Source organism: Phalangium opilio, unplaced genomic scaffold, assembly GCF_054372755.1.
Source record: "Phalangium opilio isolate 3A_F unplaced genomic scaffold, DU_Popi_V2 ptg000013l_1, whole genome shotgun sequence".
Taxonomy (NCBI): Eukaryota; Metazoa; Arthropoda; class Arachnida; order Opiliones; family Phalangiidae; genus Phalangium; species Phalangium opilio.
This window is the reverse complement of record NW_028324148.1, coordinates 13,433,337-13,576,030: the sequence shown is the minus strand read 5'-3', so window position 1 is coordinate 13,576,030 and position 142,694 is coordinate 13,433,337. Positions and strand designations below refer to the sequence as shown.

At 36.2% G+C, this 142,694-nt stretch overlaps 12 protein-coding genes and 3 long non-coding RNA genes across 20 annotated transcripts; 6 read left to right on the top strand and 9 right to left on the bottom strand.

Moving 5' to 3' along the window:
• Positions 1–14,505: 14,505 nt before the first annotated feature.
• Positions 14,506–20,061, top strand: LOC149709326 (cytochrome P450 3A21-like). Its single transcript, XM_089864016.1, has 13 exons — positions 14,506–14,529; positions 14,859–15,014; positions 15,247–15,299; positions 15,359–15,455; positions 15,570–15,689; positions 16,300–16,388; positions 16,456–16,666; positions 18,068–18,203; positions 18,266–18,426; positions 18,563–18,651; positions 19,022–19,165; positions 19,294–19,456; positions 19,533–20,061. Exons 1-13 carry the CDS (start codon positions 14,506–14,508, stop codon positions 19,608–19,610), a joined length of 1,521 nt encoding a protein of 506 aa, XP_089720142.1. The 3' UTR covers positions 19,611–20,061.
• A 784-nt stretch (positions 20,062–20,845) lies between these two features.
• On the top strand, positions 20,846–25,939 carry LOC149709325 (cytochrome P450 3A29-like). Its single transcript, XM_089864015.1, has 13 exons — positions 20,846–21,171; positions 21,235–21,334; positions 21,590–21,642; positions 21,715–21,811; positions 21,868–21,987; positions 22,605–22,693; positions 22,753–22,789; positions 23,616–23,745; positions 24,316–24,476; positions 24,548–24,636; positions 24,695–24,838; positions 25,117–25,279; positions 25,834–25,939. Exons 1-13 carry the CDS (start codon positions 21,098–21,100, stop codon positions 25,909–25,911), a joined length of 1,335 nt encoding a protein of 444 aa, XP_089720141.1. The 5' UTR covers positions 20,846–21,097; the 3' UTR covers positions 25,912–25,939.
• A 73-nt stretch (positions 25,940–26,012) lies between these two features.
• LOC149709324 (uncharacterized) lies at positions 26,013–27,833 on the top strand. Its single transcript, XR_016381345.1, has 2 exons — positions 26,013–27,038; positions 27,151–27,833. It is a non-coding gene; the product is annotated as an uncharacterized LOC149709324 (long non-coding RNA).
• On the bottom strand, positions 27,785–30,181 carry LOC149709323 (uncharacterized). The gene is made up of 2 exons (XR_016381344.1): positions 29,097–30,181; positions 27,785–29,036 (listed from the first exon to the last, which is right to left on the bottom strand). It is a non-coding gene; the product is annotated as an uncharacterized LOC149709323 (long non-coding RNA).
• A 384-nt stretch (positions 30,182–30,565) lies between these two features.
• LOC149709322 (uncharacterized) lies at positions 30,566–42,053 on the top strand. Its single transcript, XM_089864013.1, has 27 exons — positions 30,566–30,931; positions 30,997–31,096; positions 31,167–31,219; positions 31,658–31,754; positions 31,825–31,944; positions 32,092–32,180; positions 32,240–32,385; positions 32,872–32,987; positions 33,057–33,177; positions 33,239–33,399; positions 33,478–33,566; positions 34,089–34,232; positions 34,559–34,721; positions 36,382–36,488; positions 36,552–36,651; positions 37,152–37,204; positions 38,126–38,222; positions 38,288–38,407; positions 38,775–38,863; positions 38,920–39,065; positions 39,671–39,786; positions 39,861–39,987; positions 40,622–40,782; positions 40,896–40,984; positions 41,042–41,185; positions 41,255–41,417; positions 41,915–42,053. Exons 1-27 carry the CDS (start codon positions 30,858–30,860, stop codon positions 41,990–41,992), a joined length of 3,063 nt encoding a protein of 1,020 aa, XP_089720139.1. The 5' UTR covers positions 30,566–30,857; the 3' UTR covers positions 41,993–42,053.
• Positions 42,054–70,128: 28,075 nt separating this feature from the next.
• On the bottom strand, positions 70,129–108,203 carry LOC149709321 (uncharacterized). The gene is made up of 15 exons (XM_089864672.1): positions 107,871–108,203; positions 79,963–80,089; positions 79,686–79,881; positions 79,486–79,626; positions 78,766–78,893; positions 78,165–78,573; positions 77,609–78,063; positions 77,364–77,464; positions 75,961–77,305; positions 75,576–75,882; positions 74,782–75,319; positions 74,376–74,652; positions 73,984–74,313; positions 71,437–73,924; positions 70,129–71,367 (listed from the first exon to the last, which is right to left on the bottom strand). The coding sequence occupies exons 2-15, from the start codon at positions 80,086–80,088 to the stop codon at positions 71,141–71,143; spliced, it is 7,068 nt and encodes a 2,355-aa protein (XP_089720798.1). The 5' UTR covers position 80,089; positions 107,871–108,203; the 3' UTR covers positions 70,129–71,140.
• A 2,496-nt stretch (positions 108,204–110,699) lies between these two features.
• On the bottom strand, positions 110,700–114,498 carry LOC149709320 (uncharacterized). Its single transcript, XM_089864012.1, has 9 exons — positions 114,164–114,498; positions 113,692–114,096; positions 113,535–113,623; positions 113,180–113,270; positions 112,952–113,116; positions 112,620–112,773; positions 112,098–112,309; positions 111,254–111,561; positions 110,700–111,033 (listed from the first exon to the last, which is right to left on the bottom strand). The coding sequence occupies exons 2-9, from the start codon at positions 113,746–113,748 to the stop codon at positions 110,700–110,702; spliced, it is 1,410 nt and encodes a 469-aa protein (XP_089720138.1). The 5' UTR covers positions 113,749–114,096; positions 114,164–114,498.
• Positions 114,499–114,574: 76 nt separating this feature from the next.
• LOC149709318 (gastric triacylglycerol lipase-like) lies at positions 114,575–118,378 on the bottom strand. Of its 2 annotated transcripts, none has more exons than XM_089864671.1 (9): positions 118,136–118,378; positions 117,571–117,781; positions 117,157–117,262; positions 116,940–117,090; positions 116,392–116,484; positions 116,173–116,334; positions 115,909–115,980; positions 115,472–115,540; positions 114,575–115,031 (listed from the first exon to the last, which is right to left on the bottom strand). In XM_089864671.1, exons 1-9 carry the CDS (start codon positions 118,376–118,378, stop codon positions 114,768–114,770), a joined length of 1,371 nt encoding a protein of 456 aa, XP_089720797.1. In that variant the 3' UTR covers positions 114,575–114,767. The 2 variants fall into 2 exon arrangements, with proteins under 2 accessions (XP_089720797.1, XP_089720796.1); XM_089864670.1 differs by having other exon boundaries at positions 114,578–115,031; positions 117,148–117,262.
• On the top strand, positions 116,303–118,142 carry LOC149709319 (uncharacterized). 3 transcript variants are annotated; one of them, XR_016381343.1, is made up of 7 exons: positions 116,303–116,439; positions 116,518–116,669; positions 116,757–116,817; positions 116,886–116,915; positions 116,966–117,329; positions 117,591–117,799; positions 117,896–118,142. It is a non-coding gene; the product is annotated as an uncharacterized LOC149709319 (long non-coding RNA). The 3 variants fall into 3 exon arrangements; XR_016381341.1 differs by lacking the exon at positions 116,886–116,915; XR_016381342.1 differs by lacking the exon at positions 116,886–116,915 and having other exon boundaries at positions 117,591–117,810.
• Positions 118,379–120,953: 2,575 nt separating the features above from the next.
• LOC149709317 (uncharacterized) lies at positions 120,954–121,950 on the bottom strand. Its single transcript, XM_089864669.1, has 2 exons — positions 121,874–121,950; positions 120,954–121,582 (listed from the first exon to the last, which is right to left on the bottom strand). The coding sequence occupies exon 2, from the start codon at positions 121,570–121,572 to the stop codon at positions 121,240–121,242; it is 333 nt and encodes a 110-aa protein (XP_089720795.1). The 5' UTR covers positions 121,573–121,582; positions 121,874–121,950; the 3' UTR covers positions 120,954–121,239.
• A 659-nt stretch (positions 121,951–122,609) lies between these two features.
• On the bottom strand, positions 122,610–123,619 carry LOC149709316 (uncharacterized). Its single transcript, XM_089864667.1, has 2 exons — positions 123,496–123,619; positions 122,610–123,218 (listed from the first exon to the last, which is right to left on the bottom strand). The coding sequence occupies exon 2, from the start codon at positions 123,206–123,208 to the stop codon at positions 122,696–122,698; it is 513 nt and encodes a 170-aa protein (XP_089720793.1). The 5' UTR covers positions 123,209–123,218; positions 123,496–123,619; the 3' UTR covers positions 122,610–122,695.
• Positions 123,620–124,588: 969 nt separating this feature from the next.
• On the bottom strand, positions 124,589–125,681 carry LOC149709315 (uncharacterized). The gene is made up of 2 exons (XM_089864664.1): positions 125,523–125,681; positions 124,589–125,206 (listed from the first exon to the last, which is right to left on the bottom strand). The coding sequence occupies exon 2, from the start codon at positions 125,194–125,196 to the stop codon at positions 124,684–124,686; it is 513 nt and encodes a 170-aa protein (XP_089720790.1). The 5' UTR covers positions 125,197–125,206; positions 125,523–125,681; the 3' UTR covers positions 124,589–124,683.
• An 88-nt stretch (positions 125,682–125,769) lies between these two features.
• LOC149709314 (uncharacterized) lies at positions 125,770–129,319 on the top strand. Of its 2 annotated transcripts, XM_089864665.1 has the most exons (3): positions 127,226–127,520; positions 127,604–127,647; positions 128,637–129,319. In XM_089864665.1, exon 3 carries the CDS (start codon positions 128,650–128,652, stop codon positions 129,160–129,162), a length of 513 nt encoding a protein of 170 aa, XP_089720791.1. In that variant the 5' UTR covers positions 127,226–127,520; positions 127,604–127,647; positions 128,637–128,649; the 3' UTR covers positions 129,163–129,319. The 2 variants fall into 2 exon arrangements, with proteins under 2 accessions (XP_089720792.1, XP_089720791.1); XM_089864666.1 differs by lacking the exons at positions 127,226–127,520; positions 127,604–127,647 and adding an exon at positions 125,770–126,066.
• Positions 129,155–135,719, bottom strand: LOC149709313 (nose resistant to fluoxetine protein 6-like). 2 transcript variants are annotated; one of them, XM_089864662.1, is made up of 15 exons: positions 135,219–135,719; positions 134,246–134,463; positions 134,074–134,188; positions 133,888–133,981; positions 133,130–133,218; positions 132,878–133,057; positions 132,603–132,696; positions 131,965–132,060; positions 131,666–131,831; positions 131,325–131,404; positions 131,136–131,258; positions 130,951–131,071; positions 130,546–130,732; positions 130,108–130,250; positions 129,155–129,671 (listed from the first exon to the last, which is right to left on the bottom strand). In XM_089864662.1, exons 1-15 carry the CDS (start codon positions 135,496–135,498, stop codon positions 129,555–129,557), a joined length of 2,103 nt encoding a protein of 700 aa, XP_089720788.1. In that variant the 5' UTR covers positions 135,499–135,719; the 3' UTR covers positions 129,155–129,554. The 2 variants fall into 2 exon arrangements, with proteins under 2 accessions (XP_089720788.1, XP_089720789.1); XM_089864663.1 differs by lacking the exon at positions 135,219–135,719 and adding an exon at positions 135,055–135,165.
• A 1,817-nt stretch (positions 135,720–137,536) lies between these two features.
• On the bottom strand, positions 137,537–139,607 carry LOC149709312 (uncharacterized). Its single transcript, XM_089864661.1, has 3 exons — positions 139,590–139,607; positions 138,507–139,510; positions 137,537–137,984 (listed from the first exon to the last, which is right to left on the bottom strand). The coding sequence occupies exons 1-2, from the start codon at positions 139,590–139,592 to the stop codon at positions 139,064–139,066; spliced, it is 450 nt and encodes a 149-aa protein (XP_089720787.1). The 5' UTR covers positions 139,593–139,607; the 3' UTR covers positions 137,537–137,984; positions 138,507–139,063.
• Positions 139,608–142,694: the final 3,087 nt, after the last annotated feature.

The window sequence follows — 142,694 nt, the reverse complement described above, 5'->3', positions numbered from 1 at the left end:
CCTCTATCATGTGCTCTTCTGACTTTCAAATAGAGTTGGGCAGGAAGAATGGAGGCTGTAAAACCGTTTTTTTTTTAATAATTTTTGGTTTTATAACTGTGTTTCAATTTAAGAAATACGCTTCTCTTCAAGAAAACCATTCAAAGTTTATTACAGATTAACATTTTTAATTTCAGATTGTACTAGTGCTTCTGGCAATTCTATGCCTGACAGTTTGCCTTCCGGAGGTGCAGTTCACGTCAAATCGAACCGTTGAAGAAGATGCAATTTCGGCCTTCCAAATCATAGACCTCTCGACTCGAGTTAAAACTACGGTTAAAAATGAAATTTTGCTGAAAAACGTTGATTTCGGTTATTTGGGAGCATCGGGTCTAACTCTGTATACGGTGCAAAATCCAATCGAGATTAGAATTGGAGATCAGGAAATAATTTTAGGTACAAATTTTGAAACCCAATCAGAATCGGGCACTTTAGAAATAAAGAAAACCGTTAATATTCAGGCGGGAATCCATGATGTTTTAATAACGGTACCAAACGGTTTGAATGAAATCAAATCAGTTCAGTTTTACAACACCGCGCAGCCGAACCAAGATATATGGTATGTTATAATAGGGGATGGTAGTGGTAAAGCACTTGACATGGGCCGAGGTGTTCGTTACGGGCGTTTAGCGCAGTACAAGTACAGGAACGAGGCCAATCAGAAGTTTCGTTTCAAAGAGGTTCTACCTGGATATTACAAAATCGAAGTTAAAAACAGCGGACTAGTTTTAGAAGCGGAAGATTTTGGTCGAAATAATCGTGGAACCCCGGTTCAAACGAATGATTTCAAAGGTTGGGATAACCAATTATGGAGCTTGGAAATAACGCATTCCGGATTGGTTAGAATTCGCGTCAAACATAGCACCCATTGTTTGGACGTTTATCATAACTCAAAGGACGATGGTGCCAATGTGATTACTTACGTTTGCGTGAAATTGTCAGAAGCTCAGAATTTTCTTTTAGTACCAGCTTCTTAACTTTGTATTAAAACGCATTTACGCTCAATAAATAATAGATTAAAGATTTTGCTTTCATGTCCACTTATTTTTAATTTTCTTCGGATAAGTATTTTCGAGTTAACAACTCTATATGAAGCTGGTAGCTGCTATTTCAACAGACTATCTGTCTCAATCACATTAGAACAATAGATATTTTTTATCATGAAAATTAGCATTTTAATGATCTTTCACAATAAATAATTTTAACTATGAAAGAGCTTGTAGCGTATAAATTGATCGTTATTTTGTGGATTGGTGGCTTTTCGGGGAGTTGAATATTTAAAAGAAAGACTTAGACGCGGTAGGTTTTGAGAAATATCTATTGCATTTAAAAATCCGTGGTTGTCTGCTTTTGTTAAGACGACTGGGTTATAAAGTCATTTACAGCATGACCTAGAACATTTGAACATAAAGATAAAAATTGGTGCATGTGTTGTTTTGGCCCAACAAAAAATATACTAAAAGTCCCCTGCTGTAGAGCGCGAGTTTTCACCGCCATTTTGGAAAATGGCCGCCGAGAATGCCAGCTTTAATGTATTCCACATACTATGCAGCCAGTATGGCATACAAGATGGCGGCCACTGTTAAGGCGGGAAGCCGGGTTTTTACGTTCTCTGTCCTATTTTTAGGTGAATCTCGCAACCAAAAGACGAAAATTATTTCTAATATAATTTTTTAAGCGATCTTTCACTTCTTCACTTTCAAACGGTCCATTTTATTTTTAGTTTTTAGACAGATTTTCCAATTTCAAGTAAAGAAGCATATATAGTCAAGTGTTTAAAATTATGAAATCCTTACGATAAACGAACTCAAATGTCGCTATTCCTTTAAAGGCCAATTTGTTCCGGGTTACATCATCTGGTGTCGATGACAATATGACTCGATAAAAATCAAGCACTTTCGTTACGTTATCCTTTGTTAATCTCATTACATGATAGGGTGCCACACTATATAAACTCAATTCGATCGGTGTTACATTAGTTTTTCTAGCAGATATTAACAATGGGCGTCTTGAACTTTGCTGTAAGTTGAAAACCTTTATTAAAAATATTTCACTTACGATAAATGGGCAACAATGGGCATTTTCGAAATATGCGGTCAGCGGAGCCTCCGAAATGAACTAGGCCCATGCGTGTGGCAAAGCGAGAATATTTTTTTAACTAATTTAGTTCGCTTGGGGGGCGCTTACACGGCCGTAAAATAAACAAAGTTCAACCCCGTGACCCTGTCGACTGCTTAAGTATTTGGGCCAAGGTCGCGGATTGTAAGTATACGTTTTTATTACTCTTACTGAATTATTTTAATTGAAATAATTTATTTTGTTGTCATCAATACAATCTAACCGAAAGATTCAATAAAAAGTGAATAGCCCAAAAACATTTACGTTAATTTTAGAATGAAACTTTGCTCTATCATAAAAATTTTATGACTGACCCCTAAAATATCAACGATAATTTAAGGAAGACCCCTGTCACAACGGTAAAATTAGCGCCATCTATGGTGAAAATATTTTCTTTAACAAACTGGATATTTCCCCACATAAAATTTGACATGCATGGGCCTAGTTCATTTCGGAGGCTCCGCGGTCAGTATAGTAGAAAAATCCGTTGTCATTAATTCAACGAGTGCTAGTATGCAAGCTGTAAATTAAAAAATCCCTTAAACATTATTTCGGATTTTGAATTCGCATGCTATTACCAAATTGTTTCTCGAGTCTTGAGTATAATTAAAGTAATGTCACATTAAGACGTTACTATTCGTTAAGCCTCTGTTCTTTTTAGTCAATTGAAAATTCACGAGCTTCTCTAATTGCGAGCGTTTTTGCCACTTGTAGATCCGTATTACACAATAACGTTTGTTAATTGCAGGTTCTATTATCGCTTCTGTCAATTCTAAGTCTGGCAATATGCCATCCAGAGGCGGAAATCAAATCAAATCAAACCCACGAAGATGATTCAATCTCGGCTTTCCAAAAAATCAACCTCTTAACTCAATCGCTAGGGTACACCAAAAGCAAAAACGAAATCGTTTTGAAAAATGTTAATTTCGGATGTTTGGGAGCCTCGGGCCTAACGCTGAATACGAAAAAGCCTGTGGGAAACGCAACCAAGATTAGAATTGGCAATCAGGAAATAGTTTTAGCTACTAATTTCAAAACCCCATCGGAATCGGACAGTTTAGAAATAAATGAAACCGTTAACATTGAGGCTGGAATCCACGATGTCTTTATAACTGTGCCGAATGATTCGAATGAGATCGAGTCTATTCAGTTCTACACATCAAAACCGAACACAGATATATGGTATTATTTAAATTCCGATGGTGGTGGTCGAGTACTGGACATCGGACGAGGCGTTAGATACGGGGTTACTAAACATAACAACTGCAAAAACGAGGACAATCAGAAATTTCGATTTATTGAGATTTACGCTGGATATTACAAAATCGAAGTTAAAAGTACCGGACTCATTTTGGAAGTGAAAGAATTTGGTCGATGGGATGTTGTTGCGGTTCAAACGAATGATTATAGAGGTTGGGATAATCAATTATGGAACCTGTATCCAATGTCTTCTGGGTATGTTCAAATTCGTGCGAAACACAGCACCGATTGTTTGTCCGTTTTTAGTGCAAAGTGGGACCAGGGTTTAGAAGTTGTTTCATATCGTTGTCATAACGGCGATAATCAAAATTGGTTTTTGGTACCAGCATGTTAGGTTCGTATTAAACCTCGCTTACGATGTCAAGTAATAAATAATAGTTAGATTAGGTTAACATTTCAGATTTAACAATTAAATTAGATTCATAGATATGCCATTAAAGTAAAAACAAAATATATGATCGAATTATTTGAATTTTGCACCACGGGTTTTTCTCAGTAACCGATTCAAATGTGATTTACACGATTGTTTATGTACTCAATGTAACATATGCCTGTTACCATTATTAGTTGAAAATAATCTGTAACAAGAAACATCTTTAAAATAATGTAATTGTTCAGGTGTAATAAATGGTTATAATGATTAAAATTTTCTGCTTATGATTTCAAGTGGTAAAGATTACGTTAAGTAATGATTTTGACCGATTAGAGAGTTTAGTTTTGTCTTTGAATATATTAGTCTACTATTATGAAATTTTCAGTTGACGCCAAAGTTTGTTTTGCACCAGGAATTCATTTGCCACTAGGTATAATTTTGTATTCCTTTTCTCAATGTATCTAGGCGAACTTTGAGGGAGAAGCTAAACTAATGATATAGTACAGGAAAAATAGGTTTTAACCTGCAACAAATTGAAACAAAGCTGAAAATTTCAGATCTTATAGATTTTTGGGCGCTCTTTAACGTGGTGTGGTCTCCCACACTCTCCCATTGGAGGAATTTCCGCCATATTGGAATATGGCGGACAAAATCGAGAAAACGTTTATTAACTCCGGTTCTGCTTAACCGATTAACACGCAATTAGGCTTCAATTGTAGATCACCTTCGAACACATAATTCACCTTTTAAAATATTTTGTGCTACAACTAACCGGAAGTTCACAATCTGACCCTGAAGATTAGTCTCATATAAAAAATGGGGATTTAAAGCATTTATGGTTTCTATTTTCAGAATACGTTTCCAAAATTAAACATATAGTTCCTATTACTGACAAATTTTGTTTCTTTCCTGACAAGAGCTATAATGTATAGTACGGGAGAGGGTAAAACAGCCTTTGTACCATCATAAAACTTAATGTTTTAATATATACCATTGTTCGCCTACACTTGTCAATACGGCTAAAGTTGAATTAAAAGCGTGTGAAACAAAGTTGACAAAACCAAGTGTATACTTTAAATGAAGATTATGAAATTGAGCTTTTGAATTAGCTTCTCTTCCACCAACAAGTGTGGCAGCAAAGCAGCATTCAAATAGAGTTTATCCCAAAGTTCACACGTGGCTTGGAAGCAGCCTAAATGCTAGAGAATGGGGTTGGAGACAGGTAGGATATGAACTGAAACCAATCGTTATACCACTCTACAACCTGCTCCAGCTGAGCTTCTGCAGATGATCCCTCGTAAATGCAAGGAAGTCTGTGACTTGAAATGTGAATGCGGTAAAACTGGTCCAGTCTGTTCTTCAATTTGTAGACAATGCAAGGGAGTGTCTTGTTCAAATGAACATAGAGATTTTGAGGCTCAACCTCAAGTAGAGGACTATGATTAAACTTAAGCTTAACCAATATTGATAAATATCCTAATATACAAGTTGGTTAACCAAAATAAACCTCTCCGATACGAGACGCAATTAAGAGGTTATTCTTGAATAATTAAGAAAATATAACTGATATTAATTACTTTAGTCGTTACTGAAGTCGTTTTAAGAAACTTAATTCCTAAAATAATTTTAAACATAGCTATTGTTGACGTTTGAGTTCTAGCGTATGCCTCTTTAACAATTTTTCGAAATTTAGGGTATATAAGGCGATTGATTCACAATAAATGATAAGAAATCCGCAATTGCATGAACTTTTGGTTGAAGCCCTAAGGCTAGACGTTTCTCGTAACCCTAGCCGATCGCCACGCACTTCTTGATCCTAACGTTGGGAGTAGAGCCAAAAATTACTGCGAACACGTTTGCTCCGTTTGCCAACTGCGGACGCGGTGACCGACACACACACAGACAGACAGACACCCCCCCCCACACACACGTCCAGTATAATACCTCTCCGTGACGTCATCGTCACTTAAAGAGGTAAAAATATAATGGGAATAATATATTTTAGGTTTAAAACCCTCTTTGCATTTATTTCGCTTGAAACCGTTTCGAAATACTCAAAAATTAGATTTGCCTTACCTTCCGGGCTGGATTGTGAACTTCCGGTTAGTTGTAGGACAACATATCTTGGGATAAATTATGTGTTTGAAAGTAATCTACAATTGAAGCCTAATAACTTGTTAATCGGGTTAGTAGAACCAGAGTTATTAAACTTTTTCTCGATTTTGGAAATGTATTCTGAATATAGAAACCATAAAATACTTTAAATTCCCATTTTTATATGGGGCTAATCTTCAGAGTCAGATTGTGAACTTCCGGTTAGTTGTAGGACAAAATATCTTAAGAGGTGAATTATGTGTTTGAAGGTGATCTACAATTGAAGCCTAATTACGTGTTAATCGGTTAAGTAGAACCAGAGTTATTAAACGTTTTCTCGATTTTGTCCGCCATTTTCCAATATGGCGGAAATTCCTCCAATGGGAGAGTGTGGGAGACCACACCACGTTGAAGAGCGCCCAAAAATCTATAAGATCTGAAAGTTTCAGCTTTGTTTCAATTTGTTGCGGGCTCCCTCTATTTTTGGGCTAAAATGACTGTACTCAAGGTCTGTAAATGCGCAAAAAAATTGCACTATTAGGTTGGCTCGTACAGACCCCAAAAAATCTCGGTTTTTCGGAGCTAGGCGCGAGAGGTAGAAATATCTCAAACATACGAAACAAGACGACGCGTAGCGCTTGTGATGAAAGTGGGGAGAGAGAAATCTTTCGCTAAACAGACATACGTAAGATATTTTATAAGCCTCTCCGTGCTAGCTTTGTAAACCAACGCGCTGGTTGTCTGGAAAATCGAAACCCCGACGCGCGAAAAGCGCGTATGGGCCCCCCTTGGACTGTACTAATAATGTATGATCAATTTATCTCGTTGCGAGTTGAACATTGCGCCCGCTCCTGACCACACGTTTTACGTCACAGTCATATGGGAATATTGAAATGTTCTTGAAAAAGCGGAGATGAGTAGTTTTTTTTTCAAGTAATTGAAACGAAATAAATCGATTGAAATTAAAAGCAGTTGATTGAATGATATTATGATTTAGGATTAAATTTATAAAAAAATGCAATATGTGAACTTCAGTCAATTGATAAACCTCACCCTTGGCGTTGGTTTTTTTTTTGGCCTTGGTCCAAATCAAGACTTTTTTCTATAATTATGAAATTAGTCTTAGGCTTGGAAGTCAATTTTTGAAACATAGAACAATTATTTATAATTAACTGGAAGGTTTCGGTAAGTTTTCTTAATGAAATTGATGTCATTTAATTAATTGATGAAAAATGGTTGTGAGAAAATTTCATTCCCCCTTGTGGAACAAGTTTACAATATCATTGTGATAAAAAAGTTAAAATACTTTACTTTAAATTATCGCATAGTATTATCTATTCCCAATGAAGATAAAATGCTAAAGACAGCGTAAAAACAAAACTAGTTGCGTGTTTTTTGTCCATCATCACATTATATGATAAAATATTCTTTATAAATGCACTTCGTTCCCCATTTCTCCAATTTGTCTAGCAGCCATCAACAATGAGTGTCTCGAAATTCGCTGTAAGTTGAACAAAATATATTTTCAAAATTATAGCCGTAAGAGGAAGCCATTTTGTTCTGTTTATTATTTGGGAAACCTAACGTAACCAGACTCAGTGGTTTTAGCTCCCCCCGATTAGTTTTTAACGCAGAAATAACGAAAAGCCTTGTTTTTATTGAAATTCCGCGAGCTTCTTTAATTGTGAACGTTTTTGACACTTGGCGCATTATTCTAACAACCCGGAATAATATCACTGGTAGAGCTCTATTACACAATAACTTTTGTTAATTGCAGCTTCCATTATTGCTTCTGTCAATTCTAAGTCTGGCAGTCTACCTTGCAGAGGCGGCTAAACCGAACCCTGATATATGGTATTATTTAAATAACGAAGCTGGTGGTCGAGTACTGGACGTCGGACGAGGCGTTAGATACGGGAATATGAAACATAACAACTGCAAAAACGAGGACAATCAGAAATTTCGATTTATAGAGATTTACCCTGGATATTACAAAATCGAAGTTAAAAGCACCGGACTCATTTTGGAAGTGCAAAACTTTGGCCGAGGAACCGGGATAAGGGTTCAAACGAATGATTACAGGGGATGGGATAACCAATTATGGAGCCTGTACCCAAGGTATTCTGGGTATGTTCAAATTCGCGCGAAACACAGCGCCGATTGTTTGGACGTTGTGAATGAAAAGTGGGAACATGGTGCCGAGGTCATTTCATATCCTTGTCACGGCACCAATAATCAAAATTGGTATTTAGTACCAGCTGCTTGTTAAGTTCGTAATGAACCTCGCTTACGATGTCAAGTAATAAATAATAGTTAGATTAGGTTAACATTTCAGATTTAACAATTAAATTAGATTCATAGATATGCCATTAAAGTAAAAACAAAATATATGATCGAATTATTCGAATTTGGCACAAGGGTTAACTGATTCAAATGTGATTTACACGATTGTTTATGTACACAATGTAACATATGCCTGTTACCATTATTAGTTTAAAATAATCTGTAACAAGAAAAATCTTTAAAATAATGTAATTGTTCAGGTGTAATAAATGATTATAATGATTAAAAGTTTCTGCTTATGATTTCAAGTAGTAAAGATACCTTAAGTAATGATTTTGATCGATTAGAGAGTTTAGTTTTGTCTGTGAATATATTAGTGTTCTATTATGAAATTATCAGCTAACGCCAAAGTTTGTTTTTCGCCGGTATTTCCTTCAGTCCGACTCGTAGCCCAGTATAGAGTTCCTCCTTCCAACACGTAACGAAAAGTTTAAATTATCTTACTGGCTCACTTAAACTACGTTTTGATGACGTTGCTGACGGGGACGGCGAAAAATACGTAATTTCTTTTTACCTCTGTAGCTATGACCCGCCTCTTCTTTCATACCCCCTTCCCGGGGAAGGGGGTCCGGGACTTTGACGCGCGCCCAGATTACTCTGTTCTCCATTCCTACTTATAAAAATAACTCTATCCCTGGTATAATTTTGTATTCATTTTCTCAATGTATCTAGGCGAACTTTGAGGGAGAAGCTAGACTAATGATAATGTATGATCAATTTTGCGTCACTAATAATTTATCTCGCTGCGCGTTGAACATTGCGCCCGCTCCTGACCACACGTTTTTACGTCACATTCATATGGGAATATTGAAATGTTCTTGAAAAGGCGGAGATGAGTATTTTTTTTTTCAAGTAATTGAAACGAAATAAATCGATTAAAATTAAAAGCAGTTTATTGAATGATATTATGATTTAGGATTAAATTTATAAAAAAATGCAATATGTGAACTTCAGTCAATTGATAAAACTCACTCTTAGCGTTGGTTTTTTTCGGCCTTGGTCCAAATCAAGACTTTTTTTCTATAATTATGAAATTAGTCTTAGGCTTGGAAGTCAATCTTTGAAACATAGAACAATTAACGGAAATGTTTTGGTAAGTTTTTTTTTAATGAAATTGATTTTATTTAATTAATTGATGAAAAATGGTTGTGAGAAAATTTCCTTCTCTCTTAAAATTGCGCAACAAGTTTACAATATCATTGTGATAAAAAAGTTAAAATATTTTACTTTAAATTATCGCATAGTATTATCAGACGTAAGATGAGACTAGAAGTAAAGAGCTCTAGCATTGGTACCTGGCACTAGTGAACAAATTTGAGGATTTTATGCCGCTTCCATCGCGCCTACACTAGAGAGAAAAAAATTGGTCGAGTTCCAAAAAATTTCCTACCCCCTTTCCCTCGACCTAAAGCCGCGGAACACGGACGCGGGTGCTTGAATCTAGTTCGGCCGTCTACCGCCACGAGCGTCTCACGTTTTGGAGGGAAAATTCAGAAACCGCTACCAGAGGGCCAACCGTTGGTGTGTTATCAAGAATATTCACTTTCGCCAAGTGAAGAATTTGGTTAGCTCGGTACTTTTTGTCTCACCCAACTTCTGGTATTATCTATTCCCCATGATGATAAAATGCAAAAGACAGCGTAAAAACAAAATTAGTTGCGTGTTTTTTGTCCATCATCACATTATATGATAAAATATTCTTTATAAATGCACTTCGTTCCTCGTTTCTCCAATTTGTCTAGCAGCCATCAACAATGAGTGTCTCGAAACTAATGTTTTTGGTAAGAGGGAACTGTTGTTTCAATTTAAAAAATATTCATCTCTTCAAGAACCATTTAAAGATTGACATTTGTTAATTTCAGGTTGTATTACTGCTCCTAGCAATTCTAAACCTGAGAGTTTGCCTTCCGGAGGTGCAGTTCACCTCAAATAGAACCGTTGAAGAAGATGCAATCTCGGCTTTCCAAATCATAGACCTCTCAACTCGAGTTAAAACTACGGTTAAAAACGAAATTTTGCTGAAAAACGTTGATTTCGGTTCTTTGGGAGCATCGGGTCTAACTCTGTATACGGTGCAAAATCCAATCGAGATTAGAATTGGCGATCAGGAAATAATTTTAGAAACAAATTTTGAAACCCAATCAAAATCCGGCAGTTTAGAAATAAAGAAAACCGTTAATATTCAGGCGGGAATCCATGATGTTTTAATAACGGTACCAAACGGTTTGAATGAAATCAAGTCAATTCAGTTTTACAACACCGCGCAGCCGAACCAAGATATATGGTACGTTATAATAGCGGATGGTAGTGGTAAAGCTCTTGACATGGGTCGAGGTGTTCGTTACGGGCGTATAACGCAGTACAAGTACAGGAACGAGGCCAATCAGAAGTTTCGTTTCAAAGAGGTTCTACCTGGATATTACAAAATCGAAGTTAAAAACAGCGGACTCGTTTTAGAAGCGAAAGATTTTGGTCGAAATAATCATGGAACACCGGTTCAAACGAATGATTTCAAAGGTTGGGATAATCAATTATGGAGCTTGGAAATAACGCATTCCGGATTGGTTAGAATTCGCGTCAAACATAGCACCCATTGTTTGGACGTTTATCTTAACTCAAAGGACGATGGTGCCAATGTGGTTACTCATATTTGCATATTTTCACAAGCTCAGAATTTTCTTTTAGTACCAGCTTCTTAACTTTGTATTAAAACGCATTTACGATCTAGAAATTATTAATACGTTAACTGACTATTTCGATGGATTAAAGAATTTGCTTTCATATCCATTTATTTTTGATTTTCTTCGAAAAGGTAAGGTTTTTTATGAGTATTTTCTAGTTAACAACCTCGTGTAACAAGCAACATACCTGATAAATCAAAAATATGACTGACTGATAATCAGCGCCCACTCAAACCTTGACTCTTAATCGAGCGGTGTCGATTTTTACTCGTCGATGCGAGCTATAGTTTGCATAAGTTTCTCTGTTCAAAATTCCTCAGAGGCAGAAGTAAGTTTTTTCCTCCAGGAAAAGGAGATTTTTTCTTTAATTAATGAAGAGTGAAGGTTTTGACGTCGGTAATGTTTCATTCCAGGTTGGAGTGAGACGGGTAGTAGGCAGAAGGGGGAGTCCTTTTTAGATATAATTTAATCAAATTTAGTTGGAAGCTGCAATTTCAACAGTCTGTCTCAATCACGATAGATATTTTTGATCATGAATATTATCTTTTTAATGAAATGTCACAATGAATAATTTTAAATATTTTAAAGGGCTAGTAGCGTATAAATTGTGGATCAATGGCTTTTTGGGAGTAGAACATTTGAAAGAAAGACTTAGACGCGGTATGTTTTGAGAAAAAAAAATATCTATTGCATTTTAATAATCTGTGGCGATCCTCTTTTGTGGAGACGTCTCTGTTATAAAACCGTTTATCGGATGGCACAGTCTATATGGAGCAACATTAGAGATAGAATAAATAGGAGACGAAATCTGTATAGCCCATCCCCTCGATCAATGCGTCGTGAGGGTTGGGTGGGGATATTGAACGGCTCTACGCAGTTTTCACGCGCATACTTGAGGTCCCGCCTGTCTACGACTTACAGTTACAAGGGGGATGGCAGAGAGAGAAAGTTCCCCCTTTGCGCAAAGCTCGTGCGCCACTCAAAATTTTCCACCGCTTCTGTCCAAAATTTCTCTTTAAGCAAAATTCGTTCCGTGTCACCACATTACAAAACAAAAGACTGGATAAAAATCAAAGCCCTTTGTGTTAAGCTGTCTGATAAGAATATCATTGCATGATAGAATACACTATATAAAACCAATTCGTTCAGTGTTACAATAGTTTTTTTTATAACAGCCATTAACTATGGGTATCTCGAACTTTGCTGTAAGTTGATAAACTCTTTTGAAAATACATTATTTCCAGCCATAAACGCAGTTCTCTTTTTCCTGTTTCATCATCAGAGAAACCTAACTTAATCAAACCAACCAGTTAACTCGGAATTAAAAATTGCGCGCTTTAATTTAATCGAACTCAATGGTAATTGCCTAAGAAGGGCAAGAGACGAACCAATTACAATTGAGTGCGATTATTCCTCCCCGATTTTTTGGAGTCCCACCCGACTTGAATTGTGCCATAGTTAGCGCGCCAGTTTCTCTGATACGCATCCTACCCCATCATCCTTGGTTGAGCCTTTGTTTTTGAGATGCTCTGCACTTCATCAAGCGCAACGGGGTTTTAAGTCCTTTTTTATAGATAGTAGATACAGTCTGCCACCACAACATCTTGTTTTTAAAGTGTGTCTATATCTTCAAGTAGAAAACAATCTTTGATAATTACAGGTTCTATTATTACTTCTGTCAACTCTAAGTCTGGCAGTCTGCCTTCCAAAGGCGGAAATCAAATCAAATCAAACCCATGAAGATGATTCAATCTCGGCTTTCCAAAAAATCAACCTCTTAACTCAATCGCTAGGGTACACCAAAAGCAAAAACGAAATCGTGCTGAAAAATGTTAATTTCGGATGTCTGGGAGCTTCGGGCCTGACGCTGAATTTGAAAAAACCGGTGGAAAACGCGACAAAGATTAGAATTGGCAATCAGGAAATAATTTTAGCTACTAATTTGAAAACCCCGTCGGAATCGGAAAGTTTAGAAATAAATAGAGCCGTTAACATTGAGTCTGGAATCCACGATGTTTTTATCACTGTACAAAATGATTCGAATGAGATCGAGTCTATTCAGTTCTACACATCAAAACCGAAGCCAGAAACATGGTACTTTTTAATAGCGGATGTTAGCGGTAAAGCACTTGATGCCGGCCTTTATCGTTACGGGCGTATGGTGCAAAACAAGTACAGAAACGAGGATTATCAGAAATTTGGTTTCAAAGAGATTTACACTGGATATTACAAAATCGCAGTTAAAAGAAGCGGACTCATTTTGGAAGCGAAAGATTTTGGTCGAGGGAAAAACGTTACGGTTCAAGCGAATGATTACAGAGGATGGGATAACCAATTATGGAGCATAGAAGAAACGATTTCTGGCAATGTTCGAATAAGGGCGAAACACAGCGCCGATTGTTTGGACGTTTATGGTGCATATCTGGACGATGGTGCCGTCGTTAATACTCACGAATGCAATGGAACACCGGCGCAGAGATGGTTTTTAATACCAGCTTGCTAGGTTTGTATTAAACCTCATTTATGATTTTAAGTAATGATTTTGATTGATTAGGGGATTTAGTTGTTGTCTGTGCAGATGTTAATTTACTAATTTTGATTTAGAAAATTAAGCCTTATTTTGTTGCATCACCTAACCGCCATATTTTTCCAACATTATGTCGCCTGTAGTTAACTATAAAAATATGTCGTCCGAATGAAAAACGATATTATTCGAAAGCCTTTCAAAATACGCTATTAGCTGATGCCCAAAATTTGACTAATTATTCTCAAATTAGAAGTAAATTTCTGATCCATCATTTAAAATTATACATAGACATTTAATTGATCAGCGCAACAGCTTTGTCATGATGTTAAAACACTTTTAATTCAGTTGCAATTTAAATTAATTTCGAGCACTGTATAAAATATTTCAGATAATAGCTCTTAACCATTTTATATAGCTACTTAAAAATCATGTTTTTTTCTTTCATAAACAGATGAAAATTATCTGTAAGAATTGTATGAAAAGAAATATCAAAATAAGAAAATTGTTTGTATCTATTAAGTGATAATAAAGATTAAAATTTTCAATTAAAAATGTAATACCAATTTTATATTAAGGTACCTATTTAATGATTTATTTCAGGCAATTTTTAATGACTGTGGTCTTTGTTTAGACTGAGATTTAGTGGCGTTTGCTGGAAAAAAAGGAGGTTTTATTACTAAGCTCATATCAAACCGCTACTTGTTACCTCAATTCGTATATTGTTATTTATCTCTCATAGGTTAAACACCTTTAGATGAAGGTAGTAAATAATCCACTGTGTAAAATAACCTAATCTGCCAAGCCAAATTAAAAAACGGCTTTATCTCTATTAGTCTGCTCACTATCATATCTGTCTTAAAAAGATAGGCGTATAGTCATAATTTAAAATGCGTTATTGGCCTTGCAAAACGAACTATTGCGTAACTTAGATATAATTGAAGGACTGAAGCCTTGCATCCTCAATTAAAACCTCTAGTTTATTATATGACTGAAGCAGCTGAGAGAGAGCTGTTCGAAATGTATCTCCTCGTTCTAGCTCTAGAAGTTGCCGTTGCGGGAATTGCGTTAATATGCACGTCGTTTTTACTTTACTGGTAAGTTAATTAAATTAGAATATTAAATTGAGAAGGAACATCTTTTCAAAATTAAGAATCTTTTTCAATTGTTGAACATTTTAAAGAAAATTTTAATTAATTTCATCTATTTCATCGAAGAATTAATTTTCTCTGTTAATTAGGTCCAATACGGGACAAATTACAAACATTATTTTCTAGCGTTCCCATTCCTAACGTGTTTCAAAAGTTGATGGCGAAATTTCAAAAGATGTTAAAAATTAGTTTATTTAAAAAAGAAATCATGTGGATATTTGATAGGGGAGAGATATCGAAGTGTGAAGTTAAACTGTTCATGCTTAAAACACCAGGCAACTCCGGGCAGCGTTATATCATTAACCCACAACTTTAACGTTTGTCTCTTCAGGGTTTACTTGAGAAAGTACAATTACTGGAGTGGCAAAAATATTCCTTCCGTTCCTCCAGTACCCATCTTGGGGATCATGAGTGGCATGTTCTTTGGCGAGGTAACCGATAATTCAAATTAATTTTCTTTTTACTAGAAAGAGTAAAGTACTGGAATAAATAAATAGTCTCTCGTTTATACGCTCATTGCATTATGGGAATTCGCATTCTTCTTGGTTGGTGAGTCTTTGTGACGTCATAACCGGAAGTCGGTCATAACATCCATTGACACTACCAGTGATAGCATTTCACTTTTAATTTTTTTCACCTGAAATTCTTTGAAACGTTTTACAGACATTTTATGGATTAGACGTTAAGCTTTGTAAGAAGTATGGAAAGCTCTTTGGGTTAGTATTCATCTTATTCGTATTCGCATAGTAAAATTAATTATTGACTCACACTTAAGTGCTTATGGAGGAAAAGACCCGGTTCTTTACGTTGCAGATCCGGAATTAATTAAATTAATTATGGTTAAAGATTTCCATATATTTTCAACCAGAAGGGTAAATGATAAAGTTTAAATAGTTTAAGTGCAATATAAATTTTAATGTGCTTAATAATACAGAAAGAATTGTAGGTTAAATTCATTTGTTTTCACATTTGTTTTACACTATTAGGAGTTTGATTCCGGAGACCCAATCTTTGACAGTTTCTTGTCGACGTTGAAAGGCGATGATCGTTGGAGGAACATGAGAAATACAATCAGTCCAGTGTTTTCTTCAGGGAAACTTAAAAATGTATGATTCATTTTTTTTTTATAAATTCTTTGTATAGTCGGGGTTTATCTGCAAACTGTTAAATGTTTTAGTGACGTATTATGATGAGATAAGTAGCACCTTGACTTTATAACTTCAAATTAATTTAGTTTCAATTTCACAAGAACTTCTAAACATTAAGCCTACTTTAATACTAAATTTTAAAACTCCACTTATGCTTTTTTGCCATCTGATCAACTGGTCACTTCTAAGTCGCACTCTTAACTTAATTCCAAAGCTTCACAGATAAAAACCTAAAGTATACTTCGATCACAGTTCCTAGCCTTGGGCTGTAGACGCCATTCTTCTGCATGTTCCTCTCAATCCCTACATGAACCAAGCAATCTGAGAATAGGTTTTTAGGGTCAAAGTTTATGGTGGTGATAGAAATGTTAATTCTTGGTACTAAATAAACGTTTTCACGCGTGTTCTCGTGCTACGGTCGTGAATGTAATCATACGCATACGGGGGGTCGACACTATTCTGAGAGGTAATGGGGGTTTTCATATTGCACTGTGAGAGCAAACTTCAATGAAGTATACTTTTGGTTTTTACCTAAGAACTTTTGTTAAAACAAACTGTTCGTGTTTAGATGATTCCCATTATATCAGATTGCGCTAACATCACTACATCTAATTTCCAAAAGTACTCCGAGAATCAAGAATACGTTGACGCTAAAAAGTAAGTTTATGAACCACAATTCTGGTATACATTTTCAGGCAATTTAGCTTTTGATGTAAACGCGCAGATTGTACGGCAATTACACCTTGGATGTCATTGCGAATGTGGCTTTCGGTACGAGGCTGGATTCCCACAATGATCCTGATAATAAATTCGTAGCTCACGCTAGCGCTATTTTCAGCTCGGATCTGACTATAGCATCGGTATTATTCCGTAAGTACTGTACAATCCTTGTATTGACTGTTCAGTATTTGTCGAGACACAAATATCATTGTGTTGTGATATGACTAAAACTGCGCCTTCACTACTTGATAAACAGTAGAGATGGGCCGATACCAGTTTAAACCAATACCGATATGATCCGATACTTGGGAAACCGATACGTACCGATACCGATATTTTACCCGATCCTTCGATTAAACCGATATCAAACCGATACCGATATGGTATCGGTATCGGCCCATCTCTATAGATGATTCTCGATCCAATTTCGGTACTTGAAACTATAAAACTGGTTTATCATACGAAAAACCCACTTTAGACACTAGTTACGTTATCCAAAAATAGATGAAAAACTGTGCTGTCTCAGAGTTTAGGTCTTATGGCGCCGTCTACTCTCAACATAAGTATTTATTTTCTTCAAAAATATCGGGTAGAAATATCGGTTCACTTTTAACCGATACCGATATATCGGTTAAAGCCAAATATCGGTACCGATACCGATATGGCATCGGTATCGGCCCATCTCTAATAAACAGTGTTCTAAAACAATGTGAAGACTGAATCATTACGTTGGTTTCTCTCAACGTAATTAATGGAATGGTCTAAAGTGACTGTTACCTTTTGAAATTCTTACTTTAACAAATACTAGCTCGCGTGTAATAAGAACTTCCATTATAATGATATGAAGAATGGGTACATTTTACTGATGTCTAATAATTTTGTAGCACCCTAGGAGCGAAGGCACTCGGCGTTGCCCGTCAGCCCCTAGGGATGCATTTTTTATTACTTTTTACGCGGACATTATTCCATAAAGAAGGGTTTTTAAATTTCTGGCCACCATTTAAAAAGATGGCAACAAATCGAACCCAAAAGACCATTCAGCCCGTCTTTAGGTTAAAAGAAACCAGTGTACTAAATATTTGCGAAATCGGTTGAAACGCGCGGACTTTGTTGCGTAGAGAAGATTTTTACATATCTGGGCGCCATTTATTAAGATGGCGGCAGATTGGAAAAATCTTTCTTAGTTCGCGCCTACTACTACTTATGAGTAACGTTCCTGCAAATTTCCAGCCTTCTAGGGTAAGTGGTTTGGGCTAGGCGTTGATAATCAGTCTGTCTGTCTGTCAGTCAGTCAGGACTTTGATTTATATAGATATAGATTATTTTTTATAATTCTTAACATTTTTTACAGTTGTTTTCCCTAAACTCGCCAAAATTTTTGATATCCAAATTTTTCCAAGACAAGCCATGCATTTCTTCAGAGATGTAACACATAACATTATAGAAATGAGGAAGAAGACTAAAGAGGTTGATATACATTTGAATTTATTTCAAAATCTGTTCAATGAATTTGTATCTGTAAAACTATTTCTAAGATGGTTCTCTATAGAATTACAATGTCCACGTCCAAGCAATGAATTGCACACGTTGAATTGTATAATTTTGATCTAATTTAGGTTCGACATGATTTTCTTCAATTAATGATGAACAGTTTGAAATCTGACGATGAAATCGAAGATAAGAAAAGCAATGATACGCTAGGACGAGATGAAAACTCACCGATACAGAAAGTGGAGCAAATCAAACGAAAACGTAAGTTGCGTAGACATTTTCACTTGCTGTTACTAGTGTTTAATAGCCTTGACGTTCTTTAGCCTTGACGATGGACGAAGTGGTGTCACAATGCATAATGTTCTTTATTGCCGGTTACGACAGTACGGCAACTACTTTGACAATGGCATCTTATTTTTTGGCTTGCAATCCTGAAAAGCAAAAGAAAGTTCTCGAAGAAGTTGATCGAATATGGGAGAACAGGGTGAGTACTTTAATTTGGGGACATCTCTGAGCCATTTAAATATAAATGAAAATCGTTCTGGGGTTTTTTAAAATCATCAAACCATTTTATTAGTGAACTACGTGAAATGATATACAATGAACTATTTTAAAATCAGAAATCTTTGGACTCTGAGGCGATATTTGAAGCAAAGTACATCGATGCTGTAATAGACGAAACACTAAGGCTATGTCCACCCGTTATTACGTAATTCATTCATTCTAATCGCTATCATTAGCTTCTCAGCGTATCTATGCGGGCTTTGAGGGCGGAGCTAGACTAATCATTCTGTATGAAAAAATTTGCGTCACGAATAATTTATCTCACTGTATATTGAAACTTGCGACCGCTCCTGACCTCGCGTTTTTACGTCACAGTCATATGAGCTTGCTACTTTAATGTTCATGCGCTATAAGCAGTCGATTAACCAAGGTTATAAAGACGTCAGAATTCTTTGCGTAACGGAGAGCACTGAAGCTCCGCCCACAAAACCGCATAGAAATTAACATGGAAGATACTAGCTTATGGAGATGCATATTAAAATGCTAAAATTGCGCTGCAAAATGTATAATTGCAGACATGAACGAACGGCTTCGAAAGACTACGTATTAGCAGACACTGGTATAACAATCCCGAAAGGAATGGTGGTTGAAATACCAGCGTACGCGATGCATCATGACGCGGAGAATTTCCCTGAGCCCGAAACGTTCAGACCTGAAAGGTTAGTAAGTCCTTATTCATTAGACGACAAATAAATTTACCAATTACCTCTACCAACAAAGGAAACTGTTCCTCTGTGATAATTAAGTGGCCCACCCTAAATTTCGATCTTCATCTTCCCTTCAATAGATTCCTGCCTAAAGACCACAACGAAGTGATTCCATATACTTATCTTCCGTTTGGGGCTGGCCCAAGAAATTGCGTAGCTATGCGACTCGCTCATATGGAGGTCAAGATAGGTCTTTTGCACGTTTTCAAACACTTGGAGTTCGCCACATGTAATAAAACATTGGTAATTAATAATTATGGCCTTACGTTAATTAATATTGCAGTTCTAATTGCAATTGCCTAAATTAATCGCATTTTAGATTCCAATGGAGTTCAAGAAAGCTACGGGACTTCTGCAACCGAAGGAAGTCATATTAAGTGTTCGAAAACGATATTAAAGTTGAATGAGCTTAAAATATGACAAGTATATAACTATATTTTAATCTAATTTTAAAATGCACTGAAGCCAAAGCTATCGCTATGTGTTAAACGAATTGTTATTGTGGAAAATATTATTTTGTTTATTATAATTCTTAAGGTTTTTTATTCTTGTAAATGTTTAAAAATTAGCAGATGAAAATGATTTTTTTAATATTACAAGAAAAGGTGACTGGCGTGGCCAGATTGAATACACGGAAAGCAAGAAACCCTAAACCCCGTCAATTGTGTATAGTCATAAATTAATAATCTACCATAAAGTTTCCATGTCTGAATGGGATCTATAGAGGACTTGTCTGTCCCCCTGTAACCTGTAATACATCTCACCCTAACGTGATATTAAATTATATGAGACACGACCGCCGTGAAAGCCTAGTGACACTAGAGAGGCTATTAAAACCTGGCCTCGATTCCCGGCGAGGTTTTTCGTTCTGTAATATTTTACCCAAAATTGTCTATACAAAAGCATTATCGCTTAAAAACTCATGGTAAAAAACTTTGTCTTTTGTACTGTTTTTCTTTCGAAACCTAAAAAATCAGTAGCGTAAGGGATAAAAAAGTGCCGCATGATCCGGGTAAAAACCATAGGTTGGAGATAGAGGGGAGAAAAGGGCCTCAAAATAAAAATAAACACACTAAACAAAAAATTCCACCCAAGAGAGTCAGGCCACGAGTGACACTGTCAGGGAAAGAAAAATCTCCCGTAAATTTTTGGTGCCCGATCTCTCCGAAGCGCTGACGAAAAGGTAGTGAGCCGGACGCGTTCCACTAAAGACCTACAGAATGATACTTAAAGAGGATGATTCGCTTATGGTGTAGTGTCATAAATGTTAGAGGTGGAAGTAAAAGAGTTTTATTTACATTTACATCCAAGCAGTGCTAAATTCAACGTTTTTAACTGGGCGTAGATTACCAGTTGGTAAGTCAAAATCTTTACAACTATGTAGAAACAGAATGGTATAATACTATCCAGATCAGGGCCGCTAGTTGTATTCAACATTTACCGCGTTAAAAAACGTTTTCTTCAACAACTGGAATTGATCACGAATATACAGTTGTTTATACAACTGGCTTGGAGCCAACTCTACAAAACGATAAACTTCATTTTCAATCTTTGGTTTTAAACCGTATTCAAGTTTCTTCTGTCTGCAAGTTATCTGCTACAATGGAGTAAGTAATTTTAAAGGAGGTGAAGCTATGATATAAAGCACGATTGGATTAATGAACCTTACTTCATTGCCACGATAAAGTTACAACACACATTTCAAAACTTCATTCGCTAAGCGACGATAATTTGTCTTTCTTATCGGGTTGCAACTAAAGGACCTTGACGGCTGTATCTAACATTGAAATTAGCGTCATAACAAACTAGTTTTTTTTGGGCGTAATACATTTAATATCGACTTCAGTGATAGGAAGAAGAACACTGTACTGGTTAGTTGTTAAAATGTCTCTTCTCTTAGCTTCGGAAGTTATAGTTGCTGTAATTGTTTTGTTATGGACATCCCTACGGCTTTACATGTGAGTTTAAATTAAGCATTAGCAGTTAATCGTGATTATTAAATTAAATTTAATAATTAATAGGATGTACTTGAGGAAGTACAGTTACTGGGTCGGGAAAAATATTCCATCAACTAAGAATTATCCAATTGCTGGTAGCAGTGGTGAATTACCAAAGGGAACGGTAATTCTAACTGTCCGGACCACTGTTTAAGAGTTATTATTTGAGTGTTTTAGGGAAGGCCCCTTAAATTCAATTAAGAAACTGAAAGACAATGCTAATTCAATTAAATTGTCATCAATAAAATACTGCAATCATAACTCGAAAACAGTGGCCCGGACGGCAAAATGTCACAGAACATTTTCGACTCAAAATCTCTCAAAGAACATCCCCCTTAATTTATGCCTAACTTACCAGAAACCCATTGTATGTTATTAGGGTATATATGAAGTTGACTTGAAGCTTTGCCAAAAATATGGAAAGCTTTTTGGGTACGGTTCCATTTATTAAAAGTATAATTGCTTAATTTCAAATCAATTGCACAATGTTGGTGACATTTTTAGCGGTTATATCGGTGGCGCTCCAGTACTCTACGTAGCAGATCCTGATTTACTGAAATTAATTTTAGTTAAAGATTTTGCAACTTTTTCTTCTAAAAGGGTAATTAAATAAATTTATAATTAGTACGACATAGTAATTAGAAATAAACTCATTAGCCATTCTCGAGTGGCGAAGATCTTCTAGATAATTCTTTAGCGTCGATAAAAGGTGATGACAGATGGAGACATTTAAGGAATACCATGTCTCCAACATTTTCTTCAGGGAAACTAAAAAACGTGAGTTATATTAATTCATATTTTGTATTTAAATACGGGAATATAGTATATTGTTAATATAATTAAATGTTTGCGGCCTATTCAACCCCAAAAGCCAAATAGCCCGCATACTGTAACTGTATTCCAAGTAACATTATTGAAATCAGTGAGCACGTATGAAAAGGAGAGTCAAACATATAAGGGGGGAGGTAATTATAACGGCACAGCCTGATATGTCTCTCACGCGCACCTACCTCGGCGCACAGCCGAGGATCCAGGCGTCGCGTGATCCGTTAAGAGTATTGGCCGAAAACAATCATCTCTGATTTATTTTCCTCTCTGTAGCGCCGATTGCGCATATGCGAAACTCTGATACAGAGATTTATCTCGGTACAGGTCTTGAAAGGGGGGGGGGGCGACGGAGAATTTGGTTTCTCCAAGATTTTTTCTCACACGTGCTCACTGTTTAAATCTATGTAACGCATAGACGTTATTCTGTATTTTAAATTTCTGACCTCCATGTTTCAAGATGGCGGTCGATTTAAAAAGTATTCATTAGTGATAACGTCATTGAAAATTTCAGTTTTCCTAGTGTTGAACCATATTTATCCATATATTAATTATTCATTTTCTTTTAGATGATTCCGATCATCTCGGAGTGCTCTAAAAATTCCAAATCTAATTTTGAAAAATACGCCATCAGTGAAGAATATGTTGATGCAAAAAAGTGAGTCTTTTTAACTCTTTTTTGATTAATAAAATGTTCGTAACTTAACTTGGTGGCAGGTTGCACGGCAATTACACATTGGATGTCATAGCGAATGTAGCTTTCGGAACGAAATTGGATTCCCACAATGATCCAAATAATAAGTTTGTTCATTACGCCAGCAAGATTTTTAACACGGATATAACATTCAAGCACTTCCTCATGTGTAATTTTCATTACCTAATATACTTAATTGAAAATTTAGATATGATTCTCGCTTTTAAATTGGAAAGGGTGTATAAAATAATGAATATTTAAAATTGGAACCATGCAAATCTATATCAATATAAATCAAAGTCCTGACTGACTGACTGACTGATAATCAACGCTCAGTCCAAACCGCTTGCCCTAGAAAGCTGAAAATTTGCAGGAACGTTACTCATACGCGTACTAAGAAAGATTTTTTCAATCCGCCACCATCTTAAAAAATGGCGAGATAGGACTATGAAATTCTATTGGACGATTAGTACCACCTCACTGTTTTTGTCCAATAGGTAGCAATGCTATCTTCTCCGAAATAAACCTAAAACCTAGGGTGCTGCATAACAAAATTACTTGTCCGTATCTTCTTTGACAATATAGATATGTAACTAGGGCCTACATAGTTGCAATTTGAAGTATTCGTAATTTTAAATGCTCTTTCAAATAAAAAGAAAACTTTCAACCTAGAATATTTTCTTTAAGTATTCCTCTACCTTACAGTTATGTTTCCCAAAATTTCGAAATTTTTGGGTTATAGCTTTTTTCCAAAAGAATGCTTCGAATTTTTTAAAGAAGTAACTAATAACATCATTGAAAGGAGATTAAAAACAAATGAGGTAGATTTAAAATTAGCCGTTGAATTTTTCCAGAACTGACGATTTACAAATGGCGTTCATTTTAGGTTAGACACGATTTTCTACAATTAATGATGGACTGCATGAAAGCCGACAATGAGCATGTAGAAGATATGAAGAACGTGGACTCTGATGTACAAGCACCCATAAAGAAAGTGGAACAAATTAAACGAATCAGTAAGCGACATCAAAGCTTTATTACGTGATAGCGCAAATTCCTTGCATTTGTTCGATAAGTATGACCTTAGGCGTCCGTTGAGGAGGGTAAAAATGTAACTTGTAACCCCTCCAACCTTGTGAGTGAGACACATATTCGTATATTTCTCTCTGCGCATGATCCAAATTTCAAACGCACCAATCAGGATTCTCCGTAGATTTTCCTATTCCCCACGTGACTTAACTACATCCGACCCACTTTAGAGGGGATCAAACCCGGACATTTGGTGCCAGCTTTTTCGGCCTACTTGGTAATCCGTAAAACGTAGTTACCATGGTGTGATACTTAGAGTAAGTCGTGGAGTTACACTGGTCAAAGAAAGAGCAAATTCATAGGCTTAGTACAGACCCAATAGGGAAACATTCTAAAATTCGTTTAGTCACTTCTCGCGTCGTTTTCAAAGCAACTCTCAACATTACTGTAGCATAGCAAAGTGTCTTACTTATGGAAGATACCTTAAATAGTTATAAGGATAGTAATTGATGAGTGTTCGAGAATAAGTTACAGATCTCATTTTAATTGAACTTCAGCTTTAACAAAAGACGATGTTTTATCTCAATGCGTCACGTTCTTTGCCGGCGGTTACGACACAACTGCTACAACTTTATCGATGGCATCGTACTATTTGGCATGCAACCCTGACAAACAACAGAAAGTTTTAGACGAAGTTGACCGGATATGGGGAAAAAAAGTAAGTGCCCTCTCAATCCATTAATGACTGTTTTAATACCAAATAATTTGATTGAGTTTTTAACAATGTAGACCACTTTGGATGCCGAAGCTGTGTTTGAGGCAAAGTATATTGAAGCTGTGATTGACGAAACACTTCGACTTTCACCACCCATATTTAAGTATGTTATAGTTGTAATAGAAATCCCTCCAGGAATTAAATCAACATTTTTCACAAAGGATTGAAAGATTGGCGCAGAAAGATTACGAACTTGGTGATACGGGTGTTACAATCCCGAAAGGCATGATAGTTGAAATACCAGTTCTAGCGATACACCACGACCCTGAGTTTTATCCAAATCCTGAAGAGTTCAGGCCAGAAAGGTATGTCCATACAGAGTGATTCTGATAGGTCTAAGTGTCTAAGGGCATACATAACCAGCGTAATCACACTTCAGCTCATATGATAGTGCACTTTTGCTAGATGAAGGTTCAATGATGTTCTTAGATTGAAGACAATATAAGGAACCAATGTTTTGGGAACCCATATGTTCTAAACCCCATGTTCATTGACACTTTTCATTCAGTTTGGCAGACTTATCAGAAACACCCTAACCCTAGTATCAGTCTCTGATTTAACAGCTCTTGATTCTTTTACTTAGGTTCTTACCTAAAGAAAACAACGTAGTGATGCCCTACACTTATCTACCCTTCTCGTCTGGACCAAGAAATTGCATCGCTTTGCGGTTAGCCCACTTACAAATCAAGATTTGTCTTTTACATATTTTAAAAGACTTGAAATTTGCAACGTGTCCTCAAACAACGGTACATATTGAAAGTTGAAATCTTACCTATAATTGTTTCTGAAAATCACAATTCTCATTTCTGTTGAAGTATTTCAGATTTCAATTTAATTATTTCAGATTGGCGTTTAATTATTTCAAATTGGTGTGGAATTATTTCAGATTGGTGTTGAATTATTTCAGATTGGTGTTGAATTATTTCAGATTGGTGTTGAATTATTTCAGATTGGTGTTGAATTATTTCAGATTGGTGTTGAATTATTTCAGATTGGTGTTGAATTATTTCAGATTGGTGTTGAATTATTTCAGATTGGTGTTGAATTATTTCAGATTGGTGTTGAATTGATTCAGATTTGTGTAGAATTGATTCAGATTTGTGTAGAATTGATTCAGATTTGTGTAGAATTGATTCAGATTTGTGTAGAATTGATTCAGATTGGTGTAGAATTGATTCAGATTACTGTTTTTTTGCTCCGTTTATTTTGAATTAATTTATATTTTGAATTAATTCAGATTACGGTTGAATTAATTCAGATTACTGTTGAATTAATTCAGATTAATGTTGAATTATTTCAGATTCCTATTGAATATAAGAAACGTACTGGACTTCTGCATCCAAAAGATGTCATTTTAAGCGTTCTTAAACGAAACTGAAGTCTCAATTTAAGTTGTTTATTATCCTACGTGTAAAATATTTTTACTTCAATAAAAGTTGAAAGCAGAAATAATAATATCCTTATTGAAAAAATAAAATAAACAAGATGGCCCCGGCCATATTAACGTTTTGCCTTGGCTAGCTAAATTTATTGTAAGGTGACCCCGGCCTATATACTTTACGGTTATTTTTTCTTTTAATTATCAAATATCATTCCAATTATGAACAAAAATAATCTAGCTTGATTTTGGGTTATAGATTATGAAACAAGTAAATAACCAACTTCTGTCCTATGAAATGGAACAATTTTCTTGATATTTTTGTTGCAAACCTAATATTTGTGGGATAATTGATGCGTTTGGGTACTAAAATTATTCATTGATTGCACGCTTATGCAATATGCAATATGCAACAAGCGCTTAGAATTAGCCCCGAGTCATGTTCTCTTGAAACTTGAAGCAATAGAAATGAAGTAATTTGCATAAGCCCTAAAGAACAACGCTAGACGGGACACGGAAACGGATGGTGGAGATAAAGATCCTTTTTGTTTATGATGTACTAAGCGTTAATTAATCAGAGAAGCTGGAACCGAAAAAACTTACAAAAATCTCATAATATTTGTGCCAAAAAAGTTAATTTAAAAACAATTTTATATATTTTAATTTAGTATAAAACAATTTTAGAACTAAAAATGGGGTTGACGGGACGCCCAGCCTGCCAGCCAGGGTCGGACCAATACTTTTCCGAACCTCTAAAACGCGCGAAACTAAAAACTTAGTAAGGAAATAATTTATAAATAAAAATGTGGTAGAAGGTACGCCCAGCCTGCCAGGCAGGGTCGGACCAATACTTTTCCGAACCTCTAAAACTCGCGAAAGTAAAAACTTAGTGAGGAAATTTTTCTCAGATTCCGCGCCTAGAACGAAAAGTTTCACTAGTGCCATCGTCCGGAGAAAACGCGAAGCTTGATCTAGGTGAAACAAAAATGGCAGGCCTGAGACCTGTAGCATCAACGGCAGTGTATGTGACGTTTAAACTTATAATTAAGTGCCTAATGAAAATTAGTACTCGAAATTTTTTGCAATGAATGAACCACAATTTTCAGAAGAGAATATTTTCAAAAATGGTAAGTGTTGAAAACCTAATCACCCTAATATTAACCAGATTAGTTATGTAAACTCTTAAGCCTTGGTCATAACACGAGTATAAAATTGGTCATACTGTTTTGTTTTGTTTAGTACCTGTTGCTCTCTCTCTCTTGTGAAAATTGCTACGAGTATTACACATATTTTCCAAAAGATCCTACTGAAAAAATTCGAAAAGCTCTTCAGTCAAACTTTAAGGGAAATGAATTCACACAGTATGGAATTATAAACGAAAAAAACTCTTGTTGCTTTAAAAAAGAGTCTAATTTAAAAGTAACGAAGATTGGTTTGAAGTCAACCCTTCTTATCGATTCTTGGGGTGTTCCCCTGACGGTCTAGTCAACGATAATTTGGTCGAAATGAAGTGTCCAGTCATTGGTGAAAAAGGAAACTTAGAAACAGTCCTCAAGAAAACTCCTTACGTAATCAAGAAGGACAGAACATTTTCTTTGAAACCCAAACAAATGTATTATGGGCAAGTGCAACTTAGTTTGGCCCTTTTAGGACTTCAAAGTTGTCATTATGTAATTTATTCAAACTGGAAGATGATTGTTTTGTTATATGTGCCTAAAGACCAAAAATTTATTAACAATCAATTAACCAAGATTACAAATTACTTATTTCAAAAGGTTTTTTTGCTTATTTTAATTACTACATTCCAAATTATTTGAAATGGAAAAATAATGGAGCAAATAAGGCTGAAGTGATATTTTTAAGTTCCTTAAAATGTGATAGAATCTTACAAATTTATTAAATAAAATTGTTTTACAAAATTTCACGAGTCTTGGGTGCATTATTCATTTGCATTTTTTTTCACGGGTTTTAGCAAGCTTGGGAACTGCGTAAGAGTTAATTTAAAATGATTTGAGGTCTGAACTTTACTTATTCCAAACAAAGCTGATAGAGCGGTGAATGAAATGCCAAGTTTTAGTTTCATGAGTGTCAAAAATACCCTATCTCGAGACTCGTAGTTTCCCCCATTCTTGGCCCTCTCTACCTTATTTGTCCATGAAAAAGGGGTATGAATTTACTGTTAATATTTTTAATGATTGCATCAAATAGACCAGTACTCTTTAATCCTGTTAATGAAATTATAGAGGGGGCATTCAATATTCCATTAGAAGCATTAACATAACATGTATGATTTTCCAAGGTGTTGACCATAATGCATTTACAGGGTTGCCACGGAATATTCAAAACCAAATTCCCTGACTTTTCCAGGTTTTCCCTGACCTTTTTCTGAGATTTTCCCTGACCTTTTCGGCCGAAAGTGTAAATGTTTACAGCACGTTTTAAGTGGTGCTTATAATTAAATAAAGTCTCTACATTTAAGTTTTCCAATGTATTTTTCACACCAAAAAGATTAAGAACCATTTTCACCTAAATGATTAAGAAAAATTTTATCTAGGATATAAATAACAGTCTGAGAGATTTCTTTAGAGAGCATTAACTTTACAAAAACAATTCTAGACATTTTTTAGGATTGCTCTAGAGTTCACTCTGTGTTAAGAGAGGATGAGAAGAAACTTTCATTACTCTTTCAATAAAGACTTATCCCCAGAAATTTTACCTACTAAAATAAAATTCCCTGACTTTTCCCTGACTTTGCTGAAATTTTTCAAATTCCCTGACTTTTCCCTGACCTTTTTGGCCCATTTTCAAATTCCCTGACCCGTGGCAACCCTGATTTATCATTGGGGTTTGGAGTGGTGCATTTGTCGGTCGTAGTTTCCTCGGTAGTTTGTTGAACAGCATCAATCCCCAATCTTTCAGCTAGAATTTCTGCGTCTGCTGGTCCATTTATTTCAGCTGTTTCACTTGCATGCAAAGTTGGAGATTGTGAGAGCTGATTCCTTTTTTTTTCAGTCTTTCCAATCTCCCATTAGCCTTGAACTATTGTTGTTGATCATGTTTCCTTAACGGGAGTTTTTTGGAAGGAACAGCCAAAGGTCCAAGTCTGGGAGGGTAACTTAACTTATCTACAATAATAACTCTAATTATAATTGGTTTTAAATTAATATTATACGCTTAAAACATACCTGAATGTTCATATTTCGGAATGAAGGGAGCAGACAACCATGGACTTGGTGTGTGGTTTACCCATTTTTAAAGCTATATCCCATTGTTTCGACAATTTAACGTCGCGCGGAAATTGGTGAAAGCGGACACCTCTCATTATTTATACACCCATACACGCTGCAGTATTTAACCATTGTTTAATTACGTTTAAATAAACAGCAAATCTGACAAAAACTAGCCAAATTATCGTTGAGCAGATAGTTGAGTTGTTGATTTAATTTTATAATTATCTTTGAGCAATTCAATTTAATTAACTTTAATTAAACCATGAGTATGTTGATTGCGTTTGTCATTAATGGTATCGCCGGAATCAAGTTACATTTAAACACCTGATTAAACTAATCATCGATCATCCACCTTGCAATAGGCAGACTAGACGGAGTTCGCAAACTTCGCAGTCTATTTATGACATCTCATGTTGCCCTCTATTGAATCTCTCAACAACTATCGTTAAATTTATTACTTAAATAATATAATTTTTTTTAAATATAATAATCATATTAGCTAATTATAATTATTTAACTTTAAATGAGTATGTTTCATTGATTTAAATCGCATTGCTAAAAATTATTGGCGGGCGCTAGGCAGTCATTCTCTCTACTCTCTCTCCTCTCCCACTTACAAAATCCAGCCGCAGCTGGTTGCCGCGCGTCGGGAAGGGGAGGGTGGGTGGGGATCCACAAACTTCTACCTCTCTCTACTCTACAGTCTAACTTAACTCGGGTTTTGTACTAAGCAAGCGTGGCTTCGTGGTAACGCGCTCGCTCGGCCGTCTTCACTGACGTCTCGTATGGATTAGGACATGGCAGGTTCAAACCCCGGCACCGACGGGAAAAATAATTTCAATTGAAATTAAATACGTTACGCCACCTATGAGGTGTAAGGTGAACTACGGATGAATTTCGAGTCGAAAATTCGCGGGAAATTTGAAATTTAAAAAGTTTATTTATGAAGAATCTTATTATGCGGTTACACCAAATCCAGCCAGCCGTCCAGCCAACAGAGGGCGGAACAATAGTTTTCCAGCTCTAAAGAGCGGCAAAACTAAAAAGCGGTCAAAAATAACGCAATAGCCGTTTTGAGAAATAAAAGAAAACTCGTAATAAATTGGCATGAAGCCAGCTGAAAAAATAATAAATAGCTACTTCTAAAATCCTTATATTTTTAGTGCATTTTGTATCTTACAAGGCTTCTACCATATTTTATCACATTGTTTTAGCGTCCTTGGAGGCCCTATCTAACCTTCAATGTTTAATCGTTAAATATAAACAAGACGGCTTTACCGCTATTTATCCTTTTACTGCTAGCGTGCCCCACACTTAACCAGAGAAAAATGAACTGGGGGTTTAAGCAGTGGGGATGCCAGATAGAGAAAAACCAACAAATTTTTACGACTAGCTATTGGATAAATGCTTTAAAATGCAATATATGAATTAAAAGTTGTAGCAGTGTGGCAGCACGGTACTAACGGTTACTCGCTGTATGCTACACTATGAAACCAGATGTACCTATGCATAGTTTTCTTTCTATCTATTGGTTCCGCCCAACTACTAAAGTTATTTTTGGCGCATCGAAGCACGTCAACATCTTCATCTAACATCGTGATTGTAACAGCCATATCATATCTCACGCGATGTAACTGAAATTGTGACAGCTTACTATAAACAAACGGAAGCAAACTTCATTATCGGGGAACAAACTGAACGGGAAGGTTGTCAAAAATGGTTCTCCTAGTAGCTTTAGAAGTATTCGTGGGCGTAGTAGTTACATTATGCACCTCTTTTATGCTTTATTGGTGAGTTTGTCAACGTAATTATTTTCAATCAATTAATAATTTTCGGCTAAAATACTAATTTATAGGGTGTACTTGAGGAAGTATGGTTATTGGGTTGGCAAAAATATTTCCTCAACTAAACCATTTCCGATTCTGGGTGATATGGTTGCTATCTTTAAAGGAATGGTAATTATATTATTATTACTGATATTTTAAAGTGGAGAAAAAATCGTAAAATCGTATTTGTTTGTTTCAGTCCTTCCTTGAAATTGACATGGATATTTGTAAAAAACATGGAAAACTTTTTGGGTAAGTCTCAATTTGTTATGTTAAAGATTATTTGAATTATAAAATTAAATCAGCCAACACAATCATTTCATTTACGCGATAATGTAATATATAGACATTAATTTTTCCCAATCTATTTACATCGATAAAATCTTGCGTAATTAAATAGTATGAAATGTTTAACATGATTTAAAATTAAATAAATCTGAATTTAAAATATAGACTAAGTGAACTCCATCTAAATTCAATCTAAATCGGTGCTTTATCTTCTGCAAGTTACGTAATACCGACAGAACTGTATTTTTAATTTTCCCAATAATTTACCAGCAATATTTCATTAATTTACCGGTTAAATTACCCTAACTTCACATATTTTAGAGCTATAAAAATGGTTTTTTACCCAATTTATTCTCAACAAACGACCGTTCTACCAGCATTATTTCTGTGTATTTTTGATAGAGGGTATACCGGAATAAAACCAGTGATGTACTTAAGAGATCCTGAATTTGTAAAACTAATTTTAGTGAAAGACTTTGCAACGTTTTCTTCCAAAAGGGTAATAATATGTCCAGTTGATTTTCAGCAAAACGATCATCACTGAAAAGTAATGAATGAAATCATTTTAGCCCTTCGTTACTGGCGACACACGTGTCGACTTGTCTTTACCTTTGGTAAAAGGCGATGAAAAATGGAGGAACTTACGAAATACGATAACTCCATCATTTTCTTCAGGGAAACTAAAAAATGTGAGATTCGTTAATTGCAATATCTTACGAACTTACCATTTACAAGAGTGAATTAAGATTATCTAGCTGACATGGGAGAAAATTTCCTTGATAAAAGAGCTTTGTTGTAAATTCGGTTTTATAACAATTTATGAATAAATATTTCAGATGATTCCAATTATCGCGGACTGCGCTACAATTTCAACATCTAATTTTGAAAAATACGCCACGAATAACGAATATGTTAATGTTAAAAAGCAAGTGAATTTTATGTGGAATCATAATCGTCACTGATAATTTGTAATTAATCATGCAGGTTGTACGGAAATTACACGTTGGATGTCATTTCAAATGTGGCATTCGCAACGAGGTTGGATTCCCACAATGATCCAAATAATGAATTCGTCTGTAATGCCAGGAAAATTTTTAACTTAGAAGTTACTTTGAAAACCTTCATTGTCGGTGAGTCTTAATGTCCTTTAATTGTTATTTTTATATCGTTTAATTCTTATTTAAATGCTATTTTTAATGTCGTTTAATTGTTTCTTTTAATGTCGTTAAAATGCTTTTTTTATTGTCGTTTAATTGTTATTTTTAATGTCGTTTAATTGTTATTTTTAATGTCGTTTAATTGTTATTTTTAATGTCGTTTAATTGTTATTTTTAATGTCGTTTAATTGTTATTTTTAATGTCGTTCAATTGTTATTTTTAATGTCATTCAATTGTTATTATTAATGTCATTCAATTGTTATTTTTAATGCTGTTTAACTGTTTTATAATGTCACGTGAAAAAAAGAACGGACTTATTTTTATGTATATATACAATAATTTACAATATAATTTATAATTAGTTTGTTTTTTCCAAATTATCTCTCTTTACAATTGGTTTTTTTTTCAAATTATCTCTCTTTACAATGTTTTTTTTTTCAAATTATCTCTGTTTACAGTTGCCTTTCCTAAACTTGCAAAACTTCTCAATTACTCCTTCTTTCCAAAGGACGCTTTGGAGTTCTTCCAAGATGTAACTAACAATATCATTGAGCGGCGACTAAAAACAAATGAGGTAGGTAGTAGGCTTAATTCATTTTAAAACTAACTCAACGCAACAATAATGCTTCGAGACTGACTTTAGGTCAGGCACGACTTCCTCCAATTAATGATGGATAGCATGAAAGCCGAAGAGGAACCAGAAGATAAGGACAATGTGGAACAAAAGACACCAATACAGAAAGTGGAACAAATTAAACGAATTCGTGAGTTGCAAGTGGAATGATAAAAAGAATTTGTGACAGGGTTGAATTTCATTTGTACTAGCTCTAACGAAGGATGAAGTTTTATCGAATTGCGTCATGTTTTTCGTCGCTGGTTACGACACCACCGCTACAACTTTGACGATGGCATCGTACTATTTAGCTTGCAACCCTGACAAACAAAAGAAGGTCTTAGAAGAAGTCGACAGGATATGGGAAAACAGAGTCAGTCAGATTGAATATTTGAAATATTCAATATATGAAATTCATTTGAACTGATGTTTATAAACCCAAATTTTTCAGACAACCTTAGATGCCGAGGCAGTGTATGAAGCTAAATACCTTGACGCGGTGATCGACGAAACACTCAGAATATCACCTCCATTTTTAAAGTATGTTTATCTTGAAGTAAATTTAAATCACACATGTCAACGTGGTTTCTGGGGCTATAGTTTTAAAATACAAGGATTTTTGAATAGTCATTATCAGACTATTATTATCATTATAGAAATTATCACAGGGAATATCTATCTTCACAGGGTAATAGCTTAAGTGGATCATATTACACCTCCCTTTAAGCACTTATGCTTGTAGGGTGCTGTAATATGATCCACTTATGGTAATAGTGGGTATTCAAGATATGGGTGGGCTGACAAGTAAGCAATAGCCAATCAAGTGATGTGATGGAAGATCTTTCCACACCTACAAGTTTTATCGCGGTATTTCATTATGTCGCCTTTCATGTTTTACTGTTGATAATCAATGACAAAAATTGTTGCCGAGCGCTGGAAAGATCACTCGAAAGCATAAACACCAGTATAATTTCTGGTTCCGATTTTAGTACCTAAAACGGTCCCCTGGTTATCCTGATAATTAATTTGATATCAATATTCTACAGAAATTCTTTCTTGTAGGATTGAAAGAATGACTGCGAAGGATTATGAACTTGGAGATACGGGTGTTACAATTCCAAAAGGCATGGTGGTTGCGATACCAGTATTTGTAATGCATCATGACCCCGATTTTTACCCAAACCCCGAAGAGTTCAGACCAGAAAGGTTAGTGAGGCGTTGATATTATGTCCACCTTCAGAAAATTGATACAGAGCTCGTTATAATATAACTAAGTTGAAATGAACAAGGTTCTATAGTTAAACAGATTGCAACTCAATATCACTTCTCTCCTCCTAGCTATTAGGTCCACTTGTAGCGTGAACCGTAGTTGTACCCAAAATCTTTGAATAACTATAAATGGTGCAAAATTATAGCTAAGGTTACTGTGCAACTCAACGTTTTTGAGATCTCTGACCTTTACAACCGAGACGAAGAAACTATGTCAGAACCAAGAACATAAAACAGTTTATTAACTCTTGATTTTTGCTTAGGTTCCTGCCCAAAGAAAACAACGAAGTGATACCCTACATGTATCTCCCATTCGCCGCAGGTCCGAGGAATTGCGTTGCTTTACGACTAGCTTTATTAGAAATCAAGATGTGTCTTTTACACGTTTTAAGACACTTGGAATTTACGACGTGTCCACAGACAAAAGTGTGTACTTATATTCATCTATAAATTATTAAATCAGGAATCATTCTGCCCTCAAATCTCTCATGTTAATTGCTAAGCGGGCTTTGTGGGTCGGGCTTGAGCGCTATCCGTCACGCGTCATAATTCTGACGTCTTTCTAACTGGAATTCCATTAGTTTGTTAGCAAGGCGAGTCCCTAGGCACGCGAAAAGGTAAAATTCGTCATACATAATGATAAGTCTAGCTCCTCCCACAAAACCCGCTTAGATACTCGAGAAAATGGCAACACAATCATTTCTATTAGCTGCATGTATTTCTTGTAAAAGTAATGGTTTTACAAGCGCAGTTCACCGTTTAATAATATTTGTTTAATTTCAGATACCCGTTGAATACATGAAACGTACGGCTCTTTTACAGCCAAAAGATGTCATATTAAGCGTTCATAAACGAAACTGATCAATATAGAATTGTATAATTTAAATAAATCGTGATCAAAGTTTGTAAATTGTAAATTGAAAAAATTACAAATAATTTTTATAGACCCACAACAAAGTTTTTGCTATAAATTCAAACTTTGACGATAAAAAGCGCTTTCCTGATTCTAAATAATAAGTTTCTTTACCAATATTGGTCCCTAATAACAAAGGATATACAAATGTGGAGTAATTAGCTTTAGATTACCAGCGTAAGCAACTTCTCTTTATTTAATAGTACACTTCTACGAGATGAAACTTCTGTATCGTTCTTGGAGCGAAGGCTATTGAAAATAGCTATGTCTTACTCCATATGTCAATACAATTTGAAGTCTCGAAGAAGTTCAAGCCAAGTATCTTTGATTAGTCGCTTTAGGCAATGTTAATATTTCCTTCTATAATTCGAATAAATAGTTAATTACGTGTAAGCCTGAAATATGTTTTTACATTTGAAAGGGTTAAATTAAAAGCTAGACTTTTATCAGGCTTTGTTGATAATGAAACCGGATTCTCGTAATCATTGCAGTGATTTTAAACTATCATATTCGATAAATTGTAGATCCGGAATCAGAATGTAAATATCGAATATCATTGCATACCTAATCTTATTTGTTCGATTGCTAACCAGGATTCGCGGTTTATTCTACGCAAGCGATATAGCGACAGGATGTTTCTGATAATGATAAGTCTGCCATAAATTAAGGAGGATGTTCTTTGGTCGATTTTGAGTCGAAAATGTAACTTCTATCTCCATTTTGCCGTCCGAGCCACTGTTGTCAAGTTTTGATTTGATTGTTTTAGTGATGACCCCTTAATTAAATTAGAAATAATTGTCATTGAGTTTCATAATAAATTTAAGGGATCATCCTTAAAATACTCAAATCTTAACTTGAGAACGGTGGCTCGGACGGCAAAATGGAGATAGAACATTTTGGACTCAAATTTTCCCGAAGAACAAATTTAAATTGTGGCAGACTTATCAGAGACAACCTATATATTAAAACTCTGAAGTGTAGCCGTACTTTGTCTGCCTTTAAAAAACACTTCGTCTTATCTGGTTCCCTCCATACTTTAATCTATTTGTTTGAAAGTCCTTGGGAGTCTGGATCTAACATAGTAACATTCAGCGTTGCGTCGTAAAACGCAAACAACATTATTTCGGGAATATAAACAGACAAAATTCTAGCCTCGACTTTAGAGACGGGTAGGCAGCCAGTTGTAAGTACCAGAAAGCTGTCAAAATGTCTCTTATCGTAGCTTTAGAAGTTTTTGTGACAATTGTAGTCTCATTATGCACCTCGTTTGGATTATACTGGTGAGTTTGACAATACGTAATGAACTGCTATTATAAACTATTAAACTCGCATTATTTTGATAGGATTTACTTGAGGAAATACGCGTATTGGGTCGGAAAAAATATACGGTCAACAAAACCTTTCCCGATTTTGGGTGATTTGGTTGGCATCTTTATGGGAAAGGTATTAATTATAAGTAATTTTTATATATGTATTTTAATTAAGTGTAACGTTATAAGTTTCGTCATTAACAGCTTGTCCGGTTTAATATCCGTTTATTTAATTTGAAATTAATTTTTGCTTTATTTCTAAAAATAACTATTTGAAGGAAAAGTTCAGGTAGCATAACATTATGTCTTAAAAGAACGGCCTTTTTCTAAATATAAAAGGAATTAAATATTAAAATTGAAATAAATGATCTCTTATTGCAAAACAATTTATTAGCATTTTATAAGTCTTAAAAACGGGAGGACTACCGCAGCGCCATTGTTTTAGTGGCGTCTGCTAGCCAGAACCTCTCTCTGCCAGTGAGAATTCAACCAATCCCTTTAGGGGTAAGTGGTTCTTTTAAGGTATAATGCTATTTTACCTGAACTTAAAATTCATTTTGTTTCTTACCATTGGTGAATTTGAATTTAAGCCAAAAGTTTAATAAAAGTAAATATTTTGTTAAAATTATTTAGTCTGTCATTGAATTAGACATCGAAATGTGTCAAGAAAATGGAAAGCTGTTCGGGTAAATTATTGTTATTATTTAATTAAAATTAAATTGATTTACTGGTTAACATGTGATATCATGAATGAATCATATACTAGCTCCCTATAAGTTACTCAGTCGCACTGGCCTAATGTATCCAGCATTTTCTTCCGAATAGTCGAGAGGAGGGGAGGCGGGTGAAAGTGATAGTAGACGGCGCCCTCTATTAGGGCTTTGAAATTAATATATCGGTAACTTGAAAGTGACGATAGTTCCAAATCGTATTAACGGTTTTGGTTTCTTTGCGTCACATTCATTCTTTTGCTTATTTAAAAATAATTTGGGTTTCTCAACAGGCTTCGTTAAAAATGAGTTGGATCTTTAAGTTTTTCTGTTGGTTCTTTAGACGCATTATTAAAAAGTTTAGTAAGGTTTTCGAGAAGACTAGGCCTATTAAGTTGTTGCTTAGCTCTAATTTTTTGATAAAGTTTGGTTCTCTCACCATAAATAGTTCCTGTCTCTGAACGTTGCATACGGAATAAAAATTCTTATTCCGCTCTGAATTTAAATGAGTTTCTTTCAATTGGGCTTTGTAAAAAATATCCAAAATTCTGCCATTTTAATGCGAAAAATTAAACTTCCTATTGCGCCAACCTTAAGCCATTAAAATAATTTCAAAGATAAAATACGACTGTGAACCGACCGCAAACATTCACAGCATTTCTAAAACGTCGTCTGCTTATACAAACTACCTTTCAGTTCAAAGTTTCATTGGTTGATCTCCTTTTCCGGTTTTTTACCGGAAATACGTAAGCGCCGGGAGAAGTGTTATTTTTCTCACTGTAGGTCGCATATAGGTAACATTTTTTGGCGGGAAGAAAACGCTGGATACATTAGGCCAGTGTGGCTGAGTAACTTATAGGGAGCTAGTATATAATTCACTCATGGTGATATTTTTAGAGCGTATATTGGTAAAGATGCCGTGATCTGCGTGGCAGATCCTGAATTGGTGAAACTAATTTTAGTTAAAGATTTCGCAACGTTTTCTTCTAAAAGAGTAATATTACGACTTGGTTTTTTTAAAGGAACAACGACTTGAACGTGTTTTTCAATTTATTTCAGGAGTTCGTGAGCGGAGAACCATTTGTTGACGATTCATTACCGTCATTAAAAGGCGGTGACAGATGGAGAAACTTAAGAAATACAATAACACCGGCTTTTTCTTCAGGGAAACTAAAAAACGTAAGTTTTGTTACTTAAAAAGTGCCACAGCTCGTGCCATATTCATTTGAATTCTGCAAAATATTATGGCTTGCCTTATTCGTACCGTTTTTGACTGAATGGTTCAGTATTGAAACTTTTTATCATAAGTTCATGATATGCCATTAAGTTTCTATATCTGAATGGGATATATAGAGGTCTAGTCTGTCTCGCTGCTGCCTGTATACCGTCTCACCCTAACCTGGTATTAATTTATATAAGATACTACCGACGTGATAGCCTACACTGTAGTGTACTCTTAGTATGACAAGCAAGATGTGATAAAAAAATATGATTTCAGTTATTTTATTATATAAACTTTCTCTGTTAAATGAAAACATTTATCCAGATGATTCCAATCATATCGGACTGCTCTAAAATTTCGACATCAAATTTTGAGAAATACGCTAATAGTCAAGAATATGTTAATGCCAAAAAGTAAGTTTAAGTTTGCAAGTTTTTATTCGAGTAATCAAGTTTAAACACACGTTAAGATTGTATGGCAATTACACGTTGGATGTCATTGCGAATGTGGCCTTTGGAACGAGATTGGATTCTCACAATGATCCAAATAATAAATTTGTCTATTACTCTAGCAAGATTTTCAATACTCAGTTTTCATTCAAAACCACTTTAATTTGTGAGGGTTTTTAAACGTTTATTTATAGAATGTGGAACAGATTGGAAGAACACTTATTTTAAGTAAAACTTGGTTAAACCATAAATTTATAATCTACCATTAAGTTTACATGTCTGAATGGGATCAATAAGAGTACTAGTCTGCCCCTGCCGCCTATAATCCATCTCACCCCTACCTGGTATTAAATTACATGAGACATTACTGCCGTGAAAGCATGAACTTTAATATGCTCGCAAGAGGTTATTAGAAAGCCTCTACTCGATTGCCGGCAAGTTTCTCTTTCCGTATTTTCTCCCCCAAATCGTCTATACAAAAATCAGTGGCATGAAAATCTTCTTGAAATAAAAATTTCTCGGGGATTTTTTGGCGCCTGATTTTTCGTATGCTAGGGGCAGGAGACGTTCCGTCAAAGACCGAAGGATAGACACTTAAAGCGGATTATTCGCTTATGGTCAGACCTATGAGGCTTGTAATAAGAATCTCGGATCTAATTTCACGAGAAGGGCAGTGATCTTTTACTCAAAATAGGAGTTCGTCTGATCTGTTCCACACTGCATATATTGAACTAGATTCTTATGACTTACGGTTGTTTCCTATTTTAACAGTTGCATTTCCTAAATTGGCGAAACGTCTTGGTTTAGCTTTTTTCTCAAATGATACCTTCGAATTCTTCAAAGACGTTACAAATACCATAATGGAACGAAGGCTGAAAACAAAAGAGGTGAAATCTTTCACGAGTGACAGCCGTAAAAATGTTTTTAAGCGAAGATATTTCATCAATCACAAATATTTTAGGTGCGACACGATTTTCTTCAACTAATGATGGACAGTATGAAAGTGGACACAAAAGAGGAGGAAGTTAAACTGGAACCAAATGAAAAAACTACACCGATACAGAAAGTGGATCAAATTAAACGAATACGTAAGGGATATCAAGGACTTATTCTGCTAGGGCCCAACAAGTGAGAAAGTGAAATCTTCTTGCCATGTCGTCAACATGGGCTTATTTTATGGATGAACCTTATTTATTTTGAGGTTATGATGGCAAATGATTATTATCATGATCTTTACAATGAAAAACGGATTATTGTAACATTAATCCCTGTTTTCTACATAAAGGAATTAGAAACCTTAACCTTTTAAATAGGGAAAAGTCTGTGACGTACGTGAAGTCAAGGAAGACCATGCAAGCGAGGGAAGCTTGGTCAGTATAGAGCAGATCACGTGTCTATTTTTCGGCGTTAGTTAACTTTGACAAGGAATATCAAGCAAGTTTGGTGTGACGTTTCAACTAAGGTCGCCCAAAAATCTCCTGTCGTCGGCGCAGATGTGCTACTGCGCAATTTTCTGACGCATCGTACTGAGACAGACGACAATTCTTCCTATGGCGTCTGACGGCTCCTATCATGCGCAGTTAAAACTAACGCCGTAGAATAGACACGTGATCAAACCGCCCTCATTCGATCTTCCTTGGCTTTGTCTCACGTACAAATAGGAAACCAACAATGTCCTTCCATTTCTAAATGAGGCATATTTCCCCCTAATGTTTTCATTAGCTCTTACGAAACACGACGTTTTATCGCAATGCATCTTGTTTTTCAACGCCGGTTTCGACAGCACGTCCACAACCTTAACGATGGCATCGTATTATTTGGCTTGCAATCCTGACAAACAAAAGAAGGCTCAAGAAGAAGTTGACCGAATATGGGAAAACAGAGTTAGTCGCGTAGTCAATCCTTAAAACTGATATCTCTTCTTAATGGGATTAGATTAGATTTGATTTGATTTAAATTAATTAATAAATTAAACGCGCAAATATTAATCTCACAGACAACTCTGGATGCCGAGGCAGTGTTTGAGGCGAAATATATTGAAGCTGTTATAGACGAAACCCTTAGACTATCACCACCCTTGACACGGTACGCTGTAATTTTAACCGAAATCCTTTTAGATACATTAACAATTTTTGCGTTTAGAGTTGAAAGAATGGCGGGAAAAGATTACGAACTCGGAGAAACGGGAGTTACAATCCCGAAAGGCATGCTAGTTCAAATACCCATCATTGCGATGCATCACGACCCAGATTTTTTTCCCAATCCCGAAGAGTTCAGGCCAGAAAGGTAATAGGCCTATTTCATCGTTAATGTCCGACCTTTGAGTTTCATCTTTTTTTATTTTGGCGCATGCAGGTTCTTACCCAAGGAAAACAACGAAGTGATACCGTACACTTATCTCCCATTTGCCGCTGGACCTAGAAATTGCGTTGCTCTACGTCTAGCTCACTTAGAAATTAAGATTTGTCTTTTGCATGTTTTACGAGACTTGGAATTTGCAACGTGTCCCCAGACAAAGGTATGTATTGAAACTGGAAACGATGTTTTATTAACGTTTTTTCACTCAAAATTTCGAGTCCAAATTTTAAGTAATTAACCAAGTAAGCAATACCTTCATTAGACCAGATGGATTTAGTGTTTTCAACCGAAATGCTGAAATTTGTTACTGCAAGAGTTTATTTATGATTGTGTTGATTTTCTACAACTTGCGGAAAGAGAAAAAATGTGTGCTAAACTAAAAATGGCACCTTATAGTGTCGTGGTCCCGCGAGCATTGAATGCGAGGCACTGTATCGCATTAGATCGTTATTGGGTGCTGTACAACCTGAGCCCATTGAAAACCACACGGAGTATTGCACTTGTATAAGAAATACAAGAGATGAATATTTTAAGACCTTTTTTTAAGACATTAAAATCTTTATGTGACAACCAAATTTAGAAAATTAGAAAAACCCGTGAAATTTAAACAAAATTTAAAAATAATTTGATCAATTTTTGAATTTGTATTTTTTTCAGATTCCTATTGAATATGTGAAACGCGCTTTTGTTCTGCAGCCAAAAGATGTCATCTTAAGCGTTCATAAACGAAATTAAAATATATATTGAAAGCCCCACACCCTAATTACATAAAGTAGTGAAGAGTATTATTATTTTTACACTGTACATAATGGAGCTAATCAAAATAAAGCCTAATCACAAATACAACGTCATTTTAACTTAGCAACTATCGCCGATAGATCGACCTTTTTTCTAGAGCTCGGCATTTTCGATCAATTATCCACTTTATTTTATCTTTATCCATACCCGAAAATTATCCACAGAACTTACATGTTAAATCGTATTATAATCCACAAATTTGTTTATAAATAATCGGTTATCCACCAATTTGTGGATAATTGATCGAAAATGCCGAGCTCTACTTTTTTCCAGTTAGCCCATTTTAAAGACGAGGAATTCTGGATTGTTCTTATAGCATCGCGTCACATCTTGCAATAGTGTTTGGGTCTCACAATCAAATTGAGGGAAAAACCGAGAAAGTTGAGAAAATGTTTCTTATCTCGTTATTAGAAAATATCGCGTGTCAATTCGATGAATCGGTTGAAACGCGCGCTTATAAAGGATAACTTTGAGGAAGATAGTAATTAAATTTGAGAAAAATCTCAGTTTTATTTTAATATTTAGTTCTACAAAGCGGCACTATTTCTAATGATTTGCACAATATGAAACATTAAATACTTTTACTAGCAATCACGTTAAGCATTTCGCATATGTAAAATTCGAATACCAAGCAAAGCGCGGCTTCGCTTGTGCCCCTTAAAGATAACTTTTCTACTACACAGTGGCCAAGCAGCTTGGCAAAGGCTAGTTTAGCCAGAGGCTGGAACTAATCAGAAATAAGGCACTAGGTCTGATTGGTTTCTGCCTTTGGCAAGATAAAATTCGTGTCTAGAAGGTTAGCCATATTGTAAGGGGTTATAATGGAGCCGGCTGTTGCTTAGGACTTTATCTTTATAACGTTTGAAAAACGTTAACTACATATGGGCAAAACGATACAAATTGGTAAATAAACATGGGAATCTGTTAATTTCAATTACATTTTTTGCATTGTCAATTAGTGATGTCGTTTTTATCCGCGATAATTTCATTTCAAATGAAATCACTCTTGTTTTAGTGTTTTATAGTTTTACACTTACAAATGAGGTGAAAAATGCATTCGACCAGAATTGCAAAAACTGATAGAACGATTCCATAAAGGTACACGATGAAAATCGGCGATAGGAATCTCACGCTCAATTCTTTCGCGTCTTGTAATTGTTCTTTTTCCGTATAAACAACTTTTCGGTTATCAAAGTGTACCTTTCTTGCTCTGGGTTCAAATTGACTCGTTTCTACCATTCGTCCAATGCTATCAACAATTAAATGATTATTTAAATCAATGGTAAGCCGCTATTTACTATATATTGTCAAGCTGACAGTCTACTAGACCCAATACTATTTCGAAGTAATTATTCTATGAACCATTGTTAAAACTAAGGTGTGCAAGCATTGATTTTTGGCTTAACGGATTCAAGTATTGAGCCAAGTCTTGAATGTGATGTTGAGTACTCGAGCCTCTTTCCTTGTCAAGATTATTTATTCGAGTAGGCCTAATTAAAGGGTTTTCATTTTTCTATTTATCTATTCAAAAATAACATAATCTACATGGGAAGAGTAAACCTTATCAGCGGCCTAGAATACACGTTGCTCATCAAGCTGGCCAACAAATCAAGGTAGCCAAGCTAGAAGTGCTTTCTTGTTTGCCTCTACATATAGCTACTTAATTCTGTCAAGTCTAATTGTCAAGGAGGTCCGAGAGTTCCTTGCAAAATGAACTCTATTAGGAGCACTCGAAAGACATTGAAATTAGATTTGGATTCTTTTTCGAGCCAAGACAGAGCATTTTTAAGGCTCGATGTCGCCTTCGAGCCATTAAAATTTCGTTTTCGAGCCTCGAGCCGAGTACTCGCATAAGCCTAATTAAAACCAAACTTCCTGAGCTTACATATAGTTTAGATTTTCAATGACATTTGCCGGCAGTTTCTTGTTGAAGATCATATGCGCATGAACCCTTTCATATACATTTTCTCCAATGTGAAATAGGCGTCGTTTATTCAATTCCTTGCCATTTATATTAATCAAGGTGTGCACGATCTGGTCCATGAAAAAAAACAGAGCCGTTCCTTCATGAAATTTATCGTTAATCTGGGCGTCGAGATGTTTATAATAATGCCCGTTTAAAGCCATTCTCTCTCGAAGCTTGGTATACTTTGAATTTGATTTCTGAAAAAATAAATCAATGAAAGGAAAATAATCAATTATTTATTGTAGTTTGGTTTTGTTATTCTAAATGGACACACCTCTATAATTTCCTTAAAAGCTCCATCATATATATAAGGTTCCAATTTGGGTTTTCTCAGCAAATCTTCAATGGAGTTAACAGGATCTGAACGCGAAATGACCATTTCTAATTTCATGGAACTGTAATAGCACCATATCAGGACAAACGACGCCACAGTCCACGATCCAAGCAAAATCCTCGTTGGAAATCTCCGTCCCAAAACAGATAAATCAGCTGAAGTCATGATAATAAAGTCAGCTATTTAAAACAGTGTAACATCGACACTATAATTTAACAACCAAGTTCAATTTTAAACGTGGTTTTAATTATTTTACCAAGAAATTAGGTTTTATGCATGGGAAGCCCTTACATGAGCGGTTCCCATATTAGCGGATTCCAAAATAGCGGCCCTTATAACATCGGTTCCCTAAATAGCGGTTTCCCGAAATTTCAGTTTACCCGTTACAGCTATTACCGATACAGCGGTTCTCGTAAACGCGGCGTACCGTTACAGCAGTTCTCTAAAGAGAAGAAAATACGGGATGCGAAAAACGATAGTTGTTTATTATTTTAAGGCTGGTTTTTGTGAACTCAAATAGATCTAGGTCAGATATGGATAATTAGGTTAGGTTAAAGTTGGTTATTAGAACTCAATAGTATTAGCTCAGGTCAGCGTAAAGTTAAGTATTTGAACCCTAATAGTATTAGGTTAGGTTTGGTTACGTTGGGTCAGGTCGAACGACCGATTGGTGCGTTGTGAAAATGGCGTCTACTGCAGTGTTTAAATTTATTTAATTTCATAACTGATTGGGTCAAAACTCCTTTTAAAGTAAATTAATTATTTTCTTGTAATTGGGACAATTTTGAAAATATCCGGAATAGCTCGCGTAATACTCCTGTCGATTACTTCGTTGACGATTCGATTAGCAACGTGACGTCAAATTCGCAGTGAAAAATTATTAGCAAAAAATTGAACTACATTGCAAGTTGTTGAGCACAGCCAAGGTAGGAAATCACAGTAGGCCATGCCTCTTTTCTCTTCATTTATTGTGGAATGAATATGAAGCAGAAATGTCTTGTGTGGACAGTGCCGATGATATATGCCCCTACTACAAACCCGTACTTACGCGTTGTAAGCTTATGGAAATATTAAACAAATTCTTCATTAATTTTTGGTAAACTTGAATGTTACTTAACAATTTAAAACAAGATGGAAAAAGAATATCCAAACGGTCCGAAAAGAATTTGAGAAGTTAATCTGGTGCTCTCTCAACCCGGATCTTCGAGTAATGCAAAGATACGTGACGGATACCACCAAAATGGCCACTATGGTACAAAGAAAAATTACTGAATCCAGTATTAGAAGTTCCATGGGTTCACTTGTCGAAGAATCTTCATCACGAGGTACTGTACTGAATATGACTTGGCCAGTTTGATAAACAGGAAAGGATATACTAACAGGCTGTGGACTATATATCGCAAAGAACATGAATTCTGTGTCAATGATCTGAAAACAATTTTGGGCTAAATTTTATTTATGATAAGTAAAGGCGCTAAAAGTAAAAATAAAATGTGTACAAATTGCTCTGTTGTAGAGAAGCAAGCGCCATATGAGCTTTATTTCTCCCTCACCGCTAGAGGAATTGCGAGTCAACTAGCGTCCCGCGTGTAGTGAACGTGGGCTGTCTCTGACGTTGCCTCTTGGCGTGAGGGAATTGGTGTACCTCGTATCAGCAGTTCCCGGAAGAGCAGTTCTCGATATAGCAACCGCGATTCCAAAAAACAGCGGCGATGTTCAACCCTTCTGTTTTAGGAATAGCGGCTGCTATTTTGGGAAATAGCAGTGTTTGCCTTAAGTTTTGAGCATTTCTTAACAATATAGTTATATTCATTGGTTTCAAAAACTACCGTTTTCTGTGATCATTTAATCAGTATGACCTACTAATGGATCGTGTTTTTCAATTTTTTTAATTACACTTAAATATTGTGTTTGATAATGAAGCGGGGAAAACTCTGTAGCTTTATTATTTTTCTGTCATGAAGGGTCATGAATGTAGGACATAGTCCCCCGGTCTTAATCCTCCCATCAGAGCCAAAAGGGACATAATACCCGGCTATATGGGACAAATACCCCGTACCATATCCCCCGAATGGATGTCGATGACAAAACACCCCCAGCCACATGAAAAATTCCCCCCAACCAAGGGATAAATTCCCCCAAAATGTGTTTACGACAAAATACCCCAATGCACGGCTTAAATAAATTTGAATGTTTATAATAGAATAATAAGCTATGACACCAAATTTCATATAGGTGCTACAATTTGGTAGGGTTATACTAACCCAACCCAAATTGGTTTCTGGCTAAACTAGACCACGGGGTGTTCGAAAATAATAGTTAAAAATTTTTAAACCTTCTGTAAGTTGGTAAAATAAACTTTCGAAAATTTGGAAATTTCATGTAAATGCCGTGGCAACGCCTACGTTATTAATACGTAGGCGTTGGCCGTGGTTGAGTCAGCTGCCCGACAAAGCATTTATTTTTTACCAACAACCGCTAAAACATTTACAATTCTCTTACCAGGATAGAAAAATAATTCGAGAAAGCTTATTTTATTTCGGAAATAAATAAATGTAAACAGTAATTTTTTGGAAAAAAATATTATTATTTGGGAAGTCAATGAAGATAAACAACAATATTTTGGAAAAGGCATAACATTGTTATATTATTTCCAAAATACTACTAACCTGACTCTAACCAAACGAAACAAAACCTAAAAAACCCAACCCGACCTGACCTAATGCTATTGAGTGAAAAAAATCAACTTTAACCTAACCAAACTATCTATATCTGATCTAGTTCTATTTGAGTTCATATAACCCAGCCTTTACCATAATAAACAACCATCGTTTACGCATCCCTGTTTTTCTGCTCTTTAAAGAACTGATGTAACGGTACGCCGCGTTTACCAGAACCGCTGTATCGATAACTGCTGTAATGGGTAAACTGCCATTTCGGGAAACCGCTATTTACGGAACCACTGTTACGAAATCCGCTCATTTACGGGAACCGCTCATGTGGGGCTTCCCGAGGGGAATAATCTCCGATGGCGGCCTTGCCCCTGCGCGATGTCTTCTTTAAGTATTTATAGCAATGGCCCATTACAGTCGTAGCAGCTACGTGTACGATTAAACTAGGCGTTGCTTTAAGTGAATGAAAGCGTGTATCCAAGAGAAACACTATTTCACGTTCCGTTAATGGGGGCAGGAAATTACTAACAGTAATAATATCAATACTTACACCTAATTTAATTGCTGCACGTTTAATGTGCCCTGTTCTACCAGAAATGGTTTCGTTCAATTGCTGAAGGACACTGACTGTGTCATTATAGCTTACGTATTTCCATCTATATTAAGTTGAGAAAAATTTTTAAAATACGAGTGTGGAAATGTAACATTCATAATAGCAGAAGTGAGATGAGACCAGAAGTACTGAGCTAACCAAATTCTTCACTCGGCGAAGGTGAATATTCTTGATAACACAAGAGCGGTTGGCCCTCTAGTAGCGGTTTCTGAATTTTCCCTCCAAAACGTGAGACGCTCGCGGTGGTAGATGGCCGAACTAGATTCAAGGAGCCGCGTCTGTGTTCGGCCGCTTTAGGTTGAGGGGAAGGGGGTAGGAAATGTTTTTGGAACTCGACCAATTTTTTCTCAGAAGTGTAGGCGCGTGGGAAGCGGCATAAAATCCTCAAATTTGTTCACTAGCGCCAGGATCTACTACCAATGCTAGAGCCCTTCACTTCTAGTCTCACCTCACTTCTGATAATAGTAAATCTCGGTTGAACTCGTCATTAAATTGAATATTTTTGAGATTATTGAACTCGAACACTCAATACATTAATTAAATTTCTTTTAATGGAATATAATTTAAAAATATTTTAAGAATTCTGATCAATGTAGATATTTAAAAAGAAACATGATTTTATATCAATTAAGGCAAAAACGGATTTATGTACTAAGAACGTCGGATCGTAGCTTTAGCTTCTAGTACCATCCTCGCATACTTTATAGAGAAACTTCGTTTGCTTATATTTTGACTCCTCCCACAAATTCTGTATATAGTGACTTCTAGAGATCGAAAATGTCATTCTTATCTCTATTTTCGTGGTTAAATATTTTGTTCCGAAATTGCGCCAGTGGTAAAAATGCAAAGTGGACAACAATGCGATATAACTCCCGATTTAGTTAAGAATATAAATAATCGATGTTTCTTTTTTTAAGTATCTAGTTTTTCTTCAACATCAATTATATATATATTCTTAACTTTAAAACTTAATTCCACTAAATCGGGAGTCATAGAGATAATAATAACATTTTCAATCTCTAGAAGTCGCTATACACAGAATTTGTGGGTGGAGTCAAAATATAAGCAGACGAAGTTTCTCAATAAAGTATGCGAGGATGGGTAGTGAATTTGCTACGTTCAACGTTCTTCTTACATAAATCCGTTTTTGATTAAGGATTATATCGACTATTTCCATATCAGTCCTCCCACCAGAATCTCAAAATAGGACTAATTAAGGACTTTTGGGCTAGGGGACCTGGTGGAAGCCCTGTCAATTTTAGAATTTAGTTTCGAATAACTCTTAATTTCAAAAACTTAAATATCATTAATCAGTGCATAAAGGTTCGTGATTATTTTCACAATCGTGCATGACGAGTGAAAAACAACAAAATATAAACTTTACGTGACACTTTTCGTATATGTTAACAACATAAATGCTACTAAAGCTTGATTTTCCATGTATGGATCAAAGACTTGAATTTTTCCGACGTTTTCGACTAAATGTTCCACACCTGGCTGTAAATTTTATTTAGTTTACAGACTCCCATTTTAAAAATTAGGCCTGTGTGAGCCCTCGATAAGACTCGATAAGCAACTTTTGAAAAAAGCTCGAGACCAAGACTTAAGGTTATCGAGGTTCAATCAGTTGTCGGTAAGATCCTAGATTAGGTAAGAGGTCAGGAGTACCCATCTAACACTATCTGCTGGCTGTTCAGACGCTGCAGTTACACGCAAAATAGGAAATTATTCTGGTTTTCTATTGGTAAGGTTCGTATCCATTTTGTAAGACCACATTTGATTAGTGTAAATTTTACTTCCACTTTTGCGCCAAGAAAAAAATTAAAAATACTTTTTGAAGCTTTAGTTTGACTTTTACTTTTGGTTATAGAAAAATACGCTTGGTTTGTATGCGATTGTCAGTGCACGTAAGTACTTTCAATTGGTGATAAAAGGATTCAAGTGTATTTATAGTCAAATAAAAGTCTATCTGTTATATCTACGAATTAATAGGGTTTTTTCTTTCCCAAGGAAAGTAATTCAAAGCATAAGTCAACAGAATTGCAAATTAAGAGGTAAAATTGAAAGTCGTTAAGACTCGCCATAGAAATTCGAGGCTCGATAAAAGCTCGAAATCAGATTTTGAACATGCAGCTTAAGGCTCGAAGCTCGATAACCGACAAAAATCAAGGCTCGCGCAGCCCTATTCAAAATAACGTTCCATTCATTACCTGAATAATGCCGAACCTCAGGCAGGTATTGTTGGCCGGAAGTGTTTCGTACATTTTCTGACGTTATACTCTACTACTTAAAAGAACAATTGTTAAATAGCAATATGCAGCGCGCGGTTCTCAATTGCACATTTTTCTTTTAAAAAAGGGCAATTTCAAAGTAAGGATGTTCAGGATGATGAAATTCAATGATTAGGTTCACTTTTTTTTTGATAACATTTAAGGGAGAGCAAAAGTGAATTAAATGTTTCGCTTTCGCATTGTGAACTGCATGATTGGGAGCTGTACTACTTGATGGCACCTTCTAAATGTTTCGTTAGGTGAACCTCGTTATTAAAAAATGCATTTCTTTAAAATTATTGCAAATTAGTACGCAACAAGCGTAGTACGTCTATTTATGATATTCTGGCTAATTCCCTTTGGAAATCATTGAAAAGCACTTTAAAAAGAGAAAGCTGAGGTGTTTAAAAACTCATTGAAAAATCTCTTGGTAAAGTTAATCAAGTGTTCCTCACCATTATCATCGATAGGGTTAAGATGTATGCGGCGATCGACAAGGGTTACGAGAAAAAGCTACCCTCAGAAAGGCAGGGCTTCCACCAAAGGTTCACGTAATTGCGCATTTTTTAATAACTAATCAGGATGGGTAATTTTCAGCGATCGGTGAAGTGAAACGGGTTTGCCATATATTGTCAGCAATTGATAAACTTACCGCTGAATTTTATTTCATGTTACATAACCGTCAGCGTTGATCTGATAGCGCGAGCAAGTCTTTGCTAATACTTTTACAGGATGCGTGATAAATTGTTACGTTGCTCGAGAGCGTCCGTTTTAAAAACGCATTAATTTCGCTAGCGGCCAAAACTTTAATTATTTGTTCTAATGGAATTATCATCGATTTTTCAAATCTAAATGTTATAAGGTTTGTTTTTGACGAATTCATTTCATATTCTAATCGAGTTTTCTTAACAGCAATATTTTTACATTTTGGATAAATACTGTTTCGCGTGTTATAAATAGTCCTATTCCATATTGGAGAAACTCCGAAGCAACTGCGGTCGCTAAAATTTTGGCAACAAAACCCAGCGTCATTTTCGAAGGTGCAATGCTGCCAGACACCTTTACACCGTAATTTTTGGACAGATTTTCGACTGCTAGCCATTCCGTTTTCAGACACTGAACATTCGTAAACGATATTTTTTTGTTTGTTGCATTATAATAAATTAAATTCGAAACTTTAATTTCTAAACGTGTAAGAAATATGTAAAACCTAAAAGAATATAGACGCTGCCAACTTTTGAAATTTTGCAGACGATAATTAATTACCAAAATAACAACCCATGTGATCACGAACGTGATCGAGTTAGATATGCCAAAACAAAATCCTCTCTCCATAAATGGCAGTCGATCACGTGATAAAATTTATCCAGCGGAAAACAAGGCGAGATTCTTCAGACTACTGCGGCGTTCAAATGGACTAATACTATTTATGATGGTTTCAGGTCACTCGTTTTCATTTCCGTAAATGAGATATTTTTCCAATTTGGGTGCGCTATAGAAAAGTAATTTAGTAAATTGAAAATGCTTCTTAGCCACATCGAATGATGGATAGGTACGATAAGGCTATTAGTTTCACCCCGCCTGTAATAGTAGTTGTAGTAGTAGTAGTAGTAGTAGTTCCACAGTCCCGCCTTTGACAGTATCAAAGTTTTCGTCTCCAGTTAATGCTTCTTTCATTCGTACCAATAGGCATCGTTATTTAGAGGCATTGTTTAAAACGTCCACTCTTGTGCTATTAAAATTTGAACTACTTTTACACTACCAGCTAGGCGCACATCAACTTTTAAAAGTACACTTCTGCTAGATAAAGGTAAATTAACGATCTTAGATTCGAGGCTATTGAAATTGTATAAACAAGATGAGCAGACTGATATGTCGTACTCCACACCTGTGCCAATTTTCTTCTGTTATGAAAGCCCGATATTAACGGAAAGAAACACCACTTTCATGTGTTAGTTTTAAATAAATGGATATAATATGAGGGTCTAAACTTTGCTAGTAGTTTGTGTCTCTGAATTAATTTTAGTAAAATATAAATTTATTACCAATTTGAAAATGGAACGGTATGAGGCACCAATCCGGTTTGCTTTTTAACTGTGACATGTTAGGCGATTTGGTGATTCGTAAACGATGTTTCAAGGTGATGGTGCTATAGAAAGCGCGTCAACAGTGATGCATAAAATTCAGCAAAATGGTTGATTGAAAACGCGCCTTAACCGTGGATTTTTAATACAATATTTAAAGCAGCTATGTTATTATCACTGTCAGGACTCAGAGGCATATATTGCTCAGCGAATACAGGTGCGGGACAAAAGTCCTTTGTCAACTCGTCTTGTCGTTTTTAGTCTCGAAATTCACGGTCAAATTTTTGAGTGAGATTTCTACAAGTAGCACTTAAGAGTATATACGTGTACAATTCCAATATTGTTACGAACGATTCAAAATTTTTGCAAAGTCAAAACTCGATATTTCAAACATGAAACAAAGGAATCTCGAGAAATAACTCCGTTGTTTTCGTGTATTTTGCCTTAAAAACGATGTAAACATTTCAAAATGCGTTCGACAAGAATTGCAGCAACTGACAGTACGATTCCATAAAGGTACACGATGAAAATCGGGGATAGAAATCTCAGGCTCAATCCTTTTGCGTCTTGTAATTCTTCTTTTTCCGTGTCAAGAACTTTTCGGTGATCAAAGAATACCTTCCTCATTCTGGGTTCAAATTGACTCGTTTCCACTATTCGTCCAATGCTGTCAACAAGTAAATGATTATTAAAATTAATGATCAGACGCGGTTTACTATTGTCAAGCTAACGGTCTACTAGACCTAATTCTATAAATTTCCAATTAAAAATTAAATGAACTGATGAATAATAACAAACTGTTTGAGCTTACATGTAATTGATATTTTCCATGATATTTGCAGGCAGTTTCTTGTTGAAGAGCATGTGCCCACTAACAATTTCATAAAGGCTTTCTCCTACCTGTAATAACCTTTTATGTCCAGCCAATATCCAAGCTAACTTCTCAACCATGGAATCAACGACCTGGTCTTGGCAAAATAACGAAGCCGTTCCTTTAACAAATTTCCCTAGAAACTGGGCGTCAGGGCCCAAAAAATAGTGCCCGTTTAAAGCCATTCTCTCTCGAAGCTTATTGTACGTAGAATCTGACGACTGAAAAAATAAATGAATGAAACAAATGAGAAATTAATTTTTACCGTAGTTTGGTTGGGTTACTTTAAATGAACACACCTCTATCGCCTTCTTAAAGTTTCCACCGGGGATATATGGTTCCAATTTGGGTTTTTTCAGCAAATCTTCAATGGAGTTAACTGGATCTGAACGCGAAATTACCATTTCTAACTTCATGGAACTATAATAGCACCATATTAGGACAAACGACGCCAAAGTCCAAGATCCAAGCAAAATCCTCGATGGTAATCCCCGTCCCAAAACAGATAAATCAGCTGAAGTGTAAAGTCAGTCATTTAAAACCATGTTACATCGACACTAAAATTTAACAACTAAGTTCTTTTTGATGAGAGGAAATGCCTCTATTTTCGGTTTACTAGGTCGAATTCATAGAAGAAATGTGAAGCAGAAGTCTCAATATTGTATCATATGAACAAGGCCTATGTTATATGCCCCTATAATGCAAACCCGTACTTACGCATTATAAGCTTATGGAAATTTTTAACAGCGACATGTAAAACTTGAAGGGTACTTAACAATTTAAAACAAGATGGAGCAAGAATACCCAAACAGTTCGAAAAAAGTTTGAGAAGTTAATCTGGCGCTCTCTCAACCCGGATCTTCGAGTCATGCAAAGATACGTGACGGATACCACCAAAATGGCCACTATGGTACCAAGAAAAATGGCCGAATCCAGCATTAGAAGTTTCATGGGTTCACTTGTTGAAGATACTTCATCACGTGGTACAGTACTGAGTATCAGTTGGCCAGTTTGATATACAGGAAGGGATACGTGAAAAAGTTTTGGAGTATTTGGTCCTGAAGTAAAGAAAAGAACTTCTGTATCCAAGATCTGAAAAAAAAAACGTTTCGCGCTTACTTAAAAAAAATACACATGGCAGCAGAAGTAAATGAACCGAAGTTACCGGAGAGGGCAAAATTTGTATAATGCGGTTTCCATAACGTGGGGGTAGTAAAAATCAAGGTAGCTGTACCTCTACCTGAATCGTCTCGAAATTTAACGCTGGCACCAAAGACCATAGTTACAGCTTAGTTACAAATCCGCGCAATATCGTTAATATGAATAAATAGTCGTTGTTTCAGAAATAGGCGTCTGCTTCTATCTTAGGAGCCTAGGCCCTAGGCTTACGTTCGATAATGGATGAAAACATTAGGGATGATCTTTTGAAATACCTTTCAAATATTAATCGACCATTTGTGACTTCAAGTCGGGAAAGATTTATTGAAATTCTAAAGTCAGACATTGGACAAAAGTATGTTAAAAGTCTTCTTATCCTACTCGAAAAGTTTTTCAAAGAGTGTAAACCTCTCCCCAAAAGAATTTTCCGAGAGAAATATATCCTCTTCCGAAGAAGTCGCCATTTTTAAAAACTCTAACTAATTCCCGGAAAATCCGGTTACTCGAACATTGGCCGCTTGGTGGCGTTTTCAAAATTGTTGTGACTCGAAAGAGTAGAGGAGCGAGACTATCGTCGGGGTTGAAATATGGGGGTTTGTGAGGAACTTGTGCTTAATGAATAAACAATAGGACTCCGGTAACTTCGGTTCATTTACTTCTGATGGCAGCTATATGTACGATTAAACTTCGGAATGAAACAGCTATTTCATGCGAAAAGTTTTTTTAGGCCAAAACACTCGTAGACACGACTCCTGAAGGGGTAGAGTCAAAAGTATCATTGAGTGCTAAATGTGAAATTGCTCATCCAGTTTTGACACAAAAGGAGACGAATCTTCCGGTATAAATGCACTATTTTAAATTGAAAATAAATTCGATATTCGTGTTCAGCATCCTCAAATTATTCAGAAACAATGACATTACTTTGTTGGAAAAACTATTTTTACTTAATTAAGCCATTTAGCCCATGTTTTCTTTGGACTTGAAGAATGAATGCGCGTTAGTCATAGCAGAAGTTAATGACTTCTTATCCTGGGAAGTATTGGACACTAAGGCTTTATATAGTATCCATCCCTGCAAGTCAAAATTGCCTATGGCATTCGTAAAAGAGGGTTGAAAGTTTCCTCCCCACTAGCGCCAATAGTTGAAAAGCCGTCTTTCTAGAACTCTCTGAAAATCCATTACAATCCGTGGGCCTTGGACCCTACACTAGTTTGAACGGAATTTCTAGCAGTCTATTAAAACAGCTGTTTCTGATTCGCTACCTCAAACCACAGGACACACCTTAAAGTTTCGTTACTTGCCCGCTGCTGGCGCGAAAATCAGCCTGCCAGCTTAAAATGAGAGAAGCGCCGTAAGTGGCGCGGTGATCGGACCTAATAAGAAGTTGGCTAACAGAGATGGTTCCGGATATGGATAGAGTCCAATACTTGCCAGGATAAGAAGTCATAAACTTCTGGTCTTAGGTTATGTTCAAGTTAAATTGATATCGTGTTGGTTGAAGAGATTACTATTTTTTGCTTTTCCAAAAAAAAAACTTGAAGAGAAAGTTTTTCAGTTGTTTCTAGCTATTTTGAGGGTACCGAACGTAAATAACCATTTTCTTTCAATTTACAAGAAGTTCCCGGTTAATTGCACTTGTTCAAAACTTTCTTTAAAAATATATATCTTTTTGGGCATGGAATGCATCATACTGTTATTAAGTTTTTTACAGTATTTGGAAAGAATTTGGAGAAACTCTCAATTCAAGACGCTTAATACTAAATTGTAATTATACGTACATCTAATTCAATTGCTGCTAGATTATAGAGCCCTCTTCTACTACGAAGAGTTATGTTCAATCGCTGAGAGGCACTCGCTATGTCCCTTGCACTTACGTATTTCCATCTATATTAAGTTAAGAAATGTTTTTAAAATACGGGTGTGCAAATGTAACATTCTGAAAAATAAATCTCGATTGAAATCGACTCTAAATTATGAAAATATTTTATAGATTTTTGGGCTCGAAAACTCAATACTTCAATTTAATTTCTCCAGGGATAGATTTAATATTTGAAGTAGGAATGGTCGACAGAGTAATCTGGGCGCGCGTCAAAGTCCCGAACCCCCTTCCACGGGACGGAGGGGTATGAAAAAAGAGGCGGGTCATAGTGACAGAGGTAAAAAGGAATTTCGTATTTTTCGCCGTCCCCATCAGAAACGTCATCAAATCGTAGTTTAAATGAGAAAATAAGATAATTTATAGTTTTCATTACGTGTTGGAGGGAGGGGCTCTATACTGGGCTATGAGTCAGACTGAAATAGATACTAACCATCATTCTCCATTCCTACTTTTAAAATTAAATCTATCCCTGATTTCTCTTAACGGAGTATAATTCAAAAACATTTTAAGAGTAACAACAATTGCGAAACCAAAATATTTCTACATCAAATAAAGGCATGTACAATGCGTTACGTAGGAGCGTGTCAAGAACTATATTTTGAACCTGTGGTGTTACCAGTTTCTGGAGAAGTGATTTGTTAATGCCACGTGACTGTAAGCGTGGAACGAATCGACAGGTAGATTTAAAGGAAATTTCGTTTCCAATTGCCAACGCACTGATCACGGTACGAAATTCACGCATGCTCAGTAATTTGATAGTAAGTTAGATCACTATACATAACACATTGGGGAAGCTCTCGTGCAAGCTGTTCCCGTATGAGCGGATCCCATAATAGCGGTCCTCATAACCATGGTTCCTCAAATAGCGGTTTCCCGAAAACGCAGTTTACCCATTACGGCAGTTCCCAAAAGAGAACTACAACTGAGGAGAAGTTAGGTTAGGTTAGATTAGGTTATTTGAACCACCATTATTAGGGTCAGTTTAGGTATTGATACTCCATCCTGAATAGTATTAGGTCAGGTAAGATTAAGTTAGGTTAGCGTATGATGATCTTGTTGTAAACTGCAGGGTTAAGAATTGTACAAAACTTAGAACTGCTATTTCAGCAGCTGCCATTTCTAAAATAGCAGTTTTGAACAACTCCGCTGTTCTTATGGAATCACGGTTGCTGTTTCGTGAACTGCTCTTCTGGGAACTGCTCATACAAGGTACATTGTACATCCCGTTACGTCTTACATCGACAATTTCAAAAATTAGCTGTTAATAGAATAATCGATATTATTTTTTTCAATTTTTTTTCAAATAACTTTTGATTTCGAAAACCTCAAATATCATTAATCAATGCAGAAACCTAAATAGGTGTCTGAAAATTCGCTCACTCGTGCGTTTCGCGTGAATAACAACAAAGTTTGAACCTTACGTGACACTTTTCGTATACGTAAATAACATAACTGCTATGAAAACAAGATTTTCGGCGTATGGATCAAAGACTTGATTTTTCCCGACGTTTTCCGATAAATGTAACGTACGTGTCTGCGAAATTAATTTATTTTACAGACTCGAAATTTAGACAAATAATTTGCTCGTTATTACCCAATGTATGCCGAACCTCAGGCAGGTATTGTTGGCCGGAAGTGTTTCGCACATTTTATGACTTTATACTCTACTACTTAAAAGAACAATTGTTAAATAGCAATAAGCGGCGTGTGGTTCTTAATTGCGCATTTTTTCTTTAAAAAAAGTGCAATTTCAAAGTAAGGTTGTTCAGGATGTGGAAATTAATGGTCAGGTTCACGTTTTTTTTATTATATTTAAGGGATAGCAAAAGAATAAACTTGTTTACATTCGGGCTCAACGCTCACAGATCGCGGGAATTTTGGCAGAAGTCGCTATGTTTGAAAATATTCTAACAACTATGCTTATTTCTATACTAGAAAGTAATTTACTTTGGCCACTAATGGAACGGTTCACTAATGAGTAGTTTCTTTTGTTGCAAACAAAGACCAGACAAATAACATTAGACAGGAGTCGGCTTCTGGGGCACACATAACATTCTGGCTGATCTTCTACACACAAATTTTACCTAGGCAAAGGCCGTAGCCAATCTGAACTCGTTAATGTTGAGGAAGGAGCTAAACCTAGCCTTTGCTAAGCTTAAAAGGCCAGTCAACTCCACCCCTAGATTATGGGTGCATCTAATGGCATTTGTTTAAACTAAACCACAGCCGAGACTTGCTTTAGAGTTGCAAGTAAAGTGGTGTCATCTAGGACCTTTCGTTAGGTCTATACGATATATTTAAGCCACGAGCTCTAACTTTGATCCCACACCCTATCTTAAAGTTATTAAATGATACAGTTACTTGTACTAATTTAGTCCCAGGGACGTTGAGCGTTTTTTGGATTAAATCGCTCTAGCGGCTCCGTAAGTAAGTCTGGACAATACACGAAACTAAAAACATTTCTGAAGTCCTTTACGTTATGTAGCACCAGGGATAGATTTAATATTAGAAGTAGAAATGGAGAACAGAGTAATGTGGGCGCTTGTCAAAGTCTTGGACCCCCTTCCACGGGACGGGGCGGGGGTATGAAAGAAGAGGCGGGTCATAGCGACAGAGGTAAAAAGTAATAACGTATTTTTCGCCGTCCCAGTCAGCAACGTCATCAAAACGTAGTTTAAGTGAGCCAATAAGATAATTTAAACTTTTCGTTACGAGTTGAAGGGAGGGGCTCAATACTGGGCTACGAGTTGAATTGATGTAAATACAAACCGTTCTCCATTCCTACTTCTAAAGTCAAATCTATCCCTGGTAGCACTCTCATTTTTCACCATTTTCAAACAACTTTGGTTGCCATCGAATATTGTATAGTCTTGCGGCTCTTTTGCTTTAGATCTTTCACATGCAACGAGGGGATAGCCAATTGAGTATGACGCTTGAATAATTCATTATTTAAAATTTTAACGTCTGTAGTTGCTTACCAATAAATAGCAATAGTTTCGTATTCAGGTGATTAGGTGGTAGATAGACTTAGTCTCTTTTCGGAAAGGTAAAATTTTGGTTTCCAACTTGTTGAATTAAAAAAGAAATCTGTCTATATCGCTTAAGTTATTAAAGTCAAAGTAAATGGAAGAAAGTTGTTTGAAAGTAGAAAGCTCCATTATGAAACGCTTTTAAGTATAAATTGTTTACTGCTTTAAACGAATATAATACTTATAGCACGAAACACAATACCGGAAATGGATACAAATTGAAAGAGCTTTATTTATCAAAGTACTTAATAGCTTTTCTAATGTGTAAACATGTAAATATTAAAGCCAATAGTACAAAATCAATAACTCTATTAGAATAAGCTGGCACGTTGATTGAATTGGAGCTCAGGATTTTAGGCCTACCCCTAACAAAGACCAGCTATTCATTTAACGTCATGTGATCTCAAAAAAAATCGAGTGAACACAAAGTGTTAAATTGCAGTTCCATGGTTTATAGTAAGGCATAAGCAACAAGAATTTGTATTTACTTAGCCACCTCTCGATTGAATTCGTTAAGTTTCGAAGTCAAACTCAAAAGTTAACAAGTTTTTAAAAAGCATGCGTCTTATCAGAAGTAAGATGAGACTTGAAGTACTGAGCTAACCAAATTCTTCACTTGGCGAAAGTGAATATTCTTGATAAGACACCAACGGTTGGCCCTCTGGTAGCGGTTTCTGAATTTCCCGTCCAAAACGTGAGACGCTCGTGGTGGTGGACGGCCGAACTAGATTCAAGCACCCGCTTCGTCCGTGTTCCGCGGCTTTAGGTAGAGGGGAAGGGGGTAGGAAATGATTTTGGAACTCGACCAATTTGTTTCTCTCTAGTGTAGGCGCGATGGAAGCGGCATAAAATCCTCAAATTTGTTCACTAGTGCCAGGATCTACTACCGATGCTAGAGCTCTTTACTTCCAGTCTCATCTTACTTCTGGTCTTATCAAGATACTATAAAAGATAGTTAAGTTTCTCTTCGTATTTAACACGATCTCATTTTCTGCATGCATGGTAATGGTTTGAATAATAGTACTATACCCTGAATGTAAATGAGAAAACATCAATATTTAATTGAACTTCAATACTTATTATTTGTCTCTTATTATAGCTCAGTAGTATTCATAATGTATCAAGTATTCGGTTACACGTAAAGGCTGATCACAATGATTCGTGAAAGAATTTGATCCAAAATTCGCCAAAAATGCCATTCTCTTTCGGTGCCTTCTTCTCGACATTTTATAACGTGGCTCTAAGAATAAATTACATGAATAAACGATATTAACGGGAAATCTTCTACAGCGACCGTTGTAGATATTGTCCTAAGGCCTTGGTATTATGCATGCAGAGATAAAATGTAGGGTATTTAAGTCACTAGTAGAGAAATTTTATGAGTAATCCCATAAATTCTTAAGGAATGTGCCGTAAGTTTGTCACTGGTTACTGAGAGCTTGTCATAGACTCTCGTAAAGTGACGCCTGGTAAGGCGCTGTCCAAGGCTTAGTACAAACTAATTAAGAAAAAGGACTGCTAAACCCTCGCGTCGTTATCGAACTAACATTACGAAGAATAGGTAATGTCATACCTTTGTCATACACCTACAAATTATTAGAAATGTGCAAACTAGTCGCCGGCGAAGGTTTAGATTTTTTTTCAAATGTTCAGTAGTAAATTAGTCTATTTTTCTGACCTTTCTTTATTTTTTTGACTGGACCGTGATGGCGCCGATTTTCTTCAGCCAATTTCCAATGACATTTTTCGCATACAAGACAAAATGCAGCGAATGCGAATCCAAAACACAAGACCTTCAATAACATTAATTTGTCTATTGTTGTCTGTTCAATATGAGTTGCGCTCTGACCACTTTCCTCGTGGTCTAAGCAACTGCATAAAATCTCCTCACGGTCATCCTCCACCGCCAGCCATAATCCAGCAGCGACAAATACCAATAGTCTACGAAAACCAAATGTTTACAAACACATCTTACAATAAAGAGAAGATACAAATAACAGAAAATGAGCGCAGGCCACGTGTAATTCACGAATATTCATACAATTACTTTAGCCAAAAACTTCAATTTCTAATTTTGTATTGATCACCTTCGATTAACGGTTTCCATAAACCATTTTGGAATATTCCTATGAAATGCAAAAGCGACGTAACTCGTCATAAAATCCAATTCCTCAAAGTGAACGTTGAGTTCTTCTTGAATATTCTCATCTGGATCTTTATTGCGACACAAAATGCCCAATCCATACTCTAGTTCAACCTCTGTTGATATAATTGTTCGCTCCTCTTCTAGAAGTAGTTTTTTCAAGGAATCCATCTCTAAATAATTCCATTCTAAAATTCCGTCCGTTTCCTTTATTTTAGAGGCTAAATGCTGAACCAGGTCATCGTCGGAAAACTTGAAGAAACATTGGTTAAACTTTCAATATTCTTGTATAAAGTCTAACATATAAGTAGTAAGCTTTCAATAAACTAGAGCGTTGTAACAACAGGGAGTAATAGAGAGAGTTAGTAATAATGTGAATAGGCGGGTTGGTTCGCTTTGTAGTGCGAGTCCGACTCGCCTCTCTCGCTCAGTCGGTCTCCGCGGACTCCGCGCGCATGCGTCAAATTTAAAAAGCGGCCTTGAACCGAAAACGGGAGTTGGCGGCAGTGTAGTAACTGACGCCTCTCGCGCGTGCGCGTTAGCAAGAATCGAGCGAAAGAGATAAAAATCCCTAACCGCCCTAACCTCCCTTTTTGCCCCTGCCATTTATCATGCTGTTTCTTTTATATCAGAGCAACACTCCCTATCGTACGAATTTCCTATCCCATACAGTTAAAATAATTATTACCATTATTTGATGGTAACCAGGTATGTTTCGTGAAATACTTGGACGACAATCATCATGGGTAACGACATCCTCTATTGTCTCAGGCGGGGGCAACTCGCAAAACTTCATCTTAGCTTGCATTTCGGCGTAATAGCATCCCAAGAAAAAGATACAGCCGATTTGATAAGTAGTGAAGAGTAATCGATATGAAGTTTGCACGGGAATCGAGACAAAAGCTAAGAAAGTTAAACAATATTATTTAACTCAATTACTTGAATTATGTCAAGACCAACCTAATTAATTCGAGAAAAACCATTTAATTTCGAAGACGAAAGTCAAAATATTAGATAGTTATTGTTAATTAGAATAATTTTCAACTGATCGAATAAATGAATCGATTTTAATTCGATTAACCGCTTTGCTTAACAATTAGGGAAAAAAATCTAGTAATTTATTTTACATTTGAATGGAGATTAAAATCGACTTTCCGCACATTTCAGTCTCGTTCAATATTTCTAAAGCATAAGTTTATAAGATACGTTCCATAAGTAAGTCTCGTAATGCTAGAGACTTGCTGAGAGCTAGTTCGAGAACGACGCGAGAATTGACTACCCTCGGTTTTGCGGTTCATCTTCTTATTAAGTATGTACTAAGCCTTTGACAGCGCTTCACTAGGTGTCACTTAACTACAATCTATGACGTTTCACCAACGTCATTTCATGACAAGCTCTCAGTAACCAGTGACAAACTTATGGAATGTTTCTGATGACTAAACATATATTTACATTGTCCCATAATGATCTTTGTGAAGTCAAAAATGCCGAGGAAGAAGTCATTACTTGTAGGTGTTTTGTTTTTTATTATAGCGGTGACCATACTTAATACACCAAAAGTGAAAAGGCTTATCGCGGATAGGAACATCATCTGCGGAAAATTTCCATTTATGAAAAATATATTTAAACTACCTAAATAAGTTGCAAATGCGAACCATGATTGAAATGTCTGGATAATGCGTACTGAGTGTTGAAGAATCACAGTCTTCTTCGTGACTGGCTAAAGTTGCCATACTGCTGATGGTAAAAGGTGCACTAAACTGAACGGAATTTGAAGGATCATAGTCCATATTCAATCCTAATATAATTGCATCCGATACCTTTGAAAAAAATTTATATTATAGTTGATACGCTAGTTCAATCTATGTTCAAATTATTGGTTTGAGCCATAAACAATAGAAAATCATAACTTTTAGCAGCTCTGCTAGGACACAACATAATCCTATCTGCTCTTTTATTTATAGGGTGTTTCAGGAACTGACCCTTCCATCTTGCAGCAGGGATGTTTGATACTAGAGTACCATACATGGGGGCTGTTTAAAAAGGCCAGTGTGAAATGATTTTCAAGGTTTTGACATGGTCGAGTGCAGCCACCTCTCGGGGGAAATATTTTACTAGCTAAGTCAAGTGTTGTAAATAGTTCTTATTGCTATAACTAGGTGGCACCTAAAGCATAATTTATGCCCAACATAAAACCAGGGTACTATTGGTAAATTTTACGGGCATGCGTGGGAAGAGCCCTCTCGTGTTACCGCTATAGAGTATGATTTCTACTCCAGTATAAACATCCCTACTCAATGCTTCAATAATGAAAAAAAAAACAAATGTGTAATTTACGTTATTTTGTAGAATTTCGAAAATTCCGGTCCAGGAGCCATTTTCAAGAAACATTCCGTATTCAGGGTTTTCATTATAAATTGCGATTTTAATGCTACACACACAAATATAAATATGAACTAAAACCTAATATGTCCACAATGGTGGTATATCTCACATTCTCTCGAAGGGTTCTGTAATAAAATCCCATAGTTCCTTTCCAGCTCCTGATATCTCATCTTTTATTACCGAAATAAAAGGAGGAGCCTAAAATATTTTAATCACCTTTAAAAAACTGTTAACTGTACTCAAGCCCCACCCGTAAAATCCGCGTAGAAATTAACGTTGGAGATATGGGGCACGATGCAGATTAAAAGAAAAACTTATTCATTCCTTGTTTCAAATAATTCTTTATTTTAAGTTAACGTGGTAAAAACTTAAGATAGTTTACAAATTTGGTTCTTATTTCATTGACATTATAAATAAATATTGTTTCGAGGTAAATGAAAAATTTCCTTACGTTAAAAACGTCAACTTTCATCCGTAATGTTGAGTCATTCATTTCAAACAACACTTATTTGAAATCTGTCAGGTTGTGTTTTGATTTAAGTGAAAATTAAATCCGAAATAACAACTTTGAGTACAATACAAAAACGTTTACCTAAATGTTATTTTTTGCTTTAGCAGTAGCCGATGAGTGACATTGTTTTCGGTGAAAAGTCTAGAGATTTATATTTTCGCTTGACAAAGTAGTTTGCTTGTGGTTTATGGATAGAAAGGAATAGACAAAATTGTTACTATGAACGCAGAACCCCTATAACTCGTTATTGCGTGCTTCCAATGTTAAGCTTGCTAGTCTTGGAAATGACATGTAGAGTTTCTCTATTTTCTATTTTTTCTCGGTATTAATTAGGTTTCCCAGTACGAGTAATCAATCGATTTTCATTCTACAGGGTCTTGATACTTGTTCTGACGCATGGGTGTTGCCCGGATACCTCTAATAAGAAAGGCGGGGCCTGACTTAGAATAGGGACTTGGCAGAACTACGTCATGCAACTTCAGGCTACCTTCCACTAGTGCTAAAAAACATACCAGGAGGAGGGGCTTATATGGCTTTCATTCTGTTGAAAAAACATACCATAATGGCGCCGGGGGCGGAGTTAAGCCCGAATTGACAAGTCCCTATGACTATGAGGTATTCTTTCAAAACATAACCAAACCCAACTTAATCTAAATTACCTTTGACATAAAAACCATCATTAAAATATTAGCTGTCACGTTTATTTTGAAATATACGTGTAATGCATAGCTTGGATGCGTTTAAGTCAATGTTAAAATAAAGTATGTCCGGGGAAAAGGCTTCTTTGCTATTGGCTTTAATAATTACTTCAATATAAAACTGTAAGAACCAAGGTTTCCATCCTGTATAACGTGAACAGCTTATGGAAAACTATAGTTTAGGTCGACAAGACATTTTAGTGTACGAAGTTGGATGTTGGAAATGAACTCGTGTAGCCTCGATCAATATTTCATTAGCACACATTTTGCAAGCCAAAGCAGCAAGCCTTAACTATAAGTAACGTAACAGTTAAGAATGGGAAGATAATCATACAGATAAATTAGTTCTCTAGTGAAACTTTACGCCTTTCAAAGAATGAATTTTCATTACACCGAGTGTTTTAATATATTGCATACACATGGGATTTGTCTGGAATTGATTGCACCATTAATTGTTATTTTTATTTATATTTTGCATGGAGGAACTTTATTAGGGTGAAAATGAATGTAATGTACTGTACTAAAGAATGGTACTGTTACTTAACATTAAATTCATGGTGGCAGATATTGTAGAAAATGAATAGGGGACCTTCCATAAACTACGTCACGCGAAAAAAAGCATTTTCTGACCCCCCCGTCCCCCCAGATCACGCTTCGTCACGCTTTTCTCAGACCCCTCCCCTAAAAACCACGTCACATTTCTTTAACCCCCCCCCCCTCCGCACTATGATTTTTTTAATTTACAAATTTAATTTGATTAATTTCTTGAGTGATATGCCGCCCTCTGAGAAATATTTTGCTCGGCTGAAAATTCAAAGGTCTCTTCCGTTTTAAGCTTTTTCCCTCTGATTGACCTTTAGAATTTTAATGTCTGGATGTGCTTTTTATAAGCTTCAAAAAAGTTCCATAAAGCTTAGTTAAAGGGGCACACTTTTTAGGTTTCGACACTGTCACCGAAAACAGACTAATCGAGCTTGAGATTTAGAAAATTTGCCAAAGAAACGAAACCATTTCAATCGGCAAGGGGATTTGATTCATCCTCACAAATAATAGGGGCGATTGAACGGAGACATAAGAGAGTTTACGCTGTTTATTTTAAAATTTTGGTAAATTATTGTAACTGTGGACTATGGAATGTTGTCTTTCTTCTTCTATAACATAAGAGAGCCAATCGGCCTCTTACTGACTTCGTAACAAAATCAATGCTAAATGTGACGTCACGCATCGAAGAACCCCTCCCTCCCCCTTGTCACGGACCGTCACAAATTTAGAAACCCCCTCCCCCATAAGAGTGTGACGTAGTTTATGGACGGTCCCTAGGAACATAACATCTAAATTACATTGAAATATACATGTATAAATTCTTATAGAATTGCTTACTTGTTAATCACAACTGCAATGAGGAAAACGTAGACTTGACACTTAAACGAATCCCGTGGCACAAGAAGCACCCGGCTGATCTTTACATTTACTGGTTCATTTCAGAAATCATTAAATCAATGGTGATTAACGTTTGGTCGACTAGTTTCTAAGACTGGCCTTGCTGCATTCGTGCAAATTTTCTTAGAACAAACACGAACTAACATAGTTTTCCATTTTTATTCGCAACGCTACAGTAACGATGTCAGTATTTACCTTTTAACCTTCAGTTAAAATAAAAGTTTTCGCCAATGATTTCAAAATGAATCATCGATTTTTTTGACAAATTAACGAAAATCGAATTAAACATAAAATATGTAGTACAGACCATTCCATTAATTCCCGCAGCCACGCAAACATGCAGGGGATCTTGTGTTATTTTCCTTGCGCTAGTGACAGTGGCAGTACCCTCCCGCGTGCAGTGAAATTGTGCTCCGTATGGCGTTTCCTCTAGCGAGGAAATTATCTAAGATGTGTTGGTTTCTCTACGTAAATGTAATTAATTTAACGCTATATTTCTCAACTAGAACTTAAACAGAGTATTTAATATTTTTAACAATGATTAAAAAACTGGAAATAAACGCAAAGGACCGAAACAAACTCGACTTTAGAACACGCGAAAAACTATTTAAGAAAGTTAACATTAATTTATCTGAAATTGGAAAAACACTAATCAATCTTTTTATCGAAAATTATTTTCTTGCAGTCGATGTCGCAAAAAGACCTTGAAAGTAAAATAAGCTCACGTCGGGTCGATTTGACCGAACGCAATCCGAAATAATTGCACCCAATTTTATGGAATTGTTTTCTCATAAATTATTTTCAACATTAGGAGATCGAACTGACTTCTAACTTACATAACCAAACCCTTGACCAAACCAAAACTTAACAGCTGACCCGTGTAAGTAACATTTTACTCAATAATATAGATTAAATTAGACCATATTGAATATTTAGTAGGACAGTATTGTTTAGCACGCTATTCAGAGGGCAACAGTAAGCCATATAAAGATCGGTTAACAGATAAGAATGGCCTAATGTTTTCATATACATATTATACTGTTTTAATGGAAACTTAAGGAAACTCAAAAATGAATTTTTAATGCACGTTAACTGAGAAGATAATTATATTATAAGTGACATTAGAATAATAAGTCTGAGACTCAATGAGGTACTTCAATTCAGAAGCTTATAACTGCAACCGAAGTTCACGTCAGAAGTCTGTCTCAGCTCGGCGTTGACGATGAATTTTTCTGTCGCAGCGACCGCAGCGCGCTTATGCGGAATTTTAAAGGAAAAAAGAAATAAAAAGGGTTCCACTAGCTTGAAGGGGTGTCGTTATTTTTACCAGAGCCAGTGAGAAAGAAAGGTGGGCGGGGAAAAACATTCTGGCATAAAGAAATTGATACAAGGCAGTCAAGGGCTAGTGAATGTTTTTTTAAATTGGAATTTTGATGGTTTAAAGTTACCGTGACGTCAATACCCTTCAAAATAATGTTCCCTCTCTCTAATTTCACCGCCTCTCGGCTATGCAAAGGGAAACACTTTTTAACCATGGATTAACTAACGCTAGGGATTTTTCATTCCCCCTAAAAGATTAAGTATGCATGTTCCAAACGCCCCTAGCAGCAGCTAATATCCCTAACAGGACGTTTTAAGAAAATTGGACCAAATATTACATGTCCTATGACGTCAAAATTGAAATCCTTCCTAAATTGGGCACCGCCATCTTTAAAATCCGCAAACTCTATTTATTTTGCCTTGAGATGGCGCTATATCTACATCCGTTTTGGTCCAATGAATTGGGGGAATGAAGAGGGGAATCAAGGAATAATTCGGAACATGTAGTTTGCGATAGCGTTACATGGGACACCCGGTTAGTGAACAATCAATCCATGTTTCAACCCCACGTGTACTAAAAAAGTTAGCTTTCTGGAATTTTTTCAAAGGCTTAGTACAGACTAAATAGGAAGATGAAATGCTTGTAATGAATTCTCGCTTCGCGTTCTCGAACTAGCTCGAGCTGTAAGTCTCTAGAATTATGATGTTTGGGATAATACCTCATAAATTTAGCAAAGGGGCAAAGGAAAGTGCCATACTTACATATATTATGTTACATAACAGCCTCTGATTCAAAACGTAGTCACGGAAACAGCCTAGCACGAGTGAAATACAATTATTTTTTGTTTATCGTTTAATATATATATATTATTTTGACCCCCTCTGGCAACTCGGGGGGGAGTGAATATTTTCAAGCGTTCATATCTAGAGACTTAAGCCATGTTTACACATACGTGGGATACCAGTTGTTAGCGATTCAAAACTCTTCCAAAGTGTATACAAAAAATAACTGACACACGAGAAACTATTAAAAACCGCTGTTTCTGGAAATTGCATCGCGGACCAATATAAAGCGGGTTTGCAGGTTAGTTTCTGGGTTTACTAACTAGGGATGAGACTAGTATTGAGGATTTTTTACTTGTTTTAAGGGCACACTAATGGAAGGCCTAGCTAGCAGGCTAATAGAAGCGTCGTAAAGTGTGAACTGAGGCTGTTGAAATCGATGAAAAAGAGTTTCAGATCTAGTTAAACCAGCGCTATAGTTCGATTGCCATGTAAATGTGAACATGGCTTTAGTAGTTTACCAATGTATCGTTTCAGAATTATTTTACCGATATATCGGTTTGAGATTTTTTATAGACGATTTTACGACATAAAATTAATTTTTATAGAATATTTTATAACATTAGCCTCAGTTCATCATGGATTATTTGAAGTCAAGTTAATGGACAGTGCTAAAGTTTTCGACGGTCGGTGTGTGGAAAATTCCATTCGTTTTCTATAATTTTTCAATCATCAAAAACTAATGGGATGTATGGATGTATATTTTCGTCCGTATTAATGGGGACGAAATAACAACCAGTAATAATTACTGAAAATTACTCAGCTTTATATTACACTTTGCAGTGGTCAACAGCAATGGTTCGTCGACAGTACGTACTGTGCAGTAAACACAATCACGAATAAACTATATTTTCTCTCTTTACTGAGCAACGCAATGGACATAAAATAGAGCTGCTCCAACTTTCAAGCCAAACTAATACTAGGCCTATAATTACATCTCCCTTATAATTTTTATATCAGAGTTAGTGGAAAGGTACTTTACTTCCTACTTTAATCTTAAAATAGAGTTGAATTTTAATCCAAGAAATGGGATTGTACGAATTCGTGGAAGTTTTGAAAATATTTAAAGGAAAAGGCAGCATACATAACATTATACCTTAAAAGAACGACTTAAGGAATTAAATATTAAAAACCGAAATAAATCATCTCTTATTATCAGAAAATAATTAGTCTTAAAAATAATCAAGGACTACTTCGCAATCCGCCATTGGTTTAGTGGCGTCTGCTAAATCGAACCTCTTACCCCTACCTTACGCTTACCTCTCTTAGCCTCAACCAATACCGTTTTGGGTAAAAGGTTCGATTTAGCAGACGGCACTAAACCAATGGCGGGTGGCGCAGTAGTCCTTGATAGTTTTGAAGACTAATTATATGCTAATTATATTTAGAAACAGGTCCCTTCTTTTACGGTATAATGTTATGTTACCTGTTCTTTTCCTTTAATGAACTACTCGAAGGAACTTCAATAATTACTTTAAATTTAAGGCTTGACCAAAGTTTTGTGCGTGAGGCCTATGATTATTTTCCTTAATATTGTGAAAGTTATATGTATGTTGCTTGCAATTTTAGCCTTTCAAGTGCGGTTGAACTTAAACTGCATACTAACTGTAATCTGACTCTTGGGTAAGCAAATAAGAACAAAACTTTTACGAGGTTTCAAAGTTTGAGAATGCTCAGGTAATTACTTTAAAATGCACTTTTTAAACCCTTTTTAATGATGGGTTTTTTTCTTTTTTATAATACCGGGAAGCACTTTCATTTCTTTTCTTCATTATGACGTAATAGGTTGGCTATTTGGTAATCGGTCTCTTGATTGGTAATATTAATTTTTACAGAAAATTTATCGAAAATAATATGTTGATTGAGAATTTCTTGTAATTTTATTTCAAAATATGTACATTGAATTGTGTAAAAATATAGTACTTAAATCTGAAGAAAATGAATCCCATTTACCGTACATATTATTGCCTTCATCCTTTCAGGTTCTAAAGGTAAAAACCCGAGAAAAAACTATTTATCTTTGATTCCTTATCACTAAAATAGACCAACTTCTTTAATCATCAAATTTAAATACAATTAGTTTTTTTTATAAACTTTGCTTAGAAGAGCTAAGACCAATGATGTAAAAGACATGATTACAATTTACTACAATGTTCTTAAAAATGTAAACTGAACGATTTTTAGCATTATCAGCGTGTTTGATCATTTACACAGCTTGGCTTTCTTATTGGTCCTGCCTCTTATATTATCATTATGGGAGAATTTAAACGCATTTTTAAATCACTAATTGTTTGTAAATTTGCTAATTTTTAGCAAAATAAAATAACTTATTCTTAGATCTAAGTATTACTTTTGAAATCACCGACATAGATTACTCACGATAAAACCATAAATCTATACTATTCTACATAAGTATGGGTCGAAACTATATTGGCTACGTTGAGGGTAGAAGGGCGTCTCATGGTGGAAACATAATCCATAGCTTACCGTAATCTCTACCCATAAGATTAAGACTCAACCAATAAAGGAAATCACAGTAGGGCATGCATGTCTCTACTCTCTTCCAGTTCTTAAATTATCAAACAAAGGTGGCGTAGCAATCCTTTTAAATTTATATTAGCCCGTATGGTAGACCCGTACTTATGTATTATAGGGTTTTTAAATCTAAATCCAACGCTAAATCTTCAAATAATTTATCACAAATCGTTGAAATGGTGAAATAAATCGTGTACAACAATCTTTATCATTCCCATTAGTAAAAACAATCTAATCCTACGTTTGGATGAAGTTGAATTGGTATATATTAAGAAATACTGATTTTTGACACGGATTTTCTGGACACTGAATGGTCAAGTCAAAGAATTCCAATCTATCTTTCGTACTGCGATCCATCTCCGACTCCCAGCATCGATTTGGCTCCGTACAAAGAAAGATGGCTGCCACCGTCGTACATTTCAAGGGGGTATAAGTCCGTGCCTTGTACTTGAACGGAACCCGAGCTTGTGCTTCCACCGCCTTCCGATTGGGCTTCGTCTAATTGCACGTGCCCGAATCCGCCACCATAAAATGATTTTGTGGTAAGTGATGCTTGAGAACCTATTGTTAAACAATAAACTTTAACATATAACCAATCCTTGCTGGCAATCGATTACAAGGGAAACGTACCACAAAGAACCGGTGCGACGGATGAAAGGTTATTCTGTAGTGTTCCATACAGGGAATGTTGATACGGTAGGGACCCTTTCAATTGGGCTTTCAAATCCCTCCTCTTTAACTGACTGGTTAGCTTACTGTAAACGTAGACTTTACGCATGTAGAGACAGAGCATAACTAGCGTTGCGCAGAGTAAATTAGCGATAACTATCGTTACGTCCCTGTACTGCAACGGGAGGTGAGTACTCAACACGGTCCAAGCCACCCAGACAATCGCGACAAAGACGCAACAAGCCAAGATCCATCTCGACTCTTGTCCGTTTTCTCGACATTTCCACGTTAGCACAGAAAATAAAATCGTGACCCCGAGGATCAACATAACGTAAACCAGCGATATGATAAGTTCGTCCTCAAAAGTACTAGGTGGTGAGCATCTCCATAAACCACGGTATAGTCCAGTTTTGGGTGGCATTAGAACTAACCAAGCGGCGGTCAGAATTATTTGTACTACCACGAGTCCCACGGACACTACTAAAAGACCGGCCGGACTGGACATGCGCGTTGCGTCAGCCATCATACGGTTTCCATTGCTACCCATGAGCCTCCATGTATTCATAACCTTGATTAACATCCCGGAAAATATGACGGAATAAGCCAAACCCATAACAAAGCGTCGTACTCCGCAAGTACTTTCAGTTGGGGACAGAATGAAAGAAAAGTTCACGGCGTACAAGAGTAGCAAACCGAACAGTATCTTGTAGCCAAGTACAGTTGTTCCGACTGTCACTGGAAACGCCATTAGGAAATAAACTCCACAAATAACCACCAACGCTATGCCCAAGACTGACAAGGCTGTTGTGGTTATGCCCCAAACTGTTTGGAAGTTTTCGTAAAGGTTATTTTGGGTTTGGAGGGAAGCGTACACGTCATTAGTTGCCATTTGTTGATAACATGTGGAGCACGTTCCAATGCAAAGTGATAACGGTGGACCACCCGGAAAGTCAACGTCAGAGAGCTTTATTTCTGACTGACCCTCGTTCCAAGTGCCAACTTTCTCGTAAGAATAAACTCCATCGGATCGGTTTCCAAGGTGATAAACATTGTAAACGTATTCCAGCTGAGCTCCTGTCAAACGTTCCTTGATGTCTGGCATTAAAGAGCTACCATCTAAAGACTTGTAACAACTGGCAGTCATTGTCGCCGGACATAGTTTCCTTACTTGTCCGTCTAGACTGTTAGCGACGGCGTAAACAGCGTCTACGATGGGCCTTACACGTTTCTCAACCAAGGATCCTTTAGTCAGTTTTTCCTTTCCAGTACAGACGTCCGGGAACGGTTTCTGGATATAACGAGCATTGGTAAGTCTACACCGGAAGTTCTCTTGCCAATATTCTTCGAACCAAGAGTCGGGAATTGGTTCGTGGCGTGTCAGAGTCAAATTGGCGAAGAAGGTATCAATTCCAGACAACACGGGATTCACCATTGAAACAGTAAATGCGTCGACGTTTGTACCATCTAGAATGTCCGCAGCTTCATGATCGGTGGCCCAACCTTCCGATCCAATCCAAACGAAACGCGTAAGCAGGTAGGTTTCTTTCGCTGCTTTCAGTACCAATTTAGTTGAAAACGAGTCATCTGTTAACAAAACCACGACTCGGGGTTGAGGATCTGTTAGGGAAGTCTTTAAATGGTTTCCTATTTCTTGAACAGACCAGCTAGGATCGACTTTAACATTAGCTGCGATGCAAATGCCTCGCTCTTTGGCGCGTTGCATTAAGTACGTTGCTGTTTCGGATTGAGCATCGCTACTAACATCTATGATGTAAACGTAACGCCAGTCAAAGTTCTTTAAGATTTCCACAATCGCGTCAGCTTGGCCCTTCTCCGCGGACATGGTTCTAACGGATCCGGCTTCGATTGGGACGCTTCTCTTAGTCCGGGAATGCGTTAATCCACCTCCAGGGTTAATTATTACAGGGATGTCTTTAACCTCCAGTATAGGCGCGACTTTGTCTGTTACAGATTCCCCAAAAGTCATTAATGAAACAATGGTAGGGGAATCATTTGGATTTTCTTCCTCGGCCTTGTCGGCAAAATACGAATATAATTTTTGTTCGGCACGTTGCTCTTGGTTACAGTAATCAAATATGATGCCACCCAAGTTTACGTCCCTTAAGATGCTCTTATTTTTGTTAACGACTTCAATGGCGTACGATAAGGCGACAACATTCTCGAACATTTCGGGATTGTTGATTGGTCCACAAGTAAATAGATTCTGTCCCTCTTTATGAACAGGCATCAAGGCGCCCAAGAGTATCTTTGCGTTTCGATTTATGTACATGACATTTGGTAAAGAAATTTTGGGTTTCTTGGAGCAGTCTTTTGTACTGGAGCATTTTGATTGAAGGTTGGACAAGGAGAATTCGTTACCCCTTGAGTCGTATCCTCGTGCGTGAGATGTGTTGAGAAGCAATCCTTCTGTTTCGCTGTATGTTCCGACCTGTACCATTTGAAATTTGTTGATTACTAAATACAGCCTGTATTTAAAGCCTAACTTACGGTTAAGAAAGCCAAGGAATGACTTCCAAGTTGTCTAAAATTAAGAATCTCCAAGGAGCCATCGATATATTGCTTATCTCCGAAGCTGACTTCCAATCCATCAGGCCTGACTAAGACCACGTCCTTTGTCTTGTTAAAGAGGCGTTCCCTCATCATGGCTCTGCTGTCGTGTGTATTTGGTCTTAAGCAACCTTCAGATTTTCCATTACAATCGGCCTTATACAGGAAAGACACCGCAGTGGCAATAGACAACACCGATTGTATCGCGTTACTAACAACTGGATCTGGCTGGCGACCCGCGTCCTGCACGGCTGACAGCTGGCCAAGTTCCTACAAAAAATAAAAAAGGGTTAATTTAAAATCAAATATATTTGGATATTTGAGTTTCTAACCTTTTGTTGTTCTACGAACTCTCGGAACCACATATTTTTGGTTGAATTTTGCATCGATAATTTGGAAAAGTATTGCACAAAAGGAGCTTCATTGTGAATTTTGGATCGTATGACCAAACCGCCTAGTACTTGATCGGGATATTTTTGGAAGGCTTCCACATTGTCTAATCCAATAAAGAGAAAATCGCTGGGTTGGAATTTTCCTCGTTTTTGAAGTTGTTGAGCAGAGGAGAAGATGGAAATGGTTTCCTCCATGCTTGTCAGTAAAAGAACAACCCTGTTTGAAAAAAAAATAAAAATTAAATATTTAATGGAAGAAATCCTAATTTCTACTTCTTCAGGTTGCATTGTAAAAAATGTAACCCAACAATGCAACAAGCGAAATTTTCCACCATGATTGACTTACTTGGCTCCAGCTGCCTTATTAGTTCCCAAACCGTAGATCAAACTCTCGGAGACTTCATTCAGTAGCTTTTTGTCGTTGATTATTTCTTCATGCAAGGCAACTTGAATGGAGTTACTGTCCAAGATCTTTCGCAACTTCTTGTAAATGGTGCTACCTCTGGAACCCTCATAGGACGTGACAACCGATACGTAATCCCATTTAAAGTTCTTAAACAAGGCCAAGATACAATCACAAAGAGAGTCATCGGGCATTGCGTAGCTTAAGGACAAAGGTGCGAGTGATGGCAAGTTCAGGTCGACTGGAGAAAGTGAAATGGTTGGAATTTTCATTGGAACGGAAAGCGTGATCAATGGTTCCACCGAGTCCTTGGTTCCGGCTGTGGTTACGAAACTTAGGGTACCATCGATGACAGAAGATGGGAGTTCTCCTATAACGTCGTTCGACAGGGTGTTGCTTAAGAAATTTGAAACGTCTTTGGCTGTCTTAGCTCGACTGGAACACGAGTCCATGATTATGGCACCAAGTTGTAAAGCGTTTCCTATAAAAGTTGGCATTAATGAGTAAGGTAGTTCGAAAAACAAATGCCAACCATGGTTATATTTTAGGGAATTTTAGGTATTTATGAGTTACACTTTTTAACATTTGAACCAAATTTAGTACGTCATGGCTGTGGGTTTATGAAGTCTTTAGGGAATCATAAAGATATTACAAACGATAAGATGATTTTGAGTTTGAAAAGGGGTTTAAAAAGTAGCATTTAAAGCATTTTAATCATGAAATGACGAAATACATACCTAAAATGTTAGTATTGGCTTGATCAACGGCCCACAGAAAAGCTTGTAATCTTCGTATTCCTTTGGGCGAGATTTCCTTCTTACATTGCAGTGGGGTTTCTTGATTTGGTTCTCGAATATCAAATACACCAGCTAAGTACAAGTCATTGGGCGAATGAATAAGTAGGAAGTCGTCTGATTTCTTGGCACAGTGAGCGCAATACGATAGACAAGTGGAGGACACTTTTTCTAAGTTTATCTCTTTGCCTTGATTATCGTAACCCACAACGGGTAACAGGTTTACAAGTTGACGTTTGTAAGATCCAACCTTTTGAGACCAACGTGTTCTTTTTTAAGTTCTAGCCCAAAAATTTATTGACGAGGAAGGTTATTTTAAATTTCTTACCTTCTGATAAATATAAGATCCTCCAGCAATTTTCCGGAAATTGAAAATTTCGACATCATTATCACCATATCCGTCAATAGTATATCCGAACATTCCTCCTTTGCCATCGGGATGTATGGCTCTTGTGAATCGAATATAATGATTGAAAACTTGTCGAATCTGTGGCTCCATCAGAAACCTTGGACACAAACCCAAGGTATCCGTACTGCAAAGTTCATTTCTGGCTCTAGCCAAACCGGCTGCCACCGACAAAATAGCCTGCATTATTTGGCCTACAGTTTGACTTGGTTTATACCGAACTGATCCTTCGCATGCTTTATCAACACATTTAAGTGATTGCTTCCAGTAATCGGCGAAGAACGGATTTCTGTGATTATTATCCGGATTCAGGAAGCGGAAGTGAGATACAAAGTCGCCTACGTTGATTTGGGTCGGCGAGAACAACAGCGATCCTTGAGCTAATGTCTCTAGACCTTGGACAACCGCTAGATTTTTGGTCCATTCTCCTGAGGCAAACCATGTGAAATCCCCTATTTCAATCTTCCCTGAGAGTACGTAATCTTCAGCAACCGAAAAGAGTTGTCTTGTTGCCACTGAGTCGGTAACCAGGATAACGGCCCTACCACCGCGTTGCTTAGCATCAATTAAACCATTGATTATTTTATCAGCTTCTTTAACATTAGCACCCGAGAAGCGTTCTTCAAGCGCGATACAAATTGATGCCTCTTTCAATGTTTGTTTAATTACATCGACTTCCATTTTGAAATTAACTTCGGGTCCGTAAACTAAACTAACAAAATCCCAGCCCATTTTCTTCAAAACATCCGCAATGGCCTTCGCCCTAATTTTGGGATTAACTGGAACTTGAAGGACGTAAGGGTTGTTTTCTTTCGTGTTTCCGTTCAGACCATACGTTACTTCCTGTCCTGAAATATACGTGATGTTTAACGGGTGCAAGAGTGCCGCGGCCACTGAAGAGGACACAGGGTCTAATGAAGACACAAATGATGGTGCCGAAGCAAATGGTAGGTTTTCGGACAAGAGACTCGATAGCTTGTGGGCAACTTGGGATGATGAGGAACAAGTATCAATAACTTGGACACCGAGTTGGATGCCTCGGAGGAAACTAGAGTCTTGGTTGATTTTATCGATGATCCATAAAGCAGCCTCAAGATCTTGAACGGCATCTACGTTAAGTTCACTGCTGCACTCAAGAGGAGAGTCTCCTGATTTGTGGATTGGTAGCAATACAGGTATCAAGAGGTCTCCAGGTAAAGCGATGGTTGTTAAAGAGGTCTTGTCTTCGGCTGGAACACTGTCTAATGACCTTCCCATCGGCATTCCCCTGAAGTAATTTAAATGTTATTGATCTTTTCAACATTATGTTTTGTTATTTATCTCACATTTTAGAACATAATGCACAATTATCGTGGATGCATTTCGATGGCATGTACTGGAATTTAGAGTCTTTGATGTCGGATCCAGTTTCTTCGTAAATGGCGATCTGTAATGGATGGAACAAAAATCCCTCAAACATTTAAATAAAAGTATAGATTCTCTAAAAGAAGCTTCAAATGATCGTGTTTATAAACGACATCTTCACTCAGTTCCCACTATGGCTGTCCGATGTTGTGTTTGTTAAATTTACCTGATTAAAATGGATGCCTCTTTGTTCATTAAAAAGATATTGCGTTAGGGCCAACTTTGCACCATATCCCTGTTCAGTTTGTCTGTTCAAAAATCGAGATGGCTTGAAGTACTTTTCGATAAAGGTCTTCCTGGACATTGAAAGAAGCTGCGGACAAGCCCCCGCCTCTGAAGGACGTGATCCACCACCACAAGCATCGTACCAAGCGGCTCTTATGCTTGAAACAAATTCCTCAACCGCGTCCACCATGGTTAACCAAATGGACGTTCGCTGTAGCGCGTGAACTGGGTTGTCTGGTACAATAGAACCATTTACGAGACAAGCCGTTTTATCTTGATTGTTGTAACATTTTGATAGCTTCTTGGCTGCTAGTTCAGCGTGCCAGAGGAATTTCGGAGACGCGTACTCAGCAGTGCCAATTGACGACCATCGGTTTTCAAATTCTTCACGAATGCCTTCAATATTTCAAGTATTTAGTTAATGAAATTAACTAACTAACGATATCCTTTTATTACAAGTTAAACATCAAAATCTCCTTTAGTGTAGATAAACATACCAGGATAAGGGGATAGTGAAAAAAGCCTAGTATTGTTGACAGTTCGGCCCATAGTAGCCAATGTAGACGAATCCGGAACACTTGAAAGAAGCCACTGATTTTGAATTGTAGCTGCTGGTTCGTCCCTCATGGCCTTTAACAAATGCAGAAGAGGAGTACCATGGGCAATTACAAGTACAGCGCCACCATCAATTAGACTAGCAGACACATTCCTGATAATTTGACGCAGTTCTTCATGGCGTTTCGGGTCTTTCCGGCTTCTAGGCAATTCCTTTTTAAGGGTTATGCAAATCTGCCCCTTTTGTGAAATGTCTTCAATAGTGTCCAAGATTGAACGGCTAAAGGAGTCTCCGTCGTAAATAACTGCGAAGCGGTTCCATTCCATGCTGTATGAGACTTCAAGCAAAATCTACGACAAATGTTTTTCATTAAAAAGTTATCATAAGTGCATTTTATGTTAATTTTAATCAGCTTGTACTGTATTTTTAATTGCCAAGTAATGTCATTGACTGAAACGCAATAGTAAATTTTATTCTCTTTTCTATAGTGTTGATAAGCAGGTTATTGACAAGCCTAATGAACTGTAAATATTGTTTCTTACTCGAGCGACATGGCCTGGTGCCAAAGAATAAGTGTAATCCACTGGAGCATAGAGTGATGGAATTGATGACTCCTCCAAAACGGTCTTCAAATCTTCAGAGTTCGTAGCTCCCGTCAAATCAATAGTACCTAAAAAGTATAGAATAATAGAAAAAAATTTATTGACTTAAACCGTCAACAAATGACAAAATTATGACATTGCAACGCATTATGGGTAATATTTTTAATTGTTAAATGTTTTGGTATTATGTAATTTAATTTTTTTTTGTAAAGTTCAATTATTTTTAATAGATCCATCCCGAAAAGATGAGAGAAAAATTTGACATTATTGATTTCTTAAACTCTTCGATAACCTTAATCATAAGTTCATAAGATATGTTCCATTAGTTTTTCACTGGTTACTGAGAGCTTGTCATGAAGTGACGTAGATGAAACGTCGTAGATTCTCGCAACTCGCCGCCAGGTGAGGCGCTTTCAAAGTCAATTCTCGCAACTCGCCGCCAGGTGAGGCGCTTTCAAAGTCAATTCTCGCGTCGTTCTCCAACTAGCACTCAATAAGTCTCTAGCATTACGAATAATGAGAAGGGTCATACTTATGGAACATATCTTATAAACTTATTCCTTAATGTAATATTAAAATAGATAATGTATAGCAGTTGAAAAATATCTACCAAATTATTTTATACTAAGGCCAAGAATTGACCTTGGATTATCTACTTACCCAACACAACTGAAGTTTTATTGTCAATTTCTTCTAAACATTTCTCAGTACTGCTACCAACTGCGTTCAAAAACGGGTAAAGTTTGGTAAGTTGGTCCTCGGTCTTCCTAGGATGGCCGCAGCTGTCCATTACTTTCAAGCCTAGGTTATGAAAAAATAGTAAGATACCATTCCGAATGAGAGTTCGTCTTCGACCTTACCGAGTTTAAAGCCATTTAGAGCTTTCTCCATCGAAAACCTGTCGGTGTTCATGGGTCGACGGTTTACCATTGAAATAGCCATTCTTAGCGCTTCGTACGCTTGAATACCAGAGTCAGACGGTTCGCCGCAACCATAGAGTCCATCTCCGGCTTCGTGAGCGTCCAGAAGTACACCGATTTTGAACTGGGCGTCATTCTAAAATTTTAAAAGGATGTTAAGTGATCGAATAAGGTTTCTATCTTAAAGTGTTAATGAAGTCGTTGTGTTTTTCAGTACCTCGATTTCCATTTCGTCGACGGGCTTGACTTCGCAGGATGGGACGTCCACATTTATGGCTTGGGAACATTTCGACCAGTCAAAAAGCAAGAGGATCAGCAAGAGAAAATGGAAAGAGGGAGACATTCTAGAAGATGAAACAAAAATATTATATAATTAGTAAAATATATGTATTGGACTCTAATTATGCTTACTGTAAGTTTACATAGTTCAAACTGAAATACGCAATTTATAAAAACGCTGATGAAAATAAAGATTTCATTATTCTGGTTAGTAATAGACCAAGATTTAGGAATTATTTTTATCTTTGCCTTCAAAAATTAATTTTAATTTTCGATATTAGGCTTAACAATTAAACAAATTTTAACATGAATATTAGTAGTATTCAGTGAAGTGTGAAGCTGATAACCCAAGACCCCATACTTTTTTATGAGGCGCTAAGTCTAAACTTTTTCATGTAACATTTCGAAAAGGTGTCAGGTAATATCTACAAGGGCTTACCAGCCTTCTGGAATCAAATCTAACATTTATTTGCTTAATTCTTGCAATCTCACGCTATGGAGAAATATTATAGAAGTTTTAAATGCAATATAATACACTTTAATGGAAACCTATTTTAACAAAAAAAAAACTCCATGGAAAACGAAAATTATAATTTCATATTACTACAAATTCCCTTAATTTGTGAATATAGGTAACTGAAAAATTATATAAATATAAATACTGCAAGTAACCCATAAAAATTAAGTTCAAGAATGACTTTAAAAATATATATACACACAAAGTTATTATAATTGCTAATTAGCTTACATATAAATTAATTTATCAACAAAACAAAACGAGACATTGTACTTATTGTCTTAATAACGTACATTCCAATCTCATATTTGGTCAATGGTCTGAAACGGGTCGAACAGTTATTTAATCACATTCGGCTTTTTTGGAAATAAAAATCCACAGCGTATATAACTGGTTTGAAAAAAATATATAACCGAAACACAGAGGCCCCCTATTACTAAAACCCACGCAGTATTACGGTGTTAGAACCTAAAGCGTGTCATGTTTATAAAAATCGCTACAAAGAAAAATGTATAAAAATTCATAAAAAACGTAAACCCTAAAGGCATAAAAACAAGGATAAAATAAAAGCTAAACGTTGCCTATAAACATTTATTTCGTCTTCGCGAAACACAATGAACCGCTCCCTCGAATTGTTTTTTTGTTTAAAAATAAAATGCTCTTCAAGGGCGATGACTGTTTTGTTAAACCTATAACTGGGCTTAAAAATAAAAATAAAAAAAAATTCGAAAAATATTTTTTAACGCAGCTTCCCGAATCGCAAACTGATGTTTAATTTATGATTAAAAATATTTCCTTAAATTATGTTAATGCTTCTTTTTAAAATCTAGGCGACGCTTCTTTAATGAATATAGATTAAGGATGTTTTAAAATTAATGCAGTTTATCGTTCAAGAGTTATTTTGTGTAGTAACTGATTAAATTTGTTGCTAATTATCAGGGTTTTCTCATTGAAATTCAACTTTTTTGAAAAATAACTTTCAAGAATTTCACATTCTTCGTATCTAATAGCGTTTTCCTTTGGGTCCTCGCGGAGCGCTCCCATGGAGGAATAAAACTAGGAGATCCTATTCTTCAAAAACAGTCTTTAACGAAGCTGGAAACTACTACTACCATTTTTATTGCTCCTTGGGAGCGCTCCGCGAGGACCCAAAGGAAAACGCTATAATTTGAAACATCGATTGAAGTGCGCCGGCGTCAAAATTAATTGTCAAAATTAAATATCACCAGAAGGGAATAAGAGAGAAGGGACACACTTTATATCTCCATAATGCTTTACACTCGTAACAACAGTCTTACCAACCTCAAATCAACTACCCTTCACTGATTGGCTATCAAACTTCTGTCTTAGCTGTGACGTCAGATAAGAAGGTGACGTCTCGGTTGACGTATAAAGAGTAGTTTTGTTTACAACTTTACATTGAAGGAGATAAAAATGGCCGAATTTAATGTTGATAAACGAAATCAAGCTGTGCAATTAATTTAGATGCACAGGAATTGAGAACATACCAAAATCAGATAATTTGAAGGTAATAAATAGATGAAAACTAATTATTCTGAATTAATATTAAAAAATAAAAATTAGTTTCAATAAAATACATACTTGAGGTTATAATTACACAAGAACGAAACATGGACAGCCCTAAGCCTTTGGAGAATGAAAATCTAGCAGAAAAATAGGCCGCCTGACACCGCGGAGAAAAGAACTATATTTGCAGTAAATTGGTTAAAAGCTGTGTACTTGCGCAAAGTTTTCGCGGTTTTCTTGAGGTTGGTCGGACTCCCGTTACCATAGCAGGCTCTAATGTCTCCCTTCTCTCTTATTCCCTTCTGATATCACATATACCAAATTATGGGTCAGTTAGGAAATTACATACAGAGAAAGTAATAAATAGAGGTTACCTATTGTCCGGTTTCAGATTTAGGTCTTTAAAACAACCAATCTTCATACAGGGTGTTTCAGAAATTAAGTGGAGTGTTCTTTGGACAATTTTGAGTCGAAATGACATTTTGTCGTCCGGGTAACCGTTTTTGAGTTATATTATTAGTGCTTTACGGATGGCCCCTTAAAATTAACACCAAAAACTGAAAAACAATGCTAATTGGTTTAAAGGGGCCATCCGTAAAACACTACAGTGATCATAACTAAGGACAAAATGTCATTAAACCTTATCGACTCCAAAAAATCCTGTATGATTCTAAGGTAAATCTTTTTCATATTACAGATTCCAAGGTCAAGTTTCTTTTAAATCAATTACAAAAACGATTAAAAGCAGTATTTATGCCAAACAGGTCAAGGTTAAGCTATCAAAATTTCATTTAAAATTTTCCTACACTTTACAATATTTTAAAGCAATTCCCTATGCTAAGTAAAAAGTTATTTGTAGTAAGAGGAAATTGTATAATTCTAGGATGATTTTCAACGCGATCCCGACCAAGGGTTCATCACGATACGGCTCTAAAATCTGACCTACATTATTATCCACACCGCTATGTTGGCAAATTTATTATAAAATCTTTCCTCATTCTCAGTTTTCTTCGACATTCCCATCTCGAGCAAATTTTTAACCGCAAATTCTGGTAGAGAGTATATCCTGTATTGATTACGCTTCGTTCATCGTTAAGAGCCAAAAAATATATATATGTTAAAATTGCTCCAGGGAAGTTTTAAAAGCGTCGAGTCAGGAAATTGAAAATTATATTTTTAAAAATTAGGGTTAGCACGTAAAGGTTATGTATTGTTGAAATATAATTAAAAATCGAATTTATATGTTCCGTAATTGGTGCTAGGTACTTTCTTTGATTTAAAATTTTAAAAATTGTTAAGAATAATTTTTTTCTCAGCTGAAATCATATGACCTCATCTATAACCAGCCTGAGGATAATTTTCATTTAATATTTATTTGATAAAATTTAAAAATATAATGCATGTAATACTAGCGGCAAAGGCACTCGGAACACTTTACTTAATTTTTGATCCGCCATTTTAAAAGATGGCGGAAAATCGAACCCCAAAAGCCACAAAGCCCGTCTATGGGATATTGGGAACTACTGTACTAAATATTTGTGATATCGGTTGAAAGGCTCGGTTGTATTCCCAAAACAAAAACGATTTTTTACATTTCTGGCCGCCATTTTTCAAGATGGCGGCAGATTACAAAACGTTTATGATAATGCGTGTTTCTACTTTAGACTAAGGTCCCTGTCAATTTTCAGCCATCTTGGTAAAGCGGTTTGGGTTTGGCATTGATAATAAGTCTGTCACTCAAGATTTTGACTTAAATAGATATAGATTATCTTGTCAAACTTGACAGATATTGATCGATTGGCTTGCTTTCAAATCGTACCCTATATTACTCAGTTTTATAACATAAACCTGGAATTTATAAAAAGAAGCGCTTCGAAGTAGTAGGTCAGAGCCCATAATTTTTAGAGTGTGTTTATGTGCCTCACCCGAAACGCATTTGAAATGTTTCATCCAATCGAAAGATTTCAAATAATCAAATGAGATAGAATGACGTGCCTGATCGAGCTTGATGGCTCGTCTACACCATTCTCTCACCATGTTTCACAGATGTTTGGAGAATTTAACGCAACTAAGCCGGTGGACTGTCGTCCTGCGGAGATTTGACCAAAATGTTAGTAAAATACTTTCAACTCCAACAATGAGTTCAATCATTTCCATTATATTTTTCAACACGATGAAATTTTTCAAAACATCTATACAAATTCCTTAAATTAGTTAAATCCTTCCTATTAGTGCCAAATACGAACGATTAATAGCTTCAAAAACTGTTCGTGTATTTATTTCCAAACGTATGAGAAAGTTCCCTCGAGAAAACTTTCATTTTCAAAATTGCACTTTTAATTTGTTTCTAGCAAAGCACAACTAAGTCTACCTCAAAGTTAAGCAAAAATGAGACATTTATTCCATTACGGTGAAGAATCTGCCTTAAACAAACAACAGGTAAACATCACGCTAGGATGAGCAAGAAGATCAACATCGAAACGCTTCATAAACGCGCGATAATACGTTCTTTGAGGATTATTACCAATAGTTACGGGCGAAGATGTCCTCTATTTGATGGATCTCGATTTATCACACACGTTGAAATTTAACACAAACTCCTAGACGTTCTGCGTGTAAGTATATTTATGGATAGTTTACCGTCTCGGTTCAGGTTTTCCAATATGGTTGTCACGCTTGACTGAGTTTTTTGGTATTTGAGACATTTTAATGGTGTAAAAGACACCACTTTAGAAGGCTAGGTTTAATGATGAATACGGTTCTTGCGAAACAGTACGTGGACGGTTTATGAATAATTTCTAGAGCAATTTAGTATATTTCTACGATATACAAATGATTTTCATGGTAAGAAAATTATTAAGTTACATTTAGTTTGCAACAAGAACACAAATTAGAGCTGAAAAGTTCAAGTATAGGTCCTCCCCCAAACTTGTACCGTTTCCCTCACATCAAAGCCACATTGGCAAAACTTGGGATAAGACTGCAACCTGAACTCCCACCCATATTACTCATAGTGTGTTAAACTTTGGATGGGTTTAGGTTAGAATAGGTTTGGGTTAGGTTATTCTTGTGTCAGGTTAGGTTAAGGTTGAGTTTGGCTTAGGTTAGGGTTGAGGTTGAGTTAGTCTTAGTTTAGGTTAGGTTAAGGTTGAGTTTGGCTTTCTTTAGGTTGAGGTTGGGTTTGGCTTTCTTTAGGTTGAGGTTGGGTTTGGCTTTCTTTAGGTTGAGGTTGGGTTTGGCTTTCTTTAGGTTGAGGTTGGGTTTGGCTTTCTTTAGATTAAGGTTGGGTTAGGTTAGGCTTAGGTTAGGCTTGGGTTAGGTAAGGCTTAAGTTAGGTTAAGGTTGGGTTAGGTTAGGTTAGGCTAGGTTAGGTTAAGGTTGGGTTAGGTTAGGCTTAGGTTAGGTTAAGGTTGGGTTTGGCTTAGTTTAGGTTAAGGTTAAGGTTGGGTTAGGTTAGGCTTAGTTTAGGTTAAGGTTAAGGTTGGGTTAGGTTAGGCTTAGTTTAGGTTAAGGTTAAGGTTGGGTTAGGTTAGGCTTAGGTTAGGTTAAGGTTAAGGTTGTGTTAGGTTAGGCTTAGGTTTGGGTAGGCTTAGTTTGAGTTACGATTAGGTTAGATTAAGCTTGGGTCAGGCTTAGGTTAGGTTAAGGTTGGGCTAGGCTTCTGTTAGGTTAGTGGGTTCAAGTTGACATCTTAAAACTATCAGGTGCAAATAGTGTAACCATAAAATGGATATTCCAGCGTTCTCTAGTTCTAATGAATAAATCATCTTGGCAATCTTTTTCCAAAATAATATAATTTTTTAATTAACGGAAATCCGGCAACAGAATCAAACAGTCTTAATAATATATTTCCATATGATTTCAGTTTATACCATGTCTTTCCTGTTCAAAATTTCAATAATATATATATGTCTAGTGAACCAGCACTTAAAAGAAGAAACATTTATAAGTTGGCGTTAAATATTTGCATTGAAGGCGTTTGTCACGTTCTGGAAAGGAATTGAAAATCAAGGTCGGCGGCAATGGAATGGCGCAACCGTAACACCTTCGACTTAAAAAAAGAAGAGGCGTTCGACCGCGAAAAAAGGGCTAATAAAAAACACCGCCATACTTCCGATAAAGCTAAGTTCTCCATTTCAACAATTCGTGTCAACACGCTCGAGAATTCTAGAATTTTATCGAAAAATGGGTTTCTTGACCCGGGAAACAAATACACGGTCGGAAAGTAGGTGTGATATTTTCATAGATGAATTAGAGGATTGTATTTGGAAGTAAAGATAGTTATATAGTTTGCCGGTTAGATTTGTACGCAATACAGGAATAATTTGACCTTTTTAGCATCGTGTGCTTTATGGGGTTAAAGTTGATTTCTATGTAGATCCAGATATGTTAGTCTATGCAACCATGTGTGGAACAATGCCTGCTAATATGATCAAGTTGACTCTAGTAAATGCCTGTTTTTAGTCAGGGATTTTTCATCCTAAAACTTATAACGATCATGAGTTTTGCAATGTTAAATGTGGGCTAGCTGTAATCAAGGGTTAGTTAAACGTCTAAAATTGATCCTGAATTTTCCATTGGAAAACTTTGAACAGCAGTGAAAAATGTCGAACGAAACCCTCAGTGAATAATGTCGAAGGAAACCCTCAGTGAAAAATATCAAAACAACCCTCAGTGAAAAACATCAAACCATGCACCGTCAGTGAAAAAACTGCGAACGATACCCAAAGTGGAAAATGTCGAAACAGCCTTAGAGGACTAATGGAAAGAACCCTCAGTGAACAACTTTCGAAAGAACCCTTATTGAAAAAAATTCAATTATGTAAATCAACATTCCAAGTAAAGTAAATATTGGTAAAAAAACTTATTTCCATTAATTTCGATAGTATTTGCGGTAATTGATCTTTGTTTATTGTTGGTCAGAGTTCCGCTTCATTCGTCTTTATTACGCATTCTTTCTGACACACAAAGCCTAAGTTTAAATTAAGGGTCCACCAAACATATTTCTAAAAGCTAATAAGGGGATCTATCATAGCGGGTGGAAAAAAGAAAACTTGTTTTCCCCAAATGGCGCGCTCGAATGTCATTTAAAATAATTTCGAGTAAAGCTCTTAATGCACTTTCGAATGGCCCATATTCCATAATAGAAGCGGGTGCAATGAGGCAATGTTTCTCCTATATAATCATCATCATACGCTCAATTTAACTTTCTCTCTTTCTTTGCAGGCAGTTTTGGTTAATAATATAGTTGAATGAGTGCCAGAACAGAACAGCTGGGCCACATACTTTCCCTTAAATTGGCATCGTAATATTAAAGAAACAATGCCGGATAAAGATATTTTGTAAAACATTGGAAAATATGACACAATTTCGCATATAGTGCAAGTGTTAGTGTTACCTACAATCGTAAGACCATAATAATACATAATGAAACGATATTTGGTGCAGCTAGCATGCGTATAAAATTTGTCCCTTGTGGACATAGACACCTAAATAAATCAAAAAACGATCACCATGTATATTTTCAGTTATAACAGGACAAGATTTGGTTTGTAACTGATTCTATTTAATTTAAACAGAAGTATATAATACTTCTCTTCGAGAGAAGTGTACCAACCACAAAGCGGGGTAATTGTAACATGATTCTTCCCAACATCAGAACTAAAACATTTGGAGTGCACAAGGTTACTAAACCGACTCATATACGCAATATAAATAGTTCCCTCATCATTACTCTATTAGCGCTTAACTATTTGTCATTAAGGTGTGCTTGTGGGAAGGATGCAATTCTGGCAGGTTCACCGGGGCCCGTACCTTCTAGGGGACCCGGATTACGTGGAGTTTGGTCTTGTTAGGGGCCCAGGATCTCGTCAGTTTTCCCCGGGCCCAAAATGTCTGCGGTATCGTCTGAATGATATTTAAGGGCTTTAAATTCCCAACTCATGGAAATAATAAGAGATCACGTGCTGCGGTGCTTTATGATTGGCCTGAGTTTGATACGAATCTTTGTCAATTTAACACAAACAAATCAGGACGGACACAAAAAGTTATAGAATTTCATTTTTAAAAGCATCATTATACGTGCAGTTGTGGTTCATCTGTTCAAGATAAGTTTGCAAGGACTAGTTCTATTGCTACGGCGTAAAACATGATGTAGTAATGCGCCTGAGCTTTTGGTTTGTTTGATAATTATTTCTGAACAGTAGTATAGTGTTTCGTTCCATATAAATGTCTCGAGAAGAAACGAAGCGTGAAACCCCCATAGAAATTGTTTTATTCACGCGACTTAAACTAAGATTCCAGTGGGAAATGACGAGTTTCCGTATGATATTATGCATAATTACGCTATTAAAGGGATAGTAGCTTAAAAGTTAACCATTGAATTTTTGGATACAAACTTATTATTAAAACGAGAATGATTTCGACGTTATGATGTAAATAACTGTCCTTATTTGACATTTGATGCCAGTCATTTGCGAATGCAATTCAATCGCTATCTACAACAGACTGAAAAGCTCGTAGTTCTGTTAGATTCAGTTCCGTACCCGAGAATCTCAAATAACAGATTCCTGGCAACCCCGAAGCGCTGTTTAAATTTAAAAACGGGGGAGGAAATTCCATTGCCCCTTTAGTGGACATTATTTATTGCGGTTTAAATAACTTTCAGTGGCGACATCTTGAAGGTTCTGTTGCTAAAGAGGGCGTCGCACTCGGAACTCCCTATGGAGTTAGACCAGGTACGAGCTACATATCTCTTATACCAGAATGACACTCCGTCATATCGGAACTTATCATTATGTATGTCGAATTTTCTCTCGCGAATAAATTTATCTCGCTGCGCGCATATGATCTCACGTGGCTACCAGCCAATGATATCACAGTTAGAAAAGCGTCTGATTTATGAGGCGTGTCGGATAGTAAGTTCTCAAGCCCGGCCCACAAACCACGCATAGAAATTAACATGTGATATATACAACTAAAAATTACTCCAAGTAGCTGTACATATTCAAATTGCAATATACCTTACGTTTTAAAAAATATTTTTCACATTTGCTTAACAAAAGTAACTTATTACGCTACAGATTCATATTTTTGGGTATTTAAACAATCCAAACCTTATGGTAGTTGTAATTAAATACTACTACCACTTTAAACATCTTCCTTTAAAATGGAATTAAGATTAACTCAAATGTTTTAGAGGCACGGTAGCTTCACGTCCGTCTTTCTTGAACCATTTAACCGCTTGACAGAAACAGGAAACCCACTTAGAACGAATTAAGTTTTTTGAAAAGCAAGCCATAACCGTACTTCTATTTTTATTCTGACGAAATGGCCACGCGGTTGTGAACATTTTTCCCAACAAAGAACCAAATCCGCACGAAAGCAAATAAGTAGCAAAATAATGCTGCTGTGTTACTTGAGTACACCGTTTTGGTTCAATGGATTTGGGTAAGACCGTAGCTAAATACAAATATGTTTTCATTGAGAAATGTTTTCAACTATGGAAGCAAATGTATTGATGCAAATTAGTTCAATATATTCTAGAGGGCCGGTAGGCCCTTCTAGATAAGAACCCACACCCTCCCGTAATGTTAAAGAAATAATTCACAGATTTTAGGCTTAGCGTCCCATAGAAAAAGCATGGGATTTTTGGTGTTCCACTCCATCGAATAACTCAGAAACTAATGCAAAGTTAAGGTTCGGAACACTTTTGAATTATCAAGCAACTATGGAATGTTGAACTTCTGAAGTTTGATTAAGAACAATTAAGTCTAAGTATTTTATTTTAATTAATTTATAAATCATGGAAAAAACCGTTACATATATTACACTGTTTGCATAGCATTTGTTTTGCCTCCAACGGGTTTGTGGCGAATAGGATAACGCTTCTGCCTACGGAGCAGAAGACTGCAGGTTCGAATCCTGGCAAGCTCGGTGTTTATTTTTACAGATCTTTTATACATCATAAAAGAAATATCCTATAAATACAATGTTTGGATAACTTTTTTTTGTTGTTACGAATACGAGCATGTGGCGTAATGGATAACGCATTTGCATTCGAGGCAAAACATTGCAGGTTCGAGTCTTGGAACGCTCGTTGTCAATGTTTGATGAAGATTCTTAGTATATAGAAGGAGAAATTCTTAAATAACAAATTTTCAATGAAATGTGCGCGTGCTGGCGCATGGTATAGAAATAACTTTTTTTAAAACCTATACAAAATGGTTAACTAAACTTTACATTGAGAGATGTGCCTTTGCTATATTGCTGTAAAGTTTGGTTGTGGAAAAAGTACACCCCCTTGGTTGCGAAACCTTGGGTCTAACTCTGAAAATTCTTTTCACGTCGTAATGTTAAGCTCCGTAGAGATTAACAATAAGAGTTAGGATTGAGTATATATAGAAAATCCCAGACGCGATTTTCTAAATTATGGGTCATTTAAAAATTTCATTGGACAAAGTTCAGTGTGCTGTTTTTATTTCCGGCCCAGGTCAGGATAGGTGAAACTATCTCAGGGCCGTAAATAAGCACAGGACACTGGACATTGTCCAATAAATATTTAAAATGTTCCATTATTTTTATTTAAAACTAAAGGGGTCACCGGACGGTTGACCAGTAAACGTTTCCGAAGTTTTGATGGCTTGAACATTGATAAAGGATGCGCGTGAAAAACATTTGTCGCTCTATAGGATGTGCAACTCCCTATATTAAAAAGTAGACAAGTAGATACTAGCGCCACCTGGCTACCAGTGCTGGAAAGCATCGCGTGAAAAATAAAATGTAATTAATACAAATTAAGGCTGAAGGAACAGATATTATATAAAAAAGACTTGGTTTGCCCAAGCCTTAAAAACAAAACGATAAGAGTTTTTCCAGTTGACTGAAGCGTGGATATTATTTTTTTCTATTGAATTTTAAAGACAATCCGTATTTTACTTCTCTTTAGAATTTAATTCAATCACCTGATTTTACTGCTAATGGATTAGTTTCCTATAAATTAATTGAAATAAAAAATTACTTATCTCAGATTTTTCAACAACAATTCCATTTTCCTGAAACATTTTATCATGCAGCTATTATTTTGAGGGATATCAAATTGACTCTTTCTTTTTTAATTACCGGGAATTTTCCTTTCAAAAGGTTTTAAACACAAGAAGTTTTCATAATGTTGTCAACTAAACAGCAACTCAACCAACACTTCTAAAATCTTCCCCACAAGTACTGATATACACAGTTCAATAATTGTCACTGTGCTTAAAGAAACGGACCCCTTTATTAAATATAAGAAAGGTGATAACAGCCCCCTTTTGTATTCGAAAAGACCGCATATAATACATTATTAATGAGAGTATTATTTGAAAACTAAAGTACGGGGATTAAGGAATGTCCAGTCTTAGATTGGAGCAAATTACGATTGCCACTCTTGAAACGTTCCACTTTCTCCCTTGAAAAGAGAACATTTCAGGAAAATGGAATTGTGGTTGAAAAATCTGAGATAAGTAATTTTTTATTTCAATTAATTTATAGGAAACTAATCCATTAGCAGTAAAATCAGGTGATTGAATTAAATTCTAAAGAGAAGTAAAATACGGATTGTCTTTAAAATTCAATAGAAAAAAATAATATCCACGCTTCAGTCAACTGGAAAAACTCTTATCGTTTTGTTTTTAAGGCTTGGGCAAACCAAGTCTTTTTTATATTTCTATTAAGTTGTGACGGATGACTTATTGTTTCGGAAGTCATTTTGTTTTTGTTATTAAAAGAATTATTTCAAAATAAACAATTGATATAAAAAAACACGGTGTTCTACTTTTGTCAATTGTATTTTATTGATAGCTAGAAAATTGAGTCGGATACGAAAATAATTTTAAGAATATTTTTATAATATTGTATGCCGTTTAAAGTTATTTTAAGAAACAAATTATTCTTTAATACGAGTGTAACAGCCTTTTAACTTTTTAAGGAAATCCATATAAGAGATAGTGTTATGTTAAACTAGGTCTATTTGAATTAATTTTGGAGTTTAGTCTATTGTTTTCCTTCTAATTTATTTGTAAAATTATAAGTTTTCCTGATCGAGTTAGGTAATTGTCTTAACTTAAAATATTTTAGTTAAACCATGTTAAATGTGGTGCTATTTATTCATCTTTTGTCAAATAGCGAATATTCGCCATAAGTCAAGTAGAAAATATTTGTCGTTTTTCGAGTAGCGAATATTCGCCATTAGTCAAGTAGAAAATATTTGTCGTTTTTCGAGTAGCGAATATTCGCCATTAGTCAAGTAGAAAATATTTGTGATTTTTCAAGTAGCGAATATTTGCCATTAGTCAAGTAGAAAATATTTGTGATTTTTCAAGTAGCGAATATTCGCCATTAGTCAAGTAGCAAATATTTGTCAAGTAGCAAATATTTGTCAAGTAGAAAATATTCGCCAAGTGTCAAGTATCGAATATTCGGCAAGTGTCAAGTATCAAATATTCGGCAAGTGTCAAGTATCAAATATTCGGCAAGTGTCAAGTATCAAATATTCAGCAAGTGTCAAGTATCAAATATTCGGCAAGTGTCAAGTATCAAATATTCGGCAAGTGTCAAGTATCAAATATTCGGCAAGTGTCAAGTATCAAATATTCGGCAAGTGTCAAGTATCAAATATTCGGCAAGTGTCAAGTATCAAATATTCGGCAAGTGTCAAGTATCTAATATTCGGCAAGTGTCAAGTATCTAATATTCGGCAAGTGTCAAGTATCAAATATTCGGCAAGTGTCAAGTATCAAATATTCGGCAAGTGTCAAGTATCAAATATTCAGCAAGTGTCAAGTATCAAATATTCGCTACTTATCAACTAGCGAATATTTCCTGTTTGTCAGGTACCGAATATTTTACATTTATCAACAACAAGGTCAACAAACGAATATTTTCCATTTATAACGTTGGTATGCGCCATATAGTGAGCCACTTTTATATCCGAGTAAAATGAGTAAATATATTGATTTAATTTAAATGTGGAAAATATTGAGAAAAAAATTATTAATTTTAACTTTAAAAAATTCAGAAAAAACTGTAACCTAATATATATTTTAAATAAAATTGAGGTTAAAATATTTCTATAAATATATAATATTTTAAACTTTTGTAGATTAAAAATTCATGATATAAGTTTTCGTATAATTATTATTGTACTAATGCGGAAAACCTTGAAATCTTGATTAGGTTTTAATGATCAGACTGTATATCGCTTTCAAAATTTAAATATATTTTTCATTTTCTTGTCGAAAAGATTTTTCCTGCGATCTTAATTTCTATGACCCAATTAATTCTGATTAAACGCTTAGGCGCTTAATACGGGTAAAATTGTCCTCGATACAAAATCGATTAGTTCCAATTTCAACAAATGCGTCAAAGTTTCACCCAAATTATTGTAGCAAATAAATCAATAACTGATTGAAATATATTCGATATCTATCTTAAATTTTAAAACTGCAGTATATGAGTCGTATCAGTATGAAAATGGGTCCAATTTTTCGGCAATAACTGAAACGTACTTGTTGTTTATTTTAGTAAATTGTTCGGCATTATTTTACTGATCATACAAAAACGGTGTTGCAAAAATTCTGGTAGGACTGAAATACAATGGGTTCTATGAGCTATTTTGAGTATAAAATGTTCTATGCCATTTTTCACTACGGAACACCCTAAACGAGCTATGATTCGAGTGTTTTGTGAATGACCCTTTGATTAAATTTGCATTGTCTTTCGGGTTCTTATTTAATTTTTAATTAAAATTTCAAAACCAATTTTTCGACTCAAAATTATCCATTGAAGCCACTGTTGAATTTTTTAAACACTCTGTATAGTTAAATATATAATGTTTTAGAAGTAATTTACAAGCAGAATTTGTCAAAATCATTACAGCAGTTCATTTGGATTTGAACTTGTTGGTAATTCAGATTCGATTTCAATGAAAAAATGAGATTGTTTAGATAACTTTAACCCAAAATAAACTTTCTAAAATTCATTCAGTCGTATTGAAGCGTTTTTCAATCGTTATCATAAAGTTCAAATGCACTGAGTTGCGACTATCACTGTGATTTTATCCTTACCCCACGTGTTTAATTATTTTTAGAAAATTCCTAAAGGTCAAAGGTCGAGGTTAAAGCATCCCTGAAAACAATTCTGAATTAATGAAAGTTATTCAAGTGTATAGTCTTAGAGCAACCAAGGTCTTTAGACAATGTAAATACTTCTGCAGACAACCGAAAGTAAATAAAGGTCACTATCTTAATATTATGCTAAAATTGTGAAATAGCCAACAATGTGCCTGAGGAGAGTACATAAAGACGAATATCCAACTGCGACACAAGGACAAAACAATTCTTAGACCGCGATAGAGGCACAGAAATACGCGCTATCTTTCGCACAGATTACAGATCGAACGTTACTAACAGACAGATAACGTAGCGTTTTTCTTTCTTAACAGGTAATACCAAAGGTAAATTGAAATTGAAGAAAGTGAGATGGTACTGGAGAGGTTAATAAAAGCCTTCCGTAGTACCCAATACGATGTTTACAGCGTAATTCAAGTCTTGATTCTTTCTCTCTAGCTTCTTAGGACGACCAATCAGCGCTCTTCTTTAAAACTACGGTACCCGTTTCCTCTCCAGTATTAAGGGAAATGTTTTCGAGTATTTGTCGAGTATTTTAATCGAGTGCTTGCCTAGTAGTTTCATCGAGTACTTTTCAATTATTTTGATTGAGTTTTTGACAACATACTGCCCTATGCTTCTTTTGGAGAATATCACAGATTTCGTAGTGCAAACCTGCTAGTTTACCCATTCATACGCCAGTATTTCAAATAGTATTCCGCACGGGGTCGGTAAATACTTTTTCGTTGGCTCAGAGACAATGAGAATCACACATCTCTTTTTACTACCTCACTTTCTGCTTTCCCCATTTGCCCTTCGTAAGAATAATAATAAAAATTCATCTCCTGGTGGTATAATTAATAGTTTCATTGTTTTCTTAAAATTTTACGAAGAACAAAAACCAGCTGAAGTAAAACCACGCAAAGAATAGATCTGTAATGTTTTAAAAATCCCTTCTTATTATATATAGTAGGTGTTACGCCCAGCCGTTCAGAATTACTGGAATAAATTTTAGAGGAATTTTACCTTCTTTGTTCGCGAGTCATTTTTAATAGGGGAGGATCCCAGCTGTAGTTCCGTAAAGACGGACTCAAGCGTGAAACGTTTAAAAAGACATTTTTTTCTGTAATGTTTCAAGACATTAAGGAGGACCGACATCAGGTACGATAGTTCCGAAGCGGAAGTAAATGATTCAATATATTATATTGGAAAATAAATGTAAAATTTTATATTATATCAGAAGTATATAATACTTCTCTTCGAGAGAAGTGTACCACAAAACGGGGTAAGTGTAACGTCACTCTTCCCAACATCGGATCATTTGGAGCAAGGTTACTAAACCGAATCACATACACGATAAATAGTTCCCTCATCATTACTCTATTAGTGTTTAAATATTTGGCAAGACGCGCTTGTACATTTTTGTCCCACGTTAAGACAAGGTTTGTGGGATGATTGCTGGGGATTTAGTGCCAAACAACTATAGAATTCACCTTACGGTGCGATGCCCATTTGTAGTTTGATGAGCGGGAAAGCAAACTTAAAGGGTGAGCCTGGGAAGAATGACGTTACATAACTAAAGCATTAAGAGGATACAGAGTGGCATCCTTCTTCTATTATCCCCTTCTGATTATATACAGGGTTTTTCTAAGATTTCTACTATCGAATGTTCTTTTTGCAATTTCGAGTCGCAAATGTTCTGTGACATTTTGCCACAAGATTAACCGTTTCAAAGTTATGTTTGGAGTATTTTAATGATGACGCCTTAATTACATTAGCTTTGTCTTACAGTTACGAGCAATCTTTAAAAGCACTAACTTTGACAGTGATTACAAGTAACTTTTATATAGAATGTAGTGACAAAAAGACGTTTAATGTCTGTTTAATGTCTGTTTAATGTCTGTCTTATATCTGCATTGACTTTTAGTTATTTTATTGAATACTTCATTCTTGAAGCAAAAATAAACAATACGTCTTCGTCAAGAAATGAAACGTGATAATTTCTAAAGATATAAAAAAACATATATTTTGAGTCGGTCTGATAGTTATTGAGAAAACCGTGTTGGAAGGAAGTCAGATTTGAGTGGATACAAAGAAATGTTTTAACTTCTAACGTAAAAATGAAATTTATGAACTTCTAATATAAGTTTGAACAAAAGTTCACAGATAAAACCAAAAGTATACTTCATTCACATTTCCCAGCCATGACTGTAGAAGCCATGTAAAATGAGAAGCAAATTAACGTCCCTTCTCTCAATCTCTACGTGAACCAACCAAACAGAGGTCTCTTTGAGGTCAAAGGTTTACAGAAAATTGTACTCTATGGTGGCGATCTAAACGTTAATTCTTGGTACTAGAGTTAACTTCTGCTGCTATATTGAGCCTATTCACTCATGTTCCCTGTGCTACGGTCGTGAAGGTAATGAATCAAACGCAGACGGGGGTCGACACTATTCTGAGAGGTAAAGGGGGTTTCGCGTATTACACGGCAGGAGCAAGGTTCAATGAAGAATACTTTTGGGTTTTATCTATGTACTTTTGGCTTGATTTATCATTGTCAATCTTCATTTTTGGCGATAATGGTGTACCATATTTGTACAATATTGTATGAGAATCCCCGCTGTCCTCCAGAATTTAGGATTTCGAACCACACCCTAGCTGCTGTTAAGTAAGGGAAGGAATCTGAAAGACCCTATTCTGCCAGGGAATTTTTGGATGAAATTTAATTACTCAAAGAAAGAAAAATGTACGGTGCTTAAACACATACACTTAACAAGTTGCTCAACAAATATATTCATAGTTTCATATTTCTTTCAAGGATGCAATGAGATTTTTATCGTAATAGAGAATGGAGCAAATCGCTGACGAAAAAAATCGATTTACTTAACGGCAGACCAATGAAACAGTAAAGTGTGTATAATTACAATTATGCAATTTACCTTTGATTTCACCAGTAGCTAGCTATTATCATCTATTAATAATTATAGATTATACCAGGGATAGATTTAATTTTAGAAGTAGGAATAGAGAGCGGTTAGTATTTACGTAACGAAAAGTTTAAATTATCTTATTGGCTCACTTAAACTACGTTTTGATGACGTTGCTGCCGGGGACGGCGAAATATACGTAATTCCTTTTTACCTCTGTCGCTATGACCCGCCGCCTCTTCTTTCATACCCCTCCGTCCCGTGGAACGGGGTTCGGGACTTTGACGCGCGCCCACATTACTCTGTTATTCATTCCTACTTCTAAAATTAAATCTATCCCTGATTATACAAAATTAGTATTAAGAATACAACGTTTGAAAGAACCAAAATTGGATTTTAGACTTATCGAATGTTCAGATTTTTATTTGCTAGCGTTAGATATAATGTATTTAGAGGTAATTACGCGTAACCGATTAAGATAATTGCTAAGAATCCAAGGCGTTATTACAATTACGGAAAGAATATCGCATTTCAGTATAATTAAGTCGGCCAAAGTTTGGGTGTCAATATTTCCGGATTCAAGCTTCATTGGTATTCGAACTCGCACTGAATGTGTTAAAATCGCCCAGTATTTGAAACGGTGACAGGTAGAGGACCGCCACGGAATTTAAAATTCAACCCAATTTAATTTAAATTTATTATTTCAATTTTAAAATATCTTTATGTATAAAATATGGAAAATGTAAAACCACGGGAATTTTAATCTGTACGAAAAAATTCATTTCAGTGCTATTCTATAATCGGACGAAACAATTTAAATTAAAAATTTAAATATTTTTGAAATTGTATTACCTATTTTTATTAATTTTTAATATAGTTTAACATAACATTATTGCACATAAATCTATGTGCAAATTTATTACAGACAAATCGATAAATAAAAACAATTTGTGTAATGCATTTGTCATGATTTAAAATTTATTCTGGTAATTCGAAACGAATATTTGCCTAATTCCGAGCAGTGACAAAGGGCTAGCTATTCGTCTGAAGACGAGCACATAGCTTCAAGTCCTTCAAGATTCGAACTTAAATATTATAAACTAAATATTTATCGTGAAGGACCTTCGGAACCATAAAGAAATTGTAATTATTTTTGTGATATCGCAATAGATTTCAATAAACCATGCTAACCTACATTTTGACGCTAATGAATTAAGAAACTGTATTTGTACTCGTCAAGAAACGATGGGTATTTCTTTTTTTTTTTCAATTTACATCTTTTGCGCAAGAAACTGGGTCCAAAGGAGGTTGATTCATTCAAGGATGTAAATAAAGATAAGCAGGTATTTTGCGCTTTTTGGAATGACCCATTGAAGAGCATCTTTATAATATTATACATTGTGTATTCATAGCATGGTTTTATTTTTTTTTTGCATAGTTGAGGTTTTCTTTTCGGTAAATAGATTTTTGAGGAAGCAAATCTTCTTTCTCGGTTGCATGATTAAAATGGGATGAAACACTTTAAAAATAGAACGCTATCGTCGTGGTGAAGGTGAAATCGTGATTTGAAAAATGTGTCAGAATATTTTTTAAATAAATTTGAAACATAAGATTGATTTTAAATAGGTAATTCGGCAATAATAAAAATATTATTATTTGTGTTTTTTCGTTTGAGGTTTTAGTAGGTATGAAAAATTTAAGTATGGCCAAGTTATAATGTTCGCCAGACCTTTAGTCGATATTGGTCAAATTTAGCCTACGCCGGTCCAATTTAGCCTACGCCGGTCCAATTTAGCCTACGCCGGTCCAATTTAGCCTACGCCGGTCCAATTTAGCCTACGCCGGTCCAATTTAGCCTACGCCTGTCCAATTTAGCCTACGCCTGTCCAATTTAGCCTACGCCTGTTCATTTTAGCCTACGCCTGTCCAATTTAGCCTACACCTGTCCAATTTAGTCCAATTTGGAGCGACGCCGTTAGTCTTTTTCACCTCGTCACCAAAATGACAAACAAAAGGATATGACACAATCTTCTCCAATATACTGAAGTATCATTACATCGTGATAAAAATTCCCACATCGCTTTTATTTGATCCCGAGATTATTTACAAGTGAAACATAACCTTCCACATTGATATTAATATTAAACTTGGAAGTTCTTTGGTCCCGAAACCCGGTGAAGTTTTCATTCTACCTCTCAATTTTTGTTCACACTCCTTTGAACGTGTCCAGAAGTGGAAAATCCGGATTAAATAAATTTTGTAGCCAGGGGCCAAAATAGGAGCTGGCTCGGCCTTAGATTCATCTCCTCGTGTATTTAAAGGAATATACCGTTATAAAATACAACGTGTTTAGTTTCTATTAAAAGACGCTGCAGAGATTTTATACGCATTTTGTCAGAATGAAGTTTTTCTTTACAAACGTATATTTTTGAAGCCGGTACGCGTTGAAATGAACGAAGAACGAATATAAAAAATTAGGTTAAGAATTTACTAGTAAAAATTCAGGTTTTTTTTTTTATTTCCCCAGCAATAAGGTCGAGAAGTCGTGGAGTAACTTCTTCAATTATGGTCCCGGCTTTACCAGTAATATACTAACACAGGTAAACGTTTCACTGTACCATTTTCTAGCCTGAAGGCCAAATTCTACTCCGTATAATTAAGGACCCATTTGAATTTTACAAAACTTTTAAATTATAGGCCTACATGTATCTTTAGCTAAATGTAAGGTACTAATTAGTGAGTGACTCAATGTTATGCTTAAGAATATTTAGAGACTCGAGATGCATTTATAAAATTACGAAAATGAACGATAAATGTGTGAGAAGACTTATTGTAGTTTTTTCATTTTTATTGCAAGAAATATTATCACAAGTGACAATTTAATTCCACAATTTTTAAATGAATCTTAACACCTACAAGTTTAATAATGGATACTGGAAATGCATTTAAAGATATTTACGAATTTAATTACATAATGTCTTCTAGGCTGAATGTTACACGTTGACCTGGACGTTTTTCGTTCAAAGTCTACTGTGAAATAAGACTTAAGTATGTATCTTCACAATGTAAAGTTTTTAAAGCTATACCATAATTGGTCACTTTTATAATTTTAACTGTAAAATCAAAAACATCTCAGACCTAATATTTAATAATCCGACCAGTTTCATAAAGACCCGGGAATAACCCGGAAAACCAGTCGACTCTCCATTTCGGGAAACAATAGAATTAGATTTAAAATAATTAAGGCGAGAGTATGGGAAAGTATTGTACTTTAGGTAATGATTGTAATTTGAACGAGACCTAGCTCGCTATTAATGGTTCCTGTCCAATTTAGCTACAGTGAACCACTTATTTTTGCTAATAACAGAAGTGAGATGAGACTAGAAGTGAAGGGCTCTAGCATTGATAGTAGATCCTGGCACTAGTGAACAAATTTGAGGATTTTATGCCGCTTCCCACGCGCTAAAACTAAAGAGAAAAAAACTGGTCGAGTTCCAAAAACATTTCCTACCCCCTTCCCCTCAACCTAAAGCCGCGGAACACGGACGCGGGTGCTTGAATCTAGTTCGGTCGTCCACCACCACGAGCGTCTCACGTTTTGGACGGGAAATTCAGAAACCGCTACCAGAGGGCCAACCGTTGGTGTCTTATCAAGAATATTCACTTTCGCCAAGTGAAGAATTTGGTTAGCTCAGTACTTCAAGTCTCATCTTACTTCTGATAAGACGCATGCTTTTTAAAAACTTGTTAACTTTTGAGTTTGACTTCGAAACTTAACGAATTCAATCGAGAGGTGGCTAAGTAAATACAAATTCTTGTTGCTTATGCCTTACTATAAACCATGGAACTGCAATTTAACACTTTGTGTTCACTCGATTTTTTTTGAGATCACATGACGTTAAATGAATAGCTGGTCTTTGTTAGGGGTAGGCCTAAAATCCTGAGCTCCAATTCAATCAACGTGCCAGCTTATTGTAATAGAGTTATTGATTTTGTACTATTGGCTTTAATATTTACATGTTTACACATTAGAAAAGCTATTAAGTACTTTGATAAATAAAGCTCTTTCAATTTGTATCCATTTCCGGTATTGTGTTTCGTGCTATAAGTATTATATTCGTTTAAAGCAGTAAACACTTTATACTTGAAAGCGTTTCATAATGGAGCTTTCTTCTTTCAAACAACTTTCTTCCATTTACTTTGACTTTAATAACTTAAGCGATATAGACAGATTTCTTTTTTAATTCAACAAGTTGGAAACCAAAATTTTACCTTTCCGAAAAGAGACTAAGTCTATCTACCACCTAATCACCTGAATACGAAACTATTGCTATTTATTGGTAAGCAACTACAGACGTTAAAATTTTAAATAATGAATTATTCAAGCGTCATACTCAATTGGCTATCCCCTCGTTGCATGTGAAAGATCTAAAGCAAAAGAGCCGCAAGACTATACAATATTCGATGGCAACCAAAGTTGTTTGAAAATGGTGAAAAATGAGAGTGCTACCAGGGATAGATTTGACTTTAGAAGTAGGAATGGAGAACGGTTTGCATTTACTTCAATTCAACTCGTAGCCCAGTATTGAGCCCCTCCCTTCAACTCGTAACGAAATGTTTAAATTATCTTATTGGCTCACTTAAACTACGTTTTGATGACGTTGCTGACTGGGACGGCGAAAAATACGTTATTACTTTTTACCTCTGTCGCTATGACCCGCCTCTTCTTTCATACCCCCGCCCCGTCCCGTGGAAGGGGGTCCAAGACTTTGACAAGCGCTACAGTGAACCACTTATTTTTGCTAATAACAGAAGTGAGATGAGACTAGAAGTGAAGGGCTCTAGCATTGATAGTAGATCCTGGCACTAGTGAACAAATTTGAGGATTTTATGCCGCTTCCCACGCGCTAAAACTAAAGAGAAAAAAACTGGTCGAGTTCCAAAAACATTTCCTACCCCCTTCCCCTCAACCTAAAGCCGCGGAACACGGACGCGGGTGCTTGAATCTAGTTCGGTCGTCTACCACCGCGAGCGTCTCACGTTTTGGAGGGGAAATTCTGAAACCGCCACCAGAGGGCAAACCGTTGGTGTGTTATCAAGAATATTCACTTTCGCCGAGTGAAGAATTTGGTTAGCTCAGTACTTCAAGTCTCATCTCACTTCTGCTAATAATTATCGTATACCTAACGGTTTACTTGACACTTTTCTACACAGAGGTAGATCTGGTTTCAAAACAATATTTTCATGTCTTTACATATTTTTTTAGTTACACTGAAATTTTGTAACAGAATTTTTGGAAGGCAATTCCACTTGATCGGTTTTTAACTTTGGATGCAAAATAGATTTAATGAGTAATTAATGATTTTTGCATCTCCAAACGATTACCTTCAGTTTTCATTAGGTAATTACCATCGTATAAGCTGTTACCGGAGACTTCGTTAGGGTGGAATTAGTATTATCATGGATAAAGAATGCGCGTGCGGAAATTTGTTTTCACGCTATAGGATCGGCAACTCCCTATCTCGAACGACAGCTTATTCTGTATATACTCTGTTACAACATCGGTTGTCAGCACGCGTAAAGCTAGGTCTCTATGTAATCTAGCCTTGCGCGTGCTGACAAGAGACAAAAAACTTCAGGATCTTCAGGATTTAAAATCGTTTAAAATATCCTGAAGTTTTTTGTCTCTTGTCAGCACGCGCAAAGCTAGGTTACCTCGAGACCTAGCTTTGCGCGTGCTGACAACCGATGTTGTAATAGAGTATATACAGAATAAGCTGTCGTTCGAGATAGGGAGTTGCCTATCCTGTAGAGTGAAAACAAATTCCTCACGCGCATTCTTTATCCATGGTATTATTTTTTAATTTATCATCGAAAAGGAAACATGTAATCCTAAATAGCAAAAGTAAAGCAAATCGAATCGAACGTTACGAAATCGATTCTATTTGAAACTTTAAACTCAGAGGAGCATCTAACCACGGACAACCGCATTAACAAATGGCGATGTGTAGCACGCCGACCACATTTTTTCGCCTAATTTTACTATTTTACCGGAGTTTTGTAATAAATATGCAACACCCGCTGCCACAGCCATGCTTTAAGTAACTCCCTTTTCAGTTGCCTGTCCATGGTTAGGTGGTCTAAGCTTTAAATATATTTCCAATTCCGATGACAATACAATACAATATTATCATGTCTTCGAAGATAATTTTGAATGTCATGAAAATATTATCCATTTTGTTATTTTAGTATTACGTTCCCTTTTCAGCAGTTCCTTCACTAAAGTGTGTTTATCTTATTTAAGAAATACTAGGAACTAATTCTGGAGCGTTTCCAAAGAAGATAATTTGTAAAGTGTGCTAAAACAGCTAACGTCTTGAGCACTATAAGTGGGGTGTAAAGACAAAGCAACAATTCCCAACCATTGTATATTTATTTTTAAAATATTTAAACATAGTGTAGTACTACATCACTGAAGAGGGTATATACTCAAGGATGGTGTACGCGATAAGAAAAAGAAGGCTTCGGGCGCTTGTTCGAAATCAAGTTCGTGGGAACTAACTTCCCGCTTGGTGTTTTATCAACATAGAAGCTTCTTTGTAAGCGTTTCTTCGGAAATCCGGCTTCTTTGTAGCGAAAAAGTGTATGAATGAATTTGTCTAAAGATAAGGATACTGATTTTAAGTTTTAATTTAACTTCTTTAAATCCTGGTCGAAATTATGACACTGCTGCCCCCGAAAAACACCAATAATGCTATATTCAACCATAAGTTGTATCAGAGATAGATTTAATTTTAGAAGTAGGGATGGAGAAAAGTTAGTTTTCACTTCAGTCCGACTCATAGCCCATTATAGAGCCACTCCCTCCAACACGTAACGAAAAGTTTAAATTATCTTATTGGCTCACTTAAACTACGTTTTGATGACGTTGCTAACGGGGACGACGAAAAATACGTAATTACTTTTTACCTCTCTCGCTATGACCAGCCTCTTCTTTCATACCCCCCTCCGTCCCGGGGAAGGGGGTACGGGACTATGACGCGAGCCTAGAGTACTCTGTTCTCCATTCCTACTTCTAAAATTGAATTTATTGCCGTCTGCCTATGCTCGGTCCTTCATTTGGTAATTAAGCAAGAATGGTTATTATAATTCATTATCGCTTTTAGTTTAACCATGATTGCATTACATCTTATTTCTGACCTATGATTGATTTTTTCATTGCAAACGACACTGCAATATTTTCAGTTAAAAATCACCTACTAAGCCTCGGCAATGGTATAGGGAATAAAGCGTATTCACTTAAGCTAAGCAGACGACGTAAGTCGTAATCAACTCTTGCTGAATAGATGTCTACTATCATTCACATAGAAGCCTTTGATGCTTCGGGGATATAAAACATTGCTCAATTGTTCAAGCAAATTAAAGGCTAATTAATATTATTTCTCCTCAAATAAATCCTCATAAGCCGACATCTGAAAAGACCCCCCAATGCACTCCACTTTGCGAATTAGCAATTAGGTTGATTATGTCGAGAGATGAGGAGCTGAACATTGAAATCCTATCGTGGGAAAGTGGATTCTCTCATTATCTGTCCGGGAACACGAGCATGTATACAACTCATTAAGAATCAATTTCAGAGAAAGGCTGTTTAATTAATAATGAGAGGGACCGCTCTAGCGGGAATTAAAAATAAATCCTGGTTGAGAGTACTCGTACTTTCATAATTAAATATGGAATTGTAATTCGGAGCATCTGTAAGAAATCGGGTTAATTATACTAATTAGCTAAAGGTTATTCTATTTCAGTTTAATTATTCAGCTGTAAAATGTATGAATTATGTTTTAATTAAACTTGCTAGAGGTTTTCCGTTAAAAGTAATAAATAATTTTAAGTATGAAATTAAAACCTACATAATTTCTTCGACACATTGTTAAGATATAGTACTTATTTTTCGGGAGACGTAGCTGCGACATAAATCGCTTTTAATTGAAAAGTAGAGCTTCACGCGAAATATCAATTAGCAGCCAATATATAGACGAGCTGTTTTAGTCTAGAGATATATTTTCAACAATGGTCACTCCGCCATCATGACCTTCAACAAAACAATGGCTACCCTAACAAGGTCATCATTAGTCAATTTTGAAGCTTTCTTCGCATCTTTCCAAATTGACTCTGTATGAACGCGTCTTTCTTAATAAATACAACTACGATTCTAACGATTAGGATTCAAACTTTATTAGAATTAATTACTTATGAAGTGGTTACCATGCCGGATTTTTTAATTGTGGGCTCACAAAATTGTTATAAGGTTAGGTTAGGCAAACTATAAGAAAGGTTAGAAGGTTGATTATTCCTTAATGTATCGCCTAGAGCCTGCTACGCCCAGATTTACTGACAATTAGGGTACTTATAGATCAGTCCATTTATAACTTGCAGAAAAACCAACGCACGGGGGCAGGACTGCACACTTACGTTATTTCCCTCGTGTCAAGAGTCAATGTCAGACGGAGCCAGAGTTCACTACACACTGATGGAGGCTATCTGACTCGCACTGCCTCTAGCGGTGCTTCTTGGCGCCAGGGAAATAACCCCTCATCCTATGGTGTTTGTTTCTTTGCTGCAATTAAAGTATCTTTCAGACAAGACTAAAATCTTTGCGCTTTCTTGACTGTATTCGTTATTTTGGATAAGCAGCTATTTAAGTATTCAAAAGTGTTGGTTCAAAAAATCACCATATACGCGACAAGTTTTTAAATCGTCTGCTCACGCGTCGGAACAGGAAAATGAACGCACGGACGTGGCCATAACGAAATTAACGAGCTGGGTGACCGACGAGAACGTAGAATCTAACTCTAGTCTGAATGGACCTTTATGGAATGGTCTATTTGATTTAGAACTCGGCTTAGACGATGGACCCATGCAGCTAAGGCTGTAACGAAACAGTACACAATCTCGCTTGCCATAGAAGAACCGAATTTCTTTGTTGCATTATGCAATATTTCATTTTAGTATGGGCACGGACCCACCCTTCATTAGTCATCCTTTGAACCTAAAAGCAAACTTCCTTTTGTATGATGAAATTGATGTTTAATGCCAGCGGTTGTATTTTCCTATCACGAAAAAGGTCCTAGGTCCCGCGCCACGAGGAAGGGCATTCCTTTGTGATCCCATCCCGGGGATATTCGATTTATATTCGTCTCTTCCTGAATACTGACAGAATTATTCGATCGATACTTCGATTCTAGTCAAGCATAATGAATCCCTCGTTTTATGTCCGCCCCCTCGGTTTCACCCTCGCGTTTTCCGTCCCGATAGAATAGATAGTAAAGGTCGTTAGTAGACGCTCTCTTTGTTTGATTTAAGCTCTGTTTGGTTAGCGAGGGAAAGCATTTGAATACCAGGGACTAATTAAGCTAATATCTAAAGGGTGCTAATTAATGCAGTAAAGAATTATTTGTTTAATAGTTTTTATAACGATATTCAAATAAGTTTTGACGAGTTGATACCAATAATTCATGAATATAGACATCAGTAACCTAGTAACAGTTAGTATGATATGCACTCCATGCCATTTATGGAGGTATGTTGCAGTCAGTTAATAATGGTATGTCGCCGTTAACGGGGGTATTTTTAGTTAATGATGGTATGTCGCCGTTAACGGGGGTATGTTGCAGTTAATGATGTTATGTCGCCGTTAATGGGGGTATTTTGCGGTTAATGATGGTATGTCGCCGTTAACGGGGGTATTTTGCGGTTAATGATGGTATGTCGCCGTTAACGGGGTATTTTGCAGTTAATGATGGTATGTCGCCGTTAACGGGGTATTTTGCGGTTAATGATGGGATGTCGCCGTTAACGGGGGTATTTTGCAGTTAATTATGGTATGTCGCCGTTAACGGGGGTATTTTTGCAGTTAATTATGGTATGTCGCCGTTAACGGGGGTATTTTTGCAGTTAATTATGGTATGTCGCCGTTAACGGGGGTATTTTTGCAGTTAATTATGGTATGTCGCCGTTAACGGGGATATGTTGAAGTTAATGATGGTATGTCGCCGTTAACGGGGGTATGTTGGTGTTAATGAATCCATGTTGCGTCAAAGTATTTCTTTTTTACTAAGGGTTTCAATGCAATAGGGTCCTTGGAAGGATACGAATAATCATCGTTTCTGTTTGTGTTGATACAGGGAAAGTTATGAGGTTTATTTGGGAGATGACCGAAAGGGTGTTGAGGTCAAGTCACCTCCAGCGGACACGGGGCTTGCAAGACCTACATGGTAAGGCCACCGTCGTATTCCCTCAAACTCTGCTACTAACAAATCAACATGAATTTGCAAAATTTCAAAAGTTCAAGTGATTTTCACGTACTTTCTCTCGCTAAGCACTACGACAATGACAAGTGTCACGCTTGTTATGTATTGTTACCATACTTATATTAAGACCCTTCAACATTTAAACAAAATCGTATTTGTCTTTACTCTAAAGGAGACAACCCTGGAAACTAAAAAACCATAAATTGAAATCCAATATCTTAATCACAGGTCGTTCACTGAAATTGAAGCCACATAAAAAGAATTTCGATTTCAAATAAACCGCAGATAAGGACACGGCGCGGTTCAGCGAAGCCTTACCTTCAATTCAAATTGTAACCATTGACAATAATTAAATAGCGACACACAAATAAATGAATAAAAACAGAAACACTTTCGATTATTTAAATGAAGATAAATCTTACTTTCGTTATTGTGAGGAGGACACAATGGCCAACATTATATCGTAATATCCTGAGTTGTACAATGAAGGGTCGCGCACAAAGTATTGTCAAACAAACCAACGTTATCCAAGCGAAAATCCGTAACACAATTAAAGAATCGACGAGTTCTTTCCAATTGAGTTAGTCGAGCTGACAATGAAAATAAACACAACACCAACTGGTTCCACTGTCGTAATACAAGGGATTGCAAAGCCAGTAAGTCTATGTAGGCTCAGAAGCGCGATGAGAGATTCGCGCCTGCTTCACCGACTGAGAGCCGGATTGAATCTGACTGGCGCAGAGTTAGGTCACGACGATTCCAACAGAGTGGCAAATCCTTCTCAAACACGCTCGCTCCGTGGCGAGGTTGTCGCCACTCTACTCGAAATTGGACTTTGAAACATAACGAAGTCGGTTCTCGAGCTTCGAGGAGGGAGGTTATATGGAGAAGTTATGTTGTTGGGCCATGTTCGGCAATGAAAGTCTCCCAAAGCACCTTACGCACGCCCCTACCTTTGGTTGAAGCTACTTCTCACGAATTAGCTTATATTTTTAACACACAGGGAGCGTTGTTGACGTTTTCGGTGGCAGATAGTCAGAAGCCAATAGAAACGTATCTACAAGCCTTGAAAATTACGAAGGGCAATTAAAAATAGACCTTGAAATCATTAGAGATCCATAAAAAATTTAAAATGACACCGATACATTTTTATATCAACCAGGCGACACTTTTGAAAAAGGTCTATTTACATCTTTAAGCTTAGAGGATAGAGGTGAGATGGAGTAGCAATGAAAGTCTCTCGCACTGTTGACATTTCTACCGTATGACCCTACCAAAACGCCACTGAGGATGCTGGGAGGACTTTGTTACTCTTCCATACATGAGGTTACAGTGGCTACGTTATAAGTATCAAAATTACTACTCCATTTCAGCTCTTCCCACCAAGCTCTAAGCATAGTAGCTGTCTAAGTCATTTACCATGAAGCAGTGAAATAAATTGAGTCGTCTGTGTTTATTCTAATGGAGCGGTAGCTCTCTCAGATAAGGCCTGATGATGTCTTTAACGTATAATGTGGGTGTTGTGGATAACTTCAGGGGTGAGGATTCCCTCGAATAGTTGAGGGATGTTAAGGAACTCTTGAAACAGAAGAGAGACGGAGCGTACGATTCGTGCGAAAGACATTCGGGGGGGGGGGTTACCTACCTACAGAAAGGGGAGACTTATTATATCATAGCCAAATACTCGCTCTAATCCCCCGTTGACACGAGCTAATAGGGCTGCCGCAATTGCGCTAATGTCTAATAGTGATAAAGTGGCTAGACAATGTACTCTATTTCGTTACAAATCAGAACAAATAGCTATGATTTATTAAAAAATGTTTCAACTCCAAAAAAGTCTACTCCATTTCATGATATCTATTACTCGAGGTTACAACAATCAGAGCAACATTGATTTTACATTTTGCAGCGTTACAACTGCTCAGTTCAACATATGATAGACATTCCCTTTCGAAAGACACTAAATACTTGCGCTCGAATTATTAGTTAATTGAGCAATCAGGGCTCAAATAACTAAGCAAAATAGACCAAAAGATAGAATTAATTCTCTACTGTATATCCCAATGAATTTTGCATCTCCACCTTAAAGTGGTATAACTCTGTTTCCAAAAACACTCCAATCCGAACCCGAAAATGGTAGCTTGGACAGCAAAATGACAAAAAACATTTTTGACTTAAAATCGTCCCATGAACACTGCATGCTCTTACTTGCTGACGACTTATAAGTGTTAATCACTTTTTATTGATTTTATTACCCCCCCCCCCTTCCCCTGGGGTCATGTTGAGGGTCAAAATAAATTAAAGTAATTCTACAACACATAATAAGGTTTACTTGTAATAATAGTTTCTTAATAAACTATTTCAAAATTCAAACTATGTAATTTGCTTTGAAAAAATCTATAATTTAATATTAACAATTTTAAGTGTTAGACCACTTCGTTTAAATTGGTCACGATCACTCATTCAGAATGCCCAAGGGTGGCGCGTGGTAGATGTAGGAATTTTATATTATATTCATTTATACGGGATGGTGCATGGAGCACGAGCCAAGTGCTATCGCGTATTGCCTCAGGGTCGTAATTACTAGGATAGATGACTGACGTCGAATCTCGGGGCCAAGTAAAGTGGGACTAACAAAAACCTGTTTCAAAGAAATATCCTTAAGAGCTAGTCGCTTTTAGAAATGGGGACGTTAACTCTCCTTGATCTCTCTTTTATTAAGTACCCGATGCCATCTAGCGAAGATAGTGTACACTAATTAAAACTATTAAAGACAAATGCGAAAATAATTAGTCCTTTTTTCAAAAAACATTTCGTATCTTATAGGGGGGTTACATGACAATAATACGTCACAAGCGTAGCTGACGTTACTTAGCGTCTGGGTCCGCCCACTTAGGTCCCTGATATTGGAAAAACTTGTGGAAAGATACGTATTCCAAGTAAAGCGGTATTAATTCCTGTTTCGTTACAGTATCACAATACTCAACAAAGTTCTAGGTTCAAGTACTTTGACCTGCCCACTTTAGAACCAGACAGTGGAAGAACAGGTGACCCTTATACACATTACAAGTTGAAAAGTATTAATAGACCGTTCCATTAATGACCAGCGGAGGGAAGCTAGCCAACTCGCACTGCCTCTAGCGGTGCTTCTTGGCACGAGGTAAATAACCCAAGAAGGTGACACCGCCCCTGTGGTGTTTGCTTCTCTTCTAGAATAATTGGAATAATAGGAGTAAAGATTTGGATTTGATCTAAGGCAAAGTTTGACTATAGTAATTTGATGGTAAGCGCACGGGTAGAAATAGTGGTTTGTATTTCTTTCGTCGTCGACGCCTTCTGCGCAAGCGCACTGATCTCCTTCGTTGAGTTAAATGAAGTATCCATTCAAAGATGAAGAATGCGAACGCGCCTCCAAAGCCAACTAGAAACATATTGATGAACATCGTTTGTGGGAATATTGAACTTCTAAATTCACTGGCCAATGTTTTCGAGTTCAGATCATGATCGGGCACGCATAATGATACAGCTAAATCAGGCTTGAAATTCAAACCCGTCCATAGACCAACTGCTACAAAATGTTGCAATCTATTTAAAAAACAAAACAACGAAAATATAAGTGAAATGAGGCGGTATTTGGTAAATTACCGACTAATCATCTCTAGTTTGAAGAATAAAACGATTAAACTAAGGTTTTGCAGCGTTCTCATTAATTTTGTCTAGCATCGGCCGATACTATAAACCTCTATGTCAGACCAATACTTATGCATTATAGGGCTACGGTTTGATATTTATAACAACAACTTGCCTTTGTTCAACGACTTCAATGAATTCTTTGGGGACGTCGGAACGAAAGGCGAAATTAAGTTTTCTCGTTGTCTGTTTCAGTAACTGTACTTCAGGATCAACAACGTCTAGAAAATTGGGACGTTGATTTTCGTTGGCGCATATTGGGATCAAAGCGTATTCAAGTTCTTCTTCGCTCATTATAATGAATCTTTTTTGCTTGACTAGTTTGTCAATTAAATATTCGAATCCGGAAATTTTTTCCGAAACCAATCCATCAGTTGAACGAATTTTTTGGGCTAGTTTTTGAATAATAGGAATTCTAGAGTCCTGGAAGTGCATTTAATTAGTTGGAGAAACGTTTATTTTTATCTAATCGTTTCCTGAGTCGCTTTTTATAATCAACTTGTGATTGGTTTAATAAGGTAAAGATTTATCGAAATTATAGACCTAACAACTCATCGAAAAATTAGCTACAGTAATGTTAACAGTGTAATGAGTCTCCATAGACAATTTAGCCTCTAATTGCGTAATTACCCGCTAGTTAAAAATACAGAACAAAATGGCCACTACTCCATGTCCACGACAACAAAATTATTTTTGCCACAGTTACCCATTGGTTTATTATTAATTAGTATGCAAATTAACCATTTTCTTACCTTTTAACAGTTCAAGCTTCATTTATATCGTGCCTGCCACCTCGCGGGCAAAATCTTCCCTAGGTGGCGCAAGTCACCGAAAGAAATTTAGGCGTTTACGAAATTTTATAGCTTAACGTTACCATTCCTGTAGCTAATATTTCGATGAATTCCTGATGTGCAAGATCATAAGGCTATTATGAAAGATCCGTATAAGCCATACTTAACCATAATTTGGTGAAATGCTGAGCTTTTCTTGGAAAATATTGGTAATATTCTTGGATCGAAAGCAATATCTTTGATCGAACTGGCTCTTGCTCTAACGCATAGAGCCATATCAGCGCTGATTTGACCCAAGTAGAAATTGGTAATGATGATAAGCCCCAATAGAAAAATTCCAATTAAAATTCGAATTCCATCAGATGTGGTATCTTTTAAAGCTAAATAACAAATAATTTTTTTCAATGGTTAAGGTCCAGGATAGCAAGGAGGTTGATCCATAGCCGTCTCCTCGCACTCTCTGAAACCAAAATTCCCTATATGCTAAAGACACGCTTTATGGCTTTTGGGTGTCGATTTGCCACCATCTTTTAAAATGGCGGTCCGAAAAGTGAAAACCTTCTTTATAAAATAACGTCCGTGCATTTCAATCGATTTCACTAATATTTAGTATACTGGCTTACATACTCTTACGAATTATTCTAGCCTGGAATTATTATCTAATGTTTCGTTAGAAAATTCATTACTTACGTTGTTTCAGTACAATGGTGTAAAAGTTGTTCAAGCTTGTATAAAGATATTTGTGACTGTTAGAACATATTATTGATCTTCGAGGAAAAAAATTGAGTCCCATGTAATTGACGATGATGAAAACAACGAATGATACGGAAATTGCTGTTGCAAACTGTAAGTTAGAAAATATGCATAATGGTCTCTCTACGTAACCAATGGTGGCTTGTACGAAGGATTTGACAAATAACAAGTTGATTGGTGTAAATCATATTAGGAAACAGACCTTCATTAACGTATCTCATTGACTGAGTTATTTTTGCTAGGTTGCAATTTACCGAAATAATACTTACATTTCTAGACACTTTCGGGAAGTGAGTTTCGACTTTACTTGATTTGCACTCATCGTTGTAACTGGACAATGATAAAATGGTTGACGTTCCGAATGAGGATGTGAACTGAACTGTACCCGTTGGATCCTCAACGTATAAACAATCGTATATTAATCCATCACTTCGCTAAATAAATGTTGCAATTACTATAAATTGTTTTTAAAGTCTTGTTACAAAGCGTTTAATTACATTTTGTTGGAGATCTTGTAAAACACCGTACCACAAGCCTTTTATAATAAGACCAAGGTGTGGATGCTTGTGATTTAAAATGTATGTTATGCTGAAAACCAATAAATCATATTAACACTTGTAGAAATACGTCAGTCGCTATCATGTAAATTAAAATCTTCAGTAAGTTTTTATAAATTTCAATACAAAATTAATCTCGAATTATGTCGCATGCTTTTCGAATACTTCCTTAGTCAAGAGTTTTATACGTCATAACTGTTTGCCTCTCTTATTACAAAACCTTAATGCGTTCCATCGTTTTTATGACCAGATTGCCATTCCCAAGTGCTAATGTCTATAAATTATCTGTACTCACTTGTTCTTCAATGGTTTTGCGACGTAATTCCACATTTCAATGCCCAAACCAGTAGCTTCGCCTTTATCAATGATAGTGAATGAAGGATTCTGCCAACGAAAGTTTGGATTATTTATCCACAGCAATTTTCTTGTAACCTAAAGGTTTTTGTACGTACGTGATAAATCATCATTCGTAAAGGAGTTGAAGATGAGTTTGACGACCGTGATTCCATTTCAACAGCATTAAAGTTAACACCTTGAGTTGGAATTAATTCTTGCACGTGCAACGATCAAGCTAAAATTCACGAGACAGATTGTTGGCTGAACGCGTCACGAGACAAATTGCTCGTTCAACATAGCACGAGACATGTTACTCGCTCAACATAGCTCGAGACATGTTACTCGCTCAACATAGCACGGGACAGTTTGCTTCACTATACTGGAAAATCAATATTAACGCTCGTAGCTTATTTGTAAAGGTATTTCGCGGTATTGATGCAATTTGTACTTTTATAGTTTCAGTTGATGGTGCTAATAGTGTTTCTAAAACTTTTCCATTACCGTTGCATCTACTGAATGCACTACAAAAAAAATGGAAATAGTCATTTCACACTCCTAAATGGATTGAGGTTCCAAAGATAAACAAACCTTCAATGATTGACTGTTAAGGCCTTTGCGAGCAGGGCGTGGTGTGTCTAAAAAGTGAATATGTTATGACCACGAAGACTAGACTGAGAAAACGTGCTAATGGCAGGGGTAAATAGAAATAACAGCGGGTATGAAAGATTTTCGTAGTGCCCAGTATGACGTTAATGAAGTTTTGAAGACTTTCTCTCTATCAACTTTAGTTTACTTAAATTTTGAGTTATCGTTTCCCTCTGAGGCATATTTATCAGAAGTAATTGTCACTCAAAAATCACTTCTTTGAAAAAAAAATATCTAAATATTTCATAAAAAATAATAAATATTATTAAATAGGCCGATCACTTTTGAAATTGAAACAAATATCTTAAACTTTCTTTAAAAATTAATTATTCTTGCATTTAAATTCAACGAAATTGAAGATTTTAGTGATCTGGTTTTTGTTAAATGGGTTTTTATGGTGGGTAAAAGCAAATGAAAGTCGTGGGTTTTTATGGGCTCGATTAGATTTGCATTCGAACGCCGTATAAGGGCTCCTTTCAGACAATCATTGCGCGCCCAATTCATTTTACTCATTACGAATGTTAATCCAGTTTGAAATTAATTCATTTTAATTTATAAATTGTATTGGTCGAAAATTAAAGGAATTTAAAATCTCGACTATTTTGGGGTATACATATAATTTAGCGTCCGAGGCCCAAACAAAATCAATATGGGAGTAATCAACGGCTGGTACTGAATAATCGGCAATAATATTTGGTAAGTTCAGCCTCAAGAAATCGACATCCTTGGGGGTGGAATACGTGTCCGATGGACTGGTGATGACAGCAACAGGAACTTTAATTCGTCGAATGTCATATTCAGGAGGATATGCCTGTAATTAGACAAAACTCTTTTTAGTATACGTAACATCATAATAATATGCGTCAGTAAGGCATGATTGAGTGAGCTATGCCTAAAGAAAAGGCGCTAACGAGGTGGTGCCATCTCGACACTGCCATACGAAATTGAAAATTTTCAAATTAAGCCTGCGAATTTTTTAAACGTAGTCGTTGACAAGTGTCTAAGGAGTAAGGCGACTTCACTGACGTGAACGGAGGATTCTAGCCTAGTCTGAATGGACATGTTCTGGGGAAACTCTGAAATCTTCCGTATTACCCTTTAATTTGTCTTTATACCTATTTGTTTTACCTCACCATAAGTGAAAGCTAGTTTTTAAAGGAAAAAAAATAGATGGGTTGACTGAAACACGACTCAGTTAACGTATTTCATCGAGTGACATACTCATTTAGAAGTTTTGAATTTTTACAATACCTTGCCGTATCTCTTTATATTTCCTATATTGCCAAAATCGTACTTCTGAAATCTCCTAGATTGAATTATCTGTCAAAATTCAACCAACTTTAATTATTTGACCATAATTTATATCAAAAGAAACATAACAACGAGAAGTATGACCATGTAACTCAAAAAATAAATGACTTATTTTTCTTCATTGACTTTTCGTGTTTGGGAAGAAATTTTCCGAAGATTAAAACATCAAGTTTAACTTCTAATAATTTCCACTTTCAAGTATCTCTTTTCATAAATTGGATTAGGTTATTTGGATATATATAGGCCTATATATTGCTAGGACTGATTGCTACCTATATATGGAAGTAATTCCAGTATAGACCAAAGGTTTCATGATGAAATTGAAACGCTATGCAGCGGCATACTTCTCGTTGAAGTGTTACTTTGTGTAAACTAACCTGTGCAAATTGAACGAAACTATACGACGAAGTTCCAGCAGGACCACTTGAGTACAAAACAGGAATTCTGGTCTAATAAATTATTATTAAATCTCATTTGTCTTAAATAATTAAACAAATTTTAAAACAGGTAAAGAATTAATCTGAAGTTAACATTTGCGCGTAAGAAATTTTTTAATCACAATAAATGGACAAAACCAAGTTTATCTTAAGTGGTTTTACGATAACTTCGGATTATACTTAGGTGGTTTAAGCATTACATACTCTGTTAATATGGTTCGTAACCAGTCCCATACTTCCACCAAGTCCTAAGGCACAGCCAAATTCCCGAGCAAATCCCTGACCGCAAACGTACTTGGCAACTTTTCGAGCTAATGAAGTGCTAGGCAATAATTCACCCTGGGTTCCAGTTACTCTACCTAAATACTGATTTTAATTTTATCAGGATGGTTACGTAAGATTATATCATAAACAATTTTTTACCGTGAATAGATTGCCAATATTTGACAGCAATGCTGATGGTCCGTAACTGTAAGTCAATTTTGCAACAGGAGCCATTGCAATCAAAACGTTGATCTAAAACAGAAAACACATTAATAATTTCACCAGAAATACATTAAGGTACTAGGGATTATGGTGCCACATATCTCCAACGTTAATTTCTATGCAGGTTTTGTGGGCTGGGTTTGAGTACTATACGTCACGCCTCATTATTCTGTCGTATTTCTAACTGTATTTTCATTCGTTGGAAGCAACACGAGGTAAGGGGCACACGCAAGATGCAACGCGCAGCGAGATAGATACATTATTAACGAAGCTAAATTCGTCATAAATTATGATTATTCTAGCTCTTCCCACAAAATCCGCCTAGATCCATTGAGAAATGCTTCACAATCATTCTTATTAATTGTATGTATTCCTTCGCAAATTGCAATGTAATAATCAGTGATTTTTAAAACATTTCTGACACCATCCAGCTTGTTTTATGATGGGTTTTCATCAAAAAGGTGCGTTGCGAGCACAACACTTACTTTGGTATTATAATATTGACTTTCAGATAACAATCCAAAAATTGTGGTTGTTCCCATGGAATATCCAAGGAAGGACAATTGACTTCGTCCAGTTACTTGCAATACGTAATCAATCATCGTTGGAATATCAATCAATGCCGTTTCGTCATTACTAAAAACACAAGTTTCATAATGGATAATTTATGTTTAATTAATAACTGTTATTTACCAGAAATACCAAAATCTTTCGTCTTTATTCGAATATGTAATGTGTTTTCTCGAATACGTATTTCCACGAGCATTTCCCAACCAAACATCGTAGCCCAAATCGGCCAAAATAAATCCTGAAATAGAACAATTTGTATTTAGCGCAACTGTTAGCTATTACAGAGGGTGTTACAAAAAATGGTGGTACAGTGGGTTTCTATGGACATTTTTGAGTCGAAAATTTTCTATGACATTTTGCCCTAAACGCCACAGTTTACAAGTTATGAACATTGGAGTGTTTAATCGATGGCTACTTAAATTGAAGTTAGAGACTGAAAGAAAATGCTAATTTAATTAAGGGGTTATCCGTAAAACACTACAATCATAATTTGTTTAGAGTGTCCCTTGGTTCAAAATATCATAGTAGTTTTATAAAAGTATTTACCCAAACATTGATCCGGATAGGTATTCACGACAAAAGCTGAGCTACTCGACAAGATCCCGTGTTGAAGAAAGACGACTGGTTTACTGCCATGGTTTGGCTTTTGTCTATAACGATTTCCACCGGGAATTCTGTGCAGCTCTAATACGTAACCATCTCTCGTAACTACGTGATGCACTTCCACAGGATATCCTTTTCTGACTATTAGTTCCGGCTGAAATTCAAACAAAATGTATCTGAACAGTAAAGTATATTTATTTAAAGTACCATGATTCGATGTAAATTATCAAAAATTTCAAATATTTTATCATTGATTTATGTAATGCAGTCATATTTGAACATGCACTCCAAATTTGAGAGAAATCGCTTCGGCAGAAGTGAGTCAAAAATGGCTTTCAAGTTATGACCCAGACAGAAAGGAAGAGAGACAAACGTACAGACAGAAACACAGATAGAACGAAACATGGAAAGACACACAGACGGAAGAAACGACAGACACAAAGAGAGAAGAAAAGACAGGCGCGAAGACAGAAAGAAATTTATTTAATTATTATTTTTAAATTCTTACCGTCGTTAATCCGAAATCAGGATCATTAAATGAATTTCTCAGAGGATTCGTAATAAATTTCAAATTGATAAAGGCATTTTTAAATTGCCACGCGATAAACTTTGATAACTTGATGATTGTATCTGGTACGGTGCCTATTAGACCCGACAGTACATAATCTGAGTTAGGTTCGCTTTCACTAAAATTGTATCTGCCGCAACACGCTGCTAAAAGTGAAAGTATTGAAATAAATTTGAAATTCATCGCGATGTCGTACTAGCACGATTCGACATTGAGTCAATTTTGAAATATCATAAATTTCGGTTTATATATTAGGTATTAGTAGGCCATTTATAGATATAAAATTGGTTATGTAAAAATTATATTCATAAACTTCCTCTTTATAGTCTGTAAAATTATTTCCGTAATTTTCACACCCGAAATGTTAAAGGGAGAGTGAAAAGGGAAAAACGTTAACAAATTTCAGGCTAAATTTCATTCGACATGGAACATGCCACGGGAATTTGTTAATAAGAAGGCGATTGACCTGAGGTGCTAGTTTCAAATTAAATATGAAATCTCAAACAAATTTGAATTTCAAAATCATTCGGAGATATTATCTGGACTTATAACAGGTAAAAGAATCAATAAAAACTTAACTTCATTTCTTTTCACACTCCCTTTAACAAACGCCAGTTTTAAACATACATAAAACATAATGATAATTGCCTACCTACATATTTCGTTGATCATAACAATAACCATTACTTTATAAAATTGGTCAATAAAATAAATGAAGTTTCGATAGCATTTTGTATGAACCACAAACGCGTTGTTAGAAACCAGACCTTACTTCTCGCATAATACCGAGGGGCTAGTCATTTGCCAAAATTTTGTACACCTGATTACTGATTTCTGAATTTTTATGTGAATTCCGTTGATTACGGAATGAATTCCTTGATTTCCTTGATTACGATTATTTTAGGTGATTTCCATAATCTTTACACTGATTTCCCGTTATTGCCGCGGATTACTTGTGATTTCTGTTTGAATTCCAATGAATTCCGGTGATTTTTTGGTGAATGCCGTGATTACCACTGGATTCTTCGTGAATTTCGATGAATGCAGTGATTATTTCTATTTCAACTGATTATGATTTTTTTTTGGATTTTCGAATTCCTCGATTGATTATGTGTGATTATTTCGCGAAATGTGTGATTACCGAGGTGATTACAAAAGATTACTTTTAAATCATGTGATTATTTCTGATTTTCTCAAGATTTTGTGTGATTTCCAGTGATTATCGGAGATTACTGATTACCCTTGATTACCCACAAGATTTTGATTACTTATGATTTCCAAAGAATTCTAGAAATCAAGTAATCGATTTCCGCGGTTTTGTACACCTGATTATTCAAGTGACTAACCCCTTGCATAATACTCGAACCATGATGCAATTCTGCACTTAATGGTGCGAAGTGAAGTGGAAACTTGAGGCATAGTTAGGTTTGGTTACATATATAATGAACACCGGGGTTGTTAAAATTCGTCTGCTACATTGAATCCCTCCCAATCACTATTTCTCCCCACGTTTTACCCGAAATATCTTAAATAAAGAAAACTATTACAAGAAGAAGAACGCAATATTTTTATCTACTTCCTATATAATACTCTAATAAAAGTTTTATAAAGTAACTAGCTGTTACCCGCGGCGTCGCTCGTTTGTAATAAGAACTTCCATCAAAATCATATAAAGAATGGGTAGATTTTACTGATGACTAATATTTTTGTAGCACCCTAGGAGCGATGGCACTCGACGTTGCCCGTCAGCCCGTCGGAACATTTTTTATTACTTTTCACGCGGACATTATTCTATAAAGAAGGTTTTTTAGGTTTTAGGCCGCCATTTAAAAAGTTGACAACAAATCGAATCCAAAATACCATTCAGCCCATCTATAGCTTAAAGGTAAGCAGTGTACTAAATATGCGTGAAATCGGTTGAAACGCGCGGACTTTGTTGCATAGAGAAGTTTTCTTTACATTTCTGGTCACCATTTTTTAAGATGGAGGCGGATTGGAAAAATGTTTCTTAGTACGTGCCTACTACTTATGAGTAACGTTCCTGCAAATTTTCAGCCTTCTAAGGCAAGCGGTTTGGGCTGGGCGTTGATTATCAGTCAGTCAGTCAGGACTACAAATAGATATTATTAACACTGTGTGATATTCAAAATGAAGCTAGAGCCTAATTCAATTATTGTTTTACTACGAATCTAAAATTTTATAATTTCGTGGACATTTCTGTACGAAACTTGTTCTGATGAAACTAATGCATGATTGGTAACTCGTTAGACTTTAGGACGAGTTGATACTCGAACATTGTGATAAAATCAATATCAGATGGTATTTGTAAGTATGCTACGAAAGATGATGAAAGTCAATAATTTCTTTAGGAAGCACATGATACTTTTTATCTCTGTCTCGTTTCGAAAGGTGCACTTTAATAGAAGATGAGTAGCTCATTCGGAACCTTTTCCTGGGAGAAATTTACTTTTCTAATGTTCCCCTTACGCTTCTGTGCACAGTGTTTCTGAAATATCTATCAAACATTAAGAGGGAGGGGTTCTTTGGAATCAAAAATGACCCATGAGATTTTGCCACAAGAGACACCGTTTTCATGTTGAAATAACCCTGAAATTAGAAACTATAGCCTCCAAAGTCCTAACGCGCTTCAAGATGGTTCTAATTAACGCATAAAACGGTATATCGTAATTCATGACACTTTATAATCACGATTATTTCCTCTTCATCACCCCAATAATGGTAGATTAAATTAGGGCAATTTATTAAAGAAAACATTCGAATCTCGGTAGTGAAGGTTTTACAATACAACTTTCATTTACTTTTTCATCAGAACCATAGTTACAATAAGCTGAATAATGATATGGTTTGGAACAAATTATTTGTTAATCTCATCTCGAGTCAATTTCCCGTCTTTATTGGTGTCAATTTCTTCGAACTCCAACCTCGTTTTCTCAACATCTTCTTTGGGAACGTTGTGGCGTTTGAATTTAAAATCCTGAACTTCGACAAATTCCAAAATGCCGTCCTTATTTTTGTCGTGTTTTTCAAAAATCTCGTCTAAATGCTTTGTGAACTTTTGTTTGCTCATCTTGGGCAGCCCGTGTGGCGTTTGAAACTCCGGGGACTGGTTGTACGTCTCGTCGTTGACGGCCGCAATTCGAGCAAGAACCTTGTCGACAACTTCCGTCGCAATTGCATCCGAATACATTGCATGAACCGTAACCACAGTAAGGAGTTGGGTCGGTGCAATCGCTGCATTTGCCTCCAACAATGCTTGTAGAAGGGTAGGAGCAAGTTGGGACACAGCATTCGCTCTCCACCACGTCTTGTTTCAACACGAATATCAGAAACGCCAGCAAGAGGAAGTACTTCGACATCTTACAACCGCTGGAAAGGAACAATTATATCCGTAGTAAAATTTAACATAGTTGTTTCTAAACTGCTATAAAACTCTTCTTAAGAATTTCGCGAAAATTTCGTTTATATTTAAGTAATAATTAGAAAGTTAGTAAACCAAATGGTTGCAATAAATTAATATTGTAGAAAACTAGCGAACCAAACTGAGAATGAGTGGGGTCATCGCAGAAATGTCTGTTTGCTATAGTTCAATTTGATAAACCTCACAGACTAGAAAAATGACAGAACAACATTTTGGGCTAGCTCAAAACAATTTCTTACATATGGAGATGAAGTTGATCTAGCAGTCGAATGTCTTATACAGTTTCTCTCTTAAAGGCCCGGCCTTTTATATTGAAAATTTTGGGTACTTATCAGATTAATACGCTTGAGATCACTCTTCAAAAGCCACGTGGTAACTCGTTAGACTTTAGGACGAGTTGATACTTGAACATTGTGATATAAATCAATATCAGATGGTTTTTGCAAGTATACTTCGAAAGATGATGAATCTCAAGGATTTCTTAAGGAAACACATCATACTTTTTATCTCTTTCTCGTTTTGAAACGTGTACTTTAAAAGAAGATGAACAGTTCATTTGGAAACTTTTCTTGGAAGAATTTTACTTTTCTAATGTTAACTGTTTCTTTTTTATATCTTGGTTTAAACCAAGGTAACTTTATAATAGTGCACATTCGACGCGAAGCTTTCCCTTTACAGATTTTTTCAGAATATGTATCAAATAATTAGGAGGTGTTCTTTGGGTGATTTGGAATCGAAAATGCCTATAACATTTTTGCCACAATAACCCTGAAACTAGAAACTATAGCCTCCAAAGTCCAAATCCGCAGTAAGTTGGTTATAATTAACGCATAAAACGGTATATTGTAACGCGAGAGTTTCAAAAAATAAAAATAAATTAAGTCTATCATAGATAAGATCAGTATTATTTCCTCCTTGTCTCCCCAAAGAATGGTGGATTCAATAATATCAGAAAAAATGTTTTAATCTCGGTGGTGAAGGCTTTACAAAGCAACTTTATTTACACTTTCATAAGAACAATAGTTAAAATAAGCTGAAGCATTATATGGTTTGAAACAAAGCTATTTGTTAATCTCATCTCGAGTCAATTTCCCGTCTTTATCGGTGTCAATTTGTGAGAACTCCAACCTCGTTTTTTCAACGTCTTCTTTGGGAACGCTGTGGTGTTTGAATGTAAAATCCTGAACCTCGACAAGTTCCAAAATGCCGTCCTTATTTATATCGTGGCTTTCAAAAATCTCGTCTAAATGCTTTTCGGACTCAATTTTAGTTTGCTCATCTTGGGCAGCCCGTGTTGCGTTTGAAATTTCAGTGACTGGTTCTACGCCTCGTCGTCTACGGCCGCAATTGTCGCAACCAGGGTTTTTTCGACAACCTCCGTCGCAATTGCATCCAAATATATTGCATGGGCCGTAACCACAGTATGGAGTTGGATCAGTGCAATCGTTGCATTTGCCTCCCTTAAAACCATATAGAGTGGGAATGGAACAGCCTGCTGGACAGCATTCGCTCTCCACAACATCTTGTTTCAACATGAATATCAGAAACGCCATCAAGAGGAAATATTTCGACATCTTGCAACCGCTGGAAACGAACTTGACAATTTAATCCATAGTATAATTTAACAAGGTGATTCCTAAGGTGCTACAGAACTCTACTTAAGCATTTAGCAAAAATTGGATTTATATTTAAATAATAGTTAGAAAATCAAATGATTCCAAATACATTGAGTATAAAACTTTCAATATTGTAGAAAACTAGCGAACCAAACTTATCAATTAGGTAAACATGGGAGACTAGAAAATCTAAGAGAGAAGGAATAATCTATGTCAGTTCAAAGAAAATAGTTAATTTTACTTACTTATAGAGATGAAGTTGACTTAGTAGTCGAATTGCTTATATCCTTTCTCTCAGAAAAACACGGCGTTTTATACAAAATTTGAGGGAATTCAATATCTCCTCAGATTATAATTCTTGAGATTACACTTGAAAAGCCCCGTGGTAACCCATTAGAGTTTAGAATGCGTTGATAATTGAACAGGATGATAAAAACGGTTGAAGACGTTTTATAAGTACTGTGAAAGATGCTCAAACTCTAGCATTTTGTATGGAAACCCATGACACTTTTTATCTCCTGATCATTTTGAAAAAGTGCCCTCTAACAGCAGATGAGTAATTCAGTTGGAATTCTTCCCGTGTAGAACTTTTTAGTTTTTGATATCTTGCTTTATACAAAGGCGTTTTATGATAGCGCGTACAGACCCTTTCAAGGTAACAAAAAGGGAAAGACACGGGGGTAAAACTTCATGTTCCATCTGGTTTCTTGGCGCCTGCGCTGTAGTCATTTTGTATCTTGAGAATGCGCTGAGACGGCAATGTATCAACCCCTTGAGTGTTCCAATACTGAGGGTTCCATACCCAAATTATTTACGTCGAAAAAGTCTATTAGACGCAATGAGTTACGTTAAAAAATATACCTTCAGAAATTACAGTTGCGACTTAGAGTCGAAAATGCTCTATGAAATTTTTTAATAAGGGACACATTTCATAATTAAGATAAGGGTATTTCACGAATGACCCCTTAAATTCAATTAGCATTGTCATTCAGTTTCTTAATTTATTTAATACGTCATCCGTTAACCACTCCATTCCGACTTGAAAAGGGTGTCCCTTGTGGAAGAACGTCATAGAACATAACATCCCCTCCCTTAATTTCTGAAAGACCTTAAGACCAGTCCATCCCAGTTGATATAACCCTGAAAACTAGAAACTACCCTTCAAACCCGCTTTAACTTGGTCCCAATAAATGCATAAAAAGGTATATTGCAATTCGCGAGTTTCACAAAACAAAAAGAAATTAAGTTTATTATAATAAAGACAGTATTATTTCCTCTTTATCTCCCAAAGAACGGTAGATTGGAGGAGTGCAAAATTTTAGAGAAAAAGTAGTAATCTCGAGTGGGAAAGGTTTTACAAACCAATTTTTTATTATACTTTCTTAGGAACCATAGTTACAATATAATGAAGAATTCTATGGTTTGGAACAAAGCTATTTGTTAATCTCCTCACGAGTCAATTTCCCGTCTTTATTGGTGTCAATTTGTGAGAACTCCAACCTCGTTTTTTCAACATCATCTTTGGGAATGTTGTGGCGTTTGAATGTAAAATCTTGAACCTCGACAAGTTCCAAAATGCCGTCCTTATTTTTGTCGTGGCTTTCAAAAATCTTGTCTAAGTGCTTTTCGGTGTCAATTTTAGTTTTCTCATCTTGGGCAGCTCGTGTGGCGTTTGAAATCTCAGTGACTGGTTCAACGTTTCGGCGTCTACGGCCGCAATTTTCGCAACCAGGGTTTTTTCGACAACCTCCGTCGCAATTGCATCCAAATATATTGCATGGGCCGTAACCACAGTATGGAGTTGGAGCAGTGCAATCGTTGCATTTGCCTCCCACAGCACCAATACCAACGGGAAACATGCATCCTGGCTGACAGCATTCGCTCTTCACCACATCGTGTTTCAATACGAATATCAGAAACGCCAGAAAGAGGAAATACTTCGACATCTTACAACCGCTGGAAATGAAGAAATTATATCCAAAATTTAACATGGCGATTTCTAAGATGCTATAGAACTCTTCTTAAGCATTTCGCAAAAACTAGATTTTTATTTAAGTTTTGCTTAGAAAATTAGAAAACCAAATTTTCCAAATAAATTAAGTATACAGCTTTTAATATTGTAGAAAACTAGCAAACTAAACTGAGAATGAGTGGACTTATCATAGAAAGGCCTGTTTCTTATAGTTCAATTTGGTAAACCTAACGGACTAGAAAATTTAAGACAGACGGAACATTTTAGGCTAGTTCAAAGAAAATTGTTAATTTTACTTACATATGGAGATGAAGTTGACTTACTAGTAAAATCGCTTATACCCTTTCTCTCGTAAAAGCTCTGCCTTTTATACCAAATTATCGGTAGTTCAACCTCCTCGGACTAACATACTTGAGATTACACTTGAAAAGGTCCGTTATAGTTTAGAACGTGTTGATAAAAAGAGTCGATAAAAACAGTTTGAAAATATTTTTGCAAGTACTTCGAAAGATACTAAAACTCTAGCATTTTTTAAGGGAAAAACATGATACTTATTTAGGGCTGTACGAATCTTCTATTCAAAATCCGAATAGAGTACTCGTTTAAAAAAAAAACTAATTCGAGTAACAGTACTCAAAATTCTATTACTCGGTTTCAGCATTCGAAGGCTTATTCATTTTTCAGAATACCCTATATAGCAGTTCTAGTTTTTCATATCGAGTGCTCGAAAATTTAATTACTCGGTTTCATCAGCCACTGTTTTTAAGTTAAAATTGGAGTATTTTACGAATAACCCCTAAAATTTACTTAGCATTGTATTCCAGTTCCTCAATTTATTTAAGGGGTATGTATACCGCTTAAATAAATAATCTGAAACTCTCAAATCCTTCATGAAAACGGTGTTACTTGTGGAAAAAATATCATATCACATTCTTAAATCGCCCAAATAACATCCCCCTTAATTTCTGATTGACTTTTCAAAAACACTGTATGGAACTCCCCTCAACCCTTGCCGAGATCATAACTTAAATTCTCCACCGCTGTAGAGTGTTTTTTTTTTTTTTTTTTTTTTTTCCACCTACAACACTAGTGCTTAGCCGTAAAGCTTTGTCCACATTGAGTTCGCGCTCGCGCGTTCGCGCCTTCGTCTATTCGCATCTTCGCAAAGATCACGAAAAACATTTGCACTTCTGTTCAGATACAAGCAAAAATTTTGCTTTTCCCATTCTGAGAGCCAATAAAAATTGAGCAATCATTGCGCCATCTGCCCTTCTCCATCGACGTTGTCCAAAGAGAAAAACGAAACTAATCGCCCCCTGCCTTCCTCTCGTCTGTGATTGGTGCTTTTCTCGCGAAGACGCGAAATTCTTGGCCTAGTCGCAAGAAATTTGTATCTTCGCGAGGTGAGGACGCAAAGTAGCGAAAACCCAATGTGGACAGTAGCGCGATCTTGCAAACAAGCAAAGCGAAGATGCGAACTCGCAAAATGTGTCAGTCTGGACAGGCCTTTAGGCTTTGAGCACCAGGAAGAATCGAGCGGGAGACCCTACGCGGCCCAGCACTGACGGGGGCCGCTAGGTCGTATGTGTATAAGCAGGGAAGGAAATGAGGTTTACTTGGGAGGTGACGGAAGGTGGAATTGGGGTAAGTCACCTCCGGCGGACACGGGACAGTCGGCACCTATAGGGCAGGATCGCCGACATGTGTCGTATTTCCTCAAACTCTGCCGCCCAGAAGCTTGGCTTACAGGAGTGCGCCACACTCCCGGCGCTGTAGAGTGTTTGAAAATCTGCCCTTTTTTTCGTGGATGAGTTTTGACGAATATTTTTCTACTCCCATATTATTGGAATTATTCAGCGCCAAAGGCGGAGGGTCAGCAAACTATTCCCCTAGAGACTGATTAACTTACGAAGGTTCACAGAATTATCGCCAGGTGGCTGAGAGCGCCTGACTGTGATTCTATGTACTTTCGTAAGTTCCCTAGGTCTCTATGGAATAGTTTTCAGACCCTCGGCTAGTGGCACTGAATAGGAATAAGGCCAATTTCTACGCAAGCGCTGTGGTTTCTAAACTAGAGTGTGTCGAAATCACAGCGTCGGTCCCTTATTGTATTATTACCTTGTGTCTGGTTAGTTAGTGTTATCTACAATTAAAACTCACCGGATGCGTGTATCCGTTTAGAAGATATCTTTACATTTTCAATGTGATTTTGGGAAGATTAAATTAATTTTATTCGTCGAAAATTGTAGTTGTTTTATTTAAGTAATTCTGAAATAATTCACCTCTAGGAATTTTTGGGTAAAATTAGAATTTCCTTTGGAGGATAGATTGGTTGTGTATAAAAGGTGCGGGATGAACGTAAATGTTTTGTTTTATGTTAGATCCATGGTTCGAAGACGTACTTCTTTGCCACAGACCAGAATAGGTTAGTAATTTTTAGTTCTAATTGCTATCATTATCAAAACCCAACGTATGAAGACCAAAATTAGAATTTGACTATCAAATTTACCTTCATTTACGGATTATGGCAGATTCTTGCGAATGCACGTTTAAACAGAAAATAAGCGTATGAATAGATTAAATTTTGATACGAAACATTTTTACGAATTTTATATTTCATAATTTATTTTGTTTGGAAGTTGGTTCTTTGTGCACATCACAATTCATAGCTGAATTTGACCTAAATGTATGGTTGATATTAGAAAACCAAGGGGAATGTTTTAGGAGTGGTTTGGTTGAAATAATTCCTACGCCATTGAGCCTGTAATACTCTAGACCCTTAACATTTATCTTGAACATTGCTTTAATCATAAGTTTATAAGATATGTTCCATAAGTGTGTCACTCGTTAATGAGAGCTTGTCATGAAGTGACGTAGGTGAAACGTCATAGATTCTCGTAAAGCGACGCCTAGTGAGGCGCTGTCAAAGGCTTAGTACAGACTAAAAAGGAGGATGGACTGCAAAACCGAGTGTAGTCAATTCTCACGTCGTTCTTGAACTAGCTCTCATTAAGCCTCTAACATTACGAAGTATGGGTAGTAACATACTTATGGAACATATCTTATAAACTTATGCTTTAATGTATTTGAAATTTGGAAAAATGTTAAAAGCATGCAGATATTAAATTGGGGTTGGTTCCAGGAGTATTTAGCGTTTTGCGTCAACAAGGACATGAAACCCTTTAGGTTTAAACTCCCTTAAAACACCCAGGCAAGCTTGTACAATAGAACTAAAGAAAACCTGTGTAACTCACTTGTCCAATGATGGTCTGCAATTGTGAGATACGCTAAGTTCTTTCAACGAATTTATTTACTCTAGTAGTGGTGATAATTCTTTCAGTGCGAAATATATACCAACTGTTTTTAATAGAACATTTCTTTCATGTCTTGTAAAAACATGCAATTATTTCACAGGTTCACCAGGAAAATGACGAAACAACTGTTACTTCTCGCGGTACTCATTTTCGTTTTAAAAAACGAAATTGCGGATGGCGTTTGTTGCACCGCTCCATGCCAACATTTGATCTACATTAATCAATACAAAAGAGCGGCCAAATGCAACGATTGCACTCGCACTACACCGCACTGCGGATACGGGAAATGCAATTTCTTCGGATGCAAATGCAAAGGAGGTTGTCGAACTGGCGTCGGTTGCGCAAATTGCCGCACTAAGCGAGATATCGAAAACGATCACAAAGTTTCCAACGCAACACGTGCCGCGCAAGTCGAACAACACGCTCAAGATTCCCAGAAGCATTTAGACAAGATTTTTGCCGAATTTGATAAAAATCAGAACGGAGTTTTGGAATTTTCCGAAGCTCAAGAATGGGGATTCAAACACCACGATATTTCCAAAAGAGATGTTCACAAAATCATGGCCGAGTTTTTAAAAATTGATTCCGATAATGACGGCAAATTGGCTCGACACGAGATTGACTAATAATTCGTGTAATTTTTAATAAATGACCAATTTTTTTAACATAGTTATATCCTAATTTTTTAAAATGTTTTTTTTTAGTTTGTAAAATTGAAATGCAAAAAAATAGTTTAAAATACTTTTTTGTATAAGTTTCACAAATAAAACAAATACGTACAGATCAGTATATTTTTTGTGATAAGCGTTTTAAACCAGAGTATATATAGACCGAGTAGCATCAATAGACCAAAAGTGACCTCAAAGTCTAATTTATTTGGGAAACGGAATTCTGAATGCGTCATGTAGCAAGATTGAATTAGACATAGATGCATTTAATGCAATTTTAAAAACACTTCCAATCCAAGAATATTACTCTATTGAAAATGCCAATGGAAAATGACATAGGGTATTGCATTTTATACAGAACGTTTCAAAAATATCTTCTGGAGTTTTCCAATTGGTCCATCGAATAGAACGTAGCAAGCAAATGCGAATATGTAGGAACTTACAACGACGCCAAAAAATATCAATGTCTAAAATGATTTAAAAAAAAAAATGTTTTTAAAATTAATATACAGTGTCTCTGGAAGGTCTAAGAAAAATAAAAGGGGATGTTGCTTGGGCGATTTGAGTCGAAAATGTTCTATAACCTTTTACCCTAACGGACACCATTTTCAAGTTATTCTTGGAGTGTTTTACATATGACCCCTTAAATTTTATGAACAAACTGGAAGCCAATGCTAATTTAAATCAGGGGTTATCCATAAAACAGTGAAATCATAACTCGAAACTATGTCATTTAGGACAAGATATCATGCAAAATTTTTGCGTAAAGAACACCTCAATTCATTTCTGACAGATTTTCAAAACTGGACATATTGGAAGGCATATTTTGGTCCACAACAGTGCCTAACTTTGAACTGTTATTTCTAATTGCTTTCATAAATGTAAAAAGTTAAAACATTTCACCATTAATGTGAAACTTCCATCAATAACACCGTGGAAATTTGACCAAAGAGCTACGACCAACATGAAATGAACTAGGTATGCCAGATACGTCAATCTACTCAAGGGAAGTAGTACTTTTGACGAAAGGATAGCGTTGATGAAACCTGAAATTATAATGAAGGTTATGTAGACATCAGGGAATTCTTCAATAGGCTCTGTTGTTAAGTCGTTCTTCAAAAGAATCTCTCTTTAAGAAACCATAACACCCATAAGTATGACTCTCAAACAAATACATGATTTTAAACAATGAGCCCCTGATAGGACAGAGTCAATATTTATAAACCCCAAATAAGATTATGGTTTCAGAGTTCACTCAAAACTCTACGGCAATGGAATTGTCATAATGATTCTTTCGATGATATTTGTGGTTGAACAATAAAAGCACTCAACCCAACTCACCTCCTTTACCAGTTGCACACATTAAGCTTGACCAGCCTAAACTAAGCGCCCAAGTGGTTCTGTGAAAGGAGCCATAAATAATGTTCGCTAACATCGAAATGGGTGCACCGTTACTCCACCAATAGATACCAAATAGCGAAGTGACACCACCAATTAAAGCGATACCCCAGCTGAATGTCGTCATCAACTGCAAAGATAAAATGTGTTTATTTTTTGTTCATTTCGAATCTCTGCAACTACAATTATAGGATTTTTGAATTTTATCATTATGCCCTTGACATTTTCTTCAGGGTCACGCTAACAATATTAATGTAACAGCCATCGAAGAAACAACTTGAGTACTGAACAGTGTGATGAATTGTTTTGCGCAACTTGAAATGTTAAGTAATAAAATGAAAAGCTTACATTGGATATTTTCAAGTCGTTGCTGGATTTTACAATAATATGTCCGGTTATCAAACCAACTGCGAAACAACTCAGATGCGTTGAAGGATAGAAATGAAAGAAGATGTTGTCGAAATAGGCACTACAAATTCGGAAATTAACTTAAAAATAATTTGCTAATTAGAGATTATTTCGAATTAATTTACGAGTTATCGAAGGCGGTAATAGACGTGAATGGTTGAACATCGTAGCTGTAGATTAGTCCAGCCGTTGTTAAAATACTTAGCAGTATGAGAAAAACACCGAAGATAATTCCAGCAGCCGGTTTTCTTAATAAAATAAAAATTACTACTATATAGAAAATACCAAAATTAAAGAAACTCGCGTAACCTTACTTGAAATATATAAATAAGAATATCATGGCCACAATGAAAAACTGAACGTCGCAAGCAATGTACCAGTAGTGAACCATCGGCTACAAGAAAAAAATTATTAGTTCTTAATAAAAAAAATTATAGGGTGTGTTCTTTGGGTCAGACTGAGTGAAAAGTGTCAAAGAACATGGTGTCTACGGAGGTACTGTCCCCAAGCAATGGCCCATAAAGCAATTAAATTTGCACATATGGAGAGTAAGACATATCAGCCTGCCCATCTATTTTAGACAATTTCAATAGCCTCCAATCTAAGACCGTTAATGATCCTTTATCTAGAAGTTTGCCTAAGATGGTAATGCTACCATTTTATCCAATGTTATAAGGTTATTGGTGAAAGTTATAACCCTCCACCAGTTGTTTTTTATGCCGGCAATGTAAACAGGAAAGAACTCGTTCCAGTACGGTCCTCTACTTAGCAGTGGAACGATCAGATGAATTCCTAACACAATCATCGCTGACGGCAAAAGTCTAAAAAAGAATATTATTTGCATTAGGAACCAGTGAATTTTTAAAGTTTCTGTATTAAAAAATGTGATGATAACTCCATCTATTGGGCTTTGAATATAGTCAGACCAATTTCATTTCATCACGTCTTAATTACCTTGCCATTCGCATAACGATTAACAAGAATGGATTGAACTTCTTGGTGCCATGCGTTTCAGAGTGTTTAATAGCGAGAGTAGTTACAAGAAGACCACTAAAAATTAAAAATATTATTAAGAACAATATGTCAAGATGGCATGACATGTCCCGTGTCTTTCTCTCATTGCTGGAATTCATAAGCTAATAGGAATTATTGCGCAACCATTTTCTCAACGTATCTAGGCGGGTTTTAAGGGAGGAGCTAGACTAATAATTATGTATGGTAATTTTTGCGTCACGAATAATTTATCTCGCTGCGTGTTGAACATAGCAACCGCTCCTGAACTCGCGTTGGTTCGTCATATGAATTCACGAAATTATTGCCCATACCATAAGCAGACGATCAAGCAATGAAATCACATTGAGAAAGAAGTCAGAAATATTATTCGTGACGAATAACACTCAAGCCACGCCCACAATACCCGAATAGTTACAAAGATTTGGCGGCACAATGATTCCTATGAACATAGGGACTTAGAAATATTTTCTGTCTATTGGTGTAGCAACATTTATCTCCGTTACTTTAAAGTATAATATCGTTTGTATCAATTGCAATGGCTTTTGAGAAAAAAAAGTTGAACTCATACTCATACTTACCTGACAAAGAAAAACGAATCAACCGAAAGAAACCCATTTATAATTATTTGGAAGAAGAACGACCTTGTTGCGACTTCGCATGCGACAAAATCACCTAAATGTTTCCAGAATAAATGACGCAACAATAATTAAGTAGTGTAACAATAATAAGAAAGTATGACACTCAATAAGGTCCTGTTTCTGAGTAAACCATGATTTTTTGGAATATTAAAGCAATATATGAAGTGTCATACTTATTCCTATTGTGTTTCATACGCTTATAATGTTAATCTTACGGATAACGTCGATGTTAAAGTGAACGAACAAATGACATAACATGACCCAAATCCCGGAGATAACTTTGATTCCTTGAAGAAAGTTCAGACTGTCGTCCGTTGAACTGTCCAAATCGAAAATGCTTCGAGTATTATTAAAGACGCAAAAGGATTCAATGATTTCCAGACGAAATAGTGAACCTGTGAGTATGATAATTGTTAAATGCAATATTAAAAGAAAGATGTATGTGCCCCTATTAAATTAATCCTTACTTTTGCTTGATTCATTTATTAATGGTTTTCTCCAAGAAATGTAAATAGTAGAGGCGACAATCAGTAGCAGAAATAAGCACAAAATTGAACTGAAAATGAAATAATAAACAGTTAAAGTATTCATATATTGTAGTGCACTTGTAAAATTTTTTAAGTATATACTGTATGTTTCTGATACGTTTGTGATAAATTAAAACACATTAAGCTACGGAAGTACGGGCCCCAAACATTTGCCGCTAAAACAAGGATATTGGCACATATGGGGAGTTAGATATATCAGCCTGCTCATCTTGTTTAGACAATTTCAATAGCTTCTGGTGTAAGAACGTTTAGGAGCCTTTATTTGGCAGAAGTGTGCCTAAGTTGGCAATGTAAAAGTAGTTCAAAGTGAAATAAAGTTAATGTTTCTTTTATTTGTGTCAAGTTAACATCGTTATTGTTCAAAATGTCCACTCTTGTTCTACTACACTTTGAACAACTTATACATTACCATTATAAGGACACTTCTACTTTTAAACGTACATTTCTGCAAGCTAAAGGATCTTTAACGTTCTTAGACTGGAGGCTATTGAAATTGTCCAAACAAGATGGGCAGGCTGTATGTCTTACTCCCCATGTGTGCCATTTTCCTTGTTTTTAGTGCCCGTAACTAAACGTTTTAGGTCCCATGATCTTCGAAACTTTTCACTCAGTCTGACTTTTAAGAACACACCCAATAATTTATGAAATACTTATCAGAAACACATAAGAATACTCACAGAACAAGTATTTGAACTTTGTCTAACGTTTTTAACTGTGATTTGTTGGTTTCGCATCTTTCAACGACCGGTTTTATTGGTATATCCTTTAAAACTAGAAAGCGCGAAATATTATTGTGAAATTTGACGATGCAACCAATATAATTTTATCTGTGTATTTAAATATTTTTGTATCGAAGAACTTACAGAATTTTGCGATTGAACCAATATCTTCTTTGGTGCACAGTGAAGGAACGCATATCCCTAGAGTTGGGGCTGTGCTGTATAATAATCTAGCGTAAACTTTCCAGTGCTCGAATACCTTTGTGAAATGTTATTTTTTATTTATTTTTATTTTAAGAATTAGGGTTAATCTTACCTCTGTCCCAAAAGTGTGATTTTCAAATGGCAAAATATTTCCAAGTGGAAGTGCTTTTGCTTTCTTTGGAAGGGGTAAAATGAATTTCAGCAAGCAATATTTTCCTTCAATGTCCGCTTTGTCGGGTGCAAAAATGCGAAGGCATTGCTCGTACGAGCCCAATTCGCTCGTTGAAAACGAAAGAATGCCGGATGGAAGCTTTCCCGTTGCGTCTAACACTAAAATGCAAAATTGGAATTCATTATTTGTGTTATTTAAATTTAGTTACCACAAATTACAATTATCTATTAATATATAATCCTAAATGGACAATACTGGGAAAGCCCGTGAAAAAATTACTTATTCCAGGTTAAAAACGACCGGTATTAGGCCAAACATGTACACATGTGACATGTTCCTTTTGAATCAACGGTAAATGGGCATTTTCAGGAATACATAGATTTCTTCTACTAATATCTGGTTCAAGGTGAGGGGGGGTTTTAAGCTTTGTTAAACCACCTGCTCCTCCTTCCTCTCGTCTCATTGGTTATTCTTGTATTTAGGACATCCAAGGTCTACTTGTTCAGAAGACGCAGAAATAATTTTTCTACATTCTGGTTCGTCGAGGGTAAGTCGATAGCCAGGTCAATGTCACGTGGTTTCTAAGCTCATATAAATTATGCATGACGTCAAACGTAACGGTTTCTACACCTCCTCACCTTTAGTTCAAGCAGAAAGGCTTTTTAAAGATTCGAAGTCGAAGAAATCTATGTATTCCTCATTTGAAATTGAAATGGCTATTGCAAATTGTAATTCGGAACACTACGCACCATACATCGAAATGTACTGATACAGAACTGATATATCTTAACAAAAATAAGTCTTGGGACTTGAAATCAGTGCTTGAAAAGTTCGTGCATGGAGAATGTGACTCTCATGTTCAGATCATCATACTGTATTACTCATTAAATATTTTAATAAAAATTAATCCTACTTTCGTATACCCATAATCGATATTCCCTCATTCCTCTAACCATTTCTGATAAGGTCTCTGAACAAATTTTAGAAATGGTAACGTTGTTGGATTTAATATCGTTCAAAGTTGATTCGAAGTCATCGGCCAAACTTTTACCGAAACCCTTGAAAACATCTTCGAGTAAATTCCACTTTTGCAGGACCAATTTAGGCTCGTAAATCGTGTGCGGCACGTTGCTTAAGTAATGCGCGTCGACAATACATATTAACATGAACTTAAACACTAAAATATTTAACATGGTCTTCTCACAAAAAGAACACGGACAATTCTGACAATTAGCAAACCCCGAATGTTTTAATCTAAAGATGAGCCTTTTTCGAGATCCGATGTACTCAGTCCGAAATAGATTAGGAATTTTCACTTTGTACTAAGTTTTGTGCGGGATATAGGCCTAACACCATAATCTTTACACGGTGAACGAGTTTCTACGAGAGGCCAACTGCCCTTGAAAGATCGTGACTGCAATATATATTAATTCTCGAGGCGGAGAAGCCGAAGTTCGAGCCCTTTGGGGAGGGGGGTCATCGATCTTTTTAGTATATTAATAAAAACAAATGTAAAGATAACTGATTATCAAATTGATACGAAACCGTAAGTAACGTAAAGACAATAAGTATGATATGAGAGACAAGTTATGACTAGTGTTTTAAGGATGAATTTTTGCTTAAATTAGCATTGTCTTACCTACAATCAAAAGTGGATAAGTGGAAAAGTATGAAAATGGCCAAAAGTCGCGAACCATCAGAGTTTCGCCGTAGTTGACCGTTTTATTGGCGCAGCTATACTGGGCCTGTTCACTCCCTTAAATAGGCCTTGTGTTAATTCGCGTTTACGTTGTTACCGTCGTCTGCTATTGTGTATGCTAGAACTTCCTCGATTTGTGTTTGTAGTCAGAACAGAGTAGCTGATAAGGTATTTGAAGGTATAATATGGATTTAAGTAAGGTTATCGAAGCAATAGAAGAGCAAATAAAACTAGATACGTTTAAAACAAATCTCGGTAATTTAGCTATAACGCGAGCAGCTTGCGTCGTGATGCGCGTGATGGAGTGGGCTATGGTTAAACCAAGGAGCATAAATGTCTGAACTACTTTCAATCGCGAGTTTGCAAGTCCATCAGTAAACTGAATAGTTATTGGCGAAATTTTGATGTCCGAGTTTTTTAACACAGCCTCTATGGCCATTGTCATACTTTCCCACTCATCCACATTTGCTACAATTAAGGGATCATCTGTGAAACACTGCAATCGTAACTTGTAAACGGTGCGCCTTTGTGCAAAATGTGATCGAAATTCATTCCTACTATACCCTTTATAGAATGTCCTTTATTTTAATAGGGACGTATTTCTGAGAAAAACCATAAGTTGGTCTCTTTGTAATGCTAGAGACCTACAGCTCGACCTACTTCGAGAACGACAAGCAAGAATTGAAGTCCTACACTCGAGTTTGCAGTCCTATTTAGTCTGTACTAAGTCTTTGACAACGCCTCATCAGGTGTCGCTATATGACAATCTATGACGTTTCACCTACGTCACTTCATGACAAGCTCTCAGTAACCAGTGACAAACTTATGGAACAAATATCTTATGAACTTATGCATATAGCTAATAGGAATCATTGCGCTCTCATATCTCCCATGTTAATTTTTATGTGGGTTTTGTGGCCAGAGCTTAAGTACTATCCTTTCTTAACGCCCCATAATGCTGATTTCTTTCTTAATTAGATTTCATTCTTTGATAACAATGCAAAATCCTGATCGCTCACATGGTGCAGAGAGATTCATAAGGATTAGGCTTGCTCATCCCAAAAAATCCACTTACATACGTTGGGAAAATGGCTACACAATGATTTCAATTAACTATCCTGGTATCTATAACGCACGAACCAACTTTCTGTAAGAAGTGTCACACTTATTGTGATTGTGTTACTTATGATAAAAGCGTAAAAAATAACAATATAACGGATATCACTCCCAAGAGAAGGGGTTAATAAGGTTTTAGACTCTTTTGGAATGGGTCTCCCTTCATATTTTGAAATGGTCTTTGGTAGGCCTAACTCTGATAGTTTAGAACTTGTTGATAAGAAGAAACAGGATGACAAAGACAATTGAAAAAAGATAAATTGTAATTTCCTGACTTAACGGTATATTGTAATTATTGACGCTTTTTACAATTAACAAGGTAAACTAAGAAACCTAATGTTAACTCCTGCTATAAAGAAAGAAGAATAAAGTCACACGTTTTATTAAGTCACATAGTTAATACAAAAGCGTTAATCTGTGGTTCAGAAACTTTTATTCACTTGTTTATGAGAACCATTGTTACATTAAACTGAATTATTCCTTCATATTGTACATATTTGAAACATTTTATTCGTCAATTTCGTCTCAAGACAATTTCCCGTCGTTGTTGGTGTCCATTTGGGTAAACTCCTGCTTCGTTTTTTCATCGTCTTTGGTAACGTTGTGACGTGTGAATCGAAAATTGATGGTTTCAAGAAACGAAAATAGACCGTCCTTGTCTTCATCAAACATTTGAAAAATTTCGTCTAAATTCTTCTGGCTGTCGATTTTTGTTTGTTCAGCTTGCGCGGCCCGAATGGCGTCCGAAACTTCAGAGAGAGGTTCAACGACTCGTCGTCTAGGTTTGCAACCGCAATTGAATTCAACATACTCCGTCACAATTGCATCCAAATGCATTTCATGGGCCGAAACCACAGTATTTAGCTGAAAAGGTACAATCGTTGCATTTCATTATAGGAGGGAACATTCCGATAACGGGGCAACTTGGGTGATAGTAAACGCTTTCTACAAAATCTTGCTTCAACATGAAGATCAAAAACACCAGCAAGAGGAAATAGTTGGACATTTTTAAAACAGCTGGAAACCAATTAATCAATTATATGCATGGAATAATTTAACATAGTGATTTCTTACAGGTTTCAAAAGACGTTAGTTACTCATGCTATGGAACTCTTTGTGTTCGTAATAAATTATATGATCCACCGTACTCAGATTTTTATCTGGCTTTAAATACTATAGAAAACTATATTGAGAGTGATTGGATTTTAGCATAGAAATATCGGGGGTTTCTACGTAAATATAAGGTCTTTTTTAAAGTTGATTGTACCATTCGTGATATTAAAACTTCCTTCTCTAATAATTATAATCATAAAGTAAAGAGCTAATTGTAAAGATTAAGTTTGGAAGTTACATTTTAGGGTATTTAAAAGAAATTAGTTAACTTACATACGGAGCCGGTGTTGAGCTGATATCTGAAATGGAAGGAGCCTTTCTTCCTTCAAACACAGACTTTTATTCGAAATTTGGGATGCTCTTTAAATATTAAATTATTTTCAAGTGCCTTTCAATTGTTCTTCATTCGCATTAAACTTTGAAATGGCCTGTGGTAATTCCGACAGTTAAGAAATAGTAGATAAGCAGACACAGAACGATAAAGGCACTTGAAAACCCGTCTTATAATTTAATTTGTCCAATTAAGACTCAAAACGGAATATTGTAGTTCGTAAAAATACCAGGTAAATTGCATTGCACTTCCGAAAATGGCACTAGGTTTCGCCACCAACAATTTAGCCACCGCAGTAGCAGCGGCCCTATTGGTGAAAGAGGAAATAAGCTAAGATAAATATCATTGCCTCCACATATTGACAAAACAATCCTCCTTGTGTTGGTAAAAGTCGGTAATCACATTGATAAAGGTTTAAGAAAGATAATTTTATTTTCACAAATCAATCGCTATTACATTTGACTGAAATATTCCATAGCTTTAACGAAATTTTAACCCCTTATTTGTTAATTTCGTGGCGGGCCAGTTTTCCATCTTTGTCGGTGTCAATTTTGGCAACCTCAAGCCTCATTTTTCCATGATCTTCTTTGGAAATGTTGCGACGTTCGAATCCCCAATCTTGTACTTCGGAAAACTCCAAAACGCCGTTCTTATTTTTATCGTAGTTTTCGAAAATATCGTCTAAATGCTTCTCTGTGTTAATTTTGACTTGCTGGGCATGTGCGGCACGAGTGGCGTCCGAAACTTCAGCGACCGGTTCAACGTCACGTCGTCTACGCAAGCAATTACAAGAGCCTTGTCGACAACCTCCATCGCAGTTGCATCCAAATATATTACACGAGCCATAAGCGCAGTAAGGAGTTGGGTCGGTACAATGGGAAGCCCTCAGATGAGCGGTTCCCGTATGAGCGGATTCCATAATAGCGGTCCTCATATCAGCAGTTCCCTAAATAGCGGTTTCCCGAAATGGCAGTTTACCCGTTACAACAGTTACCGATACAGCGGTTCTCGTAAACGCGGCGTACCATTACAGCGGTTCTTGTAAACGCGGCGTACCATTACAGCAGTTCTCAAAAGAGCAGAAAAACAGGAATGCGAAAAACGACTGTTGTTTGTTATGAAGTACGCTGTGTAAAATGAACTTAAATAGAACTAGGCCAGATATGGTTTGCTTCAAGTTGATTATTTGAACCCCCAATAGTGTTAGGTTAGGTTAGGTTAGGTTATGTTAGGTTTGGTTAGGTTAGGTTAGGTTAGGTTAGGTTTGGTTTGGATTGGTTTGGTTTGGTTAGGTTAGGTTAGGTTAGGTTAGGTTTGGTTAGGTTTGGTTTGGTTAGGTTTGGTTAGGTTAGGTTAGGTTAGGTTTGGTTTGGTGTGGTTTGGTAAGGTTTGGTTAGGTTAGGTTAGGTTAGGTTTGGTTAGGTTAGGTTGGGTTGGGTTGGGTTCGGTTCGGTTCGGTTCGGTTGGGTTTTTAGGTTTTGTTTTGATTGGTTAGACTTAGGTTAGTAATATTTTGGAAATGGTGTAACAATGTTACGCCTTTTCCAAAATATTGTTGTTTATCTTCTTTCACTTCCCAAATAATAATATGCCTTTTCCAAAAAAATACTGTTTACAATTATCTACTTCCGAAATAAAATAAGCTTTCTTGAAATATTTTCTATTCTGGTATTAGAATTGTAAACTGATACAGCCTGAAGAATAGTGTAATATTGAAGTGTACTTTAAAAACACGGTCCGTTAGTAGGTCACATTACTGACTAAATGATCACAGAATAAGGTAGTTTTCGAAAACAACGAATATAACTGTATTGTTAAGAAATACTCGAAACTGAAGACAAACACTGCTATTTCCCAAAATAGCAGCCGCTATTTCTAAAACAGCGGCCGCTATTTCTAAAACAGCAGCCGCTATTTCTAAAACAGCAGTTTTGAAGAACGCCGCTGTTTTTTTGGAATCGCGGCTGCTATTTCGAGAACTGCTCTACCGGGAACTGCTCATACGAGGTACACCCGGTACAATCGCTGCATTTCATTGGATATAGGAAGCCAATGGCGGGGCAACTTGGGGTACAGCAATCGCTTTCCACAAAATCTTGATTCAACACGAAGACCAAGAAAGCCAGCAAGAAGAAGTACTTGGACATTTTAAAGAAGCTGGAAACCAATTAAACAATTATATGCGTGGAATAATTTAACAAAGTGATTTCTTATATGTTCCAATAACACTCTTCATTATTGTTTCAAATAAAATCTGAACATAGATTTAGTATTAAGTTTTAAATACTTTAGAAAACGAGAAATCAAACTAAGAATGAGTGAACTTTATCATACAGTTTTCCACGGATCTCCCTTATTATGTATATTGTTAAACCAAAAGACCCGAGTACAAAAATACGATAAATTATAGAAAGTTAATAGTTTTACTTACATTTGGAGACGTTGTTAGGCTAATAGTTGAAATTATCTAACTGACCGCCGCCAAAGAGTTGTCCTACAGGGTCAGCACTCTCCCTGGGCCCCCATTGAGAAAGGTGTCCCCCAGGGTTCAGTTTTAGGTCCACTACTCTTCAATGTATTTATCAACTCCCTCCCTAGTGTTGTTAAATTTTCGCAAGTTTTGCTATTTGCAGATGATACGAAGCTTTCATCCCGTATAAAATCCCTATCTGACTCCCTAAACCTGCAAACTGACCTGGATTCCGTAGAAGCTTGGGCCTCTGAACATGGCCTCAGCTTCAATATTAATAAATGCGCTGTACTTCACCTAGGATCCTCTAACCCACGGTATACTTATCGTCTCTACGGTCAACCTATCCGTGCCACCCTATCTGAATCTGACCTGGGTGTTACAATGGACCCATCCCTTAAATTTACCTCCCACACCAATAAAGTCTCTAAAAGGATTTATTCCCTATCAGGCTTAATTCGTCGTAATTTTAACAACCGCTCCCCAGCCCTCATTAAAACCCTCTATAACGCATTGGCCCTCCCTATTTTTGACTATGCCTCCCCTATTTGGACACCATCTTCCTCCCTTGGTATTACTGCCCTACAGAAAGCCCAAAACAAATTTACTAAACTAACTCAAAAATTAGATAAACTCCCAGCCCCTTCTCGATTAGAAAACCTTAAAATTGATCCCGTCATTATCCGCCATAAAATTAACAACCTATGTTTACTTCATGACTTCTTTAATAACAAATTGGCACTTAACGTTGAAACTTTTTTCCACCCTGCACCGTATCCCTCTACCCGTGGACACTCCCTTAAACTTGCAAAACCACGCGCCCTGACGTCTATCCGCCAACATCATTTCACCCACACTGTTATCTCAGATTGGAACGCACTCCCTGAATCTATTATTACCATCTCAGATAAATCAAAATTTCGCGCTAAGTTATCGGCTCACTTCAATAATACCCCAAATTGACCTGTAGTCATACCGTTTTTTACTTTGTTACTTATCTTTTTTCTACTTTGTCACTTATTTTTTTTTTTTTTTTTACTTTGTTACTTATCTCTTTTTGTTTTTTTTTCTTTTTTTACTAATGTATAACTAAATCGTTAATCTCTGTATAACTAAATCGTTAATCTCTCTCGGTTGTACTAACCAAGCTCTAATGGCTTACCTGTACTGAACTAAAATAAAATAAATAAAACTCTTCCTCCTTGTGTCTCATGCTTTTATACAAGTCTTCGGATACTCTAAAATTTTAAATCGTTTTAAGTGCCCTTGAATTGTTTTTTCTTCGCATTAAACTTTGAAATAGTCAGTGATAATTCTGATTATAATAAGAAATAGGGCGATAAAAACAATGGAAAAATTTCCTTTTTGATCAATCAAGACATAAAACAAATATTGTATTAGTTTTAGTTCATTAAAGAGCCGCAGATGGCTCAAGAATCTCGCGCCGTTATTCGCAGGTAAAATGTGACCACGTGATCAGCCGCCATTTACGGAGAGATGGATTTTATTTAGGCATAGCTAACTCGATCTTGCTCGCGAGCGCGTGAGCTCTGGTTTTTTAAATTGATTATCAGTTGCTTCACAGTTCAAAGAACTAGAGGGCACAATTTTAAAATTGGCAGCGTCTATGGCTCTATGCCGTATTCTTTAAGGGTTTACT

Coding starts and splice junctions, on each gene's coding strand:
- LOC149709318 (XM_089864670.1), bottom strand. CDS start 118,378: ATGAATTTCAAATTTATTTCAATACTTTCACTTTTAGCAGCGTGTTGC. Junction 116,485..116,939: donor GTCAATATTATAATACCAAA/GTAAGTGTTGTG, acceptor TTTCTGTTTTAG/ATCAACGTTTTGATTGCAAT. Junction 115,541..115,908: donor GTTTCGTTCAATTTGCACAG/GTTAGTTTACAC, acceptor GAATTTTGACAG/ATAATTCAATCTAGGAGATT.
- LOC149709321 (XM_089864672.1), bottom strand. CDS start 80,088: ATGTCTCCCTCTTTCCATTTTCTCTTGCTGATCCTCTTGCTTTTTGAC. Junction 79,882..79,962: donor TCGACGAAATGGAAATCGAG/GTACTGAAAAAC, acceptor TTAAAATTTTAG/AATGACGCCCAGTTCAAAAT. Junction 78,894..79,485: donor TAAAACTTCAGTTGTGTTGG/GTAAGTAGATAA, acceptor TATACTTTTTAG/GTACTATTGATTTGACGGGA.
- LOC149709320 (XM_089864012.1), bottom strand. CDS start 113,748: ATGGAATCACGGTCGTCAAACTCATCTTCAACTCCTTTACGAATGATG. Junction 113,117..113,179: donor TACAAGATCTCCAACAAAAT/GTAATTAAACGC, acceptor ACATTTATTTAG/CGAAGTGATGGATTAATATA. Junction 111,034..111,253: donor ATTGAAGTCGTTGAACAAAG/GCAAGTTGTTGT, acceptor TTTTTTAAATAG/ATTGCAACATTTTGTAGCAG.
- LOC149709325 (XM_089864015.1), top strand. CDS start 21,098: ATGTCTCTTCTCTTAGCTTCGGAAGTTATAGTTGCTGTAATTGTTTTG. Junction 21,643..21,714: donor AAATATGGAAAGCTTTTTGG/GTACGGTTCCAT, acceptor TGACATTTTTAG/CGGTTATATCGGTGGCGCTC. Junction 24,637..24,694: donor CTTTCACCACCCATATTTAA/GTATGTTATAGT, acceptor TTTTTCACAAAG/GATTGAAAGATTGGCGCAGA.
- LOC149709317 (XM_089864669.1), bottom strand. CDS start 121,572: ATGTCGAAGTACTTCCTCTTGCTGGCGTTTCTGATATTCGTGTTGAAA.
- LOC149709326 (XM_089864016.1), top strand. CDS start 14,506: ATGCACGTCGTTTTTACTTTACTG. Junction 16,389..16,455: donor GAATACGTTGACGCTAAAAA/GTAAGTTTATGA, acceptor GTAAACGCGCAG/ATTGTACGGCAATTACACCT. Junction 16,667..18,067: donor GACACAAATATCATTGTGTT/GTGATATGACTA, acceptor GATCTAATTTAG/GTTCGACATGATTTTCTTCA.
- LOC149709315 (XM_089864664.1), bottom strand. CDS start 125,196: ATGTCGAAGTATTTCCTCTTTCTGGCGTTTCTGATATTCGTATTGAAA.
- LOC149709316 (XM_089864667.1), bottom strand. CDS start 123,208: ATGTCGAAATATTTCCTCTTGATGGCGTTTCTGATATTCATGTTGAAA.
- LOC149709314 (XM_089864666.1), top strand. CDS start 128,650: ATGACGAAACAACTGTTACTTCTCGCGGTACTCATTTTCGTTTTAAAA.
- LOC149709313 (XM_089864662.1), bottom strand. CDS start 135,498: ATGTTAAATATTTTAGTGTTTAAGTTCATGTTAATATGTATTGTCGAC. Junction 134,189..134,245: donor ATCACACTTTTGGGACAGAG/GTAAGATTAACC, acceptor CATTTCACAAAG/GTATTCGAGCACTGGAAAGT. Junction 131,259..131,324: donor TTCTTATTTATATATTTCAA/GTAAGGTTACGC, acceptor TATTTTATTAAG/AAAACCGGCTGCTGGAATTA.
- LOC149709322 (XM_089864013.1), top strand. CDS start 30,858: ATGGTTCTCCTAGTAGCTTTAGAAGTATTCGTGGGCGTAGTAGTTACA. Junction 39,988..40,621: donor GGATCAAATTAAACGAATAC/GTAAGGGATATC, acceptor TGTTTTCATTAG/CTCTTACGAAACACGACGTT. Junction 41,418..41,914: donor CAACGTGTCCCCAGACAAAG/GTATGTATTGAA, acceptor TATTTTTTTCAG/ATTCCTATTGAATATGTGAA.